The sequence below is a fragment of the Salvelinus fontinalis genome, chromosome 31 (genome assembly GCF_029448725.1).
Source record: "Salvelinus fontinalis isolate EN_2023a chromosome 31, ASM2944872v1, whole genome shotgun sequence".
Lineage (NCBI taxonomy): Eukaryota > Metazoa > Chordata > Actinopteri > Salmoniformes > Salmonidae > Salvelinus > Salvelinus fontinalis.
In genome coordinates this window covers 34,932,927-35,077,105 of record NC_074695.1, presented here as the reverse complement: position 1 = coordinate 35,077,105, position 144,179 = coordinate 34,932,927, and the positions used below count along the sequence as shown (strand labels likewise).

General features: G+C 40.3%; 3 protein-coding genes across 3 annotated transcripts; all 3 read right to left on the bottom strand.

Moving 5' to 3' along the window:
* Positions 1-23,588: 23,588 nt before the first annotated feature.
* srm (spermidine synthase) lies at positions 23,589-30,492 on the bottom strand. Its single transcript, XM_055892359.1, has 8 exons — positions 30,208-30,492; positions 29,327-29,447; positions 29,079-29,171; positions 28,810-28,963; positions 28,605-28,688; positions 28,105-28,250; positions 24,851-24,973; positions 23,589-24,696 (listed from the first exon to the last, which is right to left on the bottom strand). Exons 1-8 carry the CDS (start codon positions 30,336-30,338, stop codon positions 24,679-24,681), a joined length of 870 nt encoding a protein of 289 aa, XP_055748334.1. The 5' UTR covers positions 30,339-30,492; the 3' UTR covers positions 23,589-24,678.
* A 21,113-nt stretch (positions 30,493-51,605) lies between these two features.
* Positions 51,606-65,707, bottom strand: exosc10 (exosome component 10). Its single transcript, XM_055892358.1, has 25 exons — positions 65,522-65,707; positions 64,712-64,848; positions 64,070-64,193; positions 63,871-63,975; positions 62,438-62,603; positions 62,036-62,144; positions 61,870-61,945; positions 56,662-56,772; positions 56,386-56,529; positions 56,046-56,236; positions 55,725-55,881; positions 55,478-55,626; positions 55,136-55,186; positions 54,912-55,023; positions 54,034-54,078; positions 53,846-53,921; positions 53,646-53,755; positions 53,404-53,493; positions 53,256-53,324; positions 53,017-53,110; positions 52,854-52,927; positions 52,582-52,759; positions 52,372-52,436; positions 52,117-52,193; positions 51,606-51,802 (listed from the first exon to the last, which is right to left on the bottom strand). The coding sequence occupies exons 1-25, from the start codon at positions 65,633-65,635 to the stop codon at positions 51,772-51,774; spliced, it is 2,655 nt and encodes an 884-aa protein (XP_055748333.1). The 5' UTR covers positions 65,636-65,707; the 3' UTR covers positions 51,606-51,771.
* Positions 65,708-69,024: 3,317 nt separating this feature from the next.
* Positions 69,025-142,214, bottom strand: cntn3a.2 (contactin 3a, tandem duplicate 2). Its single transcript, XM_055892357.1, has 23 exons — positions 141,625-142,214; positions 139,040-139,175; positions 138,758-138,893; positions 136,246-136,421; positions 135,949-136,044; positions 134,040-134,243; positions 132,829-132,931; positions 132,305-132,489; positions 125,366-125,502; positions 124,679-124,808; positions 124,380-124,530; positions 122,557-122,684; positions 119,347-119,516; positions 117,807-117,924; positions 97,853-98,011; positions 97,022-97,171; positions 92,106-92,176; positions 90,981-91,215; positions 86,791-86,900; positions 82,004-82,190; positions 81,483-81,595; positions 81,031-81,196; positions 69,025-72,370 (listed from the first exon to the last, which is right to left on the bottom strand). The coding sequence occupies exons 2-23, from the start codon at positions 139,092-139,094 to the stop codon at positions 72,273-72,275; spliced, it is 3,078 nt and encodes a 1,025-aa protein (XP_055748332.1). The 5' UTR covers positions 139,095-139,175; positions 141,625-142,214; the 3' UTR covers positions 69,025-72,272.
* Positions 142,215-144,179: the final 1,965 nt, after the last annotated feature.

The following is a 144,179-nucleotide window of genomic DNA, read 5'->3' as shown; positions in this document are numbered from 1 at the left end:
AATAAATACATAGAGCAACGTGTTTACCTAACTACTAATCATCAAACATTTCGTAAAAATACACAGCATACACTAATCGAAAGACACAGATCCTGTGAATACAGACAATATTTCAGATTTTCTAAGTGTCTTACAGCGAAAACACAATAAATCGTTATATTAGCATAGCACATGTGCAAACATTACACCAGCATTGATTCTAGCCAAAGAGAGCGATAACGTAAACATCGCCAAAATATATTAATCTTTTCACTAACCTTCTCAGAATTCTTCAGATGACACTCCTGTAACATCACATTACAACATACATATACAGTTTGTTCGAAAATGTGCATATTTAGCCACCAAAATCATGGTTAGACAATGAGAAAAGTAGCCCAGCTGGTCAGAAAATATCCTGCGCCATATTAGACAGTGATCTAGTCGTATACATAAATACTCATAAACGTGACTAAAAAATATAGGGTGGACAGCGATTGATAGACAATTTAATTCTTAATACAATCGCGGAATTACATTTTTTAAATTATCCTTACTTTTCAACACAGTTTGCGCCAAGCGAAGCTACGTCAAACAAGATGGCATCCTAAGCCATTAACATTTTTCGACAGAAACACGATTTATCATAATAAATTGTTCCTACTTTGAGCTGTTCTTCCATCAGAATCTTGGTCAAAGAATCCTTTCTTAGGTCTAATCGTCTTTTGGTCGAAAGCTGTCCTCTTGCCATGTAGAAATGCACATTGCGTTCGGCATGAACTGGAACGGTGCCCAGAGATTCACAGTGTCTCAGAAATAAATGTCCCAAAATCGCACTAAACGGGTATAAATTGCTATAAAACGGTTTAAATTAACTACCTTATGATGTTTTTAACTCCTATAACGAGTAGAAACATGACCTGAGAAATATTACTGGCTCCACTAATGCTTGGAAAAAGAACGGGTCGGTGCCCACCGTGCGTCCGACGCAGCAGGAAAGGAGTGCCTACCTACACGTGTTTTTCATTTATAGTGGCTGTGATTGCGCAATCCACACCATTCAAATCGTCATCACGTAAAGGCATCCAGGGGAAGACGTAAGCCGTGTCCGTATACTCATAGCAATAACAGTGGCCTTTAAACTGACTCCAGAACAGGGGCCAAAATGTGTGAAATCTGACTCCATTTCAGGGAAATTGCTGTAGAATGAGTTCTGTTCCACTCAGAGACAAAATTTCAACGGCTATAGAAACTATAGACTGTTTTCTATCCAATAATAATAATAATATGCATATTGTACGATCAAGAATTTTGTAGGAAGCCGTTTCAAAAATTACACGATTTCCATAAATAGTGACAACAGCACCCCCTAGCCTCAACAGGTTTTAAACAACACAATGTAACTCCAGGTCAATCACACTTCTGTGAAATCAAACTGTCCACTTAGGAAGCAACACTGATTGACAATAAATTTCACATGCTGTTGTGCAAATGGAATAGACAAAAGGTGAAAATTATAGGCAATTAGCAAGACACCCCCAATAAAGGAGTGGTTCTGCAGGTGGTGACCACAGACCACTTCTCAGTTCCTATGCTTCCTGGCTGATGTTTTGGTCACTTTTGAATGCTGGCGGTGCTGCTGGAGGTCATTTGCAGGGCTCTGGCAGTGCTCCTCCTTGCACAAAGGCGGAGGTAGCGGTCCTGCTGCTGGGTTGTTGCCCTCCTACGGCCTCCTCCACGTCTCCTGATGTACTGGCCTGTCTCCTGGTAGCGCCTCCATGCTCTGGACACTACGTGACAGACACAGCAAACCTTCTTGCCACAGCTCGCATTGATGTGCCATCCTGGATGAGCTGCACTACCTGAGCCACTTGTGTGGGTTGTAGACTCCGTCTCATGCTACCACTAGAGTGAAAGCACCGCCAGCATTCAAAAGTGACCAAAACATCAGCGATTATTTATTATTCGTTGCTGATACAAGTATCAAACATTACATTACATTTACATTTAAGTCATTTAGCAGACGCTCTTATCCAGAGCGACTTACAAATTGGAAAGTTCATACATATTCATCCTGGTCCCCCCGTGGGAATTGAACCCTGGTCCCCCCGTGGGAATTGAACCCACAACCCTGGCGTTGCAAGCGCCATGCTCTACCAACTGAGCCACACGGGACCGAACTATATGACACTATATGACAGCCACATACAAATAAATACATGAACACAAGTTTGTTAAACAAAATTGTAATGGAAACGTATTCCAGTGGGTGTATCAATCAAGAAGGCAGTAACTGCCGTCTCGGTTTAAAGATCATGTCAAAGGTTAGGGTCAGTATTAATAAAATATAACCTCATAGTAAGACAACAGATAACCACATCTCCAATGATCTGCCTACAGTTAATTTGGATGGACAATAATAACTACTTTTTAAGTAATGTTTGTCAGTTTCACTCTATGAACAGTTACTGCTCTTTTGCTTGATATGGCAGTATAATGGATGTAAGGACTGACCATCGATGAGATCAAAATGATGGGCCTATTGCAACCATTATTGGCCACTGTATTACCGTGAGGTGATCTCTCATTGAACCATCAATATGGACTAAGAGCTGATCTCAGTTGCAACCATTATTGGCCACTGTATTACCACTCTTGCTAAAGCGTGTTAACTTAAAACCTGCTCAGTGAGCAGACTAAGGACAAATTTATTCATTTCAAATAATTGCGTATAATTCAAAGTATTTCCTTGTTTACCACGACAAATATATAGTGTGGCAATTTAACAAACACATTTTCTGAATTGAAAACTAATGTAGGTGATTTTTTTAATCTAATAAAATTGTCTAATTAAGAAAATTCAACTTGCACAAATGATATTATAATTATGTTGCCATGAAACGTTTTATGATATATACTCCATGAATATAATAAGAATTTTCAGTTTTCATCATTCCTATGGGTTTTAGGGGCTGGAATAGAAAAACTAGACACTGGTATAAATACAGTAACAACGAGACATGATCTCATCTACTTGTAAATTCTTGTGGGTTTTTCATTAGAATCAAGATTATTTTAGCACGCAGGTAGTCTCCAGGTTCTTATCCTTTTAAGAAAAACAACTTTAATACACTGCAGTGTGCGAAGTTCAGCTTGTTCGTTGCAATTGGCCGAACAGTTTTAATCAAGCTGTTTGTTTACCATTACATTGTTCACAAACAGGAGTATGGGGATAAGTTATATTCTTCAATAATCAATGGCTGTATACCATTAATTTAAAAGTCCTCCAGAAATGGAAATGCTAATCCGTTCACAATCTGCAGAAGTGTCAGGTTACCTTCCATTTTGCCACCTATGTAGGCTACGCCCAGAAGGTTTTGTTAGTTTGAATTGAAGCACAGCTGCATCACCTGGCATGGTCAATCTGACTGCAGAGGATATCATTTATCCCGCATTGTAGTTTTGTTTGTCTTTTTAACCTTCAATTATGAGTTTAAAATACTGTGTAAAATATGTCTTTGATACAGGCTTTCCGATAATATTCACTGGACCAAATATGTCAGAAAATAGAGGATGCCATCTTCTGGTTGGAACTAGTATGAGATATAGGATAACAACTCAAAGGCTGCGTTTACACTGCCAGACCATTTTAATTGTCCAAAGAGCTGATCTGATTGGTCAAAATACCAATTAGTGGTAAAAGATCAGAATTGGGCTACCAGTGTTGACACTGCCTATACAGCCTGAATGCTTGAATCATGTCATGAATTATTAAATGAAAGATGACATTTTTCAATGAGTTAAATGCCTTTCCAGGATATATTTGAGAATGTTTACATTATCAGCTTACGTTGCATTAACTTTGAAAAGCCTTTAAATTGGAGTTAGTGTAACCATCGTCTAAGTCGTCCTCCTCATCGGACGAGGAGAGGCGAGAAGGATCGGACCAAAATGCAGCGTTGGTTGAATACATAATGAATTTATTAAATCAAAACGAAGACGAACACGAAGAACACTTGATAACTACAAAACAATAAACGACGTGACCAAACCTGAACTAAAGAACATAAAACATGAACGCACGAACAGGAAGGAACACACGAAAACAAATGAAAGAACGAAACAGTACCGTGTGGTGCGACATACACAGACACAGCAACAATCGCCCACAAACAAACAGTGAGAACAGCCTACCTTAATATGGTTCTCAATCAGAGGAAACGCAAAACACTTGCCCCTGATTGAGAACCATATCAGGCAAATACAAATTAAACCAACATAGAAACACATAACATAGAATGCCCACCCAGCTCACGTCCTGACCACTTAAACACATTCTAAACAAAGGAAATAAGGTCAGGAACGTGACAGTTAGAGAAATAAATTATATGAATATTATGAAACTGAAACTTATTAAAGTGCGACTGAATCGAAAAAGCAACTTCTCTGGTTAATACTCATCAATATGAGTAAAAAACATTTATTCTAGTGTCAAAATGTACTACAAAATGTAAATAGGATAATTTGTGTCATAAAAACAGTATAGTCCAAAACTAAGATTTGCAATATGATTAGGAAAAGATAGTATGTCACAAATTAAGGGTACGCCACAGTTTTCCTGAGGTTTGGGTTTGGATTACAATTCTGTCAACATACAGTGGGGCAAAAAAGTATTTAGTCAGCCACCAATTGTGCAAGTTCTCCCTCTTAAAAAGATGAGAGGCCTGTAATTTTCATCATACATACACTTCAACTATGACAGACAAAATGAGAAAGAAAAAAATTCCAGAAAATCACATTGTAGGATTTTTAATGAATGTATTTGCAAATTATGGTGGAAAATAAGTATTTGGTCAATAACAAAAGTTTCTCAATACTTTGTTATATACCCTTTGTTGGCAATGACAGAGGTCAAACGTTTTCTGTAAGTCTTCACAAGGTTTTCACACACTGTTGCTGGTATTTTGGTCCATTCCTCCATGCAGATCTCCTCTAGAGCAGTGATGTTTTGGGGCTGTTGCTGGACAACACGGACTTTCAACTCCCTCCAAAGATTTTATATGCGGTTGAGATCTGGACACTGGCTAGGCCACTCCAGGACCTTGAAATGCTTCTTACGAAGCCACTCCTTCGTTGCCCGGGCGGTGTGTTTGGGATCATTGTCATGCTGAAAGACCCAGCCACGTTTCATCTTCAATGCCCTTGCTGATGGAAGGAGGTTTTCACTCAAAATCTCACGATACATGGCCCCATTCATTCTGTCCTTTACACGGATCAGTCGTCCTGGTCCCTTTGCAGAAAAACAGCCCCAAAGCATGATGTTTCCACCCCATGCTTCACAGTAGGTATCGTGTTCTTTGGATGCAACTCAGCATTCTTTGTCCTCCAAACACGACGAGTTGAGTTTTTACCAAAAAGTTATATTTTGGTTTCATCTGACCATATGACATTCTCCCAATCTTCTTCTGGATCATCCAAATGCTCTCTAGCAAACTTCAGACGGGCCTGGACATGTACTGGTTTAAGCAGGGGGACACGTCTGGCACTGCAGGATTTGAGTCCCTGGCGGCGTAGTGTGTTACTGATGGTAGGCTTTGTTACTTTGGTCCCAGCTCTCTGCAGGTCTTTCACTAGGTCCCCCCGTGTGGTTCTGGGATTTTTGCTCACCGTTCTTGTGATCATTTTGACCCCACGGGGTGAGATCTTGCGTGGAGCCCCAGATCGAGGGAGATTATCAGTGGTCTTGTATGTCTTCCATTTCCTAATAATTGCTCCCACAGTTGATTTCTTCAAACCAAGCTGCTTACCTATTGCAGAGTCAGTCTTCCCAGCCTGGTGCAGGTCTACAATTCTGTTTCTGGTGTCCTTTGACAGCTCTTTGGTCTTGGCCATAGTGGAGTTTGGAGTATGACTGTTTGAGGTTGTGGACAGGTGTCTTTTATACTGATAACAAGTTCAAACAGGTGCCATTAATACAGGTAACGAGTGGAGGACAGAGGAGCCTCTTAAAGAAGAAGTTACAGGTCTGTGAGAGCCAGAAATCTTGCTTGTTTGTAGGTGACCAAATACTTATTTTCCACCATAATTTGCAAATAAATTAATAACAAATCCTACAATGTCATTTTCTGGATTTTTTCCCCTCATTTTGTCTGTCATAGTTGAAGTGTACCTATGATGAAAATTACAGGCCTCATCTTTTTAAGTGGGAGAACTTGCACAATTGGTGGCTGACTAAATACTTTTTTGCCCCACTGTACATGCCCCTCTTGCCCATTAACACGTGGTGGCAATGCCTAGGGAGAATAGTCATGAGAAACAGTTTTCCCAAGACAACACAGTGTGGTTATGCCCCCTGCCATGCTGAACATGTATGGTCTGCACAGATTATCATTGGCAGTACCTTGGTGTGCAACGCATATATTGCTCGAAAATATTCTTGTGAAAATGGGCTTCCGTAAACTTGTTCAACAATCTTGAGCAGGTGGTCAGGATATGGATTACATCCAACGCTAGCTACTACTTCTGCGGGCTGTCAACCATCAAACCTGAGACTGGTGTTGTTGGTGAGTAAATGTTGGTTATACTAGCTAGTTAGCTACATTATTTGATCATTCTAGCGAACCAGGCTAGCTATGATACTGTGATGTAACTAGCTAAATGCAAAGGATCTCCCTAACATGTCATTTGATTTAATGTCAGAGTAGAAGATTTGCATCGCTTACGTTAGCAAGCTAGCTACATTGCTAACAACATATTTTTCAACTGCAAGTTGGAGGGATTTCGATTGGCTTTCATGCCAGATCTTGTAGCTATATCCATTGGCATTTCAGGTTGGATATGATGTAGCCAGCTAGCGTTCAATAATTTTTCAACTCGAATTGGCCACCTAAGATCCCTGCTAGCTAACGTTAGCTAGCTAGATATCAAAACAAACTCTGAACCAATGACATTAATTTGGGGACAGGTCGAAAAGCATTAAACATGTATGGCTAGTTAGCGTGCACTTGCTAACGTTAATTTGTCCTATTTAGCTAGCTTGCTGTTGCTAGCTAATTTGTCCTGGGATATAAAGATTGAGTTGTTATTTTACCTGAACTGCACAAGGACCTCTACTCCGACAAATTAATCCACACATAAAACGGCCAACCGAATCGTTTCTAGTCATCTCTCCTCCTTCCAGGCTTTTTCATCGTTTCACTTATATGGTGATCGCATCTAAACTTTCATTGTATTACCACGACTACCGGCAAAACAGTTCGTCTTTCAATCACCCACGTGGGTATAACCAATGAGGAGATGGCACGTGGGTACCTACTTCTATAAACCAATGAGGAGATGGGAGAGGCAGGACTTGCAGCGCGATCTGCGTCAGAAATAGGAATGAGTTCTATTTTTGCCCTTGGCGTTGCAGACGCTCGTTGGCGCGCGCGAGCAGTGTCGGTGCAATAATTGAATAACATGGATTTCTAAATATATTTTGCGAAGCTCGCACACGCGACGTGTCCGGTCTGGTCAGCATGTTACTGTGAAATCCACTTACAAGCCCTTAACCAACAATGCAGTTTTAAGTAAATAGAGTTAAGAAAATATTTACTAAATAAACTAAAAAGAAACACAATAAAATAACAAGGCTATATACAGGGGGTACTTGTACCGAGTCAATGTGCGGGGGTACAGGTTAGTCGAGGTAACCCACAAGCCATATGGCTACCGAGACTATTTGCATTGCCCCCCCTTTTATGCTGCTGCTACTCTCTCTTTATTATCTATGCATAGTCACTTTAACTCTACCTACATGTACATATTACCTCGACTAACCTGTGCCCCGCACATTGACAGTGTACCGGTACCCCCTGTATATAGTCTCACACAACTGTTATTTTACTGCTGCTCTTTCATAAAAAATGTTTATATAAAAATGTTTACTTATCTATTTTTTTCTTAACTGCATTGTTGGTTAAGGGCTTGTAGGTAAGCATTTCACTGTAAAGTCTACACCTGTTGTATTTGGCGCATGTGACAAATAACATTTGGGGACTAAGCACTCACCCCTGAGGGGCCCCCGTGTTGAGAATCAGCGTGGCAGATGTGTTGTTGCCTACCCTTACCACCCGGGGGTGGCCCGTCAGGAAGTCCCGGATCCAGTTGCAGAGGGAGGTGTTTAGTGATGAGCTTTGTGGGCACTATGGTGTTAAACGCTGACCTGTAGTCAATGAACAGCATTCTCACATAGGTGTTCTTTTTGTCCAGGTGGAAAGGGAATTGTGGAGTGCAATTGAGATTGCGTCATCTGTGGATCTGTTGGGGCGGTATGCAAATTGGAGTGGGTCTAGGGTTTCTATGGTGAGGGGTGGTCTGCTTGAAACATGTAGGTATTACAGACTCAGTCAGGGAGAGGTTGAAAATGTAAGTAAAGACAAAAAATATTACATGACATTACATTTCATAACACTTTTCACAACACATTAAGCGTGTTCCCTCAGGCCACTACTCTACTACCACATATCTACAATACAAAATACATCTGTACGTGTGTATAGAGTGCGTCTTATCAAGAGTGTGTCTGTGCCTGTGTGTGTGTGTGTCTCTTCATAGTCCCCGCTGTTCGATAAGGTGTGTTTTTATCTGTTTTTATAAATCTGATTCTATTGCTTGCTTCAGTTACCTGATCTGGAATAGAGTTCCATGTAGCCATGGCTCTACGTAGTACTGTACGCTTCCCATAGTCTGTTCTTGACTTGGGGATTGTGAAGAGACCTCTGGGGGCATGTCGTGTGGGATATGCATGGGTGTCCGAGCTGTGTGTTAGTATTTTAAACAGACACCTCGATGCTTTCAGCTTGACAACACTTCTTACAAGACAAGTGGTGATGAAGTCAATCTCTCCTCCACTTTGAGCCATGAGAGATTTACATGTGTATTATTATACATTTAAGGCCCAGCCGTGCTGCCCTATTCTGAGCCAATTGTAATTTTCCGAGGACCCTCTTTGTGGCACCTGACCACACGACTGAACAGGTGTGACAAAACAAGGACCCTTCGGACCTGCCTTGTTGATAGTGTTGTTTAAAAAAAGGCAGAGCAGCACTTTATTATGGACACATCTCCCCAGCTCAGCTACTGTTGTATCAACATGTTTTGACCATGACAGTTACCATGACAATCCAGGGTTACTCCAAGCAGTTTAGTCACCTCAACTTGCTCCATTTCCATATTATTTATTCCAAGATTTGGTTGAGGTTTAGCATTTAGTGAATGATTTGTCCCAAATACAATGCTTTTAGTTTTTGAAATATTTAGGACTAACTTACTCCTTGCCACCCATTCTGAAGCTAACTGCAGCTCTTTGCTAAGTGTTGCAATGATTTCACTCGCGGTAGTAGCTGATGTGTATAGTGAGTCATCCGCATACATAGACACACTGGATTTATGTCATGTCATTAGTCAAGATTGAAAAAAGTAAGTGGCCTAGACAGCTGCCCTGGGGAATTCCTGATTCCACCTGGATTATGTTGGAGAGGCTTCCACTAAATAACACCCTCTGTGTTCTCTTAGACCGGTAACTCTTTATCCACAATATAGCAGGGGGTGTAAAACCATAACACATACTTTTTACCAGCAGCAGACTATGATCGACAATGTCAAAAGCCGCAGTAAAGTCTAAAAAAACCTGCTCCACATTCTTTTTAGCATCAATTTCTCTTAGCCAATCATCAGTCATTTGTGTAAATGCCTTGCTTGTTGAATGTCCTTCCCTATAAGCGTGCTGAAAGTCTGTTGTTTACAGTAAAATATCATTGTATGCTCAAACACAATTTTTTCCAAAAGTTTACTAAGCAACCCTTAGTAAACTTTTGGAAAAAGTTGTGTTTGAGCAACAGGCTGATTGATCGACTATTTGAGCCAGTGAAGGGGGCTTTACAATTCTGGAATTACTTTTGCTTTGCTCCAGGCCTGTGGGCACACACTTTCTAGTAGGCTTAAATTGAAGATATGGCAAATAGGAGTGGCAATATCGTCTACTATTATCCTCAGTAATTTTCCTTCCAAGTTGTCAGACCCCGGTGGCTTGTCATTGTTGATAGACAACAATAATTTGTTCACCTCTTCCACACTCACTTCACGAAATAAAAAATAACAATGCTTGAATTTCTTAATTTTACCAGTTATACTTGGATGTGTAGGGTCAGCGTTTCTTTGCTAATCTTACCAATGAAATGAAATCATTAAAGTAATTTGCAATATTTGTGATGAATCCCCAAAATGTCCTTAGTCATTATATAATTTATAATTTTTTCCGTGGTGCATGCAGTTAATTTAAGTCAACAAGATGGTAGTAACTGACATTTTGGTTATTATGTTATTACAAATGGTATTATATTATAGGATATATTATCATATGCGTCATGTACACTCTACAGAGCCAGGACCCTCTTCAAGTGATACAGTTTTGTCAGGGAGGAGTGTGGAAGTGGAGGAAGAGGTGAAATACAGTGCTGGCAGTACCAATGGAGATGATGAGGATGGAGAAAATGAGAGAAAGTGCACAGAAAGAGACAGACAAAGTGAAGATGTTGAAAAACAAGCTGATCAGTGACTTTGCTAGCAAGAAGGCTCGGCACATGGTTGGTGAGTAAGGCTGAGCAAGGACCAGTGATAACTGTTAAATGGCATGGCTATGGATAGGGGATCACTACACACGATGTCCACAGGCTGAGACCAAGACTGAGAACAAGATATATCTCAAAGTAATGGCTGGATTGCCATACAATTTGTTGTGCAAGTTAAATGTTGTGTAAGTTAAATTAACTGCATGCACCACGGAAAAAATTAAACAGCACTGAATCCTGCAGAATATTGACCCAAATGACCTGCAGTTACGTAACACCACCACTAGATGTCAGTAAACAACCATATTTCAGTCTGCATCAAAGCCATGGAGACATACGTTGGCCATTTGACCATTTTAAGGTATTATTTTAACATTGGCAGTCACTTATACAGACTGAGTCAATATACAGACTATAGGCTGTTTTTGTTTCATATAATGATCATTATTTGGAAAAATAATTACAGTGTGTGAATTCTTATCATCGAAAAGGATTTAATAATTTGTATTCTTTTCATAATAATAAAAAAAGAAATTCCCACGGACCCCCTGCAATTATGCCAACTGACATGTCATTCACCACAATGCTGCTCACCTCCTCCTTCAGTTATGAGTAGGGCTGGTTCAGGGGTATGGGGATGGGGAGACGGGGCTGCTGAGCCTGGCACCAGGCAGGGGCAGGGACAACTGATTTAGTATGAATAGCTTGCTAAAAGTTTGCCTGCATTGATTAAATGTCAGCTAAAAGAGGAGCGAAATGTAAACACTCAGAATTTTCTGTGAAGATATTAAGTAACTAATGTAAGGGGGCAAAAGTTGCCTATTTCACTATGGACTAAGCGAAGCCAGATTTTTCTATGGGAAGTTGAGACATGATGCTTCAACGGCACTCCTCACTCGCAATTCACTGCTAGCAAGTACCGTTCCGCGCCTGGTTTGGAGGCAGGACCGAACCACTTCATGTAAATAGAGAGAGGGAGGGTCTCTCTGGATGTTTACTTTTTGCCGAAAAGAAAAAGAAACCGTTAGTTTAATTAGTATATTGTAAGTAAAATATTATATTAATGATGATAGGTACATTTTTTTCAATATTGAATTATTAACCTAATGTTCTAATATTTTTTTAGGGACCCTGTCAGTCACAGGCCCTTAGAATCTTCTCTAAGCTTTACAGGAATGTGGTTCTGAATATTAACAGTAACAACTCCACCATTGGCATTTCTGTATTTTCTGTAGATGTTATAACCATGTATTGCTACCACTGTATCATCAAAGGTTTTATCTAAGTGAGTTTCAGAGATAGTCAGAATATGAATGTAATCTGTTACTAGCAAGTTATTGATTTCATGAACCTTGTTTCTAACAGTATAACTCTGGTTCATAGGAACATGATTACTGCATACAATAGCAGTGGGATCAGCAGAGGGATTCAGGGCAGTTAGAGGGACATAAATTAGGTTACTTACATTGTGTCTACCAGTGGCGGTCAGTGCTGTTTTAAGATGAGGGAGGACAATACATTTTTTCATGAGCATGGCCTTATTTCTATTACAGCATATTTGATGACTCTTATTCATATTCCATTCACCTAGCTCACTGTAACAGCGATAGGTTTAGGCTACTACATGATACTTGAATTTTCCCATTACCTATCATGAGGTTGCTACAACCTAGCCTATGAATGAAAATGTACAATGCAGGTACACACAGGTCAATAAACAAATTTGAGGTGACAGTGACAAATGCACAGACAGTGACGTAAAATACCACCTTGCACAATCTTGCCTGCATCTAGCTGATATACGGTATAATAATTAGGGCAAGAGTTGCAAACAAGAGTTTCTATTGGACAAATTCAGGTATGTTTATCCCCGTTTGCTTCCGTTTTAAGAAACATTTTTCAACAGCATCGGCGGAATGAATACACTCCTTATCACGCATAAACACAGTTCACTTTCATTGGAGCCACGTTTTATTCCTTCTTGCATCTTTGCGCTTTCCCCCTCTGACCTATTCCCTTCGCTTGTGGACTTCAATGCACAACACATCAGCTGTATGTGACCAGGTGAAAAAACCTTTCCAAGCCAAACCACTACAGACAGCTCTCGTTGTCACCATATTAGCTAAAGTAATGTCATAGTCAGCATAGTTAATAGAACTAACGCGTTAGTAAACCAACTACAATCATGCAGTGACGTTGGTGTACAGTCACTAAGCAGTTACACCAGTTGGCCCCAGTGGCAATAAATTAGTAATACCAAAAGCTTATCTTTACTTGGAAGAGTTCCAGTGTTGTGTCATAGCCAGCTAGCTAACATAGCATCCCTCTGTTTTAGCAAGGTGTTTCAGTAAGCTAAACTAGCTAGCTGCATTTGCAAGCTAAGTAAGTGAAACTGAAAGTGAAAAAAAAAGACAATCGCTCTATCTATTTCTCTCTTGCTTCTCCTTCATTTTGGAATAAATTTGTTCAAAACTGTTCAACTATTGTCGTTCTCTCTCTGAGTCAACTACTCACCATATTTGATACACTGCAGTGCTAGCTAGCTGTAGTTTATGCTTTCAGTACTAGATTAATTATCTGATCCTTTGATTGGGTGGACAACATGTCAGTTCATGCTGGAAGAGCTCTGATAGGCTAGAGGACATCCTCTGGAAATTGACATAATTACTGTGTAAGTCTAGAGAAAAGGGGTGAGAACCATGAGCCTCCTAGGTTTTGTATTGAAGTCAATGTACCCAGAGGAGGACGGAAGCTAGTTTTCCTCCAGCTACACCATGGTGCTACCCTATGAAGTGCTGTTGAGGCTACTGTAGACCTTCTTTGCAAAATAGTGTTTTAATCTGTTTTTTTGGGGTAATATTTAGTATAGTTTTATTTTAAAAGGATAACTTTTTATGTTTTTGCAATTACATTTTTTATGAAATTCACTGAGGAGGATGGTCTTCCCCTTCCTCCTCATAGGAGCCCCAACTGGTGTCTGCCAACGCCCCTGGGATAATGTACATTTTCTGAAGCATTATGACAACTCAGCGACACAATGGTAGGGATTAACTGAGCTTGGGTCATTGATAATCATTGTCTCAACTAGAGGTCGACCGATTAATCGGCATGGCCGATTAATTAGGGTTGATTTCAAGTTTTTGTATTGTGTTTATTGTATTATAATTAAGTCTATGATTTCATATTTGATAGAGCAGTCTGACTGAGCGGTGGTAGGCACCAGCAGGCTCGTAAGCATTCATTCAAACAGCGCTTTACTGCATTTGCCTGCAGTTCTTAGCAATTCTTGAAGCACAGCGCTGTTTATGACTTCAAGCCTATCAACTCCTAAGATTAGGCTGGCAATACTAAACTGCCTCTAAGAACATCCAATAGTGAAAGGGATATGAAATACAAATGGTATAAATGCACATTTGTGGCCTGCTGGAGGTCATTTTGCAGGGCTCTGGCAGTGCTCCTCCTTGCACAAAGGCGGAGGTAGCGGTCCTGCTGCTGGGTTGTTGCCCTCCTACGGCCTCCTCCACGTCTCCTGATGTACTGGCCTGTCTCCTGGTAGTGCCTCCATGCTCTGGACACTACGCTGACAGACACAGCAAACCTTCTTGCCACAGCTCGCATTGATGTGCCATCCTGGATGAGCTGCACTACCTGAGCCACTTGTGTGGGTTGTAGACTCCGTCTCATGCTACCACTAGAGTGAAAGCACTGCCAGCATTCAAAAGTGACCAAAACATCAGCCAGGAAGCATAGGATATATATCGACGGAATTAATCAAACAAAAGGACCATTTGTGATGTTTATGGGACATATTGGAGTGCCAACAACAGAAGCTCGTCAAAGGTAAGGCATGAATTATATTTTATTTATGCGTTTTGTGTCGCGCCTGCAGGGTTGAAATATGCTTCTCTCTCTTTGTTTACAATGGTGCTATCCTCATAAAATAGCATCGTTTGCTTTCGCCGAAAAGCCTATTTGAATTCTGACATGTTGGCTGGATTCACAACCAGTGTAGCTTTAATTTGGTATCTTTCATGTGTGATTTAATGAAAGTTTGATTTTTGTAGTAATTCATTTGAATTTGGCGCTCTGCATTTTCTCTGTCTTTTTGCCAAGTGAGACAGTAGCGTCCCGCCTAAACTCAGATTTTTGGATATAAATATGAACTTTACCGAACAAAACATACATGTATTGTGTAACATGAAGTCCTATGAGTGCCATCTGATGAAGATCATCAAAGGTTAGTGATTCATTTTATCTCTTTCTGCTTTTTGTTACTCCTCTCTTTGGCTGGAAAAATGGCTGTCTTTTTCTGTGACTTGGCTCTGACCTAACATAATCGTTTGGCGTGCTTTCGTCGTAAAACCTTTTTGAAATCAGACACTGTGGCTAGATTTACAACAAGTGTGGTGTAAAATACTTGTATGTTTGAGGAATTTAAATTATGGGATTTCTGTTGTTTTGAATTTGGCGCCCTGCAGTTTCACTGGCTGTTGACGAGGTGGGACGCTACCGTCCCACATACCCTAGTGAGGTTAATTGGGAATATTGAAGAACTGGGAATATTGAACCACCAGTTTTGATATGTTCTCATGTTCTGAGCAAGGAACTTAAACGTTAGCTTTTTTACATGGTACATATTTCACTTTTACTTTCTTCTCCAACACTGTGTTTTTGTATTATTTAAACCAAATTGTTTCATTATCATTTTGAGAATAAATAGATTTGATTTATGTATTATATTAAGTTAAAATTAAAGTGTTCATTGATAATTCAGTATTGTTCTAATTGTCATTATTACAAATATATATAAATCCTCGATTAATCGGTATCGGCTTTTTTTGGTCCTCCAATAATCGGTATCGTCGTTGAAAAATCATAATAGGTCAACCTCTAATCTCAACGCAGCCTTATAGTGCTGTGAAAGCATCCATGAACCTAAATTATTTTGGTGGATCCCATCCTCCTTTTGTTTTCAAAAGGTATCGAAATTGTCAACAAAAGTTACACCCATTGAGCTGCAGTAATCACGTAGTCAGTTGTGAAGAGAAAGCATCCTGCTAAAGCGTTCAATTTCACACTTGAGGCTACAGGGATAGACACGGTGGGTATTTTATTAGTGTCTAACAGAAAATCTATCAGCTCATTAATCATACAAATATATAAAGATTTATGTGCAACAGCAGGCACAAATACATTAAAACAAACTAAAAGTACATTTAACAGAGCTATAAATAGTACTTTAAGAGCATATTAGCTTTATTATATGAAGGGGAAAGGGAATACCTAGTCAGTTGCACAACTGAATGCATTCAACCGAAATGTGTCTTCCGCATTTAACCCAACCCCTCTGAATCTGAGAGACACTCATGGCTCATGCATCCATTGATCTATTAATTCCTCCTGTCACTTGTCACACTACATACAAGAGCAGATACTTATCCACTATTGTTCAGTGGAAAAAAGACATGCTCGCAACAGTCTTACTATCATGTAGATGGCGCCGACAGAGATGGCAGCTTCGCTTCAAGTCCTGAGAAAACTGTGCAGTATTTTGTTTTTTTATGTATTATTTCTTACATTGTTAGCCAGAAAACCTTAATCAGTTGTTCAACAACCTAGTCAGTTGTTCAACTGAATACCTTCTGCATTTAACCCAACCCCTCTGAATCAGAGGTCTTAATCGACATCCACGTCTTCGGCGCCCGGGGAACAGTAGGTTACTGCTTTGCTCATGGGCAGAAAGACAGCATTTTACCTTGTCAGCTCTGGGATTAATCTTTCGGTTACTGGCCCAAAGCTGTAACCACTAGGCTACCTGCCGCCTGACGATGGTCTACCAAAAGGCAAAAGGCCTCCTGTGGGGGGCACAGGATCAAAACACACATCACGACAAGAGACACCACAACAATACATAAAGAGAGACCTAAGACAACAACATAGCATGGCAGCAACACATGACAACACAACATGGCAGCAGCACAAAACATGGTACAAACATTATTGGGCACAGACAACAGCACAATGGGCAAGAAGGTAGAGACAACTCAAAGCAGCCACAACTGTCAGTAAGAGTGTCCATGATGGAGTCTTTGAATGCAGAGATTGAGATAAAACTGTCCAGTTTAAGTGTTTTATTTGCAGCCTGTTCCAGTCGCTAGCTGCAGCGAACTGAAAAGAGGAGCGACCCAGGGATGTGTGTACTTAGGGGACCTTTAACAGAATGTGACTGGCAGAACTGGTGTTGTGTGTGGAGGATGAGGGCTGCAGTAGGTGTCTCAGATGGGGGGGGGGAGTGAGGCATAAGAGGGTTTTATAAATAAGCATCAACCAGTGGGTCTTGCGACGGGTATACCGAGAGAACCAGTTTACAGAGGAGTATAGAGTGCAGTGATGTGTCCTATAAGTAGCATTGGTGGCAAATCTGATGGCCGAATGGGGATGATTAGGTGGCCATAATGGGATGTGGCCAGGTTGGGAATTTAGCCATGACACCGGGGTGAACACCCCTACTCTTACAATAAGTGCCATTGGAGTTTGAATGACCTCAGAGAGTCAGGACACCCATTTTAACGTCCCACCCGAAAGACTGCACCCTACACAGTGCAACTCAATATTTGGAAGGTGTTCCTAATGTTTGGTATACTCAATGTATACCCCTTGATTATAGCTTATGCCTTAATTGTAGTAGCGTAACTGTGTTATGATATCATAACTAGAACGATAAGAAACTATTACTAGGAAATAGTCAATGGGATAGTTTTTGTTGTCATGGGCCACTTTTAAAACAAATGATGTGGCTGGCCACCCCTTTACAACTTGGATGGCATGGTTTTGCAGGTATTAAAAGTGAACAAGACAGTTTCGATAAGCAATTGTCCTCAAACAACTCGTTTCAAGGTGAAATCACTGAAGGAGAAAACCTAAAACCTCAGTTTTGAGTTAAAGCAGCTGACAATCTGCAGACAATCTGTTTATTTAAAGCATAATTCACCCATCAACTCAGTGGCCTTGGGATTAGTGTCGGCCCTGAGATTGGAAGGTTGGGTTCGATCACCAGTTTAGTCATACCAAAGACTCTAAAAAGTGGAACCCAATGCATCTCTGCTTGGCACTCTACATTAAGCAGATTAATTTGGGGTAAGGCATTGCAATAGTCTAGCTTCCTGTCCAGGGGGTATACTTGTATATCAAGTTGCCTCACGCTACTGAAACAGGAGATAGGCTTCTGCCCCATGGGCTGTTATAGCTGGGACAAGGCTAATTATAATGCACCCAGAGGTAACGTTATATCCCATACATTTTTCACCAAACCTAAACTTCGTAAGCTTGTTGATTATGTTTAATATGTGAAATGCAAAGTTTTTTATGTTGTTGACCCCGTATGATGGTAAAACTGAATTTCTGACTGCGGATTATGCCGTTACGTATCACAGATACCAGCTTCATGAGATACCAGCTTCATGAGGCAGTCACCTGGAACAGGTTAGTCGAGGTAATTGAGGTAGTACTGTATGTACATGGAGGTAGAGTTAAAGTGACTATGCCCCGTTGAGGAGAATGGGGGCGTACTCGGTCCTACTTTTCCTGTAGTACACAATCATCTCCTTTGTCTCGATCACGTTGAGGGTGAGGTTGTTATCCTGGCACCACACGGCCAGGTCTCTGACCTGCCCTCCCTATAGGTTGTCTCATCGTTGTCGGTGATCAGGCCTACCACTGTTGTGTCGTCTGCAAAAATCTAATGTTGGTGTCGGTGTCGTGCCTGGCCATGCAGTCATGAGTGAACAGGGAGTACAGGAGGGGACTGAGCACGCACCCCTGAGGGGCCCCCGTGTTGAGGATCAGCGTGGCAGATGTGTTGTTACCTACCCTTACCACCTGGGGGAGAGCCGCCAGGAAGTCCAGGATCCAGTTGCAGAGGGAGGTGTTTAGTCCCACGGTCCTTAGCTTAGTGATGAGTTTTGAGGGCACTATGGTGTTAAACGCTGAGCTGTAGTCAATGAACAGCATTATCACATAGGTGTTCCTTTTGTCCAGGTGGCATAGGGCAGTGTGGAGTGCAATAGAGATTGCAGATCTGGGGATCTGTTGGGGCTGTATACAAATTGGAGTGGGTCTAGGGTTTCTGGGATACTGGTGTTGATGTGAGCCATGACCAGCCTTTCAAAGCACTTCATGGCTACAGATGTGAGTGCTATGGGTCGGTAGTCATTTAGGCAGGTTATTGTAAGGAAGAATTTGTTCTTAACTGACTTGCCTAGTTCTTTGAGACTTGTCCCGAAGACACTCCAGCGTTGTCTTGGCTGTGTCCTTAGGGACATTGTCCTGTTGGAAGGTGAACCTTCGCCCCAGTCTGAGGTCCTGAGCGCTCTGGAGCAGGTTTTCATCAAAGATCTCTCTGTACTTTGCTCCATTCATATTACCCTCGAACTTGACTAGTCTTCCTGCCGCTGAAAAACATCCCGACAGCATGATGCTGCCACCACCATGCTTCACCATAGGGATGGTACCAGGTTTCCTCCAGACGTGACACTTGGTATTCAGGCCAAAGAGTTCAATCTTGGTTTCATCAGACCAGTAAATCTTGTATTTCATGGTCTGAGAGTCCTTTAGTTGCCTTTTGGCAAACTCCAAGTGGGCTGTCATGTGCCTTTACTGAGGAGTGGCTTATGTCTGGCCACTCTACCATAAAGGCATTGGTTGAGTACTGCAGAGATGGTTGTCCTTCTGGAAGGGTATCCCATCTCCACAGAGAAACTTTGAAGCTCTCAGAGTGACCATCGGGTTCTTGGTCACCTCCCTGACCAAGGCCCTTCTCCCCCGATTGCTCAGTTTCGCCGTGTGGCCAGCTCTAGAAAGAGTCTTGGTGGTTACAAACGTCTTCCATTTAAGAATGATGGAGGCCACTGGGTTCTTGGAGACCTTCAATGCTGCAGAACTTTTTTGGTATCCTTCCAACAGATCTATGCCTCGACACAATCCTGTCTCGGAGCTCTACGGACATTTCCTTCGACCTAATGGCTTGGTTTTTGCTCTGACGGGCACTGTCAACTGTGGAACCTTATATAGACAGCTGTGACTTTCCAAATCATGTCCAATTAATTGGATTTACCCCAGGTTCACTCCAATGGAGTTGTAGAAACGTCTCAATGATGATCAATGGAAACAGGATGTAACTGAGCTCCATTTCGAGTCCCCTCGCAAAGAGTCTGAATACTTATTTTAAGGTATTTCTGTTTTTAATTTTTAATACATTTGCAAAAGATTCTAAAAAGCTGTTTCCACTTGGTCATTATGGGGTATTGTGAGAAAAAAAAGTATTTAATACATTTTAGAATTGTTTTATTTATTTAACTAGGCAAGTCAGTTATGAACAAATTCTTCTTTACAATAACGGCCTAGGAACAGTGAACTGCCTTGTTCAGGGGCAGAATGACAGATTTATACCTTGTTAGCTCGGGGATTCGATCTAGCAACCTTTTGGTTACTGGTTCAACGTTCTAACCACTAGGCTACCTGCTGTAACGTAACAAATTGTGGAAAAAGGGAAGGGGCCTGAATACTTTCCGAATGCACTGTAATGCAACATATTTTTTTGTGATTAAACCATCAGTAGAGTTGAAAATGCAATGGAAACCCATTTAACTTGTATTTTTTTATTTGGAACATGGGTATTTAACCATAAAAGGTATTTGTATGTGTACTACATCATCATTCAGACATTTTGGCACAGTAACTGTTTGCAGGATCTATGAGATGTACCTATATATACATATTTGTAGCTTTATAATAGAAGCTTAGTATAGGAGCTTAGTGATGATAAAGAGCTCTCTGCTTGAAGGCATAAAGGAGGCCTATTGGTGTGCACATAGAACATAGTTTCACCACTTCCCCCACCTCATGGTTGGTTCCTCTCTTCCACGTTCACTCACCTCAACTGGTCTAGGAGTGTAGTAAAGTACATTGGATAGAGATAAACTTGACGAACAGAATAGACCTGTATTGTTTCCAATCATCTTTGCGTCTGAGTAACTTGGTCACACGGCATTAGACAAAGAGCCTTTGAGTGACCACAGTTCTTCAGTCCATCCTGTTCTTTTACTATTTTCCAAGGGCACATCTGTGTGGAGATATGAAGAGAACAGAGGCTAGCTTGGTAAAGAAAGGAGTAACGGAACTTCTGTTATCACTTGTTTGTGCGCAATGACCTCACACACCCGATACACACAGCCATAAGAAGAAAACAAGGTAGCTTATGATGCCCCGATCTGCCGGGGAGGTGTGGAACCAACCATGACTAAGTCGTTTTTAGGTTTCTATATAAACCCCTTGCTTTTCTGTTTTATTGGGCTCTCAGAGATCACCTACAGATGGTAGTTGACTAGCTCCATTATTGCAATAATTAATCGGTATTAAAGGTTGATTGATTGAAGAAATTGAGTCTCTTCTCCCTTACTTGATTAGAATTTCCACTACAACTCACTACCCAAACCAGACGCAACTTGTTTCAAGCGGCCAAGAGACCTCGTGATCTCCTACTACGATCTAGTGGACAAACTTGGAATCAGACAGGGGACAGATTTACATCAATGGATAGGTAGAGACTTTCTCGTATGTATGTCACTCCTGTAAGACAAAAATAGAAGGCATGGCACGTTGCTCAAGCTGCTGTATCTCAGGCTCTGTAGTAGTGGTAGTTGTTTCTGACATCTTAATCAGAATTCTACAGTTCTTGCCTTTAACAGTACTAAGCATGTATTTGCAGAACTTATAGTTTAGAAACCGAAATGTACTTTGAGTGTAGCATACAATATAATGTGTTGTTTAGAAAATGCCACCAGTTTAACAGAATAAGTTCAAGGTTAGAATATGTGTAGAGAGAAGTCCATAAATGGAATCTAGCTATATTTACGGTCTCATAGCTATAAAGCGGAGACCCTAAGCTCTGACATGTATAGCATGTTACTGTACAGCCACTACGTTCCAACTTAGGCGCTGAAATCGGTGACCAAATCTATAATTTTCCTACAGTATACGGGTTGTGATTGTAAAGGGCTATGAGGTCAATAAGTTTGAAGGTGGAATCAGCATGTAATATTTATTTATTTGATAAGTTCAACCACGGAACAAACTAGATAACATGATCATTTACAATGGTGGAAAGAATGGCATGTGCTCCTTCATGCAATATCCGCAGGACAATATTAAAGTGAAGCTGCTCACCCAGCGATATGGATGCAAGACTAACTAAAAACTGTTTACTTTCAGACTTCAGAAATATCGAATTAACGTGTAGACTCAGAGGGAGCAAAGCAGAACATTGCAGGTAAAACTGTTATGTATGCTGTAGGTAGATGTGGCAGTTATCTATGATATCGGAGAACCATGGATATTACATGTACAGTGCCTTCAGAAAGTATTCATACCCCTTGACGTGCGCCACATTTTGTGTTACAGTTTTGAATTCAAAATGGATTAAAAAAAAATATATATATAAAAATCTCATCCATCTTCACACAATACCCCATAATGACAAAGTGAAAACATTTTTTTTTTTAGAAATGTTGGCAAATTTATTGAAAATTAAATACAGAAATATCTAATTTACATAAGTATTCCCACCAATACATGTTAGAATCACCTTTGGCAGCAATTACAGTCTTTCTGGGCAAGGCTCTAAGATCTTTGCACACCTGGATTGCACAATACTTCAAGCTCTGTTGTTGATCACTGCTATAAAGCCATGTTCAAGTCTTGTAACTAGGCCACCCAGTAACATTCAATGGCATCTTGGTAAGCAACTCCAGTGTATATTTGGCCTTGTGTTTTAGGTTATTGTCCTGCTGAAAGGTGAATTTGTCTCCCAGTGTCTGTCGGAAAGTAGACAGAACTAGGATTTTGCTTGTGATTAGCTCTATTCCGTTTCTTTTCATCCCCCCAAAAACTGTAGTCCTTGCCGTTGACAAGCATACCCATAACATGATGCAGCCACCACCATGCTTGAAAATAAGAATAGTGCTCAGTGATGTGTTGGATTTGCCCCAAATGTAACGCTTTGTATTCAGGACAAAGTTAATTTCTTTGCCACATTTTTTGCAGTTTGACTTTATTGCAAACAGGATACATGTTTTGGAATATTTTTATTCTGTACAGGCGTCCTTATTTTCACTGTCATTTAGGTTAGTATTGTGGGGTAACTACAATGTTGCTGATCCATATGCTGCTTTCTACCATAACAGCCATTAAACTCCTAACTGTTTTAAAGTAATTGGCCTCATGGTGAAATCCCTGAGCGGTGTCCTTCCTCTCGGCAACTAGTTAGGAAGGATGCCTGTATCTTTGTAGTGACTGGGTGTATTGATACACCATCCAAAATGTAATTAATAACTTCACCATACTCAAAGGATATTCAATGCCCCCCCCCGCCCCCTTTCTACCTATAGGTACACTTCCTTGCGAGGCATTGGAAAACCTCCCTGGTCATTGTGTTTGAAATTCACTGCTAGACTGGGGGACCATACAGATCATTCTGTGTGGGGTAGAGATGGTGTCATTAAAAAATCATGTTAAATACATTGCACACAGTGAGTCCATGCAATTTGTGACTTAAGCCCATTTTTACTCTTGAACTTCAGGCTTGCCATAAAAGGCATTGAGTACTTGACTCAAGACATTTCAGATTTTCATTTTTAATAAATTTGTGAAAATAATCTACAAACAATTCCACTTTGGCATTATGGGGTATTGTGTGTAGGCCAATGACACAATCTCAATTTAATCCATGCTCTAACACAAAGTATGAAGGGGTGTGAATACTTTCTGAAGGCACTGTGCAGTGGACACAATTCTACATACAATGTGGGATTGACACCTCATTGGTTCATCGCAATTTTCATGCCTGAGCTAGTTCAGGTGGATTTCTCACTTCATACAGTTTGTATAATCACTTGATTTTAGAAGAGATGTGGAGCTTTAAAACAGAGAAACAAGTCTCAGATATCCAGTTTACCTCAGATTTATTATATTTCCTAATTCTTATAAAAACATGATCTTAAGGTTCATGTGTAACACCATTGCCTTGGACATAGGTTTAGTATGGATGCACTACTGATACGTACTCCATGGAGAACTATAGTATTCAATATTTCACACCTATGTTCATAACAAATCAGGTCCCCAAGAAATAAAAACCAAAAGGCATAATTTTGACATCAGTATTCTGGATTATTCCATACTAGATCAACAACCATATAGTACCAAATATAGGGATTGTATAGCAAAGGATAAGAAACCAACTAAATTGATGTGCAGTACATCCTCAGCATTCAATCAACTTACACATGTAACTTTATCTCCATTGGTGAATAAACTATATCTAAACAAGTGTTATATAGGAAACAATCAACTTTTCTGTTGACATTTTAAAGTGGTAATGTTCTCAACTCAACTTCTGACCTGAGCTTTTCCATTGTGGCAGATAATACATTTTCAACCAATATAAAATCATACCGTTCGTCTGCCTGGAGGTAAACTATGATAGAAACCACTTCAACAAATGTTGCCTACTGTAATGGAAAAACACAATCCAGGCACTATTGGATTATCTTGAATTATTTGGGTGAATGAGTTGACAGAGGTGCGAAGAGGAATACGTTTATCAGTTTTCTTTAAACCAGAGTGGGCATGTTTTGCAATTGAGTGTACCTTCATCTTAAGAGGTAATCTGGTCTTTATACAACCAAGTACTATGATTAAATCCATACTAATAATGTGATAGAATCACATTGCTCCAAAGAGTAGGGTATGAATGTTTTCCTTCCCACCTCATTTTCCAACTAGATGTTGACATAAGTGATTACCATTTAAGAATCAAGACATGACAAAAATTCCAGAACAAATAAATACAAATAGTTTGTAAGACTGGAAGGAAGCACTGGAAGGAATTAATACTCTCTGAAAGGAACAGAATTGCCCACTGAAGGTCTTTCCTTCCTGGTGGAGACCGAGAAAAGAGGCGTAGCAGCTGTTGTGTTGCTTCTGTTGCCAGAGAGAATCAGGTCAAGGATTAAGATTTTGTTCATCATGCCACTCATGCTTCACTCAGTACCTGTGAAGAGTAAAATAGTATGGATAAAAGTGAGACAAAGAAAGGACGGAAAATACCTGGTGTAGGAATTTCACTAGGGTGGGAGAAATGCCCTTAATTGCTGTATGAGGTGTCTGACACGTACAGTAAATTATTGTATTTGTAAAAGGGTTACCTTTCTTGCAAATTCAGGGAGGATGAATGATGCTCTGTGGATCTCCGGGTTGTAATACCTCAGGTTCATACTTTCCACTTCATTTGTTGAGAGTTCTCTCACTGGATCTCTGAAAGTGGTTTGCTAAATACAAAAAGACAATTATTGTAAGAATATGGGACTGTGACTGACCCTGGGAAAAAAGTAATCACTACGGAAGTGGGTTTCAGAATGTTTTTAAATACTTTGCTTGTTTAGAGGCCTGAAATACGACTTTCTCACGTCTTGGAATAGATCTGTCAATGTAAGGTTCATACATGCATTATAAACCATCTGAAGTCATCTTTTAACATATGAATCCCAGAAATCCTTACATGCAATTAGTTAAGGACTTCATGCATGTTAGCTAAGAGCATGCCTTTTTTGATCACAGTGAGAATAAATCAATAGAACAATTAGGAATGCATCCAAAGTTACATATACAGATAAAATGTTCTACAAGTTGGATTGGGAAGGATCTTAGACCATTCATCCATACGGAATCCTTCCAGATTCTTTATATCCTTAGTCTGCGCTTATGGAGTTCTCTTCAATTCAAACCACAGGTTTTCAATGGGTTTCAAGTCCGGAGACTGAGATGGCCATTAAATGTGGATTTTGATGTGTGCTTGGGGTTATCATCTTGCAGTCAAGTTTCAGCCTCCCCGCAGAGGCAACAATGTCCTGGTACGGGGTAAAGTTCATGATGTTGTTGACCTTAACAAGGGCCCCAGGACCAGTGAAAGCATAGTAGCCCCATAAAAGATCCACCATATTTTTACAGTAGGTGTGGGGTTATTTTCTGCTCATGCATTCTCATTTCGACATCAAAACCCACCACTGGTGTGTGTGTGGCCAAATGGCTCTATTTTCATGTAAACGCCTGGAGTTTGCTAAACGTCTTTGGCACTTTGATTGGAACCGAAGCTTTGCTCAGTATTAGACCTTGTTAGTGTCACTTCTCTCTTTCACTGCATTTATTCAGAAAAAAAGTAGCCTAATCCCAAAAATATTTATTTAATTTAACTAGGCAAGTCAGTTAAAAGGCCCCTTTTTTCTCCACTTCCTGTCTGAATGACATGCCCAAAGTAAACTGCCTGTTACTCAGGCCCTGAAGCCAGGATATGCATATAATTGGTACCATTGGAAAGAAAACACAATGTAGGAGAGTATAACAATAGATATGGTGGGAGAAAATCCAAAGAAAAACCAACCAGAATTATTTTTTTGAGAGAGACCATGCTCTTCCAATGACCAGTATAAGGGAATACTAAATTCTAGCTCCCAGGATGCAATTCCTATGGCTTCCACTGGGTGTCAGCAGTCTGTTCAAGGTTTCAGGCTTGTAACTTGAGTAACGAATAAGAAATACGTTTTAGTACGAGGACACCGGCATGGAAATCCGTGTTTGCGCGCGCCAAGACGCACCTGCTAAGATCAGTTTCCTATTGAACATAATTCTTTCCGTAAGAAATATTATAGTTTGATTACATTTTAGGGTATCTGAGGAATAAATAGAAATGTATTTTGACTTGTTGAAACAAAATTTAGGCGTAGATTTTCGGACTCCTTTCTTTGCATGTTGAACGAGTGGATTACTCAAATCGATGGTGCCAACTAAACAGACTTTTTGGGATATAAAGAAGGATTTTTATCTAACAAAACTACATGTTATAGCTGGGACACTGGATGAAAAATCAGAGGAAGATTTTCAAAATGTGAATATTTAATCGCTAATTGTGAATTTATGAAACCTGTGCCGGTGGAAAAATATTTTGATGTGTGGCGCCGTCCTCAAACAATCACATGGCATGCTTTCACTGTAATAGCTACTGTAAATCGGACAGTGCAGTTAGATGAACAAGAATTTAAGCTTTCAACCGACATGACACTTGTATGTACCTAAATATTTAATATTCACAATTTTTATGATTATTTATTTGAATTGCGTGCCTTCCAGTTTCACCGCTAGCAGGAGGCCTAGGCTTAATAAGTAATTAAGAACACATTTTTATTTTCAATGACAACTCACTGTTCCCCGGTAGGCCAACTGCCTTGTTCAGGGGCAGAATGACAGACGTTTACCTTGTCAGCTCGGGGATTTGATCCACTAGGCTACCTGCCGCCCTGGTTGGACAAGCAAATGTATAGGCTACAGATGAGATGGCATTTCAGCTGCTAATACATTGATAATTTTCAACCCGATCAGAAACATTGTGGTCACAATCTTACTTCCTAAATGGTATCACTGATGTCTCCTGTTGAATTTGGGTACTATTTCACGATAAGGATTTATCGTGGACTCCCGAGTGGCGCAGCATCTCAGTGCAAGAGGCTTCACTACAGTACCTGGTTCGAATCCAGGCTGTATCACATCCGACTGTGATTGGGAGTCCCATAGTGCGGCTCACAATTGGCCCAGCGTTGTCCGGGTTTGGCCGTCATTGTAAATAAGAATTTGTTCTTAACTGACCTGCCTAGTTAAAGGTTAAACTTTTTTTTAACGGTTTTTCTTTAATCCATTTAGATATCCTGGGCACAACACACATTAATATTCATTCCATAGAGGCTATCAAAGGCAACTGTTTCCATTTTTATAGATAAGTACATTGTGGCCTGCCTTCCTGTAATGTCAATGATCCAAATCAATAATTCCATATTGTCCTTTTTTTTGTCAATCACTGGCTTGTAACCTGATGAACAATGTTAATTGGCAGATGGAATAATTTCCAATTATGTTGTAAGGTTAAAGTAATGAGGTTACAGGATGGGCCCAAGCACACCTAAGAATTTATTTTAACTCGGTGCACACACCTGCATGGACGGAGAGCAACGACGTGGTACGTGACGTTGTACACACACAGGCTTACACATAAGACACGCACTCTACACACACACATGGATTTTGTATTGTGGTAGTAGAGTAGTGGCATGAGGGCACACAATGTGTTGTGAAAAGTCTTATGAAATGTAATGTCATAACTGTCTTAATGTTGCTGGACCCCAGGAAGAGTAGCTGCTGCCTTGGCATCAGTTAATGGGGATCCTTCATAAATACAAATACATTTTCAGGGACCTTTTTTTGGCTGTTGAGCACTAGTTTCAAAACTACTTGCTTAAAAAGTATTCAAAAACATTAACATGTCTAACTCACTAAATTCCATAGGTAATGAACCACTAAGAATTACGTTACTGAAGACAGAAAAAAGCTAACCGGGACAAAGACTGACACTTACAGCATTTTTACTGCACAGCATAAAGCCAATCTGACCACTTGGGTAGGTGGGAATGGTGCAGTAGGCATAATCTACCACTGGGAACAGTGTCTTGCAGAAGGTCCGCATCTCTTTAATCAGCTCCAAGTGGAGCCATTGACACTCTCCTGTGGAATTCAGAGGCAAACAAAAAAAGGTGGGTCAATTCCGTCAGTGTTATTGATCTAACCGACTGCTATAGAATCAAACTATTTCCTCACAGGGCAATAAGTAAGCTGCTGAGAAACATTTGCTGCAAATAAAGATAGGCATGGTCTTCTGACTCCCCTCACCAATTGAGCATTTATCTTATTGGCAATCTTGCTATAATAATGTGATATAGGTAGCAACAGGTTCCTGACAAGTTTAGATTGGCTGTCTATTTACCTCGTGATACTGCTATGAATTGCACACACTTTGCCATCTTTTTTCTATTAACGATATCTGAAGCAGGATTGAAGTGTCAGTAGAAATCATGTCACCTTGGCAACAAAGAATTCCACCATCTCGTAAGGCTGTCTTCATTAGTTCATAATAAGACTCTTTGAACAAACTCTCAGCAGGCCCTGTAACAGCAAGAAAAATATAAGTAACTGGATTAGACTTACAGAAAAGTGAACAAGCACACTAATTACACAGAAATATGAGTAAATAAAACACTCATGTCGCAGGCATCTGTTTCCTTACCAACAGGGTCAGATGAATCTGTTATAATGATGTCAAAGGCATCCTGGTTCTGTTTCATGAACTCAAATCCATCCCCAACATTCAGAGTGAGTTTGGGACTGAAGAACCCTTGCGCCATACCAGGGAGGTATTTCTTCGACACATTGATTACATCCTTAAGGGCAAAGTGGATATTATAACAAACTTCACACTTCTGTGTCTTCTATGCTGTTACCAGTCAATTACATTTTGAGAAAAGACCACGATTCCAGTCAGTGTTTGGTACCTACCTCATCGATTTCACACTGAACCACTGATTCAACAAGTGGGTGCTTTACTACTTCTCTCAGGACGCCACCATCTCCCCCACCAATAATCAGGACCTGCAAAGAGAAGGGAATATTCATTATAATAAGTGATACAAGACACCAAATTCCAAAACTTCCCCAAAAGGTAATCTGTCCTGGATTCTCTACAAGGCACAATTAAGTCTTGTAGTATAATATGTTCAACTGAATTTATGGTGGGATGACTATACCTTTTTGGGGCAAGGGTGGGAGCACAGAGGTAGGTTGGCTATCATTTCTTGGTAGGAAAACTCATCTCTCTCTGTGCATTGAATAACTCCATCCAGCACAAGTACATTTCCATAGGTTTTGCTGAAAATATATGGTATGAGATTACTTACTTGAATGACTAATTAGTGCAAACAAATACCCCCAGAAACCACTAGAAGAGCAGGAACAGGTCAAATTTACAGACTGGATGTGGTTGTATGATAATAAAATCAGGGATGGGTTAGGGGTATCAAATACAAGTCATGACTGGCAAGATAAAGCTAGCAACCTAGTTAGCCAACTAACGTTATGTATATGAGGCAAGTTGTGCAAAGACATGCTAACTAAATGTAGGCCTACTTACGTTACTTAGCACACATAATATTGCAGCAAATTCAATGACGAAAGTGAGAGATGACAACATTTGGGTTCATGAAATCTGGCAAGTTAAACTTGCTAGATAGTTAGCTTTGGCTAGCTAACGAGCTAACATGAATAAAATGACCGCGACACACAATCAAAACAAATAACTAGTTAGAAAACCTTGGGACACATTTCCTCCCTTAGAACCAATTAGGTAACTATAGTAGCTAGGTTAACGTCGTTAAGGTATTGCTGTCAGCTAGCTAGGTAGATACGTTTGCTAGCTAATTAACGTGAGCTAACTAGTTAGCGCTAGCTAAACTTCTAGCAATAATGATTAGATGAGAGATCAGTTACTTAACCTTTCAATTTTAAAAGCAGCCTAAATACTAGCTAGCCAGCCACTCAGCGTTACATAACTAGCTAACGTAGCTAGCATAAACAGTTGTATTGCTGGCTAGCTAGCGTTAGCAACCTAGTTAAATAGCTAGCTACTTACCTCCTGAAAACCATGACATCTTGAAATTTAGATTTTTGTTGGTAAAGAACCTCTTCTACTTGCAGACTCATCGCTTGTCCAGGCCATAACGTACACGTTTCTGTGAACCATCCGTCCTTTATGCTGTCCATTATTGATGCAGTCAAAGTTTACAGTTCGTTATATTAACAAACAAAAAATATTTGTTAATGTTTCATTCAAAATAAATCTGAGTTGTGAACCACGTTGGGGCGTGTAGCATGCCTTCTTCGCTTTGGTATCTTCTTCGGTGGGTTTATCAGCGGTTGGCATCCAACGTTATGTTTCATTACTGCCACCTACTGTACTGGAGTGTGGGACAGAGAGGGAGAAGCTAAATCCCACCTGCCAGCCCGTTGCTCTTAAAAATATATAAAATATTTGAGACTATATCTAATGACGTTCTACTCAATATAATCTTTAAACTAATTTCCTGTATCCCCTTCTTCCTCAAACTAGATCTCAGCTTCCCTCTGATACTGCCCACACTATAGCAATATTTAGGCTCCTGAGTGGCGCAGAGGTCTAAGGCACTGCATTGTCATGCTAGAGGCGTCACTACATATCCTGATCCGATCCTGGGCTGTATCACAACCGGCCGTGATCGGGTGGCGCACAATTGGCCTAGCGTCGTCCGGGTTAGGGGAGGTTTTGGCCAGGGTAGGGCATCATTGTAAATAAGAATTTGTTCTTAACTGACTTGCCTAAGACGTGGATGTCGATTTAAGGCAGCCGCCCGCCCCTCTCTGATTCAGAGGGGTTGGGTTAAATGCATTAGACACATTTCAGTTGAAGGCATTCAGTTGTACAACTGACTAGGTATCCCCCTTTCCCTTTAACTTAAAGGTTAAATAAAAAATTAAATATGCTCCATGGTCTCTGTTTCCTGGCAATAATCACACTTTCCTGTTGGATGCTTTCCTATCACATTTAAAGTCTTATTCAACCGGCTTTGTTCCACCCTTAATCTAGTAAAAATAGCCTCCTCTCTTCTGTCCTTTGCTGCCACCCCCCTCCCTGACTTTCCTCTGTACTTGAAATACATGCCTGCCCTTAGTATCTCTATTCCCCTGCTCCTGCCATCTCTGCATCATCACTGTCTATAACAGGCCTATTGCCTCTGCCTTGCTCATTGAAACTACAACATCAACATCCCCACTACTAAGTGCTTGTTTAGCCAGTACATCAACTGCCTCATTCCCCTCCACCCCACATGGGCTGGGAAGAAAGTAAATATTCTGTATACCCATCTGTCTAATCCTGTCATGAGTTTGTAGTACATCCTAAATTAGGTCTCGACTGCTACGTAATCTAAAGGACTGCAGACTCATCAACATTGCATATGAATCAGAGAAAATAATTACTCTGTCTGGTTTAACTTCCTCCACCCTGTGCAAGGCCAACAGTAACGCCATCAACTCCGCCGTATATACACAGTACAGCCAGATGATCTGTAATGATCCGTCCTGTCCTTGGATCTTTTGAATCATCTGTGTAAATGGCCACAGAATCCTGATACACAGTATCCAGACGTCTATTAAACAAATCAGATCAACACCCTCCCTTTTTTTCAGTAGTCTCTCCAACACTAGATGAACGAATGGAGGCGGGAGTAGCTTGACTGGTATCATGGCGTTCAAAAATTTTGTTTGTGCATGGCGTCACCTACTGTGCCGTAGTGTGGTCGATCGTGTTACATTTTGTGATACAAAAAATTTAAAGGAAGTGTGGAAAAATGACCACCCTACATCAATTTACCACTATTTCATACAAATTAAATCACCACCCCATTCCACTACTTTGACAGTGGTGGTCAGTGTGGTTTAAGATGAGGATGATTTTTATTTTTTTATGAGCATGGCCTTATTTCTTTTACAGCATATTTCGGACGACTGTCATTCCTATTCCATTCACCCAGCTCAATGTATCGTCGATAGGTTTAGGCCTTTACATGATCCTCAAATTTTCTCTATACCCATCATGAGGTTGCTACAACCTAGCCTATGAATGAAAGTTTACAACGTAGGTGCACAGGTCAAGAGAAATTTGAGTAATCAAGGTGACAGGTGACCGCCTTGCACAATGCTGCCTGCATCTAACTGCGACTGTTGGACTTATAACACCCTAGATCAAACAAGAGTTTCTATTAGACAAATTCAGGTATGTTTTTCAACGTTTCATTCCGTTTGCGAAATGTTTTTCAACAGAATCGTCAGAATGAATACACCCCATATCACACACAAACACAGTTAACTTTTATAGCAGCCACATACAAACAGCATAATCCCTTTGAACGCTGGATGATTCCTTCTCGCATCTACGCGCTCTCATTCTCTCACCTTTTCCCTTCAGTCCACAACACATCAGCTGACTGTGACCAGGCAACAAAAATCTTTCCAAGCCAAACTTGCATATCATAACCTCTACACACAGCCTACATCGTTGTCAACATATTAGCTAACGTCAAGTAAACATAGCTACTAGAACTAACGTGTTAGTAAACCCGTTACAATCATGCAGTACAGTGTACAGTTAAGCAAGCAGTTACACCGGCAGGCCTCAGTGTGTAAAGGAGTGCAAAACTGGCTGGAGGGAATTCAGGTGCAGGAGAGTAGAAATGCGTAGCAAACGGAGCCCTTTATTGAGGCGAACAAAACACGGCACGCAGAAAACTAAACACACACGGGTTACAATAACCCGGCGCAAACTAGCCTGGAGTACACGTACATTTACATACAGTGGGGAGAAGTATTTGAAGAAGCATTTGATACACTGCCGATTTTGCAGGTTTTCCTACTTACAAAGCATGTAGAGGTTTGTAATTTTTTATCATAGGTACACTTCAACTGTGAGAGACGCAATCTAAAACAAAAATCCAGAAAATCACATTGTATGATTTTTAAGTAATTCATTTGCATTTTATTGCATGACATAAGTATTTGATCACCTACCAACCAGTAAGAATTCCGTCTCTCACAGACCTGTTAGTTTTTCTTTAAAAAGCACTCCTGTTCTCCACTCATTACCTGTATTAACTGCACCTGTTTGAACTTGTTACCTGTATAAAAGACACCTGTCCACACACTCAAACAGACTCCAACCTCTCCACAATGGCCAAGACCAGAGAGCTGTGTAAGGACATCAGGGATAAAATTGTAGACCTGCACAAGGCTGGGATGGGCTACAGGACAATAGGCAAGCAGCTTGGTGAGAAGGCAACAACTGTTGGCGCAATTATTAGAAAATGGAAGAAGTTCAAGATGACGGTCAACCACCCTCGGTCTGGGGCTCCATGCAAGATCTCACCTCGTGGGGCATCAGTGATCATGAGGAAGGTGAGGGATCAGCCCAGAACTACACGGCAGGACCTGGTCAATGACCTGAAGCGAGCTGGGACCACAGTCTCAAAGACAACCATTAGTAACACACTACGCCGTCATGGATTAAAATCCTGCAGCGCACGCAAGGTCCCCCTGCTCAAGCCAGCTCATGTCCAGCCCCCTCTGAAGTTTGCCAATGACCATCTGGATGATCCAGAGGAGGAATGGGAGAAGGTCATGTGGTCTGACGAGACAAAAATAGAGCTTTTTGGTCGAAACTCCACTCGCCGTGTTTGGAGGAAGAAGAAGGATGAGTACAACCCCAAGAACACCATCCCAACCGTGAAGCATGGAGGTGGAAACATCATTCTTTGGGGATGCTTTTCTGCAAAGGAGACAGGACGACTGCACTGTATTGAGGGGAGGATGGATGGGGCCATGTATCGCGAGATCTTGGCCAACAGCCTCCCTCCCTCAGTAAGAGCATTGAAGATGGGTCGTGGGTGGGTCTTCCAGCATGACATAGACCTGAAACACACAGCCAGGGGAACTGAGTGGCTCCGTAAGAAGCATCTCAAGGTCCTGGAGTGGCCTAGCCAGTCTCCAGACCTGAACCCAATAGAAAATCTTTGGAGGGAGCTGAAAGTCCGTATTGCCCAGCGACAGCCCCGAAACCTGAAGGATCTGGAGACGGTCTGTATGGAGGAGTGGGCCAAAATCCCTGCTGCAGTGTGTGCAAACCTGGTCAAGAACTACAGAAAACGTATGATCTCTGTAAATGCAAACCAATCAATCAATCAATCAATTTTATTTTATATAGCCCTTCGTACATCAGATAATATCTCGAAGTGCTGTACAGAAACCCAGCCTAAAACCCCAAACAGCTAGAATGCAGGTGTAGAAGCACGGTGGCTAGGAAAAACTCCCTAGAAAGGCCAAAACCTAGGAAGAAACCTAGAGAGGAACCAGGCTATGAGGGGTGGCCAGTCCTCTTCTGGCTGTGCCGGGTGGAGATTATAACAGAACTATGCCAAGATGTTCAAAAATGTTCATAAGTGACAAGCATGGTCAAATAATAATCATGAATAATTTTCAGTTGGCTTTCATAGCTGATCATTAAGAGTTGAAAAACAACAGGTCTGGGACAGGTGGCGGTTCCATAACCGCAGGCAGAACAGCTGAAACTGGAATAGCAGCAAGGCCAGGCGGACTGGGGACAGCAAGGAGTCACCACGGGCGGCAGTCCCGACGCATGGTCCTAGGGCCCAGGTCCTCCGAGAGAAAGAAAGAGAGAAGGAGAAAATTAGAGAGAGCCAAGATTTTCAAAATGTTCATAAATGACAAGCAAATAATAAATCAGGAATAAATCTCAGTTGGCTTTTCATAGCCGATCATTAAGAGTTGAAAACAGCAGGTCTGGGACAGGTAGGGGTTTCGTAACCGCAGGCAGAAACAGTTGAAACTGGAATAGCAGCAAGGCCGGGCGGACTGGGGACAGCAAGGTGTCAGCATGCCCGGTAGTCCTGACGTATGGTCCTAGGGCTCAGGTTCTCAGAGAGAAAGAGAGAACGAGAGAATTAGAGAGAGCATACTTAAATTCACACAGGACACTGGATAAGACAGGAGAAGTACTCCAGGTATAACCAACTGACCCTAGCCCCCCGACACATAAACTACTGCAGCATAAATACTGGAGGCTGAGACAGGAGCGGTCAGGAGACACTGTGGCCCCATCCGAAGAAACCCCCGGACAGGGCCAAACAGGAAGGATATAACCCCACCCACTCTGCCAAAGCACAGCCCCCACACCACTAGAGGGATATCCTCAACCACCAACTTACAATCCTGAGACAAGGCCGAGTATAGCCCACAAAGGTCTCCACCACAGCACAACCAAGGGGGGGCGCCAACCCAGACAGGAAGTTCACGTCAGTAACTCAACCCACTCAAGTGACGCACCCCTCCTAGGGACGGCATGAAAGAGCACCAGCAAGCCAGTGACTCAGCCCCAGTAACAGGGTTAGAGGCAGAGAATCCCAGTGGAGAGAGGGGAACCGGCCCTGGAGAGACAGCAAGGGCGGTTCGTTGCTCCAGAGCCTTTCCGTTCACCTTCACACTCCTGGGCCAGACTACACTCAATCATATGACCTACTGAAGAGATAAGTCTTCAGTAAAGACTTAAAGGTTGAGACCGAGTCTGCGTCTCTCACATGGGTAGGCAGACTGTTCCATAAAAATGGAGATCTATAGGAGAAAGCCCTGCCTCCAGCTGTTTGCTTAGAAATTTTAGGGACAATTAGGAGGCCTGCGTCTTGTGACCGTAGCGTACGTGTAGGTATGTACGGCAGGACCAACTCGGAAAGATAGGTAGGAGCAAGCCCATGTAACGCTTTATAGGTTAACAGTAAAACCTTGAAATCAGCCCTTGCCTTAACGGGAAGCCAGTGTAGGGAAGCTAGCACTGGAGTAATATGATCAAATTTCTTGGTTCTAGTCAGGATTCTAGCAGCCGTATTTAGCACTAACTGAAGTTTATTTAGTGCTTTATCCGGGTAGCCGGAAAGTAGAGCATTGCAGTAGTCTAACCTAGAAGTAACAAATGCATGGATTAATTTTTCTGCATCATTTTTGGACAGAAAATTTCTGATTTTTGCAATGTTACGTAGATGGAAAAAAGCTGTCCTTGAAACAGTCTTGATATGTTCGTCAAAAGAGAGATCAGGGTCAAGAGTAACGCCGAGGTCCTTCACAGTTTTATTTGAGACGACTTTACAACCATCAAGATGAATTGTCAGATTTAACAGAAGATCTCAAACAAAGGTTTCTGTACCAAATATTAAGTTCTGCTTTTCTGATGTATCAAATACTTATGTCATGCAATAAAATGCTAATTAATTACTTAAAAATCATACAATGTGATTTTCTGGATTTTTGTTTTAGATTCCGTCTCTCACAGTTGAAGTGTACCTATGATAAAAATGACAAACCTCTACATGCTTTGTAAGTAGGAAAACCTGCAAAATCGGCAGTGTATCAAATACTTGTTCTCCCCACTGTATAACAAGACATGGGGGGAAACAGAGGGTTATATGCAAGACGAGTAATGAGGGAATGCAAACCAGGTGTGTGGGAAAACAAGACAAAACAAATGGAAAATGAAAGGTGAATCGGCGATGGCTAGAAGACCGGTGACGTCGCCCGCAGAACGTCGCCCGAACAAGGAGAGGGACCGACCTCGGCGGAAGTCGTGACACAGTGGCAATACATTTATAAAACCAAAAGCTTACCTTGACTTGGAAGAGTTCCAGTGTTGGATAGCCATAGCCAATTACGTAACATAGCATCCTTCTCTTTTTGAGCCGGGTGTTTGAGTAGGCAAAACTAGCTAACTGCATTCTCTAGCTAAAAAAATACAAAATCTCTCTTGCTTCTCCTTAATTTTTTAAATAATTACATTCGTTCAAAACTGTTCAACAATTGTCTTTCTTTGAGTCAACTACTCACCACATTTTATGCACTGCAGTGCTAGCTATCTGTAGTTTATGCTTTCAGTACTAGATTAATTCTGATCCTTTGATTGGGTGGACAACATGCCAGTACATGCTGCAAGAGCTCTGATAGGTTGGAGGACTGTCCTTCAGAAGTCATAATTACTGTGTAAGTATGGAAGGGGGTGGAAACCACGATCCTCCTAGGTTTTGTATTGTATTGTTTGTATTAAGTCAATGTATCCAGAGGCTACACCATGACTCTACCCTAGAGAGTGCTGTTAAGGCTACTGTAGACCTTCACTGCAAAACAGTGTTTTTTAATCAATTATTTGGTGACGTGAATATATTTAGTATAGTTATCTAAAAGGATAATTTTAATGTTTCACTAATTTTATTTGTATGAAATTCACTGAGGATGGTCCTCCCCTTCCTCCTCTGAGGAGTCTCCAATGTGCTTTGACCCTAACTGATACTACACCAGGCTAGGGGTTTTCTAGTTCCCACCACAACTTTACTTCTTGTGTTTCTCTTCTTTTTCGCCACTGTAACCCACTCATTCTCACTCTCTGTGCTATTATCTTCACCCGACTCACTAGCAGTTTAAAACAAAACCACAGTTTCCGCCATCTTTTCCTATACTCTCCTTCATTCCAAATCATCCGGCCGCTCTTTGAGCCACCGTCTGTACTACTCGGACCCTAGCCCAATATTCTACTAAAGGAGCCTAACGTTACTCCTTAGTCCAAGGACTTTACATGTCCTGTTTAAAGGCCGAATTGGCTCAGGAAGCCAAAACAGACAAAAAACTCAATCTAAATGTGAATTGATTTTCAATTGCGGTACGGTTCTAGAAACATAAAACCCTCTACTTTCACATCACATCAAAATAATTTAATAAATGCAAAATACACTGTTTTAACACATCTGCAGTAGACAGTATTTTTCAGTGAAAACACATTTGTGGCACCTGTCTTCCATTTACACACAGGTGTTCAGAGACTCAGATAGCTAATTAGCACAGGTGGTCCACTGTCTTCCATCTGTTTTCCGTAAACAAGCGCCGTAACATGGAAATATGGCCATGTGGGAACCCTAACCCTATAAAAGGTGCGTATCAATGTAATCTTTATTTTATTATTATTTTTTGACGATATGAAAGATAAAAGGTCCTTATTCTTCCAAAACTGTACCGCAAGCGATGCGTATTCTTTTTCAGGCCAAGCACCACAGCTTCTAAGAAAACTACCCCCTACAGAAGATGCCTTCGTCCAATTACTTATGTGTAATGTAATGGAACTGAGAGTCATGATCAAGGGCTACTCTGACCCTGGCAACCTAAACCTGTCTCTCACGCACTGGACACTCCTGATCCTCAGCAACATGGGCACTCCCACAATTGACACGTTTTTTTTCCTCACCGATACTACACATTCCTTTGTCCCATGCCCTCCTGCACACTTCTCACATCTCGGAATCTCCCTACTACACACTGCTACAACATGACCATAAGCTTGGCATCTGAAACACCTTAATGGGTTCAGCACAAAAGCTCTCATGGGATAACTGACATATCCTAACATGACTTTATCAGATAAAGACTCTGCTTCAAAACTCAAAAGGACAGACAGTGTCTTCTCAGTTTCACCACGCCATCAGGTCTACGTCACACCAAACGGCGGGCGTCACAGACTCAGGGAATCTTCAATTTCAGTGGCATCACCTCAACCCGTAATGTCACCCCAGTAATCACTCCTTTCAAAGGCACCCTGCTCCGGAGAGCAAAGCAAGTCACAGGTCTTGTCCCTAGGCGAGTGACACAAAGTGCCTTTTGATTAGACAAAGGACGTAGACGGCGGACGTAAAGGTAATGGCGGACGTAAAGGTAATGGCGGACTGAACGAAGTTATGTAGAGCACCTCAAGATAAAACATAATATTCGAAATATCTGCTAAATTAGACTAAAATATTAGCACTAAATAATCTGGTGGGTGATAACCTTCAATCTGGATAATAACACAAAACAAATCCTAAGACTAGAGACATTTATCGACAAATATTACGAAAACAAGCAACACCCAAACATGACGGAGAATAAGACAGGGGAACCGAATCAAAAACGAAAACGTGACTCCTCAACCGACACGGATGATCTAATATTCTCAACACCAGCAATGGTAAAGGTCGAAACCGATCTGTTAAAATCAATAAATGACAAACTGGGTATACTTGAATTAGTTAGTAAAGATATAAAAGACTTGAAGGCAAGCCTAGAGATGAGTGATGAAAAAGCTGCGACATTGGAGAAGGAAACACACGCGCTAAAAGTGACGGTCAATAAGATTGAAACCGAAATGAATGAATTTAAAAAGGAGAACAACGTTCTGAAAGAATGCTTACTGGACACACAAACTATATCCATGAGAGAGAATTTGGTACTTACAGGTATCCAAGAGAAAGAAGGAGAGGTTCCTGAATCTGTAGTTAGAGAGTTCCTTTTTGCAGCGCTTCAGATTCCACGCGAAGTTACGCCTCGGACAGAGAGGGCAGAGGTACCAACGCCCAATCGTTGCCAAATTTTCTTCATTTAAAGATAAAATAATGGTTAAAAGCCTGGGTAAAAGACTTGCTGGGACCAAAATTGGCATGAATGATCAGTTTCCGAAAGAAATTGCAGAACGGCGCAAAGTTCTGTATCCAATTTTCAAAGAAAATAGATTAAAAGCGAAACGAGTAGCTCTCTTCGTGGATAAACTATATATTGATAACCAGTTGTTCAGAGACACAAAGATTACTCCATGGTTATTTTAAAAATTACAAAGTTCTCATAGATGAGGAAAATAAACACAATTCAAGCCCGGTTACTGATTGTAACAATACAATACAAAATATAGCTTTTCTATAAATCTTCACATATAACTAATTGAACACAAGCACTATTTCTACATAGTGAAGATAAAAACTAAGTAAACGGAAGGCACAGTATGTGTGGATGGTGTGGTGTGTGTTTATTTTTATTTGTTATGTTTGGAAAGTTGAGTGAGTGAGTAATGAAATAGTTGCATATCCCAGAGCCAGTGTATTGCTGTGGGCCGGGTATGAGAGGGCTTTCAATGTTGTTCAAATGATGGATATACTTTTATAATGAATTATACGTCTTATTTATTTATTGTCCTATCATGGGGAACTACATTTTTAAAATAAATTATATCTAATTATTTATTATCCTATTTTAATGGTACGGTCCATGGCCCTATACCCTAGACACCCACATGAATGGCCCAGATACTAAGGAGAAGTCCCTAACTGTTTTATGTGCATGCTGTAAACGGTCTGTATGCAGCCAAAATGAGGACAGGGACCATGAGCAGCGCTGCCCCCTCAAGATTCTGAGCCTGCTTGGCAGGGTTGGTCCTGCAAAGCCAAAGCCCCCTAAAAGGAGAGCATAATAAACAAGGAAATTCTCAAAGCTGCTAATGAGAACCTTGACGACCTTGTACCTAGCCGGTGGGGATTCCGGTGGGGTGCCCCCACCCAGGCAGTGGCAGTGCTGGCAACACTAGCTGCAGTAACCCATGGGGAGGGGGTCACACTCGGACATTCAGAGAGGGGGTATATTATTGTGGCCCTGGTGGCACGAAACCAATCGGACTGCATGGAGATGCTTGGGAACATGGTCAAAACGGATGACCGTATTGTGGGTGTTTCAGGAAGAGGGTGTACATTTGACCTCCATCATCTAGGATGTGACAATGGTAAATAAATCTCTACATTTATGCTCATTTTTGAGGGGTCTTGCAGGCCTTCTCATGCAGCTGCAACTGCAAGTACATTTGTAAATCATGACCCATCTTGAGTTGGGCTCTGGGATGGTGCAATTGTTGAGAGGGTGAGCTTATGGTTGTGTGGGGGTAAGGGCTGAATGTGTGTGGGTGTATGTGTGTATCCCACAACTGTTGCGAAGGAAGAAGTAAAAGATGTTAGGGACTATAGAGGATGATTCACAGCAATATGTAATAAAAATCGAGGTGAGGGCGATGGAAATCATTTGGCAATGGATCTGCTTCGGTTCGGTGGATGGTGCTGTGTGCACTTTTCGAAGGATGGATCCCAGTCGGTCCGGGGCTGTGCGATGCGGGGGGTCGGGGGTGGTCTGCCGGGCATTGGGATGACAACCTAACTCGAGATGGGGGCTTTTGGCGGGTGGAAGTGGGGACCAATTGGAGGTTTGCTTAGTGGAGATGCAAATGTCATGGTACAACTATATAGACACTCAATTATTATGTTACTTTTTAATAGGACGTTTACAAACATATATTTTGATAAAAATAATTGAAAGGTGTGTCTCATTATGGTAAGTGGTGAAATAAGTATAGCCAGTTACAATTGTAATGGCTTAGCAGATAATAAGAAAAGACGATCAGTATTTACCTGGCTAAAAGAGAAGGATTATAATATCTACTGTTTACAGGAAACCCATTCGACAGTTTTAGATGAAGTTTTGTGGAAAAAGAACTGGGGGGGCAAAATATATTTCTCCCATGGGCAAAGAAATTCAAAAGGGGTGATGGTTTTAATTAATAATAACTTTGATCCAAATGTGCAACTTGTCCAAACAGATCCTCAAGGTAGATGGATTATTTTAAATATGTTATTGGACAATAAACATATGGCTTATTAACCTATACGGTCCGAATAATGATGATCCAAGCTTCTTTGACAATATATATAAGAATGTATCAACTCTACAAGCAACACTAGACTCTATTATTATAGTGGGAGATTTTAATACGGTCTTAAATACCTCTATGGACCGGAAAGGAAATCACACTACAAACTATCACCCTCAGGCACTTAAGGAAATCAGGAATGTCATGGATGTATTGGAATTAGTGGATATATGGAGACTTAAATACCCTGACCTAGTGGATATACATGGCGGAGGCTTAATCAAGCTAGTCATTACATTACATTTAAGTCATTTAGCAGACGCTCTTATCCAGAGCGACTTACAAATTGGAAAGTTCATCGCCTTGACTACTTTCTTATATCATTCTCTCTGGCACCTAAAGTTAAAAAGTGTTTGATAGGGGACAGAATGCGGTCGGACCATCACATAATTGGCATATATATTACTCTTACAGAATTTCCACGTGGGCGAGGATATTGGAAATTTAATCAAAGCCTACTAGATGATAAATTGTTTAGAACTAGGACAGAAGAATTTATAACTGACTTTTTTAGACATAACATAGGTACAGCAGATCCCCATATTGTATGGGACACTTTTAAGTGTGCCTTTAGAGGCCATGCAATTCAGTACTCATCTATAAAACAAAAGCAATTTCGATCAAAAGAGTCCATATTAACAAAGGAAATTGAAGGACTAACAGTACAGTTAGATAACAATAAAAACGGTACCATAGAGGCACAGAATAAGTTAGAGGAAAAACAAAAAGAAATGGAGGAACTTATTCAAGAAAGATCCAGTGTAATATATTACAAAAATAAAGCGAACTGGATGGAATATGGGGAAAAATGCACCAAATTCTTTTTCAATCGCTACCAAAAAAAACGTATTAAAACTTGTTACAAATGATGGAGTCACGCATGATTCACCAAATGATATTTTGAAAGAGGAAGTAAAGTACTTTAAGAATATATTTTCGTTTCAGGCTCCTCCATCTCCACTAACTGAAACTAATTGTATGGATTTTTTCCCTAATAATAATGTAAAATTAACATCTGTACAGAAAGACTCATGTGAAGGCCTAATTACAGAGGAGGAACTACTTGATGCAATTGGGGCCTTTAAGGATGGGAAAACTCCAGGACTGGATGGCATACCAGTGGAAGTATACAAACATTTTTTTGATATACTCAAAGGACCATTATTAGCTTGTTTTAACCACTCCTATATAAATGATAGATTATCAGACACGCAACAAGAAGGTGTGATATCATTATTACTGAAACAGGACCCAAGTGTTATATATAAAGATCCAGTCCATTTAAAAAATTGGAGACCTCTTACACTTCAGTGTTGTGATGCAAAAATCCTAGCAAAATGCTTGGCGCATAGAATAAAAAAAGTTTTGTCAGATATTATTCATCCTAATCAGACAGGTTTTTTACATGGACGATACATTGGAGATAATATAAGGCAAGTACTGGAAACAATGGAACACTATGAAATATCGGGGACACCAGGCCTGGTTTTCATAGCTGATTTTGAAAATGATTTTGATAAAGTACGACTGGAGTTTATATATAAATGCCTAGAATATTTCAATTTTGGGGAATCTCTTATAAAATGGGTAAAAATTATGTATAGTAATCCTAGGTGTAAAATAGTAAATAATGGCTACATCTCAGAAAGTTTTAAACTATCTAGAGGAGTAAAACAAGGTTGTCCACTATCGGCATATCTATTTATTATTGCCATCGAAATGTTAGCTGTTAAAATTAGATCAAACATTAATATTAAGGGATTAGAAATCCAGGGCCTAAAAACTAAGGTGTCATTGTACGCTGATGATTCATGTTTTCTTTTAAAACCACAACTAGAAACTCTCCACGGCCTCTTAGAGGATCTAGATACATTTGCTATCCTCTCTGGATTAAAACCAAATTATGATAAATGTACCATATTACGTATTGGATCACTAAAAAATACACATTTTACATTGCCATGTAGTTTACCAATTAAATGGTCTGACGGTGATGTGGACATACTCGGTATACAAATCCCAAAAGAAAGAAATGATCTCACTCCAATAAATTTTTATAGAAAGTTAGCAAAAATAGATAAGATCTTGCTACCATGGAAAGGAAAATACCTGTCTATTTGTGGGAAAATCACCCTGATTAACTCTTTAATCATATCACAGTTTACCTATTTGCTTATGGTTTTGCCTACACCTAGTGACCTGCTTTTTAAATTATATGAACAAAAAATATTCAATTTTATTTGGAACGGCAAGCCAGATAAAATTAAAAGGGCCTATTTATATAACGAATATGAATTCGGAGGGCAGAAATTATTAAATATTAAAGCATTAGACCTCTCACTAAAGGCATCAGTCATACAAAAGTTATACTTAAATCCAAACTGGTTCTCTAGTAGATTGGTACGAATGTCTCATCCTATGTTCAAGAAGGGCCTTTTTCCCATTATTCAGATTACACCTGCTCACTTTCGGTTGCTTGAAAAGGAAATAATTTCCAAAATATCTTTCTTTTTTAAACAAGCCTTAGAAAGTTGGTTGCAATTTCAGTTTAATCCACCTGAAAGGACGGAACAAATAGTACAACAAATCTTGTGGTTAAATTCAAATATAGTAATTGATAAAAAAACTGTATTTATCGAAGAAATGTTTAAAAAAGGTATAATTTTTGTGAATGATATCATAAATAGGACTGGTGGAGTAATGTCACACATGCAGCTAACACAGACATATGGAAATGTCTGCTCTACCCAAAATTACAACCAATTAATTGCGGCATTACCACAAAAAATGGAAGAGGCAGGTGGAAGGGGATAAAAGTAAGGAACTTGTATGTCGGCCTTATATTAAAGAACATAAATGGTTAAAGAAAAGTGTGATAAATAAAAACATATACCAATTTCATTTAAGGACCAAAAAACTTACAGCTGTGCCATATAAATTGCAAAATAGTTGGGAAGAGATTTTCGATGTACCCATTCCATGGCACATGGTTTATGAATTGATACGCAAAACAACGCCGGATTCAAAACTTCGAATTTTTCAATTTAAATTATTGTACAAAATTCTTGCAACTAATAGAATGTTATATATATGGGGGATACAATCTTCCCAGCTCTGTAGATTCTGCTGTGAGGAGGCAGAGTCATTAGACCATTTATTTTGGTATTGTCCGCATGTAGCTCGTTTTTGGTCACAGGTCCAGGAATGGTTGAAGAATTGCAACATTTGCGTAGAACTAACGCTACAGATAGCAATACTGGGGGATTTGAAAAGCCATAGTCAATCAATCAATAATATAATAATTATTTTAGCAAAAATGTTTATTTTTAATTTACAATCCGTGGAAGCTATGAGAATAGGAAGATTCAAATCTTTTGTGAAGCATCACAGCACAGTTGAAAAATATATGGCAAATAAAAATCCGAAATGGATGATGTTGGAAGATAGATGGGAAAGGTTGAGTGGAGCTGAAGGGTGGGACTAATAACAAGATAAACAATATAGGGCATACGGGATCTGTGAAATGTGTATAGGTGCGGAGCTATTGTGAAATAGCACAGTTACAAGTGGAAATCAAACTGGATGGACAACAGAAATAGAGGAAGGACTAAGAACAAACAAGAGAGAACTATTATAAAGTAGACTGTGTCTGTAAAATGTGTATAAGATGTATAAATTGAAGGTAAAAACAGAAATGTTTATCAGTTTACTCCAATTGGTGGATCGGTGGTAGGGTTTGCGGGGAATAATAATAAAGGTATACTCTTTAAAAAAGTATGTATGTCTATGTAGGTATGTGTATGTATATATGTGTATATGTATGCATATGTGAATGGATATATATATTTACCCCAAAAATATGGGGGATTGGAAATGCAGACAATTACATTGGAAGCAACATTCTTTCCGCAATATTAAGCTGATCCACCCCCGCAAAAAAAAAAAAAAAAAAAAAATGCCTTTTCCCTCTGGATGGAAGAAACAAAGAAGATCATCACAAGTCCACTTCAAGCTACCTTTACCGACTTCACAGTACCCAACTTCTTTTCTACCCAGCCTGATACTACATATGGATCAGCCAAAAGGCAGGGATCCACTTTCTCCAAAAATGCAACTCCCACTGGGCCCGAATCATCCTTTGCATGACCTTCGGGCGAGGCTCAGACCACAGGTAATTCATCTTCAATCTCGTCAAGTTAAATTTCTGAGCCATCAGTATTTGGCCCCATTCTTCCTCAACACACATCTTCCCAATGCACTTGGCTCTTCTCCTTCTTCCTCGCTGTCCATAACCACATCTACCCTGTTCACCATGCTCATACCGTGCCTTCATCCGCTGTACTGCTTGCAGAACATGCACTGATGGCCTTTCTCCAATACCCACCTTCTCTTCCTTAGCCCAATTTACTAGTCTGGCTATCTCCGGCCTCGTCATGCTGACAAAATATGGGTTACGCTGCCCGCTTGTTGACAGCAACCAGTACGTCACATTATGACGCACCTAGCATGCGTTCTTCTTCTGTGATGTTTTATGGCGAATGATACGCAAAAAGATGACTGCACCTCTACATGCGTCTTCCTGAAGAAATGTGCCTGTCCATTAGGCTGCCTTCCTTGAACCCTCCATAAAAGGTACACGTGAACTTAAAAATATACACTTCCGCTCAAAAGTTTGGGGGGCACTTAGAAATGTCCTTGTTTTTGAAAAGAAAAGCACATTTCTTGTCCATTAAAATAACAAATTTATCAGAAATACAGTGTAGACATTGTTAATGTTGTAAATGACTAGTGTAGGTGCAAACGGCAGATTTTTTATGGAATATCTACATATGTGTACAGAGGCCTATTATCAGCAACCATCACTCCTGTGTTCCAATGGCACGTTGTGTAAGCTAATCCAAGTTTATAATTTTAAAAGGCTAAATGATCATTAGAAAACCCTTTTGCAATTATGTTAGCACAGCTGAAAACTGTTGTTCTGATTAAAGAAGAAATACAACTGGCCTTTTTTTGACTAGTTGAGTATCTGGAGCATCTGCATTTGTGGGTTCGATTACAGGCTCAAAAAGGACAGAAGCAAAGAACTTTCTTCTGAAACTTGTCAGTCTATTTTAGTTCAGACTCCTCAAGTCCTCAACTGGCACCTTCATTAAATAGTACCCGCAAAACACCAGTCAACGTCAACAGTGAAGAGGCGACTCCGGGATGCTGGCCTTCTAGGCAGAGTTCCTCTGTCCAGTGTCTGTGTTCTTTTGCCCATCTTAATCTTTTATTTTTATTAGCCAGTCTGAGATATGGCTTTTTCTTTGCAACTCTGTCTAGAAGGCCAGCACCCTGGAGTCAAATGTAATCTATTACTTCTGTACTGCCATAGTAGTAGCCTATACTCAGATCCGGGCGGCCCTGTACGCTCACTACGCAAGTTGCCTGGGGCCCCGCAAATTACGCAAGGGCCCCGCTTCCCCCTCGTGTCAAAGCAGGTGTCAATGTTTACAACTTCGATGAGAGGATGAAGCGGAACTATCCTTCATGAACAGAGAAAAACAACAACATGGAGAGTGAATTGCGGGAACAGCATGTTTGATGTCAGCAAATAACAATAACATTAGGTTGATGTGCTAGCTTGCAGTGCATCTCTCTCTAGTCTGTCTGTCTTGCTAACCTAGCTGGGCAGTGCATCTCTTGGTCTGTCTGTGTCTTACTTGCCAGCCACTTCCAGGGCTGTGACTTTGTGCCTGACAAAAGTGAGAGTGAAATACAACTATTTATTACGTTTGATAAACGCCAATGGGCAACGGTGTTTATAATTTGCAGCTGGGAAAAGATAACTGCGTCGTGTGTGAACATGCGTTCATATTCACGTGCACGAAATGAAACTTGCACTTTCCAGCAGCAACCTCTGGAGACAAGTCCAGACAATATATGGGCGTGATGGCACTCCGCATAGGTGCACATAATTTTAAAATAAGACAATAATTATCTAGTCTCTCAGTCAAGGTTTAGTTACAACTCTGGACTAATGCAAGATGGAAAGCAATGGATTGACATTGACTATTGATTTATATATTGAATTTAAAATGTTGATTAGCTGTGCATACTGGGAAATACGGATGCACATCTCTCAGTAAATATGAACCATCAAGTATTCAGCCAAGCCATAGTATATATAGTATTTTATATTTGAAAATGTATAAAAGGAAATCTGGGGGAGCCACTTTGAATGGGCTTGATGCAGCTGATAAAATGTATAATAGTATTGTTATCTATAATTTACAGGTGCTGTGCTTAAGTTTGTCAGTAGAAGAGATGCTGGATCATCAACCAGTACAAGCACCTACTCAGTTGATCCACATCCAGCCTCAGACAGTACTAACACAGACCCAGTACAGCCGGCTTCAGCAAGTACTAACACAGACCCAGTACAGCTGGCTTCAGCAAGTACTAACACAGACCCAGTACAGCTGGCTTCAGCAAGTACTAACACAGACCCAGGTGAAGTACAGGCAGCCTCAGCCAGTACTAGCACACCCAGAGGTGTTCAGCCAGCATCAGATACAAGCAGCTCAGACCCTAATAGAACAGTTGCTGCTCCACCAAATGACCCAGCAGATTGCCCCCCAGTGTTAACAGACTTTATGAGGACTGAGTTAGTGCACAGAGGTTCATTCAAACCAGGACTGTATTTTTCTTACCCTAAAGACAAGTCTAGAAGAGGTTTCCATTCAGGCTTATTACAGAGACAGATGTCAAATGGGGAAAAGATTACCAGGAGCTGGCTTTCATACTCAATCAAAAACAACGCTGTGTATTGTTTTTGCTGTAAGCTCTTTTCTACAAAAGACTACAAAATAATAAAGGAAGGCGTGAATGACTGGTCAAATATCTACGCCATTCTGAAACACCATGAGGGTAGTCCTGAACACACACACACAATATGATTAAGTGGAGAGAACTTGATCTGTGCCTAAGTCGGGGACATACTCTTTACCAGATACAAATGACAATTTTGGGGGCTGAAAGAAAGATGGCGGGATGTCCTTACACGTTTAATAAGTATCACCCAGTCTCTGGCGGAAAGAACCCTAGCATTCAGGTGTTCATCAGACAAACTCTTCCAACCAGATAATGGAAACTTCCTAAAAGAGGTTGAATTAATGGCAAAAATCTGACCCCGTTATGGAAAATAATCTCAGCAAAATTAAAGATGGAGACACATCCTCGTTACCTTGGGAAGCGCACACAGAATGAGCTGATACAGATTGTGAGTAACAAGATTCTGGAAGCAATAGTGACTCAAGTAAGAGACTCAAAGTACTTCTCCATTATCTTGGACTGTACACCTGACATTAGTCACCAGGAGCAAATGTCCATTATTCTGAGAAGCGTGGCTTTAAAGGGAAAGCCAGAGATCAAGGAGCACATCCTCAGCTTTGTGAATGTTGAGGTTACAACAGGCTTGAATCTGTCCACTGTCATCTTAGATAAGCTGAACGAGCTGAAGATTCTATTTGAAGCTTGCAGAGGGCAAGCTTATGATAATGGGGCCAACATGAAGGGCAAGCACCAAGGTGTACAAGACAGACTGCTAAAAAATAAAATCCCAGAGCCGTGTTCATCCCATGTGGAGCACATACTCTAAATCTTGTCATTGCAGATGCTGCCAAATCTTCAAAAGATGCAGTTGGGTTTTTTGGGCATGTGCAAAAGCTCTTCACCTTCTTTTCAGCTGGCACACAAAGATTGAGTGTTTTGAAGAAACACAGGAACATAACCGTGAAGTCATGGAGTGATGCAAGGTGGGAGAGTAGGCTCCAAAGTGTTCATGCAATCAGGTATCAGGCTTCTGAGGTTCGGGAGGCATTACTGGAAGCCAGACAGACGATCAACGATCCTGTGGCCAAAGTGAAGGCACAAGCACTTGCAGAGGAAGTTGGGTCCTACCGCTTCTTGATTTGCTGTGTCGTATGTGAGATACTGACAATGACAAACAAGGTGAACAAGCTCCTCCAATCCACCTCAATGCAGTTAGATATCGCAGTGAATTTAATCTCAAATGCAAAGACCTCTCTCACTGCATACCAGGAAACTGGATTGTCTGAGGCCCAGAAAACAGCCAAAAGCATTTGTGAAGAAATGAATGTGGAGGCTGTTCTGAAAGAGAAGAGACTGTGAAACAGCAAAACGCATTTCAGCTATGAGGCTCCTGATGAACCAGTGACTGATGCACTGAAAAACCTTGAAGTCAACTACTTCAACACAGCGACTCCGCTGTGACATCCATGGATGAGAGATTTGAAACACTCAACCAGGTGAAAACCAAATATGGAGTGCTGCTGAACTTCAGCACTGCCTCAGATGTCCAGTGAATCTTTAAAGGCTCAGTACATGGAAGTTGAAAACTCTAACCTTCAGAGATGACTGTGACATCAGTGGAATGGATCTGACACACGTCATTCAGAATTGACCTGATCTGCCATCAGATAAGATGACTGCATTTGAGCTGCTTTCCTTTCTCTGTGAGAAAAACCTGGAGGAACTAAAAAAAAAAACCTGGAGGAATTCATTAAATATTGTTTGTTTATACCTCCTTCTGTTCTGTATAGGTCTACTTATTCTTAGACCGACAGATGGAGCAAACTGTTTTAAAAGAGGGAGGATTGTAGTGGGAGCACTGGGGTGTCAGGTGTGAGTGTGTGGCAATGGCAATCGGTTTACATGTCTCACGGGTCAGGTAGGAGGGCCCCTTAGCAGAATTTTGCTTAGGGCCCCAGGGAGGTCAGGACCGCCTCTGCCTATACTATATCACATTCATTACCAAGCTTAATTGTATTGAACTAATTTTAAATATTTTAAGTGTCCATTCTTTTCTTCTCTAAGCATATCATAATATTTCAAAATACAATCGCGGGAAAACAACCGTTGTTTTCGAGAATTTTTGCAGTACATACAACCGGCCTCACAACCAGTATTTGTCTCCCCTTTTCATAGGTTGCAGACAAGCCTGCATAGCTACGGGAAGTTGTTTTGAGTACCGGGTGCTGAACACAAAATACAAAAAAGAAATCAGCATTGCATGCATCTATGCAGACTAGCACAATCCAAGTCCTAATGTGATGATTAGCCTAAGCATAGGACAAGATTCACTAACAGTATCACTGCAGCCTAAATTAATTTAACTCATGGCTGTTTGCAAAAAAGCCTGTTGTGAACAGCACGCACATTTCTTTATAGATTACCGCATAATTACAATGGGTTTGTGTGTGAGAGAAATAAGAGTGGTGCTGTAACTAAATGAATATACGCAAGAATGTGATAAAACTGAGCACAAAAATAAACAATTTCAATACCATTGACAGCTATGCGAGCCATTGCGAAGAAAACCTCTGCCTTGTATCCAGCACTGGCGGGTGGAAAACTCACAGGGCCTTGCCCAGCACTGATTTGCTTAGTGGGCTAGTAAGCCTATATGCATGCCATTATCAGGAGCAGACCTGCGAGCCATGGGTGAGAAAATGTCATGTTCCTAATCTAATATTGTTCTCATACCCTGTTCGCCAAGTTTAGAATTGTAAAAAAAAATTAAATAGATTTTCTACCCCCAACTTCATCGCAGGAAAACATCGTTTGGGATGAAAATCGCTATTGGTGTAAAGAGAAGACAATGAGACGGTCTTTTACTTATCAAAATTCTAAATTTGAGCGAACAGTAGTCTATCTTATTGGCACCAGCAGAGAGCATCGTCCATATCCCTGTGAGTAAAAATGTACCTGAAAGTCTAGTCGGAATGTTTGCAAGCACATTTTGTAAGGATTCCATCAACAAAGAAAATAAATTAGACAAATTCCCTTAAAAACGATTTTAATAAGCAGGTTGCAAATACTTTGTTAAAGAAAAAAATATTTTCTGCACCATTGTATTAACATAAGGTAAATAGATCCACAGACAAAAAAAATCTAATTTTAAAACATGTTTCCTTTTTGAGAAGAGAAGTTCATTGATGGGTAGACCTATCTTTTAGGCCAATTACGACGGACTCCTCTGCAAGATGAATAAAGAAAACCAACAGTGATATTAGTGGAACAATCAAAACTGGAATTGTGATAGGCATAGAAAATGGATATGCATGGATGCACGTCACAATGGTAAAATGTAAACTGGAGACACCCACCATTTTCTAGCTAGCAAAAGTAGAAGAGTGTTAATTAACTGTAAACAATTTTAGGTGGCTAGTTAAGCACCATGTGTAACTGTGGCTAAGCAATTAACTTATTTACTTCTTTTTTTTCTACAGCAAATATCTTTGCAAGCAAGTGCGATGGTGTCTCCAAAACAGCAAGCATGAATCTTGTTACCTTTCGGATTTTCCACCAAAAAAGGACATACTTCGGTTTCCAGCACAGGCGTTAGATTTTTGTGCTTTTGCATTTTTCTACAGAAACCAAAAGGAATGTTCACTTGATATTACAATAATCATGAGAACTGTTACTTTCCCACAAATATCTTGCCAGCGTTAAAGGTAGACTTAGCAAGATGATGTTGAATGCACAATGTACACACAGTGGGTCAATTTGACAAATGTAATAATTATAACTTGATGTTAATAATACCTTTTTCCTGGGTTCATGGCCTTGTCTGTCTGGATCAAACTGTTTACCATCATTTCCTTTGGCCCCTAGAACATCAAAAAAGTATTTATTTCACCACATACAATGAGAAAGGAAGGTCATGTGTGGAGATGCAAAATAATCTCATCAGCCAACTACAAATATCATGACCAAAGTCAGATAGAACATAAACAAATACATGTGGTTGCATACCAGCAAAGACCTTGAAATCTGACTGGCTGTAGTCATACGGTTTGAAAACCAGAGGTGGTGTACAGTCCTCGTTTTTCTTCTCAGCAGCTTTCATTAGTTTCTTGTTAGGTTTTGGGGTCGACTCTCCTGTCTCACTGGCAACCCTCTCCCTTTTCTTTCCTCCTGGTTTTATAGATTCCTGATGGAAATGTAAACAATGTAATGAGATAACTTGCCTGCACAGAATTGAAAATGTTTTCTTATCGCTCTGAAGAAATGTGAAAACTACCCACTGAAGCTTGCTGACGCACAGTCGCAACATTCTGAAGTGATTCCTGGTAGCTCTGCTTGGCCTTCTTCCTTTCCTCTGTAGGACAAGAAATCTCACAATATTCACAAAGGATGGTTGGAAATAATATTAGAAAGTTAATTTGAATCAAGTCAAGTACACCACACCTGCTGCTGCCTTTGCCTCTTCCTTCACTTTCTTTTTGGCCTCTACCTCCTTCTGCTGCTGTTCCACACTCTGCAGCTTCCATCTATTACTGATCTGTTGAAACATCATGGATAATATAACACAAGCAGGACAAATGAAGTTCGACAGTTCGAACTTCAAGATAATATTGACCATCTCCGAGTTCAGAGGCATCATTTCTGCCACAATCATTATGAACAAATATCAATGAATTAAATACCTCATATATTTTCGTAGAGGGGTCGAACTTAGCATTTTTGGAGATATGGATGTCGTTTGACGGTAGATACTAAAAATAAGAGGATGCATTATAGCAACACAAAACACATCATTGGTTAACCAGGCATTACCAGGTCAATGCATCTTACCATTCGGAAAGGGTTCTGAAAAGACTCGACAACCCTGCATGCTTTCTGTTGAGCCACTGTGAGGTGACATGGGTGTTTGACTGTGTCCTCCTTCAAAAGAAGCACAAAACACACAAGTCACCAACCGACATCATTACAGTCACATTTCAAACAGTTTTATAACAGACAACAAATCTGAGAGGTGTACTGCAGTGTACCATTCATTCATGGGCCAAAACAAACAGACATCAGATAGTTCTTACCTCAAACAATGTGATTTTCGCTGAAACCACTAGACCCATCATTTTATGCATGTCAACCTCCTCTCCCTGCTCCTCGTCAGAAAAGAGTGCCCCCTTTTTGGTTGAGAGTTCTGAAAGTAGACGCAAAGTACATTTTCATTTGTTTAATTGACTATAGCCAAGGACAACAATGTTAACAATGGACTTAAGATATATCTTACCATTTGGGGTAAAGCTGGGGAAATCACTTTCAGAGACTCTGGATGTATCATGAGGACCAAAAAGAGGAATTTCTGGCTGCAAAAAGAACCAATCCATGGCACTTCAGATATAGGCAGTTGTGCTCATAAATGACCTGTGAAAATGTATAACCAAGTGGATGTGGTATCAATTAATTCGTTTTACAAACCTTTATGGGCGTGAGTGCTTTCTTCTTCTCAGCCACAATTTCAGCCTATATACACACACACACACGGAAAACATTGATTAAAGTGAAACCCATGGTATAAAACGCAGGGGGCAAACTACATGCCCTCCATGACACCTACAGCACCCTATGTCACAGGAAGGCCAAAAAGATCATCAAGGACAACAAACACCCGAGCCACTGCCTGTTCACCCCGCTATCATCCAGAAGGCGAGGTCAGTACAGGTGCATCAAAGCTGGGACCGAGAGACAGAAAAACAGCTTCTATTTCAAGGCCATCAGACTGTTAAAACAGCAATCACTAACTCAGAGAGGCTGCTACCTACATTGAGACCCAATCACTGGCCACTTTAATAAATGGATCACTAGTCACTTTATACAATGCCACTTTAAATAATGTTCACAATGCTTACAATCCTCATATCATAAGTATATACTGTATTTTATAACATCTATTGCACCTTGCCTATACCGCTCGGCCGTCACTCATCCATATATTTATATGTACATATTCTCATTAACCCTTTTAGGTGTGTGTATTAGGTAGTTGGGGAACTGTTAATTACTTGTTAGATATTACCGCACTGTCGGAACTAGAAGCACAAACACAAGCATTTCGCTACACTGGCATTAACATTTGTTAACATCACGTGTATGTGACCAATAACATTTGATTTGAGTACCTTTATTCACTAGTTACTTATTTGACACTATAACAGCATCAAGTCACCCAAACCAAGATGTGTCAAGCTGGTTAGCAAGGTTGTCATCATTGAAAATAGATACTACTCAATAAATTCAGGTAGTTGATTGGGGTTAAATATAGTAAACAATCAACACTGCCCCCAGGCATGTCTCACCTTGAGAAGGGGCATCTCCCTGGCCTGCTGCACCAATAGGTGGAGCTCGTTGACCTGCTGCCGCACCAATGGGGGGACAGGGTTACAGCAAGCAATGATGCCCTGAGGCTCTCTGGTAGAAGAAAACAAACAGATGGGGATTGTTTAACATGGTATTAATGTTTGTGTGTGCATGCGGGCAGGTGTGTGTTTTGGGGGGGGGGGACAGGCATCTCTTAACTTACTTGGGCAGGATGTCAGAGATCTTAATCATCATATGATTGGGCAGGACATATCTGAAACAAACAGCAAGCAAGTTTAAATAAAAGTCATATACTTAACAAAAACCCTTGCCATTTTCATTATTTCTATCTCAGTTTGAGATGAATCAGGTGATTTTACATCTCAAGCAGTGTGAGAGGTGCTTACTGGGGAAAGAGGGTAGGAAATATAAAAACAGTTGTATGTAGCAGACAGTATAAAGCTGGCTTTCATAGACCAACTTCACAATCCTAACCAAATACTCTTGAGCATCAGCTCCTAAGCGAGCAAACGGCAAATGGGTCCATAGGCAAGACCCTCCCTACCCAGTGCTCTCATCCTCCTGTCTGGCCAGCTTGTCCCTCCAGCCGTACAGTAGTCGGAAGGCAGTTAGCTGCTGCGTGTTGAACGCCTTCTTCTGCTTCCTCAGCAGGTCCATGTAGGAGTTCTCAGTGAAGAGTGGCTTCATGTATTTCTGCAGAGAGGGGTTTTCGTTGTTAGTGTCTGAACAAGTTAACTAGGCCTAGGTGGTGCGGTAATGTTCAGTCGCGCTATTCAGCTTGAGAAGCATACCTTCAATGAGATGTCTTTGCTTTTGTGCCAGACCATCTGCAGCAGGGCAGGCTGCCCGTTGCCCACTTCCCACAGGTCCACCCTCAGCCGATCGTAGACATAGAGGAGGTAGTGGGTATCTGCCCGGGCATACTGAAACATCTCAACTGGCAAAGGCCTAGGGAAAATCAAAAGCAATTCAATCAAATCATATTTTGCACCCAGGCCAACATGAACAGATTTAAGTGAAAACTATTTGGTACACATTCATGAACAATCAGAGCACACATGAACATCTACAACATCAAAGTGCATAATAGAGGGTTAGCGAAATGACATTACCGTATTCTCCAGTCTGCCAGTTGGTAGCGTTTGTCAGAGTCCACGTTGCAGAACAGCTTAAGCAAGTGGTCAAGCGAGTGCCTGCCCAGGTTAAGGGTACGTGATGCCTGGTGGGTGTCAAACATGTTGACAATGTAAAGGCCTAAATCCTTTTGCAGCCACTCAATATCAGAATCGGCACCATGGAAAACCTGCAAAAGTCATATAAACCTACATTAGTGACTCAAATTCTAGGCTATACTGAAGTTTCTGTAAACTGAAATGCTAAGCCTGCTACCATTGCCATTATTGGGCATTGTGCTGTGAAATCCAAAATGTGCCTAGACAACCAGGCAATGACCTTGACGATGGCGGGATCTGTGAAAGCCTCATTGAGTATGTACAGCTCACTACGCAGCACCAAGGTGTCTATAATGAAGTCTTCATCCCGTGTTGAAATCTGCATCAGGCAGGTGATGCCCAAAAAACTTCTGTAGGAGTGGTGCTAAGAAAGAAGATACACATGATTCAACAGAAAATAGGATGGGTAGGACAGATGAGAGGTCACAAAAGGCTAAAACTAGCAAGCGTTCATTTTCCCCATCTTTAAAGCTTAGTTATTTGAGGTACAATTTACCTCCAGATCTACTGCAAACTCTGACGTCTTGGCCAGTTTCTCGTTTACTGCCACCAGATCCTCCAGATTGTCAATGAATGAGCACTTTGTCTCAGCAAGTGGTTTGTACATCTGAAAAATCAAAACACAGAAAATGAAGTCTGGCATCAATTGAGAAAATGTGTCACAAAGATAAAAAAACAGACATTTCCTTAATCGTGCTAGAGGCGAACTTGACTAATATTAGCTTTCAATAAAGATATCCAACAGCTTTCAATAAAGATATCCAGCAATGTCAAGGTCAACAAAGTGTCAGGCGTCATGGTCAAAATGCTTCATGACCGTGTATTTAGCTATTCAAAAATAAAAGTGACACCGGATGGACTTGACAAGGTCTCAGGCATGATAATGCACATTTTTGTTTGCAGTAAAGTAGCCCAATGTTGCAGGTTTTGCTGAATATATTATTGTAATCTGCAACAAGCACCCATGTGGAGCATTTTCAAGTGAAAATATTGGACTTTATTATTTCCTATATACTTTCATGGTTGTTTTTATTGACTCTCCCCTTTAACTGCCCCTAATACAGGGATGAAACTAGACACCTTTTGTCGAAATTCACCGTTATGAAACCAAAATAGTTTGTATCTTGCTAGCTGGATCGAATTATCCGTTATAGCGTGCCAGAGAAATGTTGAGCAACATTAGCCAACTGAACTGATCAAATAATTTAGTTTATGGTGTGAAAATAAAGTCAGACAGCTAACGTTAGCTAGTTAATGTTACAACATCAGATGACCCAACGTTAGTAACCTAAACAATTCGCTCTAGTATGATAACGTTATACGACTCCTTGCCGTTCCTCAAGTTAGAACGCGTTACTTACTGGACCCTGGCAATCTGAAATGTTAACTAGCTAACAAACTATCTGTGAACTAATATTTTCCCTCCACAGTACAGTAAATTCATTTTCAGAATGAGAGAATTGTGTGAAAATGAGGCGTTGCTTGTTAAACAGTTAAGTGTGGATGCCACTATAGAGGTGAAAGGACCACCACACACTTTCCCTCTTTCTCACGTTTTCAATACAGTGGATAAAAAGGGGTATGGCAGGTGTACTCTCTGCCTGAAAGAGATCAATTATGTCAACAAAGGGTATCATGCTCTGCTGGCACATTGTACACTTTCTGCCTGTGGACATCTGTTCTACAATGTAATAATGTGCAGTAGCCCAAAGATACTGCTTTTGTTGTGTTGAATTTGACAGTAACACTTGTGAGTGAGGGGGGATTATTACATTTTTTACTCAGTGAACTTTATTTTTGCACACATGTAGCCTTGTGCACTTGATCAATGTCTACTATAGTGGCCACTATAATATAACAAATTCCTCATTTGGCCGCCTCTCCTTCCAGTTCTCTGTTGCCAATGACTGGAACGAACTACAAAAATCTCTGAAACTGGAAACACTTATCTCCCTCACTAGCTTTAAGCACCAGCTGTCATAACAGCTCACAGATTACTGCACATAGCCTATCTATAATTTAGCCTAAACTACCTCTTCCCCTACTGTATTTATTTTGCTTCTTTGCACCCCATTATTTCTATTTCTACTGTGCACATTCTTCCACTGCAAATCTACCATTCCAGTGTTTTACTTGCTATATTGTATTTACTTTGCCACCATGTCCTTTTTCTCCCTTACCTCATTTGCTCACATTGTATATACTTATTTTTCTACTGTATTATTGACTGTATGTTTGTTTTACTCTATGTGTAACTGTGTTGTTGTATGTGTCGAACTGCTTTGCTTTATCAGGTCGCAATTGTAAATGAGAACTTGTTCTCAACTTGCCTACCTGGTTAAATAAAGGTGGAATAAATAAATAATTGGGACACTATAATAGAGCAAAAATAGAATGCCTGTTTGTTTCATTCTATTTCTACTTAACTTCTTATGGCTGGGGGCAGTATTGAGTAGCTTGGATGAATAAGGTGCCCAGAGTAAACTGCCTGCTACTCAGGCCCAGAAGCTAAGATATGCATAGTAGTAAATTTGGATAGAAAACACTCTGAAGTTTCCAAAACTGTTTGAATGATGTCTGTGAGTATAACAGAACTTATATGGCAGGCAAAAACCTGAGAAAAAATCCGACCAGGAAGTGGGAAATCTGAGGTTTGTAGGTTTGCCTATCCAATATACAGTGTCTATGGGGTCACATTGCACTTCCTAAGGCTTCCACTAGATGTCAACAGTCTTAAGAACATTGTTTCAGGCTTCTACTGTGAAGGATGAGGGAATGAGAGCTGTTTCAAACAGGTGTCTGGCAGAGTGCCATGAGCTCACTCAGGCGCGCCCCCGTGAGAGGTAGCTGCGTTCCTTTTCCTTTCTAAAGACAAAGGAATTCTCCGGTTGAAACATTATCAAAGATTTATGTTGAAAACATCCTAAAGATTGATTTTATACATCGATTAACATATTTCTACGAACTGTAATGGAATTATTTGACTTTGTCTGGCCTGCGCATCATGAATTTGGATTTTTTGAATAAACGAGCGAACAAAAATAAGGTATTTGGACATAAATTATAGACTTTATCGAACAAAACAAACATTTGTGGAACTGGGATTCCAGGGAGTGCATTCTGATGAAAATCACCAAAGGTAAGTGAATATTTATAATGCTATTTCTGACTTCTGTTGACTCCACAACATGGCGGGTACCTGTATGGCTTGTTTTTGTGTCTGAGCGCAGTACTCAGATTATTGCATGGTGTGCTTTTTCCGAAAAGTTGTTTTGAAATCTGACACAGCGGTTGCATTAAGGAGAAGTGTATCTAAAGTTCCATGTATACCACTTGTATCTTTTATCAATGTTTATTATAAGTATTTTTGTAAATTGATGTGGCTCTCTGCAAAATCACTGGATATTTGAGGCAAAACATTACTGAACATAACGCGCCAATGTAAACTAAGATTTTTGGATATAAATATGAACTTTATCGAACAAAACACACATGTAATGTATGTAATGTGTAACATGAAGTCCTATGAGTGTCATCTGATGAAGATCACCAAAGGTTAGTGATTAATTTTCTCCATTTCTGCTTTTTGTGACTCCTCTCTTTGGCTGGAAAAATGGCTGTGTTTTTCTGTGACTAGGTACTGACCTAACATAATCAGATGGTGTGCTTTCGTCGTGAAGCCTATTTGAAATCGGACACTGTGGTGGGATTAACAAGAAGTGCATCTTTAAAATGGTGTAAAATACTTGTATGTTTGAGGAATTTTAATTATGAGATTTGATGTTTGAATTTGGCGCCCTGCACTTTCACTGGCTGTTGTCAAGTCGATCCCGTTAACATGATCTCAGCCGAAAGAAGTTAAGATGTTTTTTCCCCAAGTGCAATATTTAGATGTGTGTGGTCACAAGCGTTCTATTATAAAAGGCTGGCATGGCTAACAGCAAAATCAGTGTATTGTTTTTTCTTACCTTGAGTGTCATTTGCAATAAAGTCGAGGCAACAAATAATTGGAATGCTTTCCTTACATTTTTTTTGCTGTGAGTTAGGTTCACATTAACCACTTTATTTTACACAGACTGATCATGTAGGTCATATTCTTTGTTTAATTAGTTAAAACCTGAATTTCCCCCTAGAAGGGATTTTTTTGCACGTTTCAGTGAAAAAAAGAGAAAAATAACTTTTTGGGGCCCTCACCAGTTTGCATCCCTACTAATAGAGTCCATCATTAAGTTTGCCAACACAACAGTGGTGGGCCTGATAGCCGACGAGACAGGGAGCAAGTGAGAGCACTTGCAGTGGAAAATTACATCTCCCTCAATGTCAGCAAAACCAAGGTGATCGTGGACTACCGGACACAGGAGGGGACACCCCCCATCAACAGGTTGCAGTAGAGGGTCAAAAGATTCAAGTTCCATGGCATTCACATCACAGAGGACCTGACATGGACCAATCACACAGACAGTGGTGAAGGCACAACAGCGCCTCTTCAACTTCAGGCAACTGAAAAAAACTTGGCATGGGACCTCAGATCCTCAAGAAGTTCTACAGCTGCACCAATGAGCATCTTGACCAACTACATCATTGCCTGGTAGGGAAACTGCACCGCACACAACCGCAAGACTCTACAGAGGTGGGGAGGATGGCTCAATACATTTACATTTACATTTACATTTAAGTCATTTAGCAGACGCTCTTATCCAGAGCGACTTACAAGTACATACATTCATACTTTTTTTTTTTTTTTTTTTTTTTTTTTTTGTACTGGCCCCCCGTGGGAATCGAACCCACAATCCTGGCGTTGCAAGCGCCATGCTCTACCAACTGAGCTACACGGGACTCGCATCACCGGGGGCGGGCTCCCTGCCCTCCAGGACATTTATAGCATCCGGTGTCTGAGGAAGGCCCGGAAGATCATGGGACTTCAGTCACTCGAGCCATGGACTGTTAACTCTTACCATCTGACCAACAGGCTCTGAGACAGCTTCTACCACCAGGCCATCAGACAGATAACCCTAGCTGTCTACCTGCACCTCAGAGACTATTTGCACTCACTCTCCACACAAGCACACAACCACAAAGTCAATGCTGCTGTTCTATTTTATAAATTTTATTCAACTGCGCGACCAAAACACTATCCATTTTATATTTGAAAACAGTCATACTTGTCATAGCACATTAATTTGTACTGTATATACTATTGTGCACATATCAGTTATAATACTATGTATATACCTTATAATTACTAGTAATTTTTTATTTGACCTTTGTATATTATTGATATTGTACTGCAATGTTGAGTGAGCTAGCACAAAAGCACTTTACTGTACTTTTATATCTGCAGTGAACTGTGTATGAGACTAACACAATTAGATTGAGTCCGTTAAAAGAGTCAACTTGAGCAAAGTGAGATGTATAATAATTGATTTACAAATAATATTCCCTGCTAAATAATAGGTTTTGTGCGATCAAGATTCAGAGCCTCCCTGACTCAGGCAATCCCCCCACCAAACACACACACGCACAAGCAGACATTGATTATAGACAACTTGTGTAAATAACATTTCCTCTAACTCTTTACCTGCAGCGACACTAGCAAGATAATGCTTGAAATACCGGTAAAAGCAGTGTCTAATTTTATCGCCCAAAACGCAGGATCCTAGTTATGACGCTATACCTCAAATAAAGTGTTAACCAAACAATTTACCTGGAGTTCAGGCTTGGACAGAAGATTCTCGGGTAACGCAAGGTGATCCAGTTCGTATTGGTATGGGTGAGCGAACCTATGGAGGAAAAATTATAGCAATGTCAGATGGGATATTATCACATTTCTACCGTGGAACAAGAGAGTACACTGACTCAGAATGTCTTACATGTCTTCTACATGCTCCTGAGTTCTCTGCTGGTGAATGAAATCAGCCAGGGCGGCAGGGACATCCAAATCCTCTGGTCTCTCTTTGCGAATGTGTTTGTTGGTAAAATCTACGACAGGAAAAGTGGGATCAATGGAGGTCTTCATCGCACTTCATTATTGCATGTACAATTTATTTAATTGGTACTTTTTAGTAAATAATTTTGTATTTTTGGCAACTACATGGAACACAATGATACATAGTTTAGTTATCTTATGAACCCTTAACAGGCCAAGAGTTGTGATCAGGTGATCATATTGGGTAATACAATGCTGATGTGTCATTTCTAAATACCAGGAAAGCGTTGGCACAAAAATTAAGTTACAACTGAATTTATTTGAAATTATGGCAAACGCGACTTACATGAAGGAAGTGGTTTTATTGCATTGGGCTTGACGAAGATCTTGGGAGTAAACGGTGTGTTGCTATTGTCAACTTTTTCCCGGAATTTCAACTGAGGTCTGGTGACGTTTTTGGCTTGGAGGAGTCGGAATGTCTCTGAACTACGTCCAGAACCAGAGTCACCCCCCTGTTCAATAAAGACAAAAAACAATAATACTACCATAGAAGAGGAACATTGCAAACAATGTTAGAAACATTAACTTTTCGTTAGATGTGGACATTTTATCTCCACTTCCTTCTGCCAAAAGGACAACCGGTAAAGTACACTAGCTTTCAAAAGTTCAGGGTCACTTATAAATGTCCTTGTTTTTGAAAGAAAAGCAATTTTTTTGTCCATTAAAATAACATAAAATTGATCAGAAATACAATGTAGACATTGTTAATGTTGTAAACGACTATTGTAGCTGGACACGGCCGATTTTGAATGGAATATCTACTTAGGCGTACAGATGCCCATTATCAGCAACCATCACTCCTGTGTTCCAATGGCACGTTGTGTTAGCTAATCCAAGTTTATCATTTTAAAAGGCTAATTGATCATTAGAAAACCCCTTTGAAATTATGTTAGCACAGCTGAAAACTGAGGCGTCTTTCTCAAACTAGACACTAACGTACTTGTCCTCTTGCTCAGTTGTGCACAGCGGCCTCACACTCCTTTCTATTCTGGTTAGAGCCAGTTTGCGTTGTTCTATGAAGGGAGTAGTACACAGCGGTGTACAAGATCTTCTATTTCTTGGCAATTTCTCGCATGGAATAGCCCTCGTTTCTCAGAACAAGAATAGACTGACTAGTTTCTGAAGAAAGTTCTTTGTTTCTGGCCATTTTGAGCCTGTAATCGAACCCACAAATGCTGATGCTCCAGATACTTAACTAGTCTAAAAGGCCAGTTTTATTGCTTCTTTAATTAAAACTTCAGTTTTCAGCTGTGCTAAAATAACCATTTTGCAATTTTCTAATGATCAACTAGACTTTTAAAATGATAAACTTGGATTAGCTAACAATGTGCCATTGGAACACAGGAGTGATGGTTGCTGATAAATGTAGATATTCCATTAAAAAGAAAATCTGCCGTTTCCAACTACAATAGTCATTTACAAAATGAATGTCTATACACTGTATTTCTGATCAATTCAATGTTATTTTAAATGGACAAAAAATGTGTTTTTCTTTCAAAAACAAGGACATTTCTAAGTGACACCAAACTTTTGAACAGCAGTGTACGTTTAAATATTTTTTTCAACATTCTGTCTGGTAGAGATTATTGCGTCTTTTACAGCGACTTCTTTCAGACTGATATCCATGGCGTAACATGATAACAGTCGTGATGTTTAGACAATAGTTCTGACAGGTTTGTAATTTTGTGGCCCCTGTACCAAGAAGCTTTGTTTCTGCACCTTACGATTCCAACTGGATACGACGATCTTAGGGGGCTGAAAACCTGCGGGCATGACAGGTTGCTGGCTCCTGTTGACTCCGGCAGCATCATCAAGCAGAATACCCTGAAAATCAATTTTTAAAAAGTGTTGACTTCAGAATAATGGGGAATTAGAAAAGTGATTAGTTCAGAATATGCTGCCACTTTGGTATACATACCACTTTCTCAAGAATTACATCATTGGAGTCAACCACCAAGTCAAATCTTTCCTCCAACCCCGTCAGTTTGTTGCGGTCTCTCATGTGAGCTCTGCAGCCATGGTGGTGCATTATCTGACTCATACTGATCATGGGAAGAAAAAGACAAACATGTTGGGAAGATGGTGCATGAGTGACTTTTATGCCAACCATTTTTCATGGCAGCAATGTCAAACTGTTTACAATCCAGTACTACTTTACCAGTATGTACATGTGGCCCGACCACAGCTAAGGGCCGTTTTCTTATGGACACAGACCTTAGCCGTGATATATTGGCCATATACCACAAATACCCAGGGTGCCTTATTGCTATTATAAACTGGTTACCAAAGTAATTGGAGCAGTAAAAAGAACACCCGTGGTATATGGTCTGACATATCATGACTGTCAGCCAATCAGCATTCAGGGCTGCTGATGTGAAGACGAGTCATAATAATGACTGGAGTAAATGGAATGGTATCAAACGTTTGGAAACCATGAGTTCGATACCATTTCACGAATTCCATTCAAGTCATTACTATGATCCCATCCTCCCCAATTATGGCACCACCAAGCTCCTGTGAAATAAAGCAATGCATTATGGGGTTACAAATTATTACTCACCAATGCAACAGTCCATCTCCTTGAGTTTCACAGAATTCTTGAAATCCGGGGAAGCTGCGATATAAGTCATATTCATCCCCTACTTGCGGTAGACTGGCAGATGCCTTGGTAGCTGCTACGACAGTGCCAAGTCCATACTATAGAAGAGAAAGGGTAAGGCTTACTCAAAGATAAAATTAACTTTATGCATAATCCATCTTGCTAGCGTCACCAAAAATGGATATACTGACAAGATACATGGTTAAATGCTACTAACCTCATACCATGAATAGCAATATCAGACAACTCGAGTATTTTTTTCTCAAAGTTTCCGGGATGTCACGTGTCCTACTCACAGCAGTACACTCTTAACTTAACCATTATGAAACTTCTATTCGAGCAAATAAACAAACCTCTCGTAGAAAACAAGTCATAATTTTTTGGTTGTTGACCCAATGTGACATTCTCATTGACCTCCATACAAAATATCCTTGCTTTGTCTAAACAACGAAAAAAACTCCACCTGCTGGTGGGGAACAGGGTTTACGCTGAGTTGGGCCTCTGGTATTTCTGTGTGAGGATTCTCCCTAGCTAGGTAGCGAGAAGTGGAACCTGGGCTGACCATCCTGAACACCCGAGACAAAGCTCTTGCTTATGTTGTGCATAAATTATTTTGTTAGAATCCATGTTAAAGCATTAGATGGGCTTGCTAACGTAGCTGCTGCTACTACTGCTATTACGAGACATATAGCTAACGTTAGTTAGCTAACGTTAGCTGGTCCACGTTTTACACGCTGCAGACACAGTACAGCTCGTTAGCCAGCTCACTACCTTCACAAATGCATCCACATCCTTGAAGCCGGGACAAAACTCGTTGTCCACACCAGCTGGGTCTTCGTTAAGAGATTGATTATTATTTTGTTTGTTACTGTTTGAAGAATCCATCTCTAATTTCTATACATGCGAGTGGCAGGAAGCAACCGCGCTTGGTTTTTCTTCTTCACCATTAGATTTTATGGGTAACACTAACATTAGATGAGTAATAGCGCCACTATCCGGACTGGAGTATAGAGCAGAGACAGAACGCACCATATTTCAGTTGTTTTGCGTAACTTAAAAATAAAAATATATATAGCATATATCACTCACATACAATTAAAACCCCTAAATGACTAGAGTGCCCTTAGTAAAATAACCCTAGAATTGTTTGTTCTGTCCCCCATCTCCCACTGCTCAATAGCCTATGATCTACCAACTTGCACCCACCCTGTGTTGGCAAAACTGTGAAATGCACAAATATTTTATTAAGCTTTGTGTAGGCATAGGTTAATTAAAGGGCAGGCCTGTTTTTGCGGCTCCTGCATTCTATTTCTCTCCTCACACAAGTCCATAAGGCTGTTGTAATTAGAAGATTGTACCAGCGGATGGCAGTGTTCATCTGAGTATTGTCCCCATCTTCCTCCATGTATATCAAAATGTACACAGATTTGCAGTTATCGCAATGCAGCGAAATGCTTGTATTTCTAGCTCCGACAGTCCAGTAATACCTATAAATACAAAACAATACACACATAATCCATAATCAAGTAAATAATAAGAAATTAGGAACTATCAGAATGATCAATGTCAGTCGTTAATATACAGTATATATATATTACAGACTCTGAAATTTTCCACCCACATAAAACGCTTATTCCTCTCAAATTTTGTGCACAAATTTGTTTACATCCCTGTTAGTGAGCATTTCTTATTTCACAAAACAATACATCCACCTGACAGGTGTGTCATATCAAGAAGCTCATTGAACAGTGTGATCATTACCTTGTGCTGGGGACAATAAAAGGCAGTGTGCAGTGCAATGACGACTGCATCGTCCTTGGATCTGTTGGGGGCGGTATGTGAATTGTAGTAGGTCTAGGATGTCGGATAAGGTGGAGGAGATATGGTCCTTAACTAGCCTCTCAAAACACTTAATTGTGACAGAAGTGAGTGCTATGGGGCAATAGTCATTTAGTTAAATTACCTTCGCTTTCTTGGGTACAGAAGCAATGGTCTTTCAGGTGTTAAAGTGGTTTCCTTTTGATCCACTGATCAATAGCATGTGTAGTGCAACGCTCTGGGCATTGACACATAGACAAGTCATTATTTGGATCTGTGGTGTGTGGAGAGGAACCTTTTCTCTTCCATTCCTCTTCATATTGATCTTTGTACAGGGTCCTTTTCTCTTATTATCTTAAATATATTTTTCCTGTGTTTCATATATATTTCCACACTATAAGGTTCAGCTTGTACTGTGAAAATTATGATAATGCCCCTTTAGTGTAAGAGCTGTTTGAAAAGACCTCCTGAAATGTCAGCCTGTTTTGGTGGGATGAACCTTCACCAGGCAGTAAATTATTTAATACACCAATAGGAAAGAGTTCCAAACTTCTCTGCCAATTACAGCTAGTCTTCAGTTTTCCCTTCCCCACTATTTTATTTAACCAGGCAAGTCTGTTAAGAACAAATTCTTATTTACAATAACGGCCTACCCCAGCCAAACTCTAACGAAGTTGGGCCAATTGTGCACAGCCCTATGGGACTCCCAAATACAGCCAGTTGTGATACAGCCTGGAATCAAACCAGGGTCTGTAGTGATGCCTCTAGCACTGAGATGCAGTGCCTTAGACCGCTGCGCCACTCGGGAGCCCTAAGACCACTCCCAGACAGTCCTAGCAAAATTCTTGCTAGAGAAATCGCTTTTTTTCTAAGAAACTATTTTGTTTCTTTTTGACTTTTTTTTATTATTAAACAATCACTGTAAGGTACTTAATTTTTACCTGAAAATGATTTGATATTGAGATAAAAACGGCTGCATTGTACCTTTAAAAGCGTCTCTGCAACACTGGGTTGATAGATATTTCAGCACATAGAGTACCTTCATATGCTGTTTGTGAGAGGAAAGGGGCTGGACTTGAACAGTGGACACACAAATCAAATCAAAAAAGTGTATTGGTTTAGCAGCAAAATGCTTATGTTACTAGATCCTAACGATACAGTAAAATGTCAGACAATTAAAATGTAAGAAAAAAAATATTACAAACTATGTAACCATAAATTGTACTGCAGATCCATAGATGGTAGATCTATCATGATACAACGGGAGATAACGAGCAGCGTTAGTTCCCGTGCTTTGGATAAATCACGATTTCGCAGGTGTTCGCGTTCCACTGCTTAGACGTTGCATCATCAACCAATGGTTGCATGCCACGGTATCGACCGTGTCATCGACCGACAGATTGCTATAAAATATGATATGGTTAGTTGATAGGTAAAATACTGTAATGAAACAGCAGGGAGCAGGTCTCGAACCCTCGACCCCCTAGCCCGAGGTCCGGCGCGCTATCGACTATTCCGCAAAAACATGCTCGTGCGGTAAAGTCGATTTCCGCGTTTATAAACCCACGGTCGTTACACTACTCCCTCCAAGCTTGCGACTCTACGTCAGGAAGAGTACAGGAACGCGCTCACCGGCCAAGCACACGCACTGTCCGATCACTTCTGACACCAATGTAATGAAACAGCAGGGGGCAGGTCTCGAACCCTCGACCAAGGTCCGATCACTTCTGACACCAATGTAATGAAACAGCAGGGGGCATGTCTCGAACCTTCGACCTTCTAGCCCGAGGTCCGGCGCGCTATCGACTGTGCCGCAAAAGCATGCTCGTGCGGCCGAGTCGATTTCCCGCTTATAAACCCTGGGTCGTTACACTACCTATCCAGGCTTTGTAAGATCTGGCAACGTCTAAACAGTCGAACGCAACCAGCATCTTTCGAATTTCGGAAGGGTAGGAGAAATTTGGCCCATAAACTTGCGGGTAACTTGCAAAAGAGGGTGGAGCTCTTCCTTCCGGTTTCGATCGTCGTTCTATCTCTTCTCTTAAGTATGGACCCAGAATTTAACCGAGCATCTGACCAATTACGCAAGACTTTTGTTCTGCCTTAACCGATATTAAAATCCTGAAAAGTTGTTATTATAGTAGCATTATGCTTGTGTCCAGTGCTATCATATTCTTGTGATTGCAGTTATGCAGTGTCTGTGCATATGTCAAAAATCTATTTGATCTTTTAAAAATAGGAAGACACAGAACTAAGTCTTTAATGGTGCACTCATGTGCACTTCTTGGAAGGATCCTTTGGTCAGCTGTTCAATGTCAGCAAATCAATATCAGTAGTTGGACAAATCAGAAAAAAATATGAATGAAATAAATACTGACTATTCTACTTTCTTGGTCAAAGTAGACTGGCATTATACAGTATAAGTCACACAACTCAACAACACTGAAGAGAACATCCTCTGTAAATCGTTTTCCTTTAATTTTTTGTTTTAGAAAACATAAATGCACCAAACAATATTGTACATGCACAGATTCAGTATACAAGATCAGCCAATTACTTTTCATCGTGAAAACATTCTTGATACAATCTCATGGAGATCACTTAACATTGTTTTAATACTGCAGTGTGAAACATTAAGACCAAGTGTTGCTAACCACAGCCCCTAAACTTTTTTGTCACGAAAGACTGGCATTATAGGTGACCAATTAACTATACAGTACTGTTTGATGTCAGTCTTTACTTTTAATAATGCATTAGTCAAGCTCAATAAGTTTGAATCATGTTGTACAAATATAGTGCTACAAAAAACAGATGATCGGTTTTCCAAGTACCATTCATAAGGGGAAACGTTGCTGTCCGTCGACCAAAATGTCACAATATCACTCTGGTATAGTTAAGAATTCTTGAATTTAAAAGGGATTGCATTCAAAATTAATATTGCATTTTGGGGACAAATCAAATTAAAGTTTCCTTCAAGGTTTTACACCCCTTTGAGGGCATTGGTCCATATCATAGTACATGGGAGCGACAGACCAATCAAAATGTATTTCTAAACAAGTTAGAACTTATTTTTTATCTCTTTAAAGCAACACTTGACCTTTGTGTAGAATTGTCAAAACTAAAAAAGCCTGTAATCAAACATAAAAAAACAAGATCTCCACAGTACTTACGGTATACATTACAAAACAAAGATGGAGGTGACCTTTCTGCATCAAGGACACAAAGTTCATAGACTGTATATTGTGAGTTTCTAATCAGTTAAACATTGAAATCAGTCATAAAGATACAGTTTCTTTTGTAAACACTGGTTGGTTTGTAATGAAATAAAACAGAGTGTACAGATGAACCACGAGAAAGCCACGAAAACAAGCATATCAACAAAAACACATTACTCAAAGACAGCTTTCTTTAAGTTGCCAGCAGTGGTAATGAGATCTGATCTTATCATCCAACAAAGCCCTTTACAACTGTTGCCTTTTTTAAACGTATCGGTTGAACTTGGATCGTGCTCATTAGGGCACGCAATGGAAAACATTTTGCAATGGGAAGTGAAAAGGAGCCTTTCTTAGTCCAGGTAGTCCCTCCATGTTTGAGTTAGTTTTCTTCCATTTGGTGCTTAATAAACACAACTCAGTTTACACCATCGCAGATGTGCAACTTCATGGTGTTGTTATTCTATTTGAAAGTGAGCACAAAAATGTCGCAAATGTTTGATTGCCAGAACAATAAATTATTTGGAGCTTTATAAAAATGACTCACTGGCCTTCCAAAAGACACTGTCATCTTTTTATAATTTTTTTATAACATTTTTTACTTTAGTTAATTTGGTAAATTTTTTCTTAACTCTTCTTGAACTGCACTGTTGGTTAAGGGCTTGTAAGTAAGCATTTCATGGTAAGGTCTACACTTGCTGTATTCGTTATTATGTGACAAATAGTGTTTGATTTGATCTGTGACACAGAGAAGCAAGGTAATATGCATCTATTAACACACACACACACACACACACACACACACACACACACACACACACACACACACACACACACACACACACACACACACACACACACACACACACACACACACACACACACACACACACAAAACCATATTTCCATCCTGATGGAATCGTTCTGATTTAGCTCCTCTCACTGAATCCTGATACATTAATCTTCTGTGGTGTCATAGAACCATTAGTCCTATGCCCTTTCCCATAGAGGCCCCTAGGCTCACTCTAATTTATTAATATGTTTTAATTGCTGCTAAATCATGGCAGATATCAGACTTTTCATTTGTCAAGTCAGGGCATTAAATAGACCACTGTATCATGTGCTGTCAGCCGTCTGATATAGCTGCTCTCTGCTTTATGACCAGTGAAGTTGGTGTGTAAAAGACCGAACACCTGAGCAGTTGAGGCTACGCTGAAAAATATGTAGGGCCTATAGTACAATACATAAGTTTCAAGAAAAGGCTAATTGAACCTTGAACAAATGATAGGCAAGTCTAGTACATATTTAACACAGCTGACTATAAGTCAATGTCATGCATGAGTTCCATATACAGTAAGGCTCCATGGATTTCTTGGGGGTAAATGACTTTGCCTGCTTGGGTCTCAGCTAGTGGCTCAATTTCAATGTCAGACTGGCACATTTGGCACCATTTTCACCACGCAACAGGCGAGCACTCTGGCACAAAATGGCTGCCGTGCATCACCCAGGTGGGTGTCATATTGGTAGTGGGTGAGGTGCGGTAAAGACAGTCCTCCTATTAAAAGCAATCTATCCATCCACTGTAAGGTCAGTTTTTAGATTTTGTCTCATTATAGTTGTAAGGAGCCCTCGTGATACAATCAAGTCTCTACCACAATGGCAAAATGAAAACATTGAGAAAATGGCTTGCACTCTCTCAAACAGCTCTCGTCTTATGGGTTTCATGTAGCACATAATTATACGATAATGATCACTTAAAGAGCTCTGAAATGCTGCACAACACTGACTATAAGTCAAGTGAAGCGATTTTCTTTGTCACACTCTTACACAGATCTTCAAAGGCACAGGCACAGGCAAATGGTTGTGTCTACTCAATGAGTAAGCAAGAGAACTTAACTTGGCTCAGCCAAACACCAGTAAAAGTTTTTGCTTCGATGACCACCTCAGAGTACGTCAAAATTACAAAAGTCAACTTCATATCGCAACCTTGAAAGTTTAAATGACAAGTATTATTACCATAGGTAATAACTTTCATAACTAGCTTTGAGTGTGACAAGGTTTAATTACAAATGAAAATATGAAGGGAAAAAAAGCATGGCATTGCTAGCTTAACATTTAGCCTACAACTAAACGATTCAAACTACTTTGGCACATGAATGGAAGTAAGGCATTTGTATCATTCAGGGCTTCAAAAAGTCAAAACAGCGCATTCATCTGAACATCCACCTAAAATGTACAACCCAAGCAGATACCTTCAGAAGTTGACAGCACTTGACCTAACACAATGTTCATCAAAACATGTGCCCAAACAACAGCAAAAATTTCTTCACAAACTCCCTAAATGAATGCGCTTATTGTCTTGCCTCCAAAATGGATGGTCTCTACCATTACTTTCACACAGTTAGAAAAAATTATAATTGTAGATGGGTCATTTGGAATGGAGCAGAGACAGCTTATTTTATCTGTAAACCAGATAGTAGCCTGACATTCTGTCACGATGTAGACCTGAACGTTGAAAATGCGATGCTGAGGAGCAGAGAGACAGGGGATGTGTTCAGACTCCAGGCCTTCGAGCCTCGCGCACTCATACCTAGAACAAAGCACAACACCAACATTAAGGATTTACGAAACAGAGAGAGATAATACCTCAACGTAGGTATTTGCCCCATGTAATGTTATTTTTGTGTTTTTTTCCCCTCCTATTTTTTTATATAAAAGAGCCAAATAGCAGTTATGAGATGCAGACAAATCGAATAGTGAAGGGGTGGGACTAGGGAATCAAACCCTGGTCTCCAGGGGCGATACATGTAGTCCAGAGTCGGCAGCACTACCTCTAGACCAACTTACACCACCCATGTCATTTTCACATGAATAATAATGCATTCCTATTAATATACATACCTAGCTAATTAACACATGCCTTCAACACAGCATGTTACATAATCAAATATAACAATTAAGACCAAATGAAAGCTGACTCAAGAGAAAAATTAGGGCGACGCAAATTTGCTTCGCCCTAATACGGTTTGTGCTTCCACACAAAATGGGTGTTAAAGGAAAACAAAAAAGAAGTACAAATACAGACTCTTTATTTCTTTATTTTCAGACAAAACAAATATACAACATAGAGGGGGGGGGGGACACTTCTTATCTGAAAATACATTTTATAAATAAGGCCAGTTTAGAATGCAATCCTCTCCATCCTTTTCAGTGGCTCAACACAGAATATCAATATTACAAAATATAGCTGCAAGCAACCATAGCTGGGTTCAAAACTCATGGCACCACAGTGCCATTATCAGGACATACTGGGATTCTCGATGAGCTACTTCTGTACTCCTTAAAGCTAGAATCCTTAGTAGAAACAATAACAGAGCTGCCACCCCGCCTCTGTTTTGGTAAAAAGCTGAGGCATGGGCTTGGAGAAATGTAACCACTCTCAAATTCATAGACAGAGCTATGTATACAATGACTGACCATCCACGATGTAAAAATTATATACTGAACAAAAATATAAATGCAGCATGTAAAGTGTTGGTTTCATGAGCTGAAATAAAAGATCCCAGAAATGTTCTATACACACAAAAAGCTTATTTCTCTCAAATTTTGGGCACAAATTTCTTTACATCCCTGTTAGTGAGCATTTCTCCTTTGCCAAGATAATCAATCCACCTAACCGGTGTGGCATATCAAGAAGCTTATTAAACAGCATGATAATTACACATGTGCACCTTGTGCTGGGGACAATAAAAGGCCACTCTAAAATGTGCAGTTTTGTTACACAACACAATGCCACAGATGACTCAAGTTTTGAGGGAGCGTGCAATTGACCTGCTGACTGCAGGAAAGTCCACTAGAGCTGTTGCCAGACAATTCAATGTTAATTTCCTTACTATAAGCCGGTTGTTTTTGAGATATTGGCAGTACGTCCAACCAGCCTCACAACAGCAGTCCACGTGTAACCACTTCATCCCAGGAACTCCACATCTGGCTTCTTCCCCTGCGGCATCATCTGAGACCAGAAACCTGGACAGCTGATGAAACTGTGGGTTTGCACAACCAAAGAATTTCTGCACAAACTGTCAGAAACTGTCAGATGAATCCCGGTTTCAACTGTGGGAGAGCGGTTTGCTGATGTCAACATTGTGAACACAGTTCCACATGGTGGCGGTGGGGGTATGGTATGGGCAAGCATAAGCTACGGACAAAGAATGCACAGAGATACCATGACATGATCCTGAGGCCCATTGTCGTGCCATTCATCCGCCACCACCACCTCATGTTCCAGCATGATAATGCACAGACCCATGTCGCAAGGATCTGTACACAATTCCTGGAAGCTGAAAATGTCCCAGTTCTTCCATAGACTGCATACTCACCAGACATGTTACCCATTGAGCATGTTTTGGATGCTCTGGATCGACGTGTACGACAGCGTGTTCCAGTTCCAACCAATATCAAGCAACTTCGCACAGCCATTGCAGAGGAGTGAGACAACATTACACAAGCCACAATCAAAAGTTTGATCAACTCTATGAGAAGGAGATGTGTCGCGCTGCATGAGGCAAACAGATGCATATCTGTATTCCCAGTCATGTGAAATACATAGATTAGGGACTAATTAATTCAATTCAATTGACTGATTTCCTTATATGAACTGTAACTCAGTAGAATCTTTGAAATTGTTGCATGATGAGTTTATATTTTTGTTCAGTGTACTTTTAACCATGTTTTGAGGATATACAGTGTTGGTTTACATTTACATTGTTTACAAACATTGGAGTTAAACAAGCTTATATCTTGGGTTCTGATGGGGTATTACAGTTGAACAAAGCTCATGGAGGCATATATAAGTTCTATTCTTCAAGAATCAATGGGTATACACAGTGTACAAAACATTGGGAACATCTTCCTAATATTGAGTTTGCCGCCTTTTGCCATCAGAACAGCCTCCATTCCTCGGGGCATGGACTACAAGGTGTCGAAATCATTCCACAGGGATATTGGCCCATGTTGACTCCAATGCTTCCCACAGTTGTGTCAAGTTGGTTGGTTGTCCTTTGGGTGGTGGACCATTCTTGATACACACAGGAAATTGTTGAGCGTGGAAAGACACAGCAGCTTTGCAGTTCTTGACACACTCAAACCGGTGCGCCTGGCACCTACTACCATACCGCGTTCAAAGGACCTTAAATTGCATCTGAATGGCACACATACACAACCCATGTCTCAATTGTCTCAAGGCTTAAAAATACTTCTTTAGCCTGTCTCCTCCCCTTCATCTAAACTGATTGAATTGGTTTTACAGGTGACATCAATAAGGGATCATAGCTTTCACCTGGATTCAACTTGTCAGTCTATGTTCCTAATGTTTTGTACACTTAGTGTATATCAGTCAATTATGTCTAAAAATCGATGTTGCAACTGAGGATTCTAACTTTAACACACCTGCCAAATATCATAACTCCATATCAAATAGATCATGCAATTTGCTTTTGATGGATTTTTAAAAATGTTTAATGATGTTGACAACTGAACGTATTTTTTGCCAGAACCACTGGACCGACCGACACCAAATTTGGTAAATAGCTTCTATGGAGCCACGTCTTAAAACCCACGTCTTTATTTTCTAAGACTCTAGTTCAAACAACATGGCCGTTATAAGCCAATGATCTTGCGTTAATGTTTTTTCCTGTCCAACAGCGCCACCTTGGGCCAAACTGACCATACTCTAGAGCAGGGGTGTCAAAGTCAAATGGACGGAGGGCCAAATAAAAAATTTAGCTACAAGCCGAGGGCCGGACTGTTCGAATGTTCATTGAAAATTTTTTAAATGACGCATATAGTCTAGTGAACCTAATTGAACCTACTGAAAACCTAACAAATATATTCCAATATGATCAGATAAATAAAGCAATATTTTCTTATGGCTCTGTCAGTAATCTTTAATTTTCAACAGACACAAAAGACAAATTTCCTTTATATAAAAATCCCCATAACATGAACATTAAATGAAAGAAACCGGTATTCAAGGCACCATCAGTAGCCTATATTTTCTATTTTAGCAAAAGTGGGCTAAATTTACTTCAAAGAAAAAAACAATAATAGCAATTTTCTATCATCCACTCAACTGAAATATTTTTAAAATATAATTGGATTGAAATACAATAAAATAAAGTGCAAAAATCTATTAATCAAAAACAACACTTTGTTTAAGGAGAAGTAACATGCAGTGAAAACAAATATTAAACTTTAACTTTTAAACTTGAACTGAGTAAAAACTCTAAATATGTGATTGCACAGTAATGTTCACTTGTTTGAGGTTGAGGGTGATACTTGGTGGTGTCCCATCTTTTCCACAAGTTCATCAATGTTCGGGGTAAGGCTCTGAGCTGAGGAAATCCTCAGAATTGAGTGGAGGTGTTCAGCAGTAAGTCGACTTCTGTGTGATGTTTTGTTCAGGTTCATCAAAGAAAACAGTTGTTCACACAGGTATGTGCTGCCAAACATAGACAACGTTTGAGCAGCCTGGATGCGCAGCTGGGGCATTGTGTCGGGGAGGAAACGGGCGAACTCCGCAGCACCCACTGCCGCATATTTTGCCCTCAGTGCATCATTGCATTGGAGGTCAATCAACTCCATTTGGAGGTTTGGTGGTGAGCTTTCCACGTCAACAGCAAATGGGTTACCGAGCAGTTCCAACCTGCTTTTTTGTGCTTCAAAGTCAGCAAATCGGCGTCGAAAGTCAGCGGCAAGCATACCTATTTTATCAGCCAACTGTGCGCTCGGGAACGCACTGGTAGAGAGCTTCTCTTTCATGGTCTGGCAGCTGGGAAAGTGGCTCAAATTTTCTTTCCGCATCTGCGTCTCCCACAGAGTCAGTTTGGTTTTAAATGCCTTCACTGTACTGTACATATCAGAGATGACATGATCCCGACCCTGCAGCTGCAAGTTCATTGCATTCAGATGACTCGTAATGTCACACAGAAAAGCCATTTCACACAGAAACATTTCGTCTCGGAGTTGTGTTGTGTCTTTCCCTTTGCTGTCCAAGAACAGACAAATCTCCTCACGAAGCTCGAAACATCTTTGAAGCACCTTTCCCTGGCTTAGCCATCGCACCTCTGTGTGATAAGGCAAATCACCATGCTCCGTTTCTAACTCCGTCAGAAATGCCTTGAACTGGCGGTGATTCAAACCTTTGGCTCTGATAAAGTTAACTGTGCGCGTGATGATGCTCATTACATGCTCCATTTTCAAGGCTTTACCGCACAACGCTTCCTGGTGTATGATACAATGATAAGCTGTCAGCTCACCTGTCGCGTTTTCCTCTTGCATCTTTTCCCGTATCTTCGCCACCAGTCCGCTCCTGTGTCCACACATCGCAGGTGCTCCGTCGGTTGTCAAACCCACGAGTTTTTCCCAAGGCAGCTCCATCTCATTTACACATCTTGACACCTCTTCATACAAATCATGCCCCGTAGTTGTGCCATGCATAGGACGTAAAGCCAAAAACTCCTCTGTCACGCTTAGGCTGGAGTCCACTCCGCGGATGAAAATTGACAACTGGGCAATGTCAGAAATGTCGGTGCTCTCATCCACAGCCAAGGAATATGCAATGAAATCTTTTCCCTTTTTCACAAGCTGCTCTTTTAGATTGATGGACAACTGGTCTACTCTCTCGGCAATGGTGTTTCTGCTCAGACTCACATTTAAAAAGAGTTGCCTTTTTTCTGGGCAAACTTCGTCACAAACTTTAATCATGCAGTTTTTGATGAAATCCCCCTCCGTAAATGGCCGGGCTGATTTAGCGATCTCTTCTGCCAAAATAAAACTGGCCTTGACAGCAGCCTGGCCTTGTGATTTGGCTTTTTTGAACAGAGCCTGTCGAGATTTGAGGCCTCGTTTTAATTCCTCTGCCTTTTGTAGCCTTTGTTCCATGTCCATATTCTTGTTTTTGTCCGCGTGTTTCGTTTCATAATGTCGTCTCAGATTATACTCTTTCAGTACCGCCACACTTTCTCCACACAGAAGACACACAGGTTTTCCAGCTACCTCCGTGAACATATACTCCGACTCCCACCTTGTTTGAAACCCCCGGTTCTCGGTGTCCACCTTCCGTTTTGCCATTTTTGATGGGTATCTGAAAGTTAATTTTACTGTGATGCTGACGACTGCTGTGCCAATAAATATTGAAATGAAGCAGCCTACTGCTCGGTGCGTCACCGTTGCATTGTGGGAAATGTAGTATTGGTGCGTGTAAAAGATCTGCGGGCTGCCGGCTTGCTGCGGTCTGCGGGCCGGTTCTAATAATAAATCAAGATCATCCCAGGGGCCGTAAAAAACCTTCTCGCGGGCCGGATGTGGCCCGCGGGCCTTGACTCTGACATATGTGCTCTAGAGGCTAGCTAGGCTCACATCGCTGAGCATGTGTGCCAAAGTCAAACAGATCAATAGATATAAATATGTGCCTGTCGTAGAGCCACAGTGTTGTTAATCTGCATGTGCTTGCATATGTTGAGTCTTGACAGTGTTTGTTACAATGTATCAATATAAATATCCATGTCAGATTCATATGCATTTATGTGTCAGGTCACGCCCACTTTAATGTTTATTTGTCCATAGCTGCCATGTTGTTTGTGATACTAGTCGGAAAAATATTGTTTTCAGAGACCTTGGTCCATAGATGCTATATATCAAGTTTCATCCAGGTCTGCCCAGTCCTTCCGGTCTGCCCAGTGTTTTCCACAAAATTCTGAATGGAGGAATATCCATCATGGCGGACCTATGTACCTATGTATTTTCCGACTCTAGGTCAAACGGGGTGAGGGGCATTTTCAATTGTGTGTTATAGCGCCACCATCTGGCTAACTGGCATGGCATTGCATGAGAGGGTGTGGACTATAAGCCTTTACCATCATGCCAAGATGCACCCTCCTAGGCCTTACCATCTCACAGACATTTGCATGTTAATTTTCTGTGATGGAAGAACCGGTTTAAAAATAATGACAATAGGATTTCTCAATGATTTGCAGCTCGAACTACTAATAATGAACTTCAACAAAAACAATAAACAGTGCCGGCTCTAGCCTTTTGTGGGCCCAAAGCGAGCTTCGCTGCTTGAACCTCTAATTAGCATTTAAAGGAAAGGAAGAGGTCTCCTCCTGTAGTCTCCCAGGAAGGTAATATAGTATCCAGTGAGAAGGGAAGTGAAACTTAGTGACATAGATAGATTGTGCTGCATATTTTAGCAAAATATGAGCCTGCGGAGCCCAAAAGAGGGCAGTCACAGGAGGACAAACTGTCTTGGCTAGGTTATCAAGTTCCTAAATGACTTAATCTAGAGAACAACTGTTGAAAAACTGTTTTCATCTTGATGGAAATAGTGTTTCCAGTGCCATCTCAGCTGTAACTACCTGATGGTAATATAATGGCAATATGCGCTCACATAATATCGATATAACTAGTTTTGGATATAAGCTGAGACAAGACTCTTGGTCCCTCTGAACTGCTTCTCCTTTGTGAGCAGAACGTATTAAATCTACAAAAGACTCTGGTCAATCGCTTCTTTGATTCGACACCCACGGTCTACACATATTTCCAAGATCCATCCATTTCTAATAACCTGCCCCTGTCCCGATGGAGATTGAAACATCACAATATGTCACATTAAGTTTGTCCAAGGGCCTATCGTATTTTGTTAACATCTTCATTAACAAATACAATACCAGTCGGAAGTTTGGATACACCTACTCATTCAAGGATTTTTCTTTATTTTTACATTGTAGAATAATAGTGAAGACATCAAAACTATGAAATAACACATGGAATCATGTAGAAACCAAAAAAGTGTTAAACAAATCAAAATTCTTGCCTTGATGACAGCTTTGCATACTCTCAACCAGCTTCATGAGGAAGTCACCTGGAATGCATGTGCCTTGTTAAAAGTTACTTAATGCGTTTGAGCCAATCAGTTGTGTTGTGACCAGGTAGGATTGATATACAAAAGAAAGCCCTATTTGGTAAACGACCAAGTCCATATTATGGCAAGAACAGCTCAAATAAGCAAAGAGAAACGACAGTCCATAATTACTTTTAGCCATGAAGGTCAATCTGGAAAATTTCAAGAACTTTAAAAGTTTCTTCAAGTGCTGTCGCAAAAACCATCAAGCGCTATGATGAAACTGGCTCTCATGAGGACCGCCACAGGAAAGGAAGACCCAGAGAGTTACCTCTGCTGCAGAGGATAAATTCATTAGAGTTACCAGCATCAGAAATTGCAGCCCAAATAAATGCTTCACAGAGTTCAAGCAACAGACACATCTCAACATCAACTGTTCAGATGAGACTGCGTGAATCAGGCCTTCATAGTTGAATTGCTGCAAAGAAAGCACTACTAAAGGACACCAATAAGAAGAAGAGACTTGCTTGGGCCAAGAAACACGTGCAATGGACATTAGACTGGTCTGGTCTGATGATTCCAAATGTGGGATTTTTGATTCCAACCGCCATGTCTTCGTGAGACGCAGAGTAGGTGAACGGATGATCTCCGCATGTGTGGTTCCCACCGTGAAGCATGGAGGAGAAGGTGTGATGGTGCTTTGCTAGTGACACGCTCAGTGATTTATTTAGAATTCAAGGCACACTTATCCAGCATAGCTACCACAGCATTCTGCAGCGATACGCCATCCCATCTGGTTTGGGCTTAGTGGGACTATCATTTGTTTTTCAACAGGACAATGACCCAACACACCTCCAGGCTATGTAAGGGCTATTTGACCAAGAAGGAGAATGATGGAGGGCTACATCAGATAACCTGGCCTCCACAATCACCCGACTTCAACCCATTTGAGATGGCTTGGGATGAGTCGGACCGCAGAGGAAGGAAAAGCAGCCAACACGTGCTCATAGTATGTGGGAACTCCTTCAAGATTGTTAGAAAAGCATTCCAGCTGAAGCTGGTTGAAAGAATGCCAAGAGTGTGCAAAGCTGTCATCAAGGCAAAGGGTGGCTACTTTGAAGAATCTAAAATGTAAAATATATTTTGATTGGTTTAACACTTTTTTGGTTTCTACATGATTCCATATGTGTTATTTCAGTTTTGATGTCTTCACTATTATTCTACAATGGAGAAAATAGTACAAATAAAGAAAAACCCTTGAATGAGTAGGTGTTTCCAAACTTTTGACTGGTACTGTATATTTTCGCTGAACCCAGATCAGTTAATGCTTTACATTATGAGCAACTTACTTAGTTTGTGGATGCGGATGGGATCTGTGGCTGGGCCAAGCCCTCCCTCGCTCAGCGACCTTATGTGGATGACATAGTCTTCGTTGTCAACGAGGGTCAGCTCGGCTGTGGAATTGTTTGTCAAGAGCATGTTCTCTTCCTTATGTTTCAGACTCCTGTAAGACAGCTGAAGGGGGGGGGGAAATAGAAAACATGGAGTAGCATTCTTCATAATCAGCAAGTTGATTAGTGAAAAATTAGGATGGGATTTATCATTAGAAACTATACTGGGTGATGGACCAGACAACCACTCAAGGTATGTGATTCTTCCTGGACATGTATCAGAAATAACTAAAAGATGTACGTACAGCAGAAATATGTAGTACAGCAGATATTGATAAATATGTAGCTGGACTAATTTGCCATTACTAGTTTGGAAATAAGTGGGAAGTTTGAGGATAATATGAACTCACTTGGTAACCGGTGACCTCTGACTCTGTTTCCATGGCTACCACCGGCTCCCAGTATATAGTGATCTGGGAGCCAATCAAGGTCCACTCAACATTTAGAGGAGGTTGTCCGGGTGCTGTTGGACACAAGCAGCATTCTGTCGTTAAGTTTCTTTGTATGTTACCATAACAAGTCATGACCTCACCCAGTCATCATCACCAGTCATAGTGTCTCTATGGCCTGGCTCATTCTACTCTACACACTTTTCTCCTGACAGCTACCCACCATGCAGTTAAAATGTACCCTTTAAATTAGAGCCATTTCCCAACCACTGCCGTGACAAAAAGTAAACGTGCCGAAATACGTTAACGCCCTCCTCTGTCCTCCCCACTTGGCATTAATTAAAAAGAATGGTGAAAACTACACCTCTGTCCACTACACATGTGTCCAGTTTATTAATACATTTTCCCTTTTGCTGAGCAACTGATGGAATTCCCTCCATTGACCGTCTAGGTCAGTATTTTAGTGTGTTCAAGACACCTACGTGATTTCTTGGTGGTGGCGTTGATGGCGGGGAGGAAAGGGCCAGTACCAGCTGTGTTGAAAGCGCTGACTGTGAGAAAATACTGAGTGTTTCGCTCTAAGCCACTAACAGTGACTGAGGTTTGACTCCCGGGTACCCTCACTTTCCCCATCGTCTCTGGCTTGGTGTCATCCTCCCAGTACACCACCTGTTGAAATTGGAGGAAATGGGAGTTTATCTTTTCATCTATTACTTGAATAGGGACAGAAGTAAACACATTGACACACTGAATAAACAACCATCCGATGCTACAGACTTGTGGACATGTGGAGACATCTCAAACTGGGGATTTGGTTTATGCTAATATCTGAGATCTGGTTGGCTATACGCCTTTTACTCCCTGCCTCATTTTCATGAATCCCGAAGGGTGATACTTTAAGCAAGAACTTGGTAAAGATTAGGGTTAAGGTTAAGTTTAGGGCAGTGCTGCCAACTCCCAGGCATTGGGGGTGAGACACGCACATTTGACCCTCTTCACACGCCACACCTCTTATTTCTCATGCATTGAAAAAAGTACTGCTTTTATTTTCTATTTAATCCAGTGTATATTCAGTGCATTCACATTTCAACCGCGGCATCTCAACCTGGGAGATGCTTCAGCTTCCTACCACCGCATTGTGAACCCCGTCACAATGAGGCTTGTGATTGGTTTAGTAAGGGTCAGGTACAAATGGTGATTGGATACATGTTCGTAAAGAAACACCTCCCACGATTGTGGAAGACAGCCACGACAGACTGGACAGGCATCTTCGCTCTACGCTGAACAAAGTTTATGAACTCAATTGTCAAAGAGCAGCACAACAACTTGTAGCACTGTTTTGTACACATAATTATCAACAAATAAATTTGCTGTCACAACCTGCCCCTGTCGCAAAATGCTTCCTTTTGACAGTATGCGATAATATAGCCTACCATAGTGATTTAATTCACCACTTGCATTAGCCCAGATCCATAGGTCACATTATTCACATAATTTGTTCAGCAGGAATTTTGGAAGGGTGACCTGATTTTGTATTACTGTATCATGAATATTATTTTGCCCAGATTGTGAACCCAAATGTTTAACTGGCTCTAGTTGGGGGGGGGGGGGGGGGGGGGGGGGTCTTTCACAATAATGTATTTGGTCTAAGTCACTAGAACAATATCCATCCCCTACAATGGGCTAAATATGTGACCCGCTTCAGGAAACTAGGCGTATGTCGCAGGTGACTACTTCACAAGAGATCCATTTGAACATAAAGAATTTTTTTGTTGGCAGAATGCCTTCTGAACATGTGAACTTTCATGTGCCTTAATAACAAACTTGTATGCCATCTGTAAATACGAATACAATTATTCAATTACGAGCCTAGTTGGTTAAGCCACTTAAAAAGTCACCAACCTTCCCGCTAGCCATGATTGGCTGAGATAATGTGTGGGCTGAAAATGCTGAGAGATGAGTTTGAATTGGTCTGCCACGCTTCTGTCTTTTTGAAGGGCTCTCCAGTATTTGTACCAAAAGATTCAAAGGCCATTTCCTCAAACTTTCAAAGCAAAATTACTTTCCCATTGTTTCTCAACTGTATTGTATGATAAACCATTGTATGATACTCTAATTTTATCCAATGTAAAAAACATCTCAACTTTTGTTATATAAGACCGATTTGAGCCGGTCGGTCACATATAGATTAATTAATTGGTGTGCCTATCTTAGCAAGAACACTACTGTTATTCCCCATAGTTTTACTATTTCACTTCTTACCAATTTTGCTGGTGTAATTAAATGTGAAATCTGATATGCCAACTTGTCTTTGAATGGATCTTTTTTGTTTTTTTAACAATTCAATGAGGGCTATTCAATGAGGGCTATTCATTTGTGTACGCATTTATGGGCAGTGCTGAATATAGGCTACGTCATAAAATGAGAATAGGCTATATTGAAATGCCCCTTGAATCAAATATCCTGTTTTGACATTTTAGTACTGTGCACAAGCTGCTAGACAGATGTGGTAGGTATGAATGCAAAATATGTTGCCTATGTACAGAAAGATGATAGAAAGGTTTTGAAAATCAGCCTCAACCATCTGAAGATTGATATTCATTAGATCTTTTTGAATGTGGGGTAATTTGTAGAAATCAAATGTCACATGTTCAAATCCCCAGTATTTGGGAAACATAGATCAGGGGTGGCCAACCTTCTTGGGGAGCTTCCTCTATGCAGGAATTTCTACATTCCTAATTTAAAGGGATAGTTCACCAAATTAATTACATTTTAACTTGTTTATTTCTTATGGACAAGGAGAGACTGAAATCCATCCTATGGTTAGCCACGGCCACCAACCGTTAATGTTAGCATTTTCCACCAGTTGGCAGTCTCCAAATTTCATGTTCAAATAATCTTAATAACCTGTTGAGGACAGAGAGCGCTGTTTTCACTTTGGGGGAAAATCGTGCCCAATTTAAACGGCCTCGTACTCAATTTTTGCTCGTACAATATGCATATTATTATTACTATTGGATAGAAAACACTCTCTAGTTTCTAAAACCGTTTGAATTATATCTCTGAGTAAAACAGAACTCATTTTGCAACAAACTTCCTGAGCAAACTTCCTGACAGGAAGTGGAAAATCTGAAATCGATGCACTCTTCTAGGGGCTGCCTATTAAAGTCCTTGTTATTTATTAGTTTAGATGCACTTCATACGTCTTCCACTAGATGTCGACAAGCAGTGAGAGAAGAAATTGAGTGTGTAACTTGATCTGGACTCAAATTATAGCTCTTGGCATGACGTGTCACCAGTTTCCTGTTTTCTGGAGAGCGCGAGGAGGGACCTGGATTTGCCTTCTCATAAGCTGCCGTTATGGACGACTAATATCTCCGGCTTTGATTTTATTTGATACATGTGACAATATCATCGTAAAGTATGTTTTTTCAATATAGAGTTTTGCCGTGTTCCGTTCTCTTCCGTTTGTTGACATGGAGAGATTCGCGCCACTTGGCAAGCGTGCTTGCTAAATCGAGAGGGAAAAAGGCCGTTCTAAATCCAAACAACGATTGTTCTGGACAAAGGACCCCTTGTACAACATTCTGATGAAAGATCAGCAAAAGTAGGACCCATTTTATGATGCTATTTCATACATCTGTCGTACATGTGAACTAGTCGTTGGCGCCCAGCTTTTGGGTACTCTCTCGCTATACCTAAGCTGGATGTCGTAATGAAGTTATTTTTAGAATTCTAACACGGCGATTGCATTGAAAACTAGTGTATCTATCATTTCCTATACAACATGTATTTTTTAGTTATGTTTATGAATAGTCATTTGGTCAGAATATGTGTGTCAGAAAAAGTGTCAGAAAAATATCCGGACGTTGTGGGAAAAATATGCTAAGTTAGCACAATGTATAACAACTGATTTCAGCTCTAAATATGCACATTTTCGAACAAAACATACGTGTATGTATAACCTGATGTTATAGGACTGTCATCTGATGAAGCTTATCAAGGTTACTCAAAAATTATATATCTTTTGCTGGTTTGTCACGATCGCTAACTTTTACTACTGGGGAATGGCTTGTGTTTCTGGCTATTGTGGTAAGCTAATATAATGCTATATTGTGTTTTCGCTGTAAAACACTTAAGAAATCGGAAATATTGGCTGGAATCACAAGATGCCTGTCTTTCATTTGCTGTACACCATGTATTTTTCAGAAATGTTTTATTATGAGTATTTAGGTATTTGACGTTGGTGTCTGTAATTATAATGGCTGCTTTCGGTGCAATTTCTGATTGTAGCTGCAATGTAAACTATGATTTATACCTGAAATATGCAAATCTTTCGAACAAAACATAGATTTATTGAATAACATGTTATAAGACTGCCATCTGATGAAGTTGTTTGTTGGTTAGTTTGGTTGGTTCTTGGTTAGTTAGGTTGGCTTTGTGCATGCTACCTGAGCTGTGAAAAATGTCTGTCCTTTTTTGTATTTGGTGGTGAGCTAACATAAATATACGTGCTGTTTTCGCTGTAAAACATTTTAAAAATCGGACATGTTGGCTGGATTCACAAGATGTGTACCTTTCATTTGCTGTATTGGACTTGTTAATGTGTGAAAGTTAAATATTTCTAAAAAATATATTTTGAATTTCGCGCTCTGCCTTTTCAGTGGAATGTGGGAGGAGTTCCGCTGGCGGAACGCCAGAGTCAGACAGGTTTTAAAGTAACTTAAAACCAAGTCGTTGAGATTTGAGTGTGTATTCAATTTTAAATTAATCTTGATTTAAAAAAAATTGTATTCCACCCTGGTCATGGCCAAAGCTGTGTGAAAATATACAGAATTGCAGAAAATTTGCTTTTGGGTGGAGCATTCAGATTTATGATAGCTTGGAGTGAGATTTCCTATCTTCAAAAGTTGGCAGCCCTGGTTTAGGGTAAAGGTTCTGGAAAGTGGTTAAATGCTTGGCATGTTTCTGGCCCAAAAACACAGCCTGCGTCATGTGTTTGTGGTGTTGAGTACAGGTGGCAGGAAGTAAAAAAGCAGGTAGATCAGCATTTTGCTTTGTATTCTTTAAAAGGGCCAAAGTGCTCTCAGGATGCTGCTGTGAAGGCCTGTATAATTTGCCACACAAGTCATCCAATTAAATCAGCCGTTACCATGGGAACATGACGTTTTGAAGTTGAGGCTTTGAGGTACATTGTGGGTGACGACAGGCATTGTAATTGTGTTGCACAAACTCGCTGTTTCATTTACATTTAAAACAGGAAATATACCTCGTAGCCGAGAACTCTTTCAGGAGTAAAGGATAGAGCCTGCCAATTCACTTCAATTTCTGAGGCAGAAACACTTCTGGCCCAAACTCCCCCTGGCATACCACTCGGCTCTGAAAAGACACAACCCAGGAGAGTTTCACCCATTATTGAAAAACAACCAAGGCAAACGACTCTACAGACAAAGACAACCCCTTTCAAACAAACATTTATGATCCTTCAGTTTATTGCAGAGTCAAAACAATACTGTTAAAAACAATACTGTTGCAATGAGGTCTGTGCAGTAAGCTATAGGCTCAATACATTAAACAGCATACTGGCTTTGCAGGAATTTACCTGCCAATGCATTGTTGTTCGGGACATTCTTTTAAAATTAAATTTCAAAATTTGAGGTAGGCTATATGATCACGCTGGTAATATTTCCATTGTTGTATTACTTGTGAGGCACAGCTGAGTAGGCATACATTTAAATAATTTGCTTTTTATTTTACAGGGCTGATGGTGCCTGCATCTGATGGTCAGTCTCAGCGGAGGGAAAGAGCAGCAGACTGAGGGATGTCTCTCAACATCCCTTCGCTCTCCTTTTCCTCCCCTGACACTGACCAAAAAGGGACACCGTCTTCCAGCTGATGGCGAAACTCGAGTTGCACCGCATTATTTCTGCCTCATGCACAATTCCATGTTGTTACTCCTATGAACAGAGAAAGTGAAATATTCCTTGATATTAAAAAAGACCCAAGCCGCTAATAATAACAACAACGCAAGGCTATATACACTTTCCTACTCATTCATTACTGCCGCAGTGCTTGTTGTAGCGCTGAGTGGAAATAGGAAGAACGCGCATTTTATGGGTTAAAAAAGTGTTGAATGCAAAGTGTTGACAGTGCTGAGTAAGAACTTAAACATTAACTCACTCAAAAACAGTAGTTCTTTGATGTATTCATTGACAGTCTCTCTCATGGTTTTAAACGTTAGGAACCTTACAGTATCAATTTTGCCGTAGTTTTCTTTTATGCCTGCTAGGTAACTGCAGACTCGGTCACCTGAGCAATCTGATTGGCCAGCGGTGGCATAATGCACTTGATTTCCTCTCCAGGCCTACCTTCAGACACATGAATTGGCAACAGTTTACCTACACGGCGCGCAGGGCAGCTGAATTGGCTGCACCTACCACCAACAGCCCGAGACAAGAACAAAAAAGAACACAAGGCTTTATCGTTGGGTTTTCTACAGAAATGTTTGGTGATTGACTAGAAATGCCTTGGAGATCGACAAGTCGATAGCAATCGACCGGTTGGTGACCACTGGTTTATTGTAAACTCAGCAAAAAAAGAAACGTCCTCTCACTGTCAACTGCGTTTATTTTCAGCAAACTTATCATGAGTAAATATTTGTATGAACATAACAAGATTCAACAACTGAGACATAAACTGAACAAGTTCCACAGTCATGTGACAAACAGAAATGAAATAATGTGTCCCTGAACAAAGAGGGGGGGGGGGTCAAAATCAAAAGTAGCAGTCAGTATCTGGTGTGGCCATCAGCTGCATTAAGTACTGCAGTGCATCTCCTCCTCATGGACTGCACCAGATTTGCCAGTTCTTGCTGTGAGATGTTACCCCACTCTTCCACCAAGGCACCTGCAAGTTCCCGGACATTTCTGGGGGGAATGGCCCTAGCCCTCACCCTCCGATCCAACAGGTCCCAGACGTGCTCAATGGGATTGAGATCATGGCTCTTCGCTGGCCATGGCAGAACACTGACATTCTTGTCTTGCAGGAAATCATGCACAGAACGAGCAGTATGGCTGTTGGCATTGTCATGCTGGAGTGTCATGTTAGGATGAGCCTGCAGGAAGGGTACCACATGAGGGAGGAGGATGTCTTCCCTGTAACGCACAGCGTTGAGATTGCCTGCAATGACAACAAGCTCAGTCTGATGATGCTGTGACACACCGGACCCTCCACCTCCAAATTGATCCCGCTCCAGAGTACAGGCCTTGGTGTAACGCTCATTCCTTCGTCGATAAAGGCGAATCTGACCATCACCCCTGGTGAGACAAAACCGCGACTCGTCAGTGAAGAGCACTTTTTGCCAATCCTGTCTGGTCCAGCGACGGTGGGTATGTGCCTATAGGCGACGTTGTTGCCGGTGATGTCTGGTGAGGACCTGCCTTACAAACGGCCTACAAGCCCTCAGTCCAGCCTCTCTCAGCCTATTGCGGACAGTCTGAGCACTGATGGAGGGATTGTGCATACCTGGTGTAACTCGGGCAGTTGTTGTTGCCATCATGTACCTGTCCCGCAGGTGTCATGTTTGGATGTACCGATCCTGTGCAGATGTTGTTACATGTGGTCTGCCACTGTGAGGACGATCAGCTGTCCGTCCCATCTCCCTGTAGCGCTGTCTTAGGCGTCTCACAGTACGGACATTGCAATTTATTGCCCTGGCCACATCTGCAGTCCTCATGCCTCCTTGCAGCATGCCTAAGGCACGTTCACGCAGATGAGCAGGGACCCTGGGCATCTTTCTTTTGGTGTTTTTCAGAGTCAGTAGAAAGGTCTCTTTAGTGTCCTAAGTTTTCATAACTGTGACCTTAATTGCCTACCGTCTGTAAGCTGAAGGTGTCTTAACGACCGTTCTACAGGTGCATGTTCATTAATTGTTTATAGTTTATTGAACAAGCATTGGAAACAGTGTTTAAACCCTTTACAATGAAGATCTGTAAAGTTATTTGGATTTTTCCGAATTATCTTTGAAAGACAGGGTCCTGAAAAAGGGACGTTTAATTTTTTGCTGAGTATATTAACTTTGGTACTTTATTTAAAGTAACTGTCCAGTGAAAATCTCACTTTTAAAAGTTGATATTCTGTTAATTCATACCCAAACAATGTTGTTGACATTATATGACTCATCCTATACTTGTATTTTTGGCCAAAGCATAAATTGTATTAAAAAAACACTTCACAAATCCCACTTCAAACTTGTATCTCAAACAGACCTTTAAAAAAATGTTTGCTATTTCCTCGTAAATGATGATGTAATCTTCCTGAAGAGGATGAGCTGGCCAATCAGCTGTCTACTCAACTTCATATTTTTTATGACTGGTATATTCCCACACCCTTCCAACACAGAAAAACTGCTTTTTAACCTACTTAATCCCCATTTTGTTGGATGGAAAACTATTTCACTCATATTTAAAATAATTATACAATTATATATACATATATTTCATAGACATTTGAAACACTGGACAGTTACTTTAAGATAGTCCCCTATAGATGGTTTATAGATATTCAACAAACTAAACTAGCTATCCACTAACCCTAACACTAGCTCTAATTCTTGCATGTTGTTGTATTTCAATCAACAGAGTTGCAGTTGATAGTTTGTTGATATTTTGAGCATTTGTAGACCATGTTTAGGGGACTATCCAAATAAAGTGGGGTACGCTTTGTTTTGATTGATTTATAGTTACATTTGAGTATATTATCATAATGTGCACCTCCCTAACACAACAATACATTCTTTCAATATGTGAACTGGGGTTGTGTCTGAAATAGCTCACTATGGCTCAGGTCAAAAGTAGTGCACTATATAGGGAATTAGAGTGCCATTTTGGACACACAGTACAACAGTCTGTCACACCCTGGTCAGTTTCACCTGTCCTCGTTATTGTCTCCACCCCCTCCAGGTGTCGCTTGTTTCCCCCAGTGTATTTATCCCTGTGTTTCCTGTCTCTCTGTGCCAGTTCGTCTTGTACGTTTCCAAGTCAACCAGTGTTTTTCCCGTTCTCCTCCTTTTTGCATTCTCCTTTTTCTCATCCTCCTGGTTTTGACCCTTGCCCGTTTCTGGACTTTGTACCTGCCTGCCTGACCATTCTGCCTGCCTTGACAACAAGCCTGTCTGCCACTTTGTACCTCCTGGACTCTGATCTGGTTTTGACCTTTTTGCCTGTCCACGACCATTCTCTTGCCTACCCTATTTGATTATAATAATCATTGTAAGACTCCAACCATCTGGCCTCCTATGTGTGCATTTGGGTCTCGCCTTGTGCTTTAATACAGTCAAACAGTCAGGGTACATGGAATAAATCCTATCATACCCTTTCAAATGAGTGGTTGTGGAAACCAATGAAGCAAGGAAAGGACATTTTTTTGGAACTGTTGGAGTATACATGGTTTATCTCTCACCTTCCTCTGCAGAGTAGATGGTGACCACGGGACTGAACGGGCCCTGCCCTTTGCTGTTATAGGCTCCCACCTTCACGTGGAAGGGTGAGAAGGGAGCGATGCTGTCGTTCCGGTACACATAGCGGGATGCCCCTGGAGCAGAGGTGGCGACGTGGGTCCAGGTCAACTCACCGAGGCCACGGAACGCGATAATGTAACCGAAGCTCTCACCGTTCTGCAGTTCCTCGGGAACAGGCTGGGAGTGAAACACAACTATAGTGATATTAAAACACATACAAAACACACATTCAGAGAGTCATCACGCCAGACACCAACACATCCAATCTCACAACCATGACCTGCAAATTTGTTTTCTTTCTACCTGACTATAATTGAAATGAGCAAGAAAAGCAGATATTAAAACTATTGGGAGCATTATATATTTCCCTGCAGCCTTTTTAATGGAACATTATTCCCACAGTTATTGAAATTAAATATTTTCAATAATAACACATTAGGTGAAGAGTAGAATTCTTAATGTATTTAGCTTATATTATCATTACATTATTTGTTTGGCACTTATGATGCCTAAACATTTGTTCTGATGTAACTTTGCAGTACTGCAGTTTTGCAGCAGTGTGGGATTTCCAAGGTTCTGATTTGATTGAATTGTACCCTTTTAACCATTCAAAGTATCATTAATTGAAAACAATTCATCTGTCAGGTGGCATGTTCTGCTTTTGTTTGCCAAGGGCTTATACGGGCGCCTCAACTAAGGAATTACAACCGCTGCTCCGGAGCCACATTTCAACAGCTCTGGATTTACAACACCCACAAGCCAACTAACTGATTTAATGCAAAATAATAAGCGCCTTATTCAATGATATACAAGTAAGGACAACAGTTTGCCTTTACAGGGGCGGCAGGTAGCCTCGTGGTTAGAGTGTTGGACTAGTAACTGAAAGGTTGCAAGATCAAATCCCTGAGCTGACAAGGTAAAAATCTGTCGTTCTGCCCCTGAACAAGGCAGTTAACCCACTGTTCCTAGTCCGTCATGAAAATAAGAATTTGTTCTTAACTGACTTGCCTAATTAAATAACAGTAAAATAAATAAATTAGAGGAGACTGGAACAAAAGATGACTTACCTCCCATGTAACAACCAACTCTGATCTGCTGCCGCCCCCTCCTCCAACATCAGTGGGTGCAGCATCAGGAACTACACAACAGAGACCATGTTTATGACAACACTAGTCTGGCACATGGGCACATGTCTTTTGTTTCAGATAGCTTGAGACATTTGTATTGACACAGCTATTTGAAGCAGATCTGGGTTCAAATAGTCTTTGTTTTGCTTTATACTTTGAACATTTGATTGAGTCTGTCTGGAGTTCCAGATGGTTGGGGTTTGTAGTTTTGGGACTTCCAATTCCATTGGTTCCACTGTGCCAGGCAAGTTCGTTTAAACACGGCTTAAGAATATTTTATATAAACAAATACTGTTTGAGCCCGGGCCCGATTGGAGGAGGTTTGTATCCAACAGCTGGGTCATTCCACCAGTTGAGTGCCTTTTGGGTAGTGTAATTTGCAAAAAAAAACTATTTCACCTATGACATTCTGTTATAGAAAATTGTATAAACTAATAAAGAAAAATTAATAAAGTAAGTGCCAATTAACAGGGTTGACGTAACAGGGTTTAATTTAATCTTAAATTAGCCAGAACTCTTGTGACATGGAGAATGGAAGCTTGCTGTGTGCAACAGGGAGGGGCAATTGAATGCAAGCTTCACAAAAAAATGTAATTACTAAAACATTTCTAGCCTATCTATCTATAGGAAACAGGGTTGACGTGTTATTGTCATCCGTCTCAGTTTTCCACCACAAAACACCAGTAGATCCAACTCACCTGCTTTTACACTCTGATTTGACTACTAGATGTTCAAAGTTTTTTTTGTTTTTGGGGGGAATAATATCACCATATTAAAACGAGAGTTCAGTTCACTTAACAGCGTTGACCTTAAAATGAGGGACAAAGCTAAATTAATCACGTGAAATAAATAATAATCTTCAGAAATTACGTTGAAACTCTTCTAGAAGTCAGAAAAACATGAGGGACATGTCAAAATGCAGATTTTTTGGCACTTTAACAAGTCTTTATTCATATTGAAAATCTGATTTATAAATTTTTCCATGTGGTCTATATTAAAGGATGAGTAAGTTATTTCAGAAGCTAGTAGACTCATTACTTACAAACAACAGCTGCAAATCCCAATAAAACTACACCACATTTTGAAGTTCACTTGCTTTGTATAATAACACTATCATGACTCTAGCAAAGATGTTTAGTGGGTCAGAGTTCAGAATTTTTTAAATCTCAAACTTTTGCCATCAAGTTTCTCACGCTGGCTATAGCCGGGTGAGGGGCAGGCCTGCCCGGGCAAGTCCAGGAGGGTTGCCGAGCAACCTGCTCCTCGGAAAAGATCAACATCTGCATGGTTTACATTAGTTACCACAAAATGTAATAATTTAATGTTAGAGTTAGGCAAAAGTTACCAGTGTGGTTAAGGTTAGCGCTAAGGTTAGGGCTAGATTTAAGAAAATAAATTGTAGAAATAGGGGGGGTTCATGACTTGTGGCAACTAGTGGCGTAGTCCATGCTATCCGGGATCCTTGGGACGTCTCTGCATAGCGCGACTGTCACGTTCTGACCATAGTTCTTTTGTGTTTTCTTTGTTTTAGTGTTGGTCAGGACGTGAGCTGAGTGGGCATTCTATGTTGTGTGTCTAGTTTTCCCATTTCTATGTTTGGCCTGATATGGTTCTCAATCAGAGGCAGGTGTTAGTCATTGTCTCTGATTGGGAACCATATTTAGGTAGCCTGTTTTGTGTTGGGTTTTGTGGGTGGTTGTCTTCATGTCTTCGTGTGTCTGCACCAGACAGAACTGTTTCGTTTTTTTCACATTTGTTGTTTTTGGAACCAATAACCTCCATTTGGAATCATCCGACCAAAGGACAGATTTCCACCAGTCTATCATCAGTCTACACACAATACCCTATAATGAATGACAAAGTATTCAGACACTTTGCTATGAGACTCGAAATTGAGCTCAGGTGCATCCTTTTTCCATTGATCATCCTTGAGATGTTTCTACAACTTCAATGGTGTCCACCTGTAGTAAATTCAATTGATTGGACATGATTTGGAAAGGCACACACCTGTCTATATAAGATCCCACAGTTGACAGTGCATGTCAGAGCAAAAAACAAGCCATGAGGCCGAAGGAATTGTCCGTACAGCTCCGAGACAGGATTGTGTCGTGGCACAGATCTGGGGAAGGGTACCAAAAAATGTCTGCGTCATTGACGGTCCCCAAGAACACAGTGGCCTCCATCATTCTTAAATGGAAGACGTTTGGAACCACCAAGACTCTTCCTAGAGCTGGCCGCCTGGCCAAACTGAGCAATCGGGGGAGAAGGGCCTTGGTCAGGGAGGTGGTCACTATGACAGATGGAAGAATTTTCCAGAAGGACAAACATCTCTGCAGCACTCCACCAATCAGGCTTTTATGGTACAGTGGCCAGACGGAAGCCACTCCTCAGTTAAAGGCAAATGACAGCCCGCTTGGAGTTTGCCAAAAGGCACCTAAAGGACTCTCAGACCATGAAAAACAAGATTCTCTGGTCTGATGAAACCAAGAAACCAATAAATCTTTGGTCTGAATGCCAAGCGTCATGTCTGGAGGAAACCTGGCACCATATCTATGGTGAAGCAGGGTGGTGGCAGAATAATGCTATGGGGATGTTTTTCAGCGGCTGGAACTGGGAGACTAGTCAGGATCGAGGGAAAGATGAATGGAGAAAAGTACGAAGAGTGCTCAGGCTGGAGAGGGTCACCTTCCAACAGGACAACGAACCGAAGCACACAGCCAAGACAATGCAGGAGTGGCTTCGTGACAAGTCTCTGAATGTCCTTGAGTGGCCGAGCCAGAGCCCGGACTTGAACCTGATCGAAAATCTCTGGAGAGTCTTAAAAATAGCTGTGCAGCAATGCTCACCCATCCAACTTAACCAAGCTTGAGAAGATCTGCAGAGAAGAATGGGAGAAACTCTCCAAATACAAGTGTGCCAAGCTTGTAGCTTCATACTCAAGAAGACTCAAGGCTGTAATCGAGTAAAGGGACTGAATACTTATGTAAACTGTCACTAAGCCAGCAGCATACCACCCTGCATACCACTGCTGGCTTGCTTCTGAAGCTAAGCAGGGTTGGTCCTGGTCAGTCCCTGGATGGGAGACCAGATGCTGCTGGAAGTGGTGTTGGAGGGCCAGTAGGAGGCACTCTTTCCTCTGGTCTAAAAAAAAAATATCCCAATGCCCCAGGGCAGTGATTGTGGACACTGTCCTGTATAGGGTGCCGTCTTTCGGATGGGACGTTAAACGGGTGTCCTGACTCTCTGAGGTCATTAAAGATCCCATGGCACTTATCGTAAGAGTAGGGGTGTTAACCCTGGTGTCCTGGCTAAATTCCCAATCTGGCCCTCAAACCATCATGGTCACCTAATAATCCCCAGTTTACAATTGGCTCATTCATCCCCCTCCTCTCCCCTGTAACTATTCCCCAGGTCGTTGCTGCAAGTGAGAACGTGTTCTCAGTCAACTTACCTGGTAAAATAACGGTAAAATAAATAAATAAATAAATAAAATGTGATAGTTCAGTTTTTTCTTTGTCATTATGGGATATTGTGTGTAGATTGATGAGAAAAAAAATGTGGAAAAAGTCAAGGAGTCTAAATACTTTCCGAATGCACTGTATTTAATTTCTTAGTAGAATTGTGACCACAGACCTTCCAAAAATACTTAATGGGATTTTTTCCACCCTGCTCCATTGTTTTCAATGTAATTCCATTTCAAATCTGTCTTCCAGTGCGGCTTTACTTCCGGGATTTTATGACGCATCTGACTGTTCCCTCTCTTTACATTACTTGGTACCAAGGCCCCAGGGTTCCAGTCTAGAAGCACGCTTTTCACTGTACCCAGAGGACACTTTCGGTATTGCAGTTTTTCTGAAGTCAAGTCCAAAATTAACATTCTCATAGATGGGGGAAAGGGGGGTACCTAGTCAGTTGTCCAACTGAATGTATTCAACTGAAATGTTGTCTTCCGCATTTAACCCAACCCCTCTGAATCAGAAAGGTGCGGGGGGGGGGGCTTTAGCAACATCCACGGCGTCCGGGGAACAATGGGTTAACTACCTTGCTCAGGAGCAGAACAACAGATTTTTACCTTGTCCCCTCAGGATTTGATCCAGCTACCTTCCAGTCACTGGCCCAACGCTCTAACCACTAGGCTATCTGCCACAGCTCCCATAGAGAAGTCAAATGAGAAAATTGCAAATAATACACTTTCCAAAAACATCCATTAAATTATTAAACTAAATTGTCTTACAGGCTGATTTTTTCCATCACTCACAGCTGAAGATATTAACATTTTATATGAATTTACTCTGTCAAATTTCTGGATGACCTGATGATGTTGTCACTTCTCGCGCTGCTCCAGTGCGCATTAAGTGCTCATGCGCAGGCGTAATCAGCTCTCTAAAATCGAATCTGGACAACCGCGAAACAGTGCATGCAAACATGAGTAGATTACATTGAAAACAATGGTCGTCCGTCTTGAACGCGGCCTCTAGTTCATATATAGCTCAGTGGCTTGGACCGAATAGCTAGCATGACAGCTAAAATGAAAAAAATCTAATAGCGAGCAGTATCTAACAAAATATCTACATTATGGCATTCACTTATCATAAACTATTTACATATAATAGAAATGTGGGTACAATGTGAGGACAAAAATCGAACTTACTCAACCTTTTAAAGGGCACTTCCATTTAATATAACAGGATTTTAAAATTCAATATGGTGCACAATTTATACTTAAAACCAAAAGAGATGCAAAAGGCACTCTATTCGTGGAATGAACCAGCTACTTGTCATGAAAAGTTTATGAAGCGTTTTATGAAGCATTTTATGAAGCGTCTTATGGAGTGGAATTTGTGTGAACAACTCACCTGCATCCTCTGTCCGTGTCTGGAGGGAGGTGGGACTGGGCTCGCCCACTCCCACACTGTTCTTTGCCACAACTCGAAACTCGTACTCCACCCAGGCATTGAGATCCACCACTGTGGCTGTCAGTGTGTTGCCATCAATTACCTCAGGAACTAGGGACAGAGGGAAATAAGGCTAAGATCAGGCATCCCATCAACGTAGATAAACCATAATTTCAATCGAATAGTCCGTTATGGTAAAATAAATAAGGATAGGGCATCTACATGATCTGTTGTTGTGGTTCAACATTAAATATTCTTTCACATGTTCATTATCACATTTTTTATTTTATTTAACCTTTATTTAACCAGGCAAGTCAGTTAAGAACAGATTCTTATTTATAATGACAGCCTACCCCGGCCAAACCTGTACGAAGCTGGGCCAATTGTGCGCAGCCCTATGGGACTCCCAATCACGGCTGGTTGTGATACAGCCTGGATTCTACCAGGGTCTGTAGTGATGCTTATAGCACCGAGATACAGTGCCTTAGACCGCTGCATCACTCGGGAGCCCAAATGCAGGGATGGAACGTATGGATATTGGGCACTGGCCAGCCGGCCAAGAAGACTGCAAATTTTACTAGCCCGGGTCCAAAATCTGTGCCAAGCCATATTTGAAAAGACAGAATTTCACTAGCCGGCAGGCTAGTTGGGCACATTTTCTGCTATCCCAGTCTGAAAAGAACTAGCCACGGACTAGCGGGCTAGCTTAATTTCCATACCTGATGAAATGTATGACCTATCAATTAAATCTTTACAGATAAACAAAGAGGTTAGATCAATGTGCAGGCCTACCTGTGTCCACCCTCTGCCAGCCCACAGTGAAGGGGGTCCTGGTCTGGATGAGGTAGCTGGTGATGGGGCTGCCGTTATCCCTGCCGCGGCTCCATGAGAGCTGGGCTGTGCTGTCCGTCACCTCCTCCACTGCGACTGTGTCTGGAGGGCCAGGGGGGCCTGACTCGATCGCAAAATAAGCAGAGTTAGAGTCCCCCCTACTGTACACGCACATGCAGGCACGTACACACATACACACACACCCCTCTTTATTATCTGCTGCTGCAACAGCTCCTTAATTCAGCTGCCATCCACACTGAGCCAATCTCAAATGACTCCCTATTCCCTATACAGTGCTACTATATGCGCGCAAGACTGTCGGTCACTTTGGATAAAACTGTCCCTGAGCGGTTTCCTTCCTCTCCGGCAACTGAGTTATGAAAGATGCCTGTATCTTTGTAGTGACTGGGTGTATTGACACACCATAAAAGTGTAATTAATAACTTCATCATGCTCAAAGGGATATATATAAATATTTTTACCCATCTACCAATCGGTACACTTCATTGCGAGGCATTGGAGGACCTCCCTGGTTTTTGTAGTTGAATCTGTCACGACGTGGCGCCTTTTGGGTGTAGATCGTGGCTCCCCCTCTCTCATTCTCTCTCCCAAATCAGGTTTTACAATGGTCAAAAATACCTGGTAGAAACTGCCATGCAGTATTGAGGGAGAGAGTCTATGGAGAACAGAGCTTCTCTTGCCGAAACTCATAATCCCCAAAATGGGAGAATTAAACAATATTTCTATTTTTGAGAATGTGGGAATGGTCCGTGGACACTTAAGGGACAGTCATGTTGAGTGTGTTTCATTTGGAGATATCATGAAGGACAGGAAACACACATAACTGTATCTCTTAAAGTAGACATTTCCCAACTGTCAGGTTTACTTCTGAATGTTGCATAAGATGAATGAATAATAGGGGTGAAACGGTACGTGTATTTGTATTGAACCGTTCGGTACAGGGTCCAGGATGCACGGTTCGGTACGTACTGCGAACCTAACAATACATTAATCATTTATTCCAGCTAGGAAGATATATACAGTGGGGAGAACAAGTATTTGATACACTGCCAATTTTGCAGGTTTTCCTACTTTCAAAGCATGTAGAGGGCTGTAATTTTTATATACAGTGGGGCAATAAAATGCAAATGAATTACTTAAAAATCATACAATGTGTTTTTCTGGATTTTTGTTTTAGATTCCGTCTCTCACAGTTGGAGGGTACCTATGATAAAAAGTACAGACCTCTACATGTTTTGTAAGTAGGAAAACCTGCAAAATTGGCAGTGTATCAAATACTTGTTCTCCCCACTGTATATATACACTGCTCAAAAAAATAAAGGGAACACTTAAACAACACATTGTAACTCCAAGTCAATCACACTTCTGTGAAATCAAACTGTCCACTTAGGAAGCAACACTGATTGACAATAAATTTCACATGCTGTTGTGCAAACGGAATAGACAAAAGGTGGAAATTATAGGCAATTAGCAAGACACCCCCAATAAAGGAATGGTTCTGCAGGTGGTGACCACAGACCACTTCTCAGTACCTATGCTTCCTGGCTGATGTTTTGGTCACTTTTGAATGCTGGCGGTACTTTCACTCTAGTGGTAGCATGAGACAGAGTCTACAACCCACACAAGTGGCTCAGGTAGTGCAGTTCATCCAGGATGGCACATCAATGCGAGCTGTGGCAAAAAGGTTTGCTGTGTCTGTCAGCGTAGTGTCCAGAGCATGGAGGCGCTACCAGGAGACAGGCCAGTACATCAGGAGACGTGGAGGAGGCCGTAGGAGGGCAACAACCCAGCAGCAGGACCGCTACCTCCGCCTTTGTGCAAGGAGGTGCACTGCCAGAGCCCTGCAAAATGACCTCCAGCAGGCCACTGAAAACAATGATCCTGAAATCAATGGTGGCATCTGATGAAGATGAACCCACAGTAAGGGATGTCAAGACTGCTGTCAGAGTTAACCTGGAGCCTAGATATGCTGACCCTGGTGTCCAAGATTTCTTACACAAGAGCACCGCTTTGGACCCCCGGTTCAAGTCCCTGCTGCACTTAGATGCTGCTGCTCGTCTGAGAGTCTACAATGAACTCACAGCAGAGATTGTGACCAATATACAACAGGTATTGTATTTATTTTGTTCATGTGACATTTATTATTTAATTAATTAGTGATTTATTTAACAATGAATTATAAAGTAATAATTGTAATAAGTGTCTGATATATACTTCTAACAACAAATCATATTTTTAAAGCCACTTCAGAGATAGTCATTTCCATCTAATTTCATTCTGCAGGGTCAAGCTATAGATACCACAGGAGCCAACCCCTCTCCAGAGACGTTAGACGACAGGGGTTCTCCTCCAGAAAAGAAATCTGCCATGGCTGAGCTTTTTCTGGAGTTGTTCACGACCCAGGAGCAGGGAACTAAGTCAAAGGTCAAGGTGATAGAGGAGGAGGTGACCTTATACAGGGAAGTGGAATGTATTCCCCTGGATGCTGATCCATTTACAGGTGAAGTCGGAAGTTTACATACACTTAGGTTGGAATCATTAAAACTCGTTTTTCAACCATTCAACAAATTTCTGATTAACAAACTATAGTTTTGGCACGTCAGTTAGGACATTTACTGTGTGCATGACACAAGTAATTTTTCCAACAATTGTTTATAGACAGATTATTTCACTTATAATTCACTGTATTATAATTCCAGTGGGTCAGAAGTTTATATACACTAAGTTGACTGTGAATTTAAACAGCTTGGAAAATTCCCGAAAATTATGTCATGGCTTTAGAAGTTTCTGATAGCCAAATTGACATCATTTGAGTCAATTGGAGGTGTACCTGTGGATGCATTTCAAGGCCTACCTTCAAACTCAGTATCTCTTTGCTTGACATCATGGGAAAATCAAAAGTAATCAGCCAAGACCTCAGCAAATAAATTGTAGACCTCCACAAGTCTGGTTCATCCTTGGGAGCAATTTCCATATGCCTGAAGGTACCACGTTCATCTGTACAAACAAAAGTACGGAAATATAAACACCATGGGACCTCACAGCCGTCATACCGCTCAGGAAGGAGACGCGTTCTGTCTCCTAGAGATGAACGTACTTTGGTGCAAAAAGTGCAAGTCAATCCCAGAACAACAGCAAAGGACCTTGTGAAGATGCTGGAGGAAACAGGTACAAAAGTATCTATATCCACAGTAAAACGAGTCCTATATCGACATAACCTGAAAGGCCGCTCAACAAGGAAGAAGCCACTGCCCCAAAACCGAAAAGTTTAAATGTATTTGGCTAAGGTGTATGTAAACTTCCGACTTCAACTGTACATGGTGGAAGACCAAACAGTTAATATACCCTCATGTTGCCATGTTAGAAAGGCGCTACCTGGCAAGCCGATCTATGCTCACTGCAGATAATTTGGATAGACTAATCTTCTTAAAGAAAAACTTGAAAATCGGATAAAAATGTTTTGATTTTAGATTTTTTTTCAAATAACCTGTCTCAAGTGGTCCTATTTTGTTTAAGACACTGCTATTTGACAAAATGTTGATATATGCTGCTGGACTATGCACTCTTGTTGAAGTTCTGTTTTAAATGACTAGGCGCTGCTGTTTTTTGTTGTCCCTTTGTTTCCATATGCTCCTGGGAATTCAAGCTACCCATGTTTACTATGATAATAAATGGAAAATCGAAATACAAATGACATATTTCTCAGGCATTTATTTTGTCGATGTATCGAACGGTACCAAACCGTGATGCCACTGTACCGTATCATACCCAACAGTGAGTTTTGTGAACCGTTTCACCCCTAATGAATAAGTATAAGAATACTTTTGAAAAGATAACAATAGGCCCAGGAGACCAGACAGCGTGTAGTGTTGACTACACGGCTGGAAATGGTTCAACTCTGAGACTATCGATTACTACAGAATAAGAACAAATCCTAGACGTAGAATTACTAGTCTGCAGCTGGAAATTATGTAAATCTAGCGCGAGATAACCAATAACCGCGGAAGCATCTATTCCATGCAACGACCATCTGTACGCCTGACGTATGCATTACAACAGACACTATCCAGAGTCGCTGAGATAGCGACAACTATGAAAGACATTGTGACTTCTGGGGAAGTTAACCAGAGACTCTCTGATGAACTGACTAGCCAGCAGATTGGCCTGTGATTCCAACAGAGAAGACAACAATGGCATACGGGCGTAAATACATACATTTCAATTAATATAATTATCAACTGTGTGTAGTGGGTCCATTTTATCTTTCCCGCTTTTTATCTGTTCTCACCCCTTTCCATTGTCTACCAAGCCGTCATACTGGTTTAGCCCACTAGGGACTTATCAATGCATTGTGTTAGTAACCAATAACTATATTGTTTGTTTATGTAATTCTGTGATTTGATTAGTTAGTTAGTAAATAAACAATTAAACATTATGGAGGCTAGGGTTTGTGCAGATATCCAAGGGTTTGTGACGTTCAGTAATGAGAACTGATGAGGTAATAATAATACATAAATACAAGACTGTACTCGATAAGATATGAAAATATCTGAAGAGTCGTTTCGGGAAATAGAGACTAGACTGTATGTGTGGGGTACAGAGATGAGATGTGATTTAAAAATCATGTTAAACACTATTATTGCACACAGAGTGAGTTGATGCAACTTACAGATGGATGAAAATGTACAGAATGGTTATCTGAAAGAAAATGGGGGAGGGTCATGCTTTTTTAATTTCAGTGAAGGGGAGGGTTTAGTATTTATTTATTTTTGATTATTTATTTATTTATTTTTACATCTAGTCAAGGGGAGTGTCATGTAATTTGTAATTGATGAAATTTCAATATTTCTCAGTGTTTTAGAATTAGTTGCTTATTAGGCTATACTGTATATCGATGTGTGCCCTCATCTCTGATTCTCAGCTGGGCGCGCAATATCACACACACAGACGACACCATTCTGTATACTTCTGGCCCTTCTTTGGACACTGTGTTAACTAACCTCCAGACGAGCTTCAATGCCATACAACGCTCCTTCCGTGGCCTCCAACTGCTCTTAAATGCAAGTAAAACCAAATGCATGCTCTTCAACCGATCGCTGCCCACACCTGCCCGCCCGCCCAATATCACTACTCTGGACGGTTCTGACTTACAATATGTGGACAACTACAAATACCTAGGTGTCTGGCTAGACTGTAAACTCTCCTTCCAGACTCACACTAAGCATTTCCAATCCAAAATTAAATCTAGAATCGGCTTCATATTTCGCAAAAAAGCATCCTGCACTCATGCTGCCAAACATACCCTCGTAAAACTGACCATCCTACTGATCCTCGAATTCGGTGATGTCATTTACAAAACAGCCCCCAACACTCTACTCAACAAATTGGATGCAGTCTATCACAGTGCCATCCGTTTTGTCACCAAAGCCCCATATACCACCCACCACTGCGACCTGTACGCTCTCATTGGCTGGCCCTCGCTTCATACTCGTCGCTAAACCCACTGGCTTCAGGTCATCTACAAGTCTCTGATAGGTAAGGCCCCGCCTTATCTCAGCTCACTGGTCACCATAGCAGTACCCACCCGTAGCACACGCTCCAGCAGGTATATCTCTCTAGTCACCCCCAAAGCCAATTCCTCCTTTGGCCACCTCTCCTTACAGTTCTCTGCTGCCAATGACTGGAACGAACTACAAAAATCTCTGAAACTGGAAACACTTATCTCCCTCACTAGCTTTAAGCACCAGCTATCAGAGCAGCTCACAGATTACTGCACCTGTACATAGCCCATCTATAACTTAGCCCAAACAACTACCTCATCCCCATACTGTATTTATTTATTTATCTTGCTCCTTTGCAACCCTGTATTTCTACTTGCACATTTATCTTCTGCACATCAATAACTCTAGTGTCTAATTGGTATATTGTAATTACTTTGTCACTATGGCCTATTTATTGCCTATATAGATTTTCTTCAACTGTAATATTGACTGTATGTTTTGTTTATTCTATGTGTAACTCTGTGTTGTTGTATGTGTCGAACTGCTTTGCTTTATTATTGGCCAGGTCGCAGTTGTAAATGAGAACTTGTTCTCAACTTGCCTACCTGGCAAAATAAAGGTGAAATTAAAAAAATTGCATCTATAGGCTATTTAGAGTGGTCTCAATCAAATTATCAACAGCTTATAGGTTTCGATGTGCATGGTTGGAGAAGCACAGAGCAAAGTTATACAGTATTTCTGAGATAGCTGCTGGGATGGTGTAAATAGGTAGAATGGCGCCGGAGGGGATGGCTGCCGTTTTACGGGCTCCTAACCAACTGTGCTATTTTGCAAGTTTTTTTAGCGTTGTTTCTAACTTTTTAAAAAAACGTATTTTGTACATAATGTTGCTGCTACCGTCTCTTATGACCGAAAATACCATCTGAACATCAGAACAGCAATAACACACCCTGAACTCGACAAAGATTTTTTCTTAAACTTCTCTAGGGTATGTGGGACGCTAGCGTCTCACCTCGTCAACAGCCAGTGAAACTGCCGTGCGCCAAATTCAAAACAACAGAAATCCCATAATTTAAATTCCTCAAACATACAAGTATTTTACACCACACTTGTTGTAAATCCAGCCACAGTGTCCGATTTCAAAAAGGTTTTACGACGAAAGCACACCAAACGATTATGTTAGGTCAGAGCCAAGTCACAGAAAAAGACAGCCATTTTTCCAGCCAGAGAGGAGTAACAAAAAGCAGAAATGGAGATAAAATGAATCACTAACCTTTGATGATCTTCATCAGATGACACTCATGTTACAACATACATGTATGTTTTGTTCGGTAAAGTTCATATTTATATCCAAAAATCTGAGTTTAGGCGGGACACTACTGTCTCACTTGACCAAAAGCCAGAGAAAATGCAGAGCGCCAAATTCAAATAAATTACTATAAAAATCTAACTTTCCTTAAATCACACATGAATGATACCAAATTAAAGCTACACTGGTTTTGAATCCAGCCAACATGTCAGAATTCAAATAGGCTTTTCGGCGAAAGCAAACAATGTTATTATCTGAGGATAGCACCATAGCAAACAAAGAGAGAGAAGCATATTGCATCCCTGCAGGCGCGACACAAAACGCAGAAATAAAAATATAATTAATGCCTTACCTTTGACGAGCTTCTGTTGTTGGCACTCCAATATGTCCCATAAACATCACAAATGGTCCTTTTGTTTGATTCATTCCGTCGATATATATCCAAAATGTCAATTTATTTGGCGCGTTTGATCCAGAAAAACACCGGTTCCAACTTGTGATACGTGACTACAAAATATCTCAAAGTTTACCTGTAAACTTTGCCAAAACATTTCAAACTGCTTTTGTAATACAACTTTAGCTATTTTTTTACGTAAAAAAATCGATAAAATTGAAGACGGGATGATCTGTGTTCAATACAGGATTAAAACAAACTGTAGCTAGCTTTCTGGTCACGCGCCTCTAACAAATAGGACACTTCGAGTGACCCTCGTTCAAGATGGCCGTACTTCTTCATTACACAAAGGAATAACCTCAATCAATTTCTAAAGACTGTTGACATCCAGTGGAAGCGGTAGGAACTGCAAGAAGGTCCCTTAGAAATCTGGATTCCCAATGAAAATCCATTGAAAAGAGAGTGACTTAAAAAAAAACATCTGAATGGTTTGTCCTCGGGGTTTCGCCTGCTAAATAAGTTCTGTTATACTCACAGACATGATTCAAACAGTTTTAGAAACTTCAGAGTGCCTTCTATCCAAATCTACTAATAATATGCATATTTTATCTTCTGGGGATGAGTAGCAGTTTAATTTGGGCATGCTTTCATCCAAAATTCAGAATGCTGCCCCCTACCCTAGAGAAGTTAACGAGTCTGACGCAAAGGATATACTGCTTTTTAGGGAACGGGCTCAAATCCCCGTCAATTGCGTGAAGAAAAAACGGAGAAAAAGAGGACGGAGGTCAGGCTGCCTTCTGAGAATTCGTGGGAGAGTGAGTAAAACTCCACTACGAGCCGTTATATTGGCCAACGTGCAATCATTGGAAAACAAAATGAATGATATACGATCAAGACTATCCTACCAAGGGGATATTAAAAACTGTAATATCTTATGTTTCACCGAGTCATGGCTGAACCACGACACGGATAATATAGAGCTGGCAGAATTTTCCATGCATCGGCAGGACACAGAAGCTACGTCTGGTAAGACGCATTTCAAGCATTTCACGGTAAGGTCTACAACTGTTGTATTCGGCGCATGTGACAAATAAAGTTTGATTTAGTTTGATAAAACTAGGCTGCATTACACAGCGCAATGGATATTCCAACCTTGAGCCCTGCCTGCTGGAGGTCATTTTGCAGGGCTCTGGCAGTGCTCCTCCTGCTCAAAGGCGGAGGTAGCGGTCCTGCTGCTGGGTTGTTGCCCTCCTACGGCCTCCTCCACGTCTCCTGATGTACTGGCCTGTCTCCTGGTAGCGCCTCCATGCTCTGGACACTACGCTGACAGACACAGCAAACCTTCTTGCCACAGCTCGCATTGATGTGCCATCCTGGATGAGCTGCACTACCTGAGCCACTTGTGCCGGTTGTAGACTCCGTCTCATGCTACCACTTGAGTGAGAGCACCGCCAGCATTCAAAAGTGACCAAAACATCAGCCAGGAAGCATAGGAAAGGAGGAGTGCCAAAGGTTTCTTTAGATTTTTTTTTTGTTGATTAGGCCTAGTCCCAAAAATGCATGGACTAGCCTATAGCCTATGTTCTGTTCAGTTTGAGAAAGAGAGTGCAAAGATGAGGAGGGCCAGAGGTCAACTTTGATAGCTTGCTACTACCATAATAGATTTTTATTAAAAACATTATGTTTCTTGGCCGTGATGTATTTATCAGAGTTATTGACCTCACAATAAGCCAGATTGGAGTCCTTTACATAGTGGTGCTGAAACTTGTAGCAGAAGCAGTGGCACAATCGGAAATGGTCAGCTCATGATGCAGAAAGAAGACAAATTCGAGTAGGGCTAATTCATTTCAACCGCCTATATTTTATTTAGACTTTGCTAACAACAAGAGGGCTTTTGTGGTTAAGGTGAAATATTTCTTCCTATTTAAGAAATAAGAGGTAAACCTACCTGTTTGACAAACAAACGAAATTAGGCTACAGGCTGCTATAACCAATAGATTTGTCGGTCAATTTCTCCACCCACCACTTTAAATAGCCTACCTCCATGTCAGTGAAGAGCTGTTAAGTTAAAAAAAGAAACAAGCCGTAAAATACCTGGGAAAGACATCACTCCGATGCATATGGGGATATAATTGTTTTGTTTCTTTGACATTCAGAGGCTGGCACGCAACTCAAAACTCAAAACTGGTAACACTTGCAACAGAGGAGGGGGTAGGACGTAGACGGCGGACGTAAAGGTAAAGTAAAGGTAATGGCGGACTGAACGAAGTTATGTAGAGCACCTCAAGATAAAACATAATATTCGAAATATCTGCTAAATAGACTAAAATATTAGCACTACATAATCTGGTGAGTGATAAACCTTCAATCTGGATAATAACACAAAACAAATCCTAAAACTAGAGACATTTATCGACAAATATTACGAACACAGACAACAACCAAACATGACGGAGAATAAGACAGGGGAACCGTTTACAAAACGCAAGCGAGATTCTTCGACAGATACTGACGATTTAATATTCTCACCACCGGGAATGGTAAAGGTCGAAACTGATCTGTTAAAATCAATAAATGACAAACTGGGTTTACTTGAATTACTTAGTAAGGATATAAAAGAGTTAAAGGCAAGCCTAGAGATGAGTGATGAAAAAGCTGCGACATTGGAGAAGGAAACACACGCGCTAAAAGGGACAGTCAATAAGATTCAAACCGAAATGAATGGAATTAAAAAAGAGAACATCGTTCTGAAGGAAGCCTTACTGGAGATTCAAACTAGATCCATGAGAGAGAATTTGGTACTTACAGGTATCCAAGAAAAAGAAGGAGAAGTTCCTGAATCTATAGTTAGAGAGTTCCTCCGTACAGCGCTTCAGATTCCATGCGAAGTTGTCGACAAAATCCAACTTGAACGTGTTCACCGCTTCGGACAGAGAGGGCAGAGGTACGAACGCCCAATCGTTGCAAAATTTGCTTCATTTAAAGATAAAATAATGGTTAAAAGCCTAGGTAAAAGACTTGCTGGGACCAAAATTGGCATGAATGATCAGTTTCCGAAAGAAATTGCAGAACGGCGCAAAGTTCTGTATCCAATTTTCAAAGAAAACAGATTAAAAGCGAAACGAGTAGCTCTCGTCGTTGATAAACTATATATTGATAACCAGTTGTTCAGAGACACAAAGACTACTCCATGGTTATTTTAAAATTTACAAAATTCTCATAGACGTGGAAAATAAACACAATTCAAGCCCGGTTACTGATTGTAACAATACAACAAAAAATATAGCTTTTTTATAAATCTTCACATATAACTAATTGAACACACAAGCACTAATTCAACATAGTGAAGATAAAAACTAAGTAAACAGAAGGCACAGTATGTGTGGATGGTATGGTTTGTGTTTATTTTATTTTTTATCTTATTTGTTATGTTTGGAAAGTTGAGTGAGTGAGTAATGAAATGGTTGCATATCCCAGAGCCAATGTATTGCTGTGAGCCGGGTATGAGAGGGCTTTCAATGTTGTTCAGATGATGGATATACTTTTATAATGAATTATACGTCTTATTTATTTATTGTCCTATCATGGAAAACTACATTTTTTTTATCTTAATAAATTATATCTAATTATTATCCTATTTTAATGGTACTGTCTATGGCCCTATACCCTAGACACCCACCTGAATGACCCAGATATTAAGGAGAAGTCCCTAACTGTTTTATGTGCTCGCTGTAAGCGGTCTATATGCAGCTAAAATGAGGTCAGAGACCAAGAGCAGCACTGCCCCCTCAAGATTCTGAGCCTGCTTGGCAGGGTTGGTCCTGCAAAGCCAAAGCCCCCTAAAGGGAGAGGAAAATATACAAGGAATTTCTCAAAGCTGCTAATGAGAACCTTGACGACCTTGTACCTAGCCGGTGGGGATTCCGGTGGGGTACCCCCACCCAGGCAGTGGCAGTGCTGGCAACACTAGCTGCAGTAACCCATGGGGAGGGGGTCACACTCGGACATTCAGAGAGGGGGTATATTATTGTGGCCCTGGTGGCACAGAATCAAGGTCGGACTGCATGGAGATGCATGGGGACATGGTCATGACTGGTGGCCGTATTGTGGGTGTTTTTTTTCAGGAATAGGGTGTACATTTGACGGCCATTATCTAGGATATGACAATGGTAAATAAATTTCAATTTTTGCTTATTTTTTTGCGCGGTCTTGCAGGCCTTCTCATGCAGCTGCAACTGCAATGGCATTTGGAAATCATGACCCATCTTGAGTTGGGCTCTGGGATGGTGCATCTGTTGAGAAAGTGAGCTTATGGTTGTGTGGGGGTAAGGGCTGAGTGTGTATGTGTGTATCCCACAACTGTTGCGAAAGAAGAAGTAAAAGATGTAAGGTACAATAGAGGATGATCCACAGCTATATATAATACAAATCGAGGTGACGGCAATGGAAATGCATATGGCAATTGATTTACTTCAATTCGGTAAATGGAACTGTATGCTCTTTTCAAAGAATGGATCCCAGTCGGTTCAGGGCTATGGGATACAGGGGGTCGAGGGTGGTCTGCCGGGCATTGGGATGACAAGCCATCTCGAGATGAGGCCTTTTAGCGGGTGGAATAGTAGGGACCAATTGGAGGTTTACTTAGTAGAAATGCAAATATCATGGTACAACTATATAGACACTCAATCATTATGTTACGTTTTAATAGTACGTTTACAAAAATATATTCTGATTAAAAGAATGAAAGGTGTGTCTCATGGTAAGTGGTGAAATAAGTATAGCCAGTTACAATTGTAATGGCTTAGCAGATAATAAGAAAAGACGATCAGTATTTACCTGGCTAAAAGAGAAGGATTATAATATTTATTGTTTACAGGAAACCCATTCAACAGTTTTAGATGAAGTTTTGTGGAAAAAGAACTGGGTGGGCAAAATATATTTCTCCCATGGGCAAAGAAATTCAAAAGGGGTGATGATCTTAATTAACAATAATTTTGATCCAAATGTGCAAATTGTCCAAACAGATCCTCAAGGTAGATGGATTATTTTAAATATGTTATTGGACAATAAACAAATATGGCTTGTTAACCTATACGGTCCGAATAATGATGATCCAAGCTTCTTTGAAAATATATATAAGAACTTATCAACTCTACAAGCAACACTAGACTCTATTATTATAATGGGAGATTTTAATACGGTCTTAAATAGCTCTATAGACCGGAAAGGAAATCACACTACAAATTATCACCCTCAGGCACTTAAGGAAATCATGAATGTCATGGATATATTGGAATTAGTGGATATATGGAGACTTAAATACCCTGATTTAGTGAGATATACATGGCGGAGGCTGAATCAAGCTAGTCGTCTTGACTACTTTCTTATTCCATTCTCTCTGGCACCAAAAGTTAAAAAAGTGTTGATAGGGGATAGAATGCGGTCGGATCATCACATAATTGGCATATATATTTCTCTTACAGAATTTCCACGTGGGCGAGGATATTGGAAATTTAATCAAAGTCTACTAGATGATAAATTGTTTAGAACTAGGACAGAAGATTTTATAACTGACTTTTTCAGACATAACATAGGTACAGCAGATCCCCTTATTGTATGGGACACTTTTAAGTGTGCCTTTAGAGGCCATGCAATTCAGTACTCATCTATAAAACAAAAGCAATTTAGATCAAAAGAGTCCATATTAACAAAGGAAATTGAAGGACTAACAGTACAGTTAGATAGCAATAAAAACGGTACCATAGAGGCACAGAATAATTTAGAGGAAAAACAAAAAGAAATGGAGGAACTTATTCAAGAAAGATCCAGTGTAATATATTATAAAAATAAAGCGAACTGGATGGAATATGGGGAAAAAGGCACCAAATTCTTTTTCAATCTTCAATATAGAAATGCTACCAAAAAAAATGTATTAAAACTTGTGACAAATGATGGAGTCACGCATGATTCACCAAATGATATTTTGAAAGAGGAAGTAAAGTACTTTAAGAATATGTTTTCGTTTCAGGCTCCTCCATCTCCACTAACTGAAACTAATTGTATGGATTTTTTTCCTATTAATAATGTAAAATTAACATCTGAACAGAAAGACTCATGTGAAGGCCAAATTACAGAGGAGGAACTGCTTGTTGCAATTGGGGCCTTTAAAGATGGGAAAACTCCAGGGCTGGATGGCATACCAGTGGAAGTATACAAAACGTTTTTTGATATACTCAAAGGACCTTTATTAACTTGTTTTAACCACTCCTATATAAATGGTAGATTATCAGACACACAACAAGAAGGTCTGATATCGTTATTACTGAAACAGGACCCAAGTGGTATATATAAAGATCCAGTCCAATTAAAAAATTGGAGACCTCTTACACTTCAGTGTTGTGATGCAAAAATCCTAGCAAAATGCTTGGCGCATAGAATAAAAAAAGTTTTGTCAGATATTATTCATCCTAATCAGACAGGTTTTTTACATGGACGATACATTGGAGATAATATAAGGCAAGTACTGGAAACAATAGAACACTATGAGATATCGGGGACACCAGGCCTGGTTTTCATAGCTGATTTTGAAAAGGCTTTTGATAAAGTACGACTGGAGTTTATATATAAATGCCTAGAATATTTCAATTTTGGGGAATCTCTTATAAAATGGGTTAAAATTATGTATAGTAACCCTAGGTGTAAAATAGTAAATAATGGCTACATCTCAGAAAGTTTTAAACTATCTAGAGGAGTAAAACAAGGTTGTCCACTATCGGCATATCTATTTATTATTGCCATCGAAATGTTAGCTGTTAAAATTAGATCAAACATTAATATTAAAGGATTAGAAATCCATGGCTTAAAAACCAAGGTGTCATTGTACGCTGATGATTCATGTTTTCTTTTAAAACCACAACTAGAGTCTCTCCAGGGCCTCATAGAGGATCTAGATACCTTTGCTATCCTCTCTGGATTAAAACCAAATTATGATAAATGTACCATATTACGTATTGGATCACTAAAAAATACACATTTTATATTGCCATGTAGTTTACCAATTAAATGGTCTGACGGAGATGTGGACATACTCGGTATAAAAATCCCAAAAGAAAGAAATGATCTCACTCCAATAAATTTTTATAGAAAGTTAGCAAAAATAGATAAGATCTTGCTACCATGGAAAGGAAAATACCTGTCTATTTGTGGAAAAATCACCCTAATTAACTCTTTAGTCATATCACAGTTTACCTATTTGCTTATGGTTTTGCCTACACCTAGTGACCTGTTTTTTAAATTATATGAACAAAAAATATTCAATTTTATTTGGAACGGCAAGCCAGATAAAATTAAAAGGGCCTATTTATATAACGAATATGAATTCGGAGGGCAGAAATGATTAAATATTAAAGCATTAGACCTCTCACTAAAGGCATCGGTCATACAAAAGTTATACTTAAATCCAAACTGGTTCTCTAGTAAACTGGTACGAATGTCTCATCCTATGTTCAAGAAGGGCCTTTTTCCCTTTATTCAGATTACACCTGCTCATTTTCGGTTGTTTGAAAAGGAAATGATCTCCAAAATATCCTTATTCTTTAAACAAGCCTTAGAAAGTTGGTTGCAATTTCAGTTTAATCCACCTGAAAGGACGGAACAAATAGTACAACAAATATTGTGGTTAAATTCAAATATAATAACTGATAAAAAAACTGTATTTATCGAAGAAATGTTTAAAAAAGGTATAATTTTTGTGAATGATATCATAAATAGGACTGGTGGAGTTATGTCACACATGCAGCTAACACAGACATATGGAAAAGTCTGCTCTACCCAAAATTACAACCAATTAATTGCAGCATTACCACAAAAATGGAAGAGGCAAGTAGAAGGGGAAAAAAGTAAGGAACTTGTATGTCGGCCCTGTATTAAAGAACAAAAATGGTTAAAGAAAAGTGTGATAAATAAAAACATATACCAATTTCATTTAAGGACCAAAAAACTAACAGCTGTGCCATACAAATTGCAAAATAGTTGGGAAGAGATTTTCGATGTACCCATTCCATGGCACATGGTTTATGAATTGATACGCAAAACAACGCCGGATTCAAAACTTCGAATTTTTCAATATAAATTACTGTACAAAATTCTTGCAACTAATAGAATGTTATATATATGGGGTATACAATCTTCCCAGCTCTGCAGATTCTGTTGTGAGGAGGCAGAGTCATTAGATCATTTATTTTGGTATTGTCCATATGTAGCTCGTTTTTGGTCACAGGTCCAGGAATGGCTGAAGAATTGCAACATTTGCCTAAAACTAACGCTACAGATAGCAATACTGGGGGATTTGAAAAGCCATAGTCAATCAATCAATAATATAATAATTATTTTGGCAAAGATGTTTATTTTTAATTTACAATCTGTAGAAGCTATGAGAATAGGAAGGTTCAGGTCTTTTGTGAAGCATCACAGCACAGTTGAGAAATGTATGGCAAATAGAAATCCGAAATGGATGATGTTGGAAGATAGATGGGAGGGGTTGGGTGGAGCTGAAGGGTGGGACTAATAACAAGATAAACAATATAGGGCATACGGGATCTGTGAAATGTGTATAGGTGCGGAGCTTTTGTGAAATAGCACAGTTACAAGTGGAAATAAAATTGGATGGACAACAGAAATAGAGGAAGGACTAAGAACAAATAAGAGAGAACTATTGTAAAGTGGACTGTGTCTGTAAGATAGGTATAAGATGTAGAAATTGAAGGTAAAAGCAGAAGTGTTTATAAGTTTACTCCAATTGGGGGATTGGTGGTAGGGTCGCGGGGAATAATAATAAAGGCATATTCTTTAAAAAAGTATGTATGTCTATATAGGTATGTGTATGTATATATGTGTATATGTATGCATACGTATATGGATATATATATTTACCCCAAAAAATATGGGGGAATGGAAATGATGCAGACAATTACATTGGAAGCAACATTCTTTCCGCAATACTAAGCTGATCCACCCCCCAAAAAAAAAAAAAAAAAAAAAAACAACAAGAGGGCTTTTGTGGTTAAGGTGAAATATTTCTTCCTATTTAAGAAATAAGAGGTAAACCTACCTGTTTGACAAACAAACGAAATTAGGCTACAGGCTGCTATAACCAATAGATTTGTCGGTCAATTTCTCCACCCACCACTTTAAATAGCCTACCTCCATGTCAGTGAAGAGCTGTTAAGTTAAAAAAAGAAACAAGCCGTAAAATACCTGGGAAAGACATCACTCCGATGCATATGGGGATATAATTGTTTTGTTTCTTTGACATTCAGAGGCTGGCTTTGCTTGGGAAGTAATCTAATTCAGCCACTATCAATTGATTAAGCTATTCACTTTCTGTACAATAGATGTTTAAACCCAGACAACTTTTAGGGAAACACTTCTGATCATCTCTCGTTGGGTTAAGCCACGGAAGAAGTAGCCACGAGATAAAGAATACAGTTTTCTGCGTCGGTAGGTCTACTCTGTCTGGGGTGGAAAGATAGGCCTAACTTTTGAAAATACCATGCTCAGATTCCTAACGACATCTCAGATTCAATTATTTGTCAACATGGACAGTTTCTTTAAAAACAAGACACACTTATTTGGCATTGGAGAAATATGATAAGATGAACACATCTCTCTGTGTCACGACCTGACCTTAGTTATCTTTGTTTTCTTTATTATTTTGGTTAGGTCAGGGTGGTACGAGGGTGGTATGGGTATTTTAGTCTTGTCTAGGGGTTTTTGTATATCTATGGGGTTTTGGTATTGTCTAGGTAATATAGGTCTATGGTGGCCTAAATTGGTTCCCAATCAGAGACAGCTGTTTATCGTTGTCTCTGATTGGGCATCCTATTTAGGTTGCCATTTGCCATTTTAGTTTTGTGGGTTATTGTCTATGTGATGTTGCATGTCTGCACTTGTTTCTTATAGTGGTCGTTTTTGTTATTTTGTATAGTTTGTTCAGTATTCATCTTTATTAAAGGAATATGTATTATAATCACGTTACGCCTTGGTCTCCTCACTACGACGTTCGTGACACTCTGTCAATTCTTAGCCTGTAATTTTGGTAAATTGTGTGCTATTAAAAAAAGACTTCGCTAATATGTGAAATGATGTTGAGTTGCATGAAATGTTTATAAAAGGCCGACCTGCAAATACAAAGCAATGCTTTTACTATAAAGGAGATCTTACACCCCATGTTGTCTGCGTACCCACAACCTTCTGGCCCGCAGCCCTGTGTCCTATCAAAATTCACGCATTGCTATGTAATGCTTAAAAGACGAAGAACAGTTTCTAAAACGGCACATCTTAGGCTCTGGCCTGTCCAAGAAGTGGGGCTAAACGGTAGACATGTTCTCTTTGTTTTATTTATTATTTTGGGTATAGGGTAGGGTTACTTGTTGTTTTTTTCAACCATTTAGAGATGGTTAAGGTAAATATATATTTTGCTGAAGGGATGGCCATCCATTTTCATTTCAGAGAGGTCCGATTTTCTCCATGTAACCCTTATTATAACTAACGTTCATTCCAATATTATGTGATTGTTAAGCAACATTTACTCCTGAACTTATTTAGGCTTGCCATAACAAAGGGGTGGAATACTTGACTCAAGACATTTCAGCTTTTCATTGTTCAGTAATTTGTAAACATTTTGAAAAACATAATTCCACTTTGACATTATGGGTTATTGTGTGTTCAGGCTGTAACACAACGAAATGTGAGAAAAGGTCAAGGGGTGTGACTACTGTCTGAAGGCACTATATATTATTGTATATTATCTTGTATTGGCCAGAGCCAAAATACAGAGAAAGATATGTCTCTTGCCCAAAGCTCACTATGTGCTGTAATGGAAAAAAAACTATTAATAAGAACTTGGAAGCCACTTCAGGCTTATACATTGTCCCCCTCTAATTCTCCTCTTCTCACTCATCAACGGTACTGTAGTAGTCACAGGGCTACATTAAAAGGTGAAAATGAAAACCATCTCTGTAGCCTTCGAGAACCCCCTTTTCAATTATTTTGTTTTATTATCCAACCAATTGGAGGGGCGGATGTTTAAAGTTCATCTGCTGTTTCCTGTTGTAATGAAGGTGTCAGTTCGCCGAAGCTAATACATAGACCACCAGCGAACAATGATAGTAAGAACCACAGAATTAAATAGATATTTAATATTTATGCTAGGACCACTGACACTCCTCATTTGCTGGAATTTGAACAGAATTCTAAACAACATTTCAATTATTAGAGCATTTTGCCAGTGCAACACTTCAAAAACATGATAAAGAACTGCAAACGTGACTTGATATTTAATCAAATAATGTATAATAACTGTCAAAAGTTGTTGTGATTCGCACGTTAACAATTTGAGTCGTGTCGTATTGTGCATTAATTGTATTGATGTTGTTTAATAACACCCACCTTTGTTCTTCAAAGCCTAAACACTGTACTGTAAATCTATGTTCTATAATAAAGACATGCTAAATATATTATATTTAGAATGTCAACATCAGCTTAATTTAAATTTTTTTGCATTAATTGTATTAATGTTGTTTAACAACACCCACCTTTGTTCTTCAAAGCCTAAACACTGTACTGTAAATCTATGTTCTATAATAAAGACATGCTAAATATATTATATTTAGAATGTCAACATCAGCTTAATTTTTACGATATCGATCTATGTAAAACTCATTAGCTCTTTCCAATAAGAAGCTTTGATATGTCGCCCTCATTAAAACCTATTAATGGAACCTACAATCAAGGATCAATTCTTTATCTCGTTAATTATATTTTCTTGGCAGGGCCGAGAGAATACTGTCAGAATCTCAGGGGTGTTAAAATAGTCTGAGATTAAAATGAACATACTAGATTTGCTTTGTTTTAGGCATCACTACAATGGGAATTAAAACATGTCCAATTTTTAATACAGTACACTGTATGGACATATTTAGGTATTTTTCATTCACAACAAGTTTATGAAACACATTTATGAGTATTGTAGTATGATTCATACCAACCTTCATAAAAATGTTTTTCAATATCATTAGTATGGAGTTTTCTAAATAAAAGTCCCTTTTCATTTCAGAACTAAAATGTATCAGTAACACTGAAATGGATCTTGATTTATCTATTGTACAACATACATTTGTACATACATTTGTGTGTTACCCTAAGAATACATTTTTGGCAAAGAGCATGTTGTAAGCCCAAAATGACATTGTCGATTGATGCCCCAGGACAGAACTCGCTTTAGGCCCGGTAGGCCTACTCTATTTCCTTCAGATCCGCCATCTACTGGATATTGTGACAGAAAAGTGATGGAATTCAGTAAGATAATATTGATGACGACTCAATGTACAACCTAAGCTGTCATTGGCAAAATGCTTTACATTAATTTAATATAAATGTGTCATGTAGTCCTTAAAGGGCCTCTCTCTCAATAGTTAAGAATACCTCCTGTGTGTCAGTTGTACGTTTCCCCCTAGCAACAACAGCTCAATTATATTATGCTATTCTATGTCTGTAATTAAGCTAACCACTATATTCCCCTGTAAACGGTGCTACTAAATGGGCCTTCAACCATACTCCCTCTGTGTTTACAGGAACTGACTCCAGTTATAATTAGTGAGTGGTAATTCTGCGAAAAGGAGGGTTTCTTACCTTTTACAATCAATATGGCCACTGCTGACAGGCTCTCCACGTCTGTGTCCACCACGCAGATGTACTTCCCGGCATGATTCAACTGGATGTTTCTGATCATCAGATCCCCAGCTGTTCTCTACAAAGGCAATCATAAGAAATCCCAAACAACCTGCGTAAGCAAAGGGCATTTGTAATGTAACCCCCTCCTACGTCTATGGGTCTTCGGGCAGTTTTCTCCACTGTAATTAAAAAAAAAAATAGGGCCCTGTAGATTTTCATTTCTGAAGACGACTGCCAGCAGCGAATGCTAAATTAAAGGTGGAATCCCTTCCTTTGGCTGTGGTGGAGGGATAGTGGCGAGGCTGATCTGGTTTAATTATGGAAATTAATTCCTTGAAGCGGGCAAGTTAGTTGATAATCTCTTTGGACTTGGGGACATTATAGAATTTTTGAGGAGTGAATCTCATTAGTGATAAGAAAATTGTCAGTCACACACACATATGCCCGATGTATAATCTCAGAGTGTGTGGGTGTTTCATTTCATCCAGTAATATTTTTTTGTAGTCCAGGACCTGCATGACGCAATTTTATCCCACTGATATCCAATACAGTTGAAGATCTGTTCCAAGACCTTGATCAGTGATCATTTTGCAGCTGAACATCAAAATAGAAAACCTCAGAGGATACAACAGAGGCAAAAGATTAATGTTAGGCTGAAAAACTCAGACACTGTAAAATGTACTTGAAACCAAAGATGCAGTAGAAAGTTGAATATGTTTTGATCAGGCTAACTTAATAAATCATGTTGAGCTACTATTGACAAACTACAATTGGAACAATTGATTGAAGACTGATCAAAGACTGCTATTGAGTTTTTCAGATTAAGAGACAGACAGACAATGTCTAGTTTGATATTTGCGTGCGAGCCAGTGTGTGCAAGTGCCAGAGAAGCTTGAAAATCGAGACTCAACAAGTGTTTTAATTACTTCCGGTAACTCCCGCGAGCATGCGGAAGATTCAGACAGAAGCCAATGGGACCGTGCCACTTTCTTATTTACATGAAAGTAAAGCTCATGTCTCTCAATTTTCAAGCTTCAGTGTACTTAGCACAAATTGGCTTGCACGGATATTGCGCAATAATGGGTATGTGCTATTGACCACAGTAACCAACCCAGAGCTACAACTAGCCAAAGGCCCTGCTCAAAAAATACTTTAAAGAATGCCTGCTTGGATCACTCATCTGACATGGCTGGATTTTTATTTAAATCTTAACCAGACAAGTCAATTGAGAACTAATTCTTATTTACAATGACAGCATGGCTGGATTGGTTAAGTTAAAGGTATGTGATAGAGCCATTGCTTACAGAAATCAATGTGTTAGGAAGAGTCTGTGCGTTTAAAGTATTTGAACAGGGCCAAAGATCCCCTAAAAACAAATAGGGGAAATCAGGGGACACCGCACCCTGGAGTTGAACAAATGTGACCGAATTGAGAAAGATATGCCAGATATCCAAATGTTCAAAGAAATAGTGTAGAAGAAAGTGTGTCAGTCACTCACCCCTCCCACTAGCTCAAAATGCCTGTCTGTCTTGGTGATGAGCTGTCCGTTGAAAGCCCAGGAGAAGAAAACATCAAGGACAGGGTCACAGGCGATCTGGCAGGGCAGCACGATGCTCTCACCCACTATGATCTCCATGTCCACTGGCCCCTGAGTAATTCTTGTTGGATCTGTCCAAAATGTACAAACAATCCCACGCACAAAGGCCCACGCACAAAGCACCAGGGATGGGGTCAATTACATTTCAGTCAATTCAGGAAGTATACTGAAAATTCCAATGTATGATCAAATGCTATTCAGTCAAGCTATTCTGTTTGTCTATATCTTGTTCAATAACAAACAGGGTTGGGGAGTAACGGATTACATGTCATCCATTACATGTATGGGATTTTTTTTTAAACGGTAACTGTAATCCGTTACGTTACCAGCAAAAATATTGTAGTCAGATTACAGATACTTTTGGAAAACTAAATAATTACTTCAAGGATTACTTTTACATTCAGAAAGGATGTTTGCGAAAAATAAATCATTGACACTTCTCTGTTTTCTCAATGACATTCAAATCAGCATTGAAAAAAGGCACAAGTTTAAGTTAGTTACACCTGAGCGAGTCTGACCACAAGTCAGAGAACACTATGATGACACACCAAACGTGTTTGATGGATCGCGGGAATAGAGCAGGATTAGTATTTTGTAGGCTACAGTTCAAGCTATGTCTTCCAATGGTGCGACTGCTGTCGGCGTCCAAAGATTATCCAACTTGAATAAACGCTTGGAGTTAAGGATGACTGCAGTGGTGTAGTCTACGGCGATACAGATATCACGTAATATTGATATCTACATAGCGCATTGATGTGAATCACAGGGCTGCTCTCTTATTTGCGTCTTACGGATTGTGGGTATTGTGGATGGCTGTTCACGAATCTAAATGTGTATTTAAACCAATAATGGTTGAATTCAAGAAGTATAAACTGTTTTTGAAACCAGTGGACAGCCAGTGAAAAATGCACTCTTGCAACAGCTACATAGTGCAGATCCCAGCCTACATAAAAAACAGTTGACTTTGGTTTTTAATGTAAAGATATAATTTAATCGTATTATTATTATGTAGTAGATAGCGATGGGTTAGAAGAAGCCTACATAACCAACCCAATAAAGTAAAATGTAACATCCATATATGGCCAGCTACATTGATTTATCCTGCAATATTTCAATTAGTAACATACAATTTTGTCTTCTTCGAATGCCTCCTACGGGGAAAGTAATCTAAAAGTAACTGAATGTAATCATATTACGTTACTGAGTTTTGGTAATCCAAAAGTTACATTACTGATTACAATTTTGGACAGGTAACTAGTAACTGTAATAGATTACATTTAGAAAGTAAGCTACCCAACCCTGAAACAAGGTAATTATGGATAGTGGCAATGTTACACTTGCTGTCATAAACAGACAGGTTATGTAACGCAAAAAGTCTTACAGTATTCAGGCCAGAATTATGGAAGTATTACAACAGATTAGCCAAGTAAAGGGTTATTAAACAGGCTTGTTACTAATAAGAGCTGATACTGTTTGCTGACATGACTGGAATAATCTTTTGTAATCCTGAAAGCAATTACAATACCCAGATAAATCCGATAAAAAAGCAGAGAGGTGATTGATACTTCGAGGTGGTGGGACTGTTATCCACGAGATGAGTTAACCCACAGACACACATGCTTACACACACACAGCACCTGCTGACCACACAATAAGGGCACACTGAGTTGCAACAACTACAGCCATTGTTTGTCGGAGGCCGCTGTGCATCAAAAGTCAGGGCAATTAATTAAAACCTTGCTCTATCTTGCTAAATAAAATCAATAAATCACAAAAGAAAGAATGAAGGGATAAAAAATGTATCACTATTACAGGGATTGTATTTGGAGCCTCGGCATGAACAATGATATGTAAAAGATGTCTCATGAGTCTCTATATATCTATTCTCTGAATAAATCCTCAGAAAATGCAACTACCACAGTACGGTTTAAAAATAAATGCAGTGTTTGGCAGCCAAGTTATCGGACAGTTACCATTCGGCTCACCTGTTAACCTCTGAGGGGTTGTTCTTTTGGCCCTGTTCAGGGCCCGGCGAGTGTGGGGGGTATCCCCCCATATTTATTTTTGTTCTAAAATTGAAATCGACATATCATTTGAATGCTACAGCCCTTGTCTTTTTGGATATTGAACTCAAATTGTACTGCTGGAAATGTGATTACCTCCACCCCCCACCACACCTCCAGAAAGGCCATAAATCATGAGCTATAGTCATATTCATAGAGTATGCTATGCAGATCATGTCACCAAAAGTGAAAACATTTAGTATTTATGGAAAGGGTATACCCTGATGGTCAATATAAAGCAATGCATTTCCTTATCTATCCACATTTCCTTTGTGTGCATCCTCCACATGCGCCGTTGATCTATCTCACTAATATACAATAGGAAAAGTGAATGGGAAAATAGTTTGACGTTTTCTCACCTGTCTGTGTTTTATTTTAAAACATTAACCCAATAACTTGAAAGGCCTGATTCCTATGGTCATTATAATATGTCATGTTTGAAAATCTGTTCAGACATTTTGGAACAGTGACTCACTACCCAAACCAGACACAACTGGTTTCAAGTGGCCAAGAGATGTCATGTGATCTCCTACTGCTCTCTAGTGGATTAACTGGGAATCAGACAGGGGATATATTTGCATCAATGGATAGATAGATACTAAAGCTTTCTCCTCATTATGTATATCATTCTTGTAAGACAAAAAAAGATTCCTATGAGACAAAAAATTACGTTGCACAAGCCCAACCCCTATAACAACTTTGTTATTTCGGCTCAAGGGCATTTCATTTGTTTGAGTCAATTGGTTGGCTGCATCCAAGTATACAAAGATCAAGTAGTTTCACAAACACCTTTCCAATGCATTATTATACCTACTGCAAAATGTACAGTAGGGTGTACTCTACAGTAGGGAACACAGCTCAACGCAATGAAATTCCCATGACAAAAAAAAACTGTGGGATGCAAACCATGAATCTGGTAATGTTTTCTGCCCTCAAATCTGAGCTCAGTATCAGAGAAGAGCTAGCTTAGCTCTTACCTTTAGTAACCCTTAGTTAGACAGAGTGTAGGTTGGTTAGGGCTAAACTACTGTGTAATGCAACACCTTACCTGTGATGAGGAGTCTTCCAGTGGTGCTGGAGGTCCCAAATCGGTTTCTGGCAAAGCAGGTGTAGCTGCCGGCATCATACTTGGTCATATTAATGATTCTCAAAGTTCCATCTGGAGAGAGAGTGATTCTGTGGGGGTAGATGGAGAAGCTGGTGACACGGGTAGAATCTGAACCCCAGCCTCCCACGGGAGAAACCGTCTTAACTGTTAGTCGAATAGGAAATTCCATCAGGGGCCGAGGCTGGCACTAGTATTAGTAGTATTTATTAGGATCCCCAATTAGCTGCTGCCAAGGCAGCGACTACTCTTATGGGGGTCCAAACAGAAATCAAAACACAACAAATAAAATACATAATATACAAAACACTACATGTACATCACAATTTAGTAATTTAGCAGATGCTCCCATCCAGGGCGACCCACAGCTAGTGCATTCATCTCAAGATAGCCAGGCGAGACAACCTCGCATTACATATCACTACGTAATACAATACATAATACAATGCAAAATACAGTCCGAAATACATAAAAATGTCTGTGTGTCTCTTCAAAGTCCCCGTCGTGCCGTATGGTGTTCTTATATCTGTTTTTTAAAAATCTTATTTTATTGCTAGTTTGAGTTACCTGGGGTGGCAGAGAGTTACATGTAGTTATGGCTCTATTTAATACTGTGTGTTTCCAAGCTTCTATGCTAGACCTGAAGACTGTGAAAAGACCTCTGGTTCCATATCTTGTGTGGTACAGATGATTGTCCAAACTGTTTAAGCAGACAGTTCGCGACCTTCAACACATCAACATCTCGCACAAAGATCAATAGCAATGCAGTCACTCTCTACCTAACTTTGAGCCAGAAGAGATTGACATGCATGTTTCAGCCAATCATCAGTCATTTGTGTCAGTGCCGAGCATGTTGAGTGCCCTTTCAAACAAGCATGCTGAAAGTATGTTGTTAATTTGTTTTCTGCAAAATAACATTGTATTTGGTAGAACAAAAAGTTTGCTAAGCGCTGGTAACAGACTGATTGGTCGGCTGTTTGAACCATTAAAGGGTGCTTTGTTATTCTCCCAGGCAGGGCTACCTCACCGGGATACCATAAACCTGACTCATGTCCTCTACACAGGGTCATTTTCATTAAGGCATTGAACGGAAACTTTTAAAAATGTTCTGTAATGGAAAACAAAAACGAGTTTGTCTGTTTTCTTGCCAAATGAACATGACCCTGTTTACATTCAACTTGTCATGTGTTTAATCCTATCAACACCAGTGGGCACCAGTGCCTAAAATTCTTTGAAATAAATCTACCCACTGGTTAAAAACTGGTTGAATCAATTTTGTTTCCACGTCATTTCAATGAAATTACATTGAACCAACGTGGAATAGACAATGAATTGACGTCTGTGCCCAGTGGGTAAATTCTAACCCATTGACCTTGACTTGTGTCTGTTATTCTGAACATTCTATTTCAACATTTTTAGTGTACACAATCAGTTATGAAACTAATAGCAAGCCATTGACATTTAGATATTTTCTTGATATGATTTCAAATGATATAAGTAGAGATTATTTTTATGTAAGCTCTTCTTGATAAAAACATCTACAAGATCTTTATCTTTTTGGAGGTTGTATGTACTACCAAAGAAAAATGACCAATTGAGAAATACATCCTTTCTTGCAGAAATCAGTATCTTCTTGTACCTGTCTAAATAAGGCTAAAATAAATTAGGAACAGATCATCGCCTGATCAATGTAATTTGAAACACTAATATGGGTGGAGAAGAAAGGGGGAATCGAACCATATATAGAATGTATTGTAAGACGTTACCTGTCATTGGTGTGGATGGGTTGGTTGCCTTTCTTCCACAGGATGCTAGCGGTGGGGTAGGCTTGGGGCTTACACTCTAGAGTCACTATGGTGCCGGCCTTGGCTTTAAGCAGGGCTCTGAGCAGGTTACCAGTGAAGTCTGGAGAAGAGGCTGAAGGGACACAGGAAATGTAAAAAACATTATTATTGACCCCATTATTATCGTATCCTTCTAACCTTTCAAAGAACAGTAATATGACCTTTTTGATTTGTTGGACAGAGTCACACAATGTTTAAGAAATGGATAAAAGCCACCATACCTAAGACCATGAGCTCAGTGCTGAAATAGATGACACCATATTTATTCTCAGCCACACACTGGTACATCCCGGCATCAGACAGGTTCAAAGACGAGATCAACAGGACCCCATTGTCAACGTAGACCCTCTCCTGACGAGGCACAGACACAAGTAGCATGTGGAATACAAGTAAATGTTAAGGTCATATGAACATAATAAAACACATTTATCACAGTAAAAATAACCATTAGGAGGGTTTCGGTAAGGAGTGAAATTAAACAAAATATCCAGCTAATGTAAACAATAACAAAGTGGTAGAAAAATGCATGCGCTAGAAATATCTAGATGCACTTCTCTGGGGGATTAAGTTCGGTTTGCTACCGTGTACTTTTCACAGTAGACTAACTCAATCCGCAGAAGCTTGAACATGGGCTATGAATAATGGAGAGTGTTTGCCTGTTCTCTTGAAATGGAGCAGCTTGTCGAGAGTCTGATACGCTATCTTTCTCTCAGACACACGCAATATCTCTCTCCATGCACACCCATGTCACAGGTGCAAAGCAATGTTTCAACGTAAGGAAGGTGCCTGGAGATTGCTTATACTCCTAAAAGTTGGATTCGATTGTGAAATGTTCAGTGTGCTAGCGCCTTCATTTCTGTAAGACGGACAAAGAACTCATGAGAGATGGATGGGAAGGTGGGGTTTACCTCAGTGATCAGCACTTGGCCATTTTTCAGCCAGTTGTAGGAGGGTTTGGGCTTCCCGTTGGCCCTGCACTCCCAGTGAAGCCTCTCCTCTATGGCCAGGGCTGTGTCTCTCATGGTCTGAATCCACTGAGGTTTGGCTATGAAAGATCCAAAATACTCCATGTCAATGACTGACTGCATATTAGTAGAGGGTTTCAAAGGGGAAGTCCTCTTACAGTTTTTCTCGATTGCTTGAACACTGTGAAGGAAACTGGGATCTACGCGAGCAAAACTGGGATCTACGTGAGCAAAACTGGGATCTACGTGAGCAAAACTGGGATCTACGTGAGCAAAACTGGGATCTACGTGAGCAAAACTGGGATCTACGTGAGTAATTTCTCATTGTTTACACACTAAATGCAAATGCGAAACACTTTTTTTGCAAAACAGTAGACAAAACTCTACTGTATTTTTTATTTATAAAAATTATTTAACCCATATTTTACAAAGTAAGTTGACTGAGAACACATTCTCTTTTAGAGCAACGACGTGGTGAAGAGTTGCAAGGGAGAGGGGAGGGGATGAATGAGCCAACTGAAAGCTGTTGGTGATTAGCTGGCCATGATGGTATGAGGGCCAGATTGTACATTTTAGCCAGGACACCGGGGTTAACACCCCTACTCTTACGATAAGTGCCACGGGATCTTTAGTGACCACAGAGTGTCAGGACTTCCGTTTAACGTCCCAACCCGAAAGCTGCACCCTACACAGGACAATGTCCCTTTCACTGCAAAGGGGCAGTATCTACTGTATCTGCTATCTTTAGTAACACAAACATGTACTTGGCTTCAAAGTGAGGAACAATGTGCAATTCTCTGTTCAAACTGTGTCACCCTCTGTAAGCAGCGCTATCATGCACTTGAATGCACTAGAGATTAGGGAATTCTTACAGAGATGACACAAAGCTCTTCACCTGCAACACTCCCAGACTGTAATGATCATAATTCAAATCGGTTTCACAGCCCAACTCACCTCTGACCTATTCCCAGCACCAAACTCGGTTTCAAGGAGCTTTTGCAGAAAGTCATTTAACACCATTGTCACTTGTTAACATTCTGTCAACTCCAATTAGAAAAGTGTTATTTTGCCTCAGCCACGAGACCATGGGAAAGAAAAGGAGAGGAAGCAGAAGCAAAAAAATGAAATAATTGAAGTAAAAACATTACCAAATATACTTCCAATATGAGACTATGCCTGTCCCAACTGGAATTGTTTTCTACCAGAATGATAACTGAAAATCAAAAATAGAGTTGCCTGCAATGCTTACAGATAACAACAATGCACACTAAACAAAAATATAAATGCAACAAGTGTTTGTCCCATGTTTCATGAGCTGAAATAAAATATCCCCGGAATGTTCCATACATCCCTGTTAGTGAGCATTTCTCCTTTGTCAAGAAAATCCATCCACCTGACAGGTGTGGCATATCAAGAAGCTGATTAAACAGCATGATCATTACACAGGTGCACCTTGTGCTGGGGATAATAAAAGGCCACTCTAAAATGTGCAGTTTTGTCACACAACACAATGCCACAGACTGCATGAATGTCCACCAGAGCTCTTGCCGGAGAATTTAATGTTAATTTATCTACCATAAGCCTCCAACATAGTTTTTGAGAATTTGGCATTTATTCGAACCGGTCTCACAACCGCAGACCACGTGTAACCACGCCAGCACAGGACCTCCACATCCGGCTTCTTCACCTGCGGGATTATCTGAGACCAGCCACCCGTACAGCTGATGAAACTGTAGGGTTGTACAACCAAAGAATTTCTGCACAAACTGTCAGAAACCGTCTCAGGAACCTCATCTGTTTGCTCAACGTCCTCACCAGGGTCTTGGCCTGAAAATGTGGGAAAATGTTAATCTTCGATGACCACTGGCATGCTGGAGAAGTGTGCTCTTCACGGATGAATCCCAGTTTCAATTGTACAAGGCAGATTGCAGACAGTGTATGGAGTTGTGTGGGCGAGCGGTTTACTGATGTCAACATCGTGAAAAAAGTGCCCCATGGTGACGGGAGGGGGGTTATGGTATCGACAGGCATAAGCTATAGACAAAGAACACAACTGCATTTTATCGATGGCAATTTGAATGCACAGAGATACCGTGACGAGATCCTGATGCCTATTGTCGCGCCATTCATCTGCCGCCATCATCCATGTCGCAAGGATCTGTACACAATTCATGGAAGCTTAAAATGTTCCAGTTCTTCCATGGCCTGCATTCTCACCAGACATATCACCCATTGAGCATGTTTGGGATGCGCTGGATTGACGTGTACGACAGCGTGTTCCAGTTCCCGCCAATATCCAGTAACTTCGCACAGCCATTGAAGAGGAGTGGGACAACATTCCACAGGCCACAATCAAATCAAACCAAATTTTATTGGTCACATACACATGGTTAGCAGATGTTAATGCGAGTGTAGCGAAATGCTTGTGCTTCTAATTCCAACCGTGCAGTAAAATCTAACAAGTAATCTAACAATTTCACAACAACTACCTTATACACACAAGTGTAGAGGAATGAATAGCCTGATCAACTCTAATTGAAGGAGATGTTGCGCTGCATGAGGCAAATGGTCACACCAGATACTGACTGGTTTTCTGATCCACACCCCTACTTAAAAAAGGGGATCTGTGACCAACAGATGCATATCTGTATTCCCAGTCATGTGAAATCCATAGATTAGGGCCTAATTCATTGATTTCAATTGATGGATTTCCTTATATGAACTGTAACTCAGTCAAATCTTTGAAATTGGTGCATGTTGCATTTATATTTTTGTTCAGTGTAAAATCAATAAACAAACAATATATTATTACATTATAATACCAACAGTGGCTGTACTTTGCCAATGAGTGGTAGCAACTGTCAGGACTTCAAAAGTGGTGAGTGAAGGAGTCAGGCGCAGAGAGCAGGGTAGTTCCAAAAGACGTGGATTTAATATTCCAAATAACCAGAGAGACGGTCACGCCACACACACAAGGGCGCGTAAAGTCCCAGTCCAACAAACAGGACGAAACTGAACAGGAACAGACACCACAAGAATGAACGAAACACCACAAACAGAAAAACAAGCCCGCAAAAAAGTCGTCGGGCCTACTGGGTTGAAATAGCCCACAACCAATCCTAAACACGAAACAGGTGCAACAAATCAGACAAAACTAAATGAAACAGAAAAGGGGATCGGTGGCAGCTAGTAGGCCGGTGACGACGACCGCCGAGCGTTGCCCGAACAGGAAGAGGCACCATCTTCGGCGGGATTCGTGACAGCAACAGTAATATAATGATGGCATGAGAGCCTGTGCATTATCTTGAATATAGCACAGCTTTCATAATGACCAATAGTACGTGTTCATGGTTGTTAAATATAGTGAACATTTTCCAAATGGATAAATCCATCCCTCTTGAAAGTAGGATGGTATGCTTGTTGTATTTGATGTCCTAACAAATGATTGCTGACCATATATGGATTGTTTTTACTGTTTGTTCTGTTCTTGCCATGTGTTTTTGTCCTTTTGTATTGTGATGGGCCTGTTGTCCGGACCTCTGGCAGTCTCTATGGGGGTACCACAGGGTTAAGTTCTCGGGCCGACTCTTTTCTCTGTCTATATCAACGATGTCGCTCTTGCTGCGGGTGATTCCCTGATCCACCTCTACGCAGACGACACCATTCTGTATACATCTGACCCTACTTTGGACACTGTGTTAACAAACCTCCAAACGAGCTTCAATGCCATACAACACTCCTTCCGTGGCCTCCAACTGCTCTTAAATGCTACTAAAACTAAATGCATGCTTTTCAGCCGTTCGCTGGCCGCACCCGCCCACCCGACTAGCATCACTACTCTGGACGGTTCTGACTTAGAATATGTGGACAAATACAAATACCTAGGTGTCTGGCTAGACTGTAAACTCTTCTTCCAGACTCACATTAAACATCTCCAATCCAAAATTAATTCTAGAATCGGCTTGCTATTCCGCACCAAAGCGTCCTTCACTCACGCCGCCAAACATACCCTAGTAAAATTGACTATCCTACCGATCCTCAACTTCGGCGATGTAATTTACAAAATAGCCTCCAACACTCTACTCAGCAAACTGGATGCAGTATATCACAGTGCCATCCGTTTTGTCACCAAAGCCCCATATACCACCCACCACTGCGACCTGTATGCTCTAATCGGCTGGCCCTCGCTACATATTCATCGCCAGACGCACTGGCTCCAGGGCATCTATAAGTCTTTGGTAGGTAAAGCTCCGCCTTATCTCAGCTCACTGGTCACGATAACAACACCCAGCAGGTATATCTCACTGGTCATCCCCAAAGCCAACACTTCCTTTGGCCGCCTTTCCTTCCAGTTCTCTGCTGCCAGTGACTGGAACGAATTGCAAAAATCGCTGAAGCTGGAGACTTATATTTCCCTCACTTACTTTAAACATCAGCTATCCAAGCAGCTAACCGACCAATGCAGATGTACAAAGCCCATCTGTAAATAGCCCATCCAATCTACCTACAATCCCCATATTGTTTTTATTACCTTTTCTGCTCTTTTGCACACCAGTATTTCTACTTGCACATCATCATCTGCACATCTATCACTCCAGTGTTAACCTCTACTTCCTCACAAACCCGGATCCGGGAGCACCCCCATCAGTAAAAAAGCTGACTAGCATAGCCTAGCATAGCGTCACAAGTAAATACTAGCATCTAAATATCATTAAATCACAAGTCCAAGACACCAGATGAAAGATACACATCTTGTGAATCCAGCCATCATTTCTGATTTTTAAAATGTTTTACAGGGAAGACACAATATGTAAATCTATTAGCTAACCACGATAGCAAAAGACACAACTTTTTTTCCCACCCTTTTTCCCCTGCATAGGTAGCTATCACAATTTCGACCAAATAAAGATATAAATAGCCACTAACCAAGAAACAACTTCATCAGATGACAGTCTGATAACATATTTATTGTATAGCATATGTTTTGTTAGAAAAATGTGCATATTTCAGGTATAAATCATAGTTTACCATTGTAGCCACCATCACAACTCTCACCAAAGCAACTAGAATAACTACAGAGACCATCGTGTATTACCTAAATACGCATCATAAAACATTTATGAAAAATACACAGCGTACAGCAAATGAAAGACAAAGATCTTGTGAATCCAGCCAATATTTCAGATTTTTTAAGTGTTTTACAGCGAAAACACAATATAGCATTATATTAGCTTACTACAATAGCCAACCACACAGCAGCATTGATTCATGCACGTTAGCGATAGCGAATAAACCAGCAAAAGATATTAGATTTTTGACTAACCTCCTCAAAACTTCATCAGATGACAGTCCTATAACATCATATTACACAATACATATAGAGTTTGTTCGAAAATGTGCATATTTAGCGGCACAAATCGTGGTTATACAATGAGAAAAGTAGCCAGGCTGCCAACAATATGTCGGGAGAAATCTTGGGAAAGGCACCTAGTCTAATCAGTAACTAATCCTAAACTTGACAAAAAAATACAGGTTGGACAGCAAATGAAAGATACATTAGTTCTTAATGCAATCGCTGTGTTAGATTTTTTAAATTAACGTTACTACAACATTACAGCGTGCGTTAAAGCGAGACCGCACCGAAATTAATGGCGGAATATGAGTTCTACATTTTTCAACAGAACAACGAATTAACATCATAAATAGTTCTTACTTTTTGATGAACTCCCATCAGAATCTTGGGCAAGGTGTCCTTAGTCCAAAAGAATCGTTGCTTGGTTGTAGATTGTCGCCTTCAACGTTGGAATTAGCAGTAAACATTAGCCATGTAGCAAAGACGTGTCCGACTCACTAAAACGCAGCACAAATAAATATCCGAAAATCGCAATATTCCGATATAAACTGATATAACTCGGTTTAATATAACAACATTATGATGTCTTTAACACCTATATCGAATAAAAACAGAACCGGATATATCTAAGGGCTATAACTGGAGCATTCTAGAACGACAGCCAGAGCTTCTTTCTGCGTCCTGGCCAGGAGAACAAAGGCCGGACCCCACGTTCCCAGCCCATTTATAAGCTCTCAGATCTGCCTAGCAACACCATTTCAATTCTCACTATTCGCTGACATCCAGGGGAAGACGTATGCAGTGCATCTCAACCAATAGAAGACAGGCAGATTTATAAACCGACCTCAGAACAGCCAGCAGATTTCAGCATTCTCACCTCCTCATACCTCATTGCTCTAACTCCAGTTCTGTTTTACTCACAGATATAATTCAAACGGTTTTAGAAACTAGAGAGTGTTTTCTATCCAATAATAAGTAATAATAGTAATAATAGTAATAATAATATGCATATTGTACGAGCAAGAATTGAGTACGAGGCAGTTTAATTTGGGAATGAAATTATTACAAAGTGCAAACAGCACCCCCTATTGAGAAGAAGTTTTAATTTGCCAAATTGTAATTACTTGCTACTATGGTCTATTTATTGTCTTACCTCCTCACGCCATTTGCACACACTGTATATAGACTTTCTTTTTTTCTATTTTGGTATTGACTGTACGCTTGTTTGTTCCATGTGTAACTCTGTGTTGTTGTTTGTGTCGCACTGCTTTGCTTTATCTTGGCCAGGTCGCAGTTGTAAATGAGAACTTGTTCTCAACTAGCCTACCTGGTTCAATAAAGGTGAGATAAAATAAAAAAAATAAAAAATGTCGGTCTTGTTTTGTAACTTTATTGTAAATATAATTTTCATTATCTATTGCTGCACTTGCCTCTAGCCACTTATCAGGCTGTCATTGTAAAAAGGAGTGTTTTTAACTGACTCGCCTGATGGTTAAAATTATATTTGCGATCCCACGGGGTGACAGTACCATGGAAGGCCAATCGGCCTGTAGCGATGTTCTTCCCCATCTTGTTTTCGGCCACACACTCATAGCCACCCGTGTCGTCCTGTTGGAAGCTGGGGATCTCCAAGACGGCATTGGAGTACTTCATCTTCACTTTGCTGGGGAACGGGACTCCATTAGCCCTCTTCCACGTAATCTCAGGGACAGGGCTAGGAAAGACAGAAAGCAAAACATGTTAGCGATCTAGAGTGTCGACTCCACATCTTCTCTGTTAGACCATATCTGACAAGATTTTATGCAACTTATTTTCGTATTCTATCCATTAAATAAAGAGAGAACGTCATTTGAAGAAAGTATGCATGTGGCCCTTCACAAACTGACGTTGACAATCATTGCATTCAAAAACTGTTCTGACGAATAATAGAGAGATGCCACAGTCTAACAAACATAATTGCCCTAGTGACACTTCTCTATAAAAATCCCAAAATGCTTTAAGTGAGTGAAAGAAGAGGGAAGATTGAAAACATGCTCCAAGAAATACAGCTTACTTCCCAAGAGCAAAACACTCCAGCGTAACCACTGATCCTTTTGCTGCTGGTACGGTGTCGGGAAAATGAACTTCTATTTTCGGCTCATATTCTCCCATTACTCCTATGACGTACAAGTACAAGTAGTTGTTGTTCATGCTTCCATTATTCATGACTTACAAGCTATATATACCTTGCATTGTGAGGCCCAACAAAAGCATGGTAAAACTAACAGAAAAAATACATGCATAAACACTATTTCTTAGGTGAACTGAACTACTACTCCACTTAAAGGTACACTATGCAGAAATCGCTCCATCATTTCCTGCAGAAATTCTAATAGTTCACCTAATTTCAGTTTATGTGACAAAACAAGCAAGTATAGTGTAGATAATCATTGTACCATCTAAACTGCTGTGAAATATATTTTCCATAACCAAACATGTTGTATTTTCTGCTGTTTGAAACTGGTGTGCAAAAACGAAAGTAAAAGAGGCAAAAACGACACTTAAAGAACAGGAAGCATAGAAATAGCGCACATAGGACAGATCTGCAACTTCTTACACTTGTTTTTAATGAATTTGTCAGGGTCGCCCTAAAAAGTTACATATTGCAGCTTTAAGCATGCAGTCGAGGGAGAGTAGCGAAATAACAGCATCAAATAATTTAAAGCCTCAGTTCCTGGGTGGAATACACTAAGGTTATCTCTTGAGGGTCTGGCTGATTTTGAATGTATGGTTAATATTTAAATGTTTAATTCAACCCAAAGGCAGTGTTTACTTTCTGCAAAAGCGTGAAGAGCTGCAGAGAAACTGTAGTTATAAGGAACAGTTCATTGGATTCCTCCAAGTACAGGCAGTTGTTAAAAAAGCAGAGTAAGAAAATAAGGCACCTGGATCATCGGTGAAAAAGCCTACATAGTGCTATAATGAACATGGCCTGGCAACTAAACTATGCATATCAGATAATAACAATGTTAGCTTATACGAAGGAGGTATACTGTACATTACGCCTTTACGAAACCAGTCATGACACCTTCATGAATGTCGCTGTATCATTCATACCACATTCATACCACATTTATTCAACATCATGTATAAGGTGTCTTCAAAATAAAAGTCAATTTTTATTATACTACAAAATGTTATCTGGCTCAATGAAAGCCTACCTACAATGCCTGCTATCTGTATGTTATGAATCATTATGCAAGGTATTCTGATGAATAAGCTTACCGTCTTTCCTCAGGACCAGAGATGTGGGTGAGCTGTGAACTTTGCCCTTTGTGATGCTGTTCATAACCACACAGGTATAGTTGCCCACATCTGAGGGCTCCACTTTGGCGATGTACAGGTTGCCAGTCTCCTGAGATACGAAGCGCCGGTTGTCTTGCTGGACGAAGTATGGGTATTCATTGAAGACCCATGAATAACTAAGGTCTAGAAAGGGAAATGCGGGGGAGATTTAACCAACTACTGATATGACGTAACATTCAAAACTTGAAACCAAGAACACAAATGCTGCATTTATACAGGCAGTCCAGTTCTGATATTTTGCCCAATTGGCAAAGATCTGATGTGATTTGTCAAAACACCAATACCCTATGAAAGTGATGCTAATTGTTACTTCTGGGATCCTCGTTTTGTAGGCTAAGAATGGGCTTCAAAAATGCATCCTCAAATCCATGAAAACGTGGTAATTTAAGACATATATTAAAATGTATATGTGTTTTGAAAAAAAATTATGTGAATTTGACGCCCAAGAAAAAGTACGAAACCAAAAAGTTACAACTCTTTCATTTGAACTATAACCATAAACAACAACTGCTTAAAGGTGTTTTGACAGCTTGCCAGTCTTCAGAAACATATATTCTTTTACATTTTCAAAAAGTACTGGGTGGCAACATTCACCAAAAAAAGCATCTATTATGAAACACATCAAATTGCCTGTAGCTAACGGGTTCTTACCATCCTGTATGTCCTCAGCTTGAGCAGGCGCGCTCCAGCATGCTAACAACGCTGCAAGAGACTTTTCTAATTTTCAACGACGTGTCTTACTTCTTGAGCATCAAATATTTTGATGAAAGGCATTGGGTGTGAGTAAATCAATAAACAAATACGATTATAATTGTATATATCTTAAATGACCGTATTTTCATACATTTTATGATATAATCTTGAAGCCCATTCAAAAGACCCAGGAGATGACATGATCCGGAAGTATGACTTCACATTCACAGGTTAATAGTGTAAAAAAGATCTGAATTGGGCCACTTATGTAAACACAGCCATAAAGACAATGTGTCTTTGGGATGGATTTAATTTGGATTGGATTTGTGTATAAAGGGTGACATAACCACTCCCTCTATAGGGTTTATAGCCAAATATGTCAATTTCCCAAAATGCTATGCTTTATAAAGGGTGGCATAACCCCTTATACCTGGCGTCACGTGTTTTGAGGAAAGCTCCCAAAGGGATGGAGAGAGGACAAAAGGGATATGTCATGAGACAACCCCTACCATCAAATGACTTTTTCCTCAGTGCCAACACCTATGCACAGTCAACGTCCATATACCTACAAACTGCTCTCAGATATTATATATGTTAAATAGGTTATATTTATATTTATGTTATCTATATATCAAAGTAAATAAATGTCATTCTTAATGTAAACAGTACTCATATTTCAGAGAGCACGGTAAGTTTTGAAAAGACACCAAGACTTACTTTGTAGCATCTACAGACTAATCAATGTAGTGTCTTAAAGGAGACCTGGGTAACAACAAAATCTCACAGATGTTACAACTTTATTTAAATATTTCTTAATTCCCCCAAACAACCTTTGTATGGATTTTATTCGAGGAAGATCGAAAACATCATGACTATCTTCAGGCCAAACTGGTGTGGAATTGACCTATATGTAACTTAATTAAGCAACACAATCAATCTAGGACGATATTTTAGGACAATTTGGACATGAAGCCTTTCTGACTATTTGAGTTTTGTGCTATCAAAAGCACTGATTAAACTGTAATATGACTACAAAATCATGCTTAAGTAGTAGTGCTAAAGTATAGTTGAAATGCCGTGTCGATTCATATAGGACTGTCAAGTGTAAAAGAAGATAACAAAAGTAATTCAATACCTCCTGAGGAGGTGGGTGTTCCACAGAGTAACACAACTCCTTGTCCTTCTCGAACTGACACCGCACTTCTTGTGTGGAGTTTAAAATGATCCAAGTCTAGAAGAGAAACAGGTCAATTTATGACATCTAAGAATATAAATACAGCACTGATGACACTCATTTTCCCCTATGAACCACCTGCATGTAAAGCATTATAATGCATTTATAAGGTATGGTGTGTTACTTTCAATGGTGACAATTTAATAATGCAATATAATGCAGTGTGACAGGAGGCATTATGGCCTGTTCTTAACTTACAGGCAAACTGTAGGCTTGCTCTTCTGCTGAGAACGGCTCCTATTGTGTTATAGGCTGTACACTGATACCTTCCCCCATCCTGGTAGCGGTCCAGACTTCTTATGATGAGGTTGCCCCCAGACATCCGACGCCGGTGGTCCAACTCCAGATTTATGAGAGTTCCATTCAGTGACCATCTGTGAGGGCAGAAATACCATCAGCTGCTGGCAATATTCACAAAACATCTCTATCTATTGACCACAGTGGATTTATGGGAGCAAATTGAAAACTAAAACTCAATAAAGGCAGCAACCGTTATTTGGACGGTACTTAAAGTTCATTGTTATTTTGAGGTCAATGATAATAAATAACATATACAGGTAGGTATGGTTTATGGTTGTTTGTTGCTTTTGTTGTTTTGTCATTTCAAATGAAGGGACATTCTGTGCATGAGTCTTTACTATGTCAATATTTGAAGTACATATCAATATCCATAACCATTCATAACAATGTGTAAATCTTCAAGCTAAGATAAATAAAAAGAATGCCTGTTGAGATAAGTCCATGTCCCAGGCCATCTACTTTGTAGGTCCAGCTATATCCCACAATCCCAAATGAAATACTAAGAACCATATCATTACCAGATTTGTGTTATCCTTTCCATTCAATTGGATACATACTGTATACCGTAGTTGGACCTACACAACGGATGGCAAGGGAATGTGGACTCATCTTGACAGACTTCTTTTGGAGTTTGAAGACATCCGACAAACTTAAATTGTGTGTCATGTCCTTTTAATAATATGCAAATGCATTCATAATATTTAGTGTTATTACAGTTTTACGGTTGATATGGATATCCCATCCACTTAAGACAAACTCTCAAATACATTGTTTCCACTCTCCACAGAGGCCTATTGGTCAAGAATGCACATACTATAGTCACAAACAGTAGCACCTTGTTCTTTTTTGATTGGTATAATATGCTCAGTTCTTCTCTGTTTAAATAAGAACATTAGCACCATGAAACACCACAGCAGGTGCAAGCTCACACTACCCACACAGCAATGCTTTCACACATTCCTTTCATTGCACCCTTTCTGCACTCTCATAGAAAAGAGGACAATAATCAAAGCTGGTATCAAGTCCAAGGAAAATGTTAACATCATTCACTTCCTAAATCTCGCAAATCTCAGTTTTGGAATATACTGACTTTATGACCAAAGTTATCCTACTTACACTTTTTATTCAATTTTGGGACTACAGTTGTTTATGACTACTGCTGACGCCACATAGACCGTTTTTAACCAGAAAAGTCATAAAAAAAAGATGTCATAGTATTTGAGAGGTAAAGCACCTTGAAACTCAGTCCATCAATCCCGCTACTATATCATGGCAATTAATTGATAGGATTTGATGACCTGGAGCTCTTGCCAAACAGGAGAAGGCAGAGGATCTTATTAGATCCCAGACAGTGACTTGTGGCATATATAAAGACTGTTAAATTGAGCTGTGAGCTGTTATGAATGCTTATAGCAAGTAAGTTATAATGCACTATGGGATGAAGCCCCCACAGCACTAAACATGTGCCATAAAAACATATTAGTCTATTCATAATGCATTATAAACAGCATGGTTACATTACTTGTGTTATTATTTTTCAAATTTTCCAAATTAAATCATTTCTGCATTGTTTGGAAGTAAGCATTTCCCTGTTAGTCTATACCTGTCGTTTATGAAGCATGTGACAAATACAATTTGATTTGAATTATGTAGTTCAGTTTCTCTTTATCTCAAATAATAAACACTGTTTACATGTTCATTGATTGTATGAGTCCAAATATGCATCACAAGACCAATGTCTTTCTGTGTTTTACCTCAGAAACCCTGTTCCCAGCTTTGGGGTATGAGAGCATGAGTGGCAGGAGTGAGAGAGAAAGCAAGGGAGAGAGAGAGAGTGCGAGAGAAGATAAAATGGAAGGAGCAGTGTATTCCATTTACACTTCAAGAGAGGAGCTGAGGAGGTGTTGAGGGCATGTGGTGCAGAGCACAGCAAGCCTGAAGAGACGCAGTGCTAAACACTCTCGTCTCGACCTTTCATCAGAAAATGGAAATATCTCATCTTAGCTGGGGAGATACCAACCAGATGTGATTATGAACATAGTGTGAGCTCAATACCACTTTTATTCTTCTCATATACACCGGCTGTGCTGGAGTAGTGTGGGTTCCACAGCAAAGACAGTCAATGCATCTTTTTGTTTGCGCAACTGTTTTTTTCACCCCTCTGTAAAATAGCAACAAGCTATTAATGTGAAAAGCATGAGCAGGGGAGAAGCACCACATAAACCTGACCCATTAAAGTCCCTGATCGGCCAGACAGTCAAAACACCTAATTTCACAGGTGTAAATTAGTTGCTGATTGAAAAGCAAAGATAAAAACCAGTGGACCCCGCGGCACTGGTGTAAAATGTAGTCATAGTTGTAGTCGTAGTCATATGGAAATTCAAACCAGGTGAGTGAGTCTGAATCCTACCTGTATTGAGGAGGGGGGATTCCTTTAGCGTCACAAGTAAGAGTGGCCTCCTCTTCCATAGAATCAACAGGGATAAACAAGTCACCGGGTTCCATCCTCCATCTTGGACCATGGAATGATCCACTGTCCAAACATTCTGGGGAAGACATACTCTTCAATGTAGCAGAATGTTTAACTCATATATTCTGGTTGTGACATGAGTTCCAGCTTTTTCGGATGTCACACTCAAATCGTAAATGTCCCTTCAAAAGAATCATTGCACATAAAAAAAAAAAATTCTACCTGCGAGACAGTCGATGATTGATAGCAGAAGAAGCTGTTTCCATGGTAACGTCATCTTTGGCAGGGAAGGACGAATAAGACTTTCATTCAATAAGCTCTAAACGACACTCTTTTCTCCGGAACAGACAGGCCTGACCTGTAGGAGACAGTCATTATAGCAAAAACACCAAACTCAGCATACATGTCACCTCATGAAAACTTCAAATATACTGTATCTATTTTCGTGCTTAGCCATCATTTGGACAGGCATGGAAGACGGATATGGAATTGACATTGGCAACATAGAAATATTGAGTGATGGAATGTTGGGACTGAATGTGGGAACCTTCCATTTCTCTTAACCATGTTTTTTTTCAATATCCAGTTTCAACATTCCCATTGAGCAACAGCGTTAATGAATCCTGTGTATTCTGATATGGAAACAAACAATACGAGCAAGCAAGGGAGCACTCATTGGCATATGGGACAAGACAGACGCCAATCTATTAGGAGAACAACTGTTGACCCAGCTCCATCTTTCACAGAGACAAATCTATCCTCTCAGGCGCAAGGAGCCTGGACCTGTGAATTGGGTGCCATCCAATCAATTAGTCTCACCGACACCAGCATGTCTTGCCACATGCTGAGGGAATCTAGAGAGCTTGATGAGAAATCCATTCCCCACAGGTACATGATCAAGGGCGAGTGGCTGGTCATTGCGTGGTCTGCATTGCAATACTAAGGTTAATTGCAGTAGAGCAGTGATTCCCAAATACAAATAAACTGAAGAACAAAACACACACAAATGTGATACCACACAAATGCTCTCTCTCTCTCTCTCTCTCTCTCTCTCTCTCTCTCTCTCTCTCTCTCTCTCTCTCTCTCTCTCTCTCTCTCTCTCTCTCTCTCTCTCTCTCTCTCTCTCTCTCTCTCTCTCTCTCTCTCTCTCTCTCTCTCTCTCTCCTCTCTCTCTCTCTCTCTCTCTCTCTCTCTCTCTCTCTCTCTCTCTCTCTCTCTCTCTCTCTCTCTCTCTCTCTCTCTCTCTCTCTCTCTCTCTCTCACACACACACACAAACATACACACAGATTCAAACATGATGTACACCTAATTTAAGGTATAATCCTCGGGCTAGTCTGCTTTAGTGGTGTAGTTATAGGGGCTAATTGTGTGTTGGCTGCTGTAATGTCAGATTTGTAAGGTCTCAGGGAGTATTTCCTCCAGTCTTTCATGTTTACTGGGTCTTTTCTCCTGCTGGAAGTCTCCTAAATTGGATTTTCCACACCTTCTCATGAAGAATTCTGCATGCTTTACCTCTCCAGTAGGTCTACAGTACAGCCCTGCAAACTGTATAGGCTTCACTGTGGGCTGACGATTGTTGTGTGATAGGAGTTGTGTAAAATATTTTAAACCTGAGCTGCTCAATAAACGGTTTCATGTGTTTGGTCACCATACATAGAATTCACAACATGTGACACCACATGTGCTGGTGATAAATAGGCCAAATAATTGTAGCAGGATGAATGACAGATGATAAGGAGTTGTGTCAATTCCTGTATCACAGCCATTGAAACCCATAAAAGCAGCACATCTCCCTCTCTTCTACTCTGCATCTGCAAGTAACCAAATAACACAGCATTTCAACAGCAAGGCAACCCAAACTGAAAGAGGCCACATCTGCATTCATAACAATAATAGGACTTCCCACTGACTTACTCAATAGAAGAATATGCATATTACTTGATTATTGTTTTACTTCCCCAAGCATGAACAGACAGACTCATTCATTCAGAGCCATACCTTGGCAGGTTAGTCAGAATCTCTCTGCATAGAGAAATATTCAAGATACTGAACTAATAGGCACCCACCCACCTCTCATCGTTTGTCCCTTGAAAAATGTATCATTGAGCAGCAGCTCATTGGAAACACCTAAATGGTTCTATCATGGCATTGCAATGAATTTTCAATACTCATGCAGCTTTGAGTGCAACCCCCATTAGGCCTATGTACAATTTTACATCTATGCTTTGTTACATTTGAAATGGTAAAATTAGATGTGATGTCAATAGATGTTGATAACACCTATGGGTTCTATAGGGAAGTCAAAGAGATGTGAAAGATGAGGTAAGAAATATATAAGAACTCATTCAACTGACAAACAAGCATTAGGCTGGCTATATGTCAAATAGCTTCAGAAATGAACTGTACAAAACAACAAATGTGTATCAATGGCAAACACATCGTGAGTGCTTGCAGTTTCTGCGAGTAGCCTAGGCTATATGCTCCTCAATCCTCAATCAACGTTAATCAAACCAAACACACAAACCATTATATTTCCAATATCTATTATTATTATTATGTTACTGTTATATTGAGTTTATAATTGAGAGGAAACACCTCATGTCAAAGCCTATAGGCATTTGGCTTTGGTAGATAGATGCCCACCAAGAAAACGAATTAGGCTACCAATCAAATAACAATTTATTGAAAGTAAATTGGTTTTATTGTCACCATGGCCATCATAATGTACATCCAGCCATACATTGTTTCAGTGATTTTTCAGTTTCAATGGCATGGCCACACATGCCAAGCTTGATAATTTCCTTACCTAGCGGCCGTTTTCTCCTTATCTTGAAATATATTCAGACCAGCAGTGCACTAATTCAATTCTTTTAGCCATAATAAATAGTTGACCCGCCACGGACGCGTTTTCCACCGATTTATATCGGAAACACAAGCTCGTTCATACAGGTTAAACCGAAACACTGGTCAGTCAGTGTAAGAAAAAACAGTCAGTGTAAGAAAAAACAGGCAATCAACGAAGGCACTAAATAGGCAAGCGTCTCATAGCCTACGTCGTTTTCTCTTTCCCAAAAACAACACCCACACAGTTTGCTCATGAATCAAATCGGCAACGTTACAAAAGATGAGCACAAACGCAGACCTATCTCCGAGCCACATTCATGTTGGCAGATTATGTTAAAAATAGTATTTTGCGGTGATCTCCGTATTCCCTGTGAAGATGCTATAGCAGACGATAGAAGCAGAAAAGATGGAAAGGTATGGCAGACGCACCTGCCGAAGCCAAAGAACTGCGCCAGTCTTCGCCAGAGATCTGAGCAGACAGAAAAACTGTGGGGACATCACTGCGTAAAAATTATCAGGATATCAAAATGTATTGATAGGATTATGAAAATTGATATGTTGATAACTGCACGGTCAGCCTGGTCTCAGAAGAGTAGATAACATAGTAAACGTACATTTGGGACATTCAAATTAGTACGTTAGCCTATGTTACATTTGATATGGCTACATAAGACAGTAGGTTACTTAAATTGGTTGGGGTGGGCTATAATGGCAATGTCTAGCAACCCAAAGTTAGAATCTCATCTTTAGCATTTTTAGCTAATTAGCTACTTTGCAACTACTTAGCATGTTTGCTAACCCTAACCTTCAAACCCTTTAACCTAACTCCTATCCCTAACCTTAACCCCTACCCTAGCTAACTTTAGCCACAACAGATTGGAATTTGTAACATATCATACGTTTGATAAAATCGTAATTTATTGTACGATTGCAATTCGTAACGTATTGTACGAATTGCAATTGATAACATATGATACAAATTGTATTTCACAACATATCCTACGAAATGGATGAATAACATCCAGAAATTAATACATATCATACGTAAGGTAACATATCGTACTAATTAGAGTGTCTCCGATTTACATTTACTATGTTACGTCTACCCCTGAGTCCTGGTTGGCCCGTTATATATTGTGTACTTGAAATATTGCACAGTGTAGATCCATGGCGGTCCGAATCTGCCCCAATGCTGGTGTGGACTGAATAGAAGCTATGATCAATTATTGTGGAAAACTCTTAATTGTGTGTAGTAACCTTTCAACTGATCAAAGTTTTCGGAAAATATTGACATTTCTTGATAGGCTACAGTAGGCTAATTAAACATGAATAAGCGATCTATAAATCATATTTTACATGATTTCAATGTGTCATAATAACCCCCCTTGATCTGTAGGCTACTTGAAGAAGACATTTCTGCATAAGAATTCTGTTATTTCCTAGGCTAAAGGTTGGACAGGTGGGCCAGCAACTGTAAGGTCGCCGGTGTAAATCCCAAATCTGATGGGGGAAATCTAGTGGGGAATGAACTGGTAACCGGAAGATTGCTAACATGAGTATCCTAGATGACATCCCCTGCCATTTTGCACTTGAGCAATGCACCTTCTGGTGTACATTGTGTCATAGTGCAGATGGTTCTGAGTTTGTGTTCTGGATCAGTTATATTTGCATTCCAACATTCCTTTCACACAGAGTAAAGGAATAATAATCAATGCTACTATTCTGATGACAAAGTAAGATAGGCTATTAATCTATTTCAAGTCCTCTAGAGAGAACCTCTCCTCCCCACTCTATAACTGTAGTTCATAAATTATCTTCAGACAAGGCCCACATATTATCAGCCAATTGTCTGTCTTTAACACGTATGCTCGCTCACACACACGCGCCCACACACACGCGCACACACACACACACACACACACACACACACACACACACACACACACACACACACACACACACACACACACACACACACACACACACACACACACACACACACACACACACACACACACACACACACACGGTCAATAGCTGGGACAAACCCAGTGAAACAAACTCTTTTTTACTACAGTCAGTGCCTGTGTAGTCTACCAGATGCCTATTAAACACACATTGATCATCCTCTCTTCAGCCCAGGATTCTTTAACATGGCCAGGGCATCGTTAATAATGCTCCATACAGCCACCATTTGACATTTCCTTTAATTATCTCCGTAATGTATTCATGCACTTGATCCTAGGAGCTTGTTGTGAAAAGCCGCCTCTAGGAATATTTTTATCCTGCCTCGAGGCACCACGGATTAGCACGAATCCTGAAGGTATTACCTCCGTCTGTATGTGTGTGTGTGTTAAGCTGTAAAAGTCATTAGGCTATATTTCTCAACCGTTCAGAGAAGTGAATGTAAATGCTCCACCATGACTAGCTTGTCTAATACCCGGAGTTACAAAGAAAAGTGCAAATGGATGCAAGATAACATGTTAATAGCACAATGGAGCAACCTCCATGTTTGGC

Bases quoted from the DNA above. Each gene is read 5' to 3' on its own strand.
- cntn3a.2 (XM_055892357.1), bottom strand. From the start codon at position 139,094: ATGACGTTACCATGGAAACAGCTTCTTCTGCTATCAATCATCGACTGT. The intron at 92,177-97,021 runs GTGAGTTGTTCA...TCTGTTGTGTAG, and splicing joins GACACGGACAGAGGATGCAG to TTCCTGATGCTGCACCCACT. The intron at 82,191-86,790 runs GTATATTTCCTG...CAATTTCAACAG, and splicing joins AAAGAGTTCTCGGCTACGAG to GTGGTGTACTGGGAGGATGA.
- srm (XM_055892359.1), bottom strand. From the start codon at position 30,338: ATGGACAGCATAAAGGACGGATGGTTCACAGAAACGTGTACGTTATGG. The intron at 28,689-28,809 runs GTAAGGAAACAG...TTGCTGTTACAG, and splicing joins AGATTCATCTGACCCTGTTG to GGCCTGCTGAGAGTTTGTTC. The intron at 28,251-28,604 runs GTGACATGATTT...TGAATTCCACAG, and splicing joins TGGAATTCTTTGTTGCCAAG to GAGAGTGTCAATGGCTCCAC.
- exosc10 (XM_055892358.1), bottom strand. From the start codon at position 65,635: ATGGATTCTTCAAACAGTAACAAACAAAATAATAATCAATCTCTTAAC. The intron at 53,111-53,255 runs GTATTTAATTCA...ATGTTTCAACAG, and splicing joins CCTCTACGAAAATATATGAG to ATCAGTAATAGATGGAAGCT. The intron at 52,928-53,016 runs GTGTGGTGTACT...CTTGTCCTACAG, and splicing joins AGAGGCAAAGGCAGCAGCAG to AGGAAAGGAAGAAGGCCAAG.